This window comes from Chamaea fasciata, unplaced genomic scaffold, assembly GCF_029207755.1.
Source record: "Chamaea fasciata isolate MVZ Bird 193981 ecotype frontalis unplaced genomic scaffold, bChaFas1.0.hap1 SCAF_27, whole genome shotgun sequence".
Taxonomy (NCBI): Eukaryota; Metazoa; Chordata; class Aves; order Passeriformes; family Sylviidae; genus Chamaea; species Chamaea fasciata.
Genome location: NW_027094112.1, coordinates 871,895 through 992,604, shown reverse-complemented (window position 1 = coordinate 992,604; position 120,710 = coordinate 871,895). Strand labels below are relative to the sequence as shown.

The 120,710-nt window shown below is 60.1% G+C and overlaps 5 protein-coding genes across 12 annotated transcripts; 1 reads left to right on the top strand and 4 right to left on the bottom strand.

Moving 5' to 3' along the window:
* The first annotated feature begins 763 nt into the window (after nucleotides 1–763).
* On the top strand, nucleotides 764–8,750 carry FAM171A2 (family with sequence similarity 171 member A2). 2 transcript variants are annotated; one of them, XM_066205221.1, is made up of 9 exons: nucleotides 764–918; nucleotides 3,626–3,853; nucleotides 4,665–4,757; nucleotides 4,894–5,052; nucleotides 5,137–5,313; nucleotides 5,417–5,533; nucleotides 5,840–5,966; nucleotides 6,587–7,858; nucleotides 8,468–8,750. In XM_066205221.1, the coding sequence occupies exons 1-9, from the start codon at nucleotides 810–812 to the stop codon at nucleotides 8,520–8,522; spliced, it is 2,337 nt and encodes a 778-aa protein (XP_066061318.1). In that variant the 5' UTR covers nucleotides 764–809; the 3' UTR covers nucleotides 8,523–8,750. The 2 variants fall into 2 exon arrangements, with proteins under 2 accessions (XP_066061318.1, XP_066061317.1); XM_066205220.1 differs by lacking the exon at nucleotides 764–918 and having other exon boundaries at nucleotides 2,032–3,853.
* A 52-nt stretch (nucleotides 8,751–8,802) lies between these two features.
* GRN (granulin precursor) lies at nucleotides 8,803–14,280 on the bottom strand. 4 transcript variants are annotated; one of them, XM_066204928.1, is made up of 13 exons: nucleotides 14,192–14,279; nucleotides 13,223–13,326; nucleotides 13,073–13,147; nucleotides 12,889–12,973; nucleotides 12,697–12,800; nucleotides 12,467–12,614; nucleotides 12,287–12,393; nucleotides 11,607–11,721; nucleotides 11,431–11,528; nucleotides 10,634–10,876; nucleotides 9,684–9,926; nucleotides 9,047–9,331; nucleotides 8,803–8,976 (listed from the first exon to the last, which is right to left on the bottom strand). In XM_066204928.1, exons 2-13 carry the CDS (start codon nucleotides 13,310–13,312, stop codon nucleotides 8,878–8,880), a joined length of 1,692 nt encoding a protein of 563 aa, XP_066061025.1. In that variant the 5' UTR covers nucleotides 13,313–13,326; nucleotides 14,192–14,279; the 3' UTR covers nucleotides 8,803–8,877. The 4 variants fall into 4 exon arrangements, with proteins under 4 accessions (XP_066061025.1, XP_066061023.1, XP_066061024.1 ...); XM_066204926.1 differs by having other exon boundaries at nucleotides 11,431–11,721; nucleotides 14,192–14,280; XM_066204927.1 differs by lacking the exon at nucleotides 14,192–14,279 and adding an exon at nucleotides 13,929–14,184 and having other exon boundaries at nucleotides 11,431–11,721.
* A 1,556-nt stretch (nucleotides 14,281–15,836) lies between these two features.
* Nucleotides 15,837–20,707, bottom strand: TMEM98 (transmembrane protein 98). 2 transcript variants are annotated; one of them, XM_066205072.1, is made up of 7 exons: nucleotides 20,635–20,707; nucleotides 18,228–18,414; nucleotides 17,647–17,778; nucleotides 17,353–17,386; nucleotides 17,009–17,124; nucleotides 16,594–16,653; nucleotides 15,837–16,109 (listed from the first exon to the last, which is right to left on the bottom strand). In XM_066205072.1, exons 2-7 carry the CDS (start codon nucleotides 18,356–18,358, stop codon nucleotides 15,902–15,904), a joined length of 681 nt encoding a protein of 226 aa, XP_066061169.1. In that variant the 5' UTR covers nucleotides 18,359–18,414; nucleotides 20,635–20,707; the 3' UTR covers nucleotides 15,837–15,901. The 2 variants fall into 2 exon arrangements, with proteins under 2 accessions (XP_066061169.1, XP_066061170.1); XM_066205073.1 differs by lacking the exon at nucleotides 20,635–20,707 and adding an exon at nucleotides 19,138–19,187.
* Nucleotides 20,708–21,850: 1,143 nt separating this feature from the next.
* On the bottom strand, nucleotides 21,851–33,003 carry ARHGAP27 (Rho GTPase activating protein 27). The gene is made up of 16 exons (XM_066204925.1): nucleotides 32,657–33,003; nucleotides 31,575–32,400; nucleotides 27,981–28,409; nucleotides 27,159–27,374; nucleotides 26,726–26,836; nucleotides 26,567–26,634; nucleotides 26,381–26,468; nucleotides 25,054–25,158; nucleotides 24,570–24,668; nucleotides 24,408–24,498; nucleotides 24,152–24,271; nucleotides 23,728–23,826; nucleotides 23,421–23,498; nucleotides 23,145–23,279; nucleotides 22,546–22,651; nucleotides 21,851–22,432 (listed from the first exon to the last, which is right to left on the bottom strand). Exons 1-16 carry the CDS (start codon nucleotides 33,001–33,003, stop codon nucleotides 22,255–22,257), a joined length of 3,096 nt encoding a protein of 1,031 aa, XP_066061022.1. The 3' UTR covers nucleotides 21,851–22,254.
* A 385-nt stretch (nucleotides 33,004–33,388) lies between these two features.
* On the bottom strand, nucleotides 33,389–54,842 carry PLEKHM1 (pleckstrin homology and RUN domain containing M1). Of its 3 annotated transcripts, none has more exons than XM_066205216.1 (13): nucleotides 54,821–54,842; nucleotides 53,723–54,153; nucleotides 49,682–49,763; nucleotides 47,959–48,206; nucleotides 45,970–46,605; nucleotides 44,432–44,783; nucleotides 41,973–42,207; nucleotides 40,623–41,525; nucleotides 38,932–39,077; nucleotides 38,568–38,761; nucleotides 38,063–38,126; nucleotides 37,496–37,653; nucleotides 33,389–34,145 (listed from the first exon to the last, which is right to left on the bottom strand). In XM_066205216.1, exons 3-13 carry the CDS (start codon nucleotides 49,721–49,723, stop codon nucleotides 34,022–34,024), a joined length of 3,102 nt encoding a protein of 1,033 aa, XP_066061313.1. In that variant the 5' UTR covers nucleotides 49,724–49,763; nucleotides 53,723–54,153; nucleotides 54,821–54,842; the 3' UTR covers nucleotides 33,389–34,021. The 3 variants fall into 3 exon arrangements, with proteins under 3 accessions (XP_066061313.1, XP_066061315.1, XP_066061314.1); XM_066205218.1 differs by having other exon boundaries at nucleotides 41,973–42,204; XM_066205217.1 differs by lacking the exons at nucleotides 53,723–54,153; nucleotides 54,821–54,842 and adding an exon at nucleotides 53,052–53,114.
* Nucleotides 54,843–120,710: the final 65,868 nt, after the last annotated feature.

Sequence of the window (120,710 nt, the reverse complement as noted above, 5' to 3'; positions counted from 1 at the left end):
AGCTGTACCGTGGGTGGGTCACGGTACCGGGGTCAGTCCCAGGGATGGGACAGGGCGATTGGGGCGGTGCCAAGGGCCGGTCCCAAAATGCCGCTGCGGTACCGGGGGTCGACAGTGAGGCCCAAGGGAGTACCGCGAGTGGGATCTGGGATGCTGGTGTCGGTACCGGCTCAGTCCCGGGATGACGGTGCCGGTACCATGTCCCCGTGCCGGGGCTTGGAGTGGAGCCGGGAATGGGTCCCGGGAGGCCTGTGCGGTACCGGGGGCAGTGCAAGACTGCCGGTGCCAGTACCGGAGTGAGTCCTGCAGTGCCGGGTCCCGGTCCTGGTCTCGGGGCGGTACCGGGGGTGGATACAGCGGGTCGGGATCGGTACCGGGGATAGTACCGGGGCTCGAGGCAGTGTCAGAGGTGCATCCGGGGGTCGGTGTCGATGTCGGGGGTGGGTCTTGAGATGCCGCTGCCGATACCAGGGTCAGTCCCGGGATGCCGGTGACGGTACCGAGTCTCGGTCTAGGTCCCGGAGCGGTCCCGGGCAGGAGCGCCGGCGTCGGCTGCAGTACCGGCCATGGGGCCCGGGTCTCGGGGCACTGTGGGGGGCGGTGCCGGAGGTCTGGGGCGGTGCCGGGGGTTGGTCTGGGGGTCTCGGGGCGGTGCCGGGGGTGGTCCCGGTGCCGGGGCGGTGCCGCTCCGGGGGTGGGCACTGGGCGGCCGTGCCCGGCGGCTCCGGCAGGTGGAGCCCGGTCCCCGCGGCGGGCGGGCGGACGGGCCGGGCGGGCCGGGCATGGCGGGGTAACGGCGCGGAGCCACCATGCGGCCCCGCCGCCTCCTGCCGCCGCTGCCGCCGCTGCCGGTGCTGCTGCTGCTGGCGGCCGCGGGCGGGCGGCGGGCGCGGGGCGCGGCGGAGCCGGGAGCGCACGGTGAGAGCGGCCTTTGTGTGCGGGGCGGGGGGCGCCGCCGGCAACACCCCCGCCGCCCTCCCCGCCCGACCCCCGCGCCCACATCCCTCCGGCATCCCTTGGTCCCCACCCCTTGCCCCGCACCACCCCAGCCCGACCAACGCCCCCGCTCCCCCATACCCTCCCGAGCCCCGCACCGACATACCCCCGGCATCCTTTGAATCCCATCGCCCCCCCCGCGCACCACCCCCCGATCGATCCCTGCACCGGCCCCCCCATCCCCGCCCGAACCCCGCCCCGACATCCCCCCGGCATCCCCTGGCTCCGTCACCCCCTCAGCGGCCCCGGCCCCCTCCCGACCCCGGCACCCCGCGGCCCTCACACCCCCATCCCCGCCCGCCCCCCGCCCCGAGCCCCCACGATCCCGACACCCCCATCCCCTCCCGGCCCCCCCGGACCCGACATCCCCGGCCCCCACAGCTCCGACACCCCCATCCTTGCCCACCCGCCCCCCTATCGCGCCCACGTCCCCCCGTCCATTTCCCCCGTCCATCGCCGTTGTCCATTCCCGGCTCTGTCTGTCCGGCCGCACCCCCGTCTGTCCGTCTGCCTCCCCATCCCCGGGCGGTTCTGGCCACCGGCGGGCAGAGGGTGATGGGTGGGGGGCTTGGGCAGTGCCAGGGGGTGTAGCTGGTTGGGTGGGGGTCACGGACAGAGCCTGGGGGGACGAGAGGGTGGGGTGGTCCCAGACCTTGCGGTACAGGATGGGGGGGGGGGTCCCGTGCAGCGCCAAGGGCTCGTGATGGTGGGTGGGGGTCACAAACCAGGGGGTGAAGGAAGTCGGGTGGGGATCGTGGACAGAGCAGAGGGTGGGTGGGGGTCCTGAGCAGAGCTTGAGGGTGTCTGATGGTGGGTGGAGGTCCCAGGTCAGGGGGTGCGTGATGGTGGGTGGGCAGGGGGGTCCTGAGCAGCCCCCGGGGGTGCATCCGGCAGGCAGGGTGGGCCTTGGGGTCCCCGCGGTTCCCTGTGACCCCCTCCTGCACCCCAAACCCTCCTGGCAGAGCCCCTGTGCCAAGGTGAGGCGTGCCCGGGGGTGAGAGGGGGGCTGTGGGGTGAGGGGGTCCCTGACCCGTCCTGTCTGTGCTGGCTCAGGTCCTCGCTGGCGTCACCCCTGCCCATCCCCGTCCCCGCGGGGTGACAGACATGACAGGGCTCCTCACTGCCACCCCAGGGCCTGGCATCTCCCGCCGCGCCTCATTGGGACCGTGGGGTCAGACTGGGAGGCACTGGGGTCACACTGGGAGGCACTGGGGAGGCAGCGTGGGGCCGGTGTGCCTGGCAGTGGCCGTGCCACCCTCTGGGGACCCTTTGGTGATGGTGGGGGGACAGAGAGTGGGGACGGGGACAGCCATGCCTGTGCCCCCGCTCTGGGGGTGGCACAATGCCCCCCCTCTCCGGCGGACACCGGGGTGGCAGTTGGTGCCGGCTGTCCCCCGGCAGCTGCGGGTGGCCGGCGTGCGGCCGCGGGGACATTCCTGCCGGCGGGTGCCGGCTGTCCCCACCACGCGGGGGGACACCCCCAGCCCCTCCATTCCTGAGACCCACTCCCCCGCCCCTTTGCATCGCTGGAGCAGCTGCTGCGAATTTCCCCCCTCCCTCGCCCATTGCCACATCTGGGCCGCATCTGGGCCGGGGCGGGTCGGGGTGGGGTGCCCGGTGGAGTGGGGGGCTCCGGGGGGCCGGCGCTGCGGGGGGCCGGGCGGGAGCCCCGGGGCGGCGGGATGAAGGAGGTCGTTGCCGGGGTGACGGCGCCGGAGCCGGGACCGCTGCCAAGGGCTGCGGATCATGCGCAGGATGGCGCTGGCTCGGGGGGGCCGGGGGCGCCCGGGGGTTTAGGGTCCCCCCCTCCCTCGAGCCGGGCCCTGAGCGGGGACTTGCCGTGGGGATCCCTCCCTCTGCTGCTGGCGGGGCCTGCTGGGGGCGAGGCCCCTGACCCTGGGACAGGTGTGAGCAGCACCTGGGGGTGGCCTCTGCTGGGGGGGTTGAGAGTGACGTGACTGGGTGCACTCACCTGGGTGGGCTCGGCACCCTGGGGCCAGCACCCCGTCAAGGGGGCACAGGGTGGGCACAGCAGTGACCCTTACACCCCTTCAGGACAGTGCCTGCTGCCTACTGGGGGGCACCTGTGACCCACCTGCGTGGTGGCTGTGATCTGCTGGGATGGTGGGCACTGGGATGGGTCCCACTACCTGCTAGGATGGTGGCCATGACCCACCAGGATGGTGGCCGTGGCTTTCTGGGATGGTGCCTGTAACCTGTCAGGGTGGGTCCCACCATCCTGCCTGGATCCACTGGGATAGGTCCCACCACCTGCTGGGGTGGTGACCATCACCCGTCAGGATCGTGGCTGTGATGGTGACCATGACACCCCGTGCTGTTGGCCATGACCCCCAGTGATGGGGATGGTGGCCATGACCCAGCAGGACAGGTCCCCACCACCTATTGATATGGTGACCATCATCCATCAGGATGGTGGCCATGACTCCCTGGGATGGTGGCCATGAACCACTGGGGTGGTGTCTGTGATCCCTGGGTTGTTTCCCACCCCCTGCTGGGATGGTGGCTGTGACTCCCGAGGTGTGTCCCACCCACCCTGTGCCGGTGATGCTCTGGGAGTGCCGTGCCCATGCCTGTGCCCACGCCAATGTCCCCGCCCGTGTCCCCACAGAGGTGCTGCTGCGGGTGCAAGTGTTTGAGAGCGGGACGCTGGCCCCGCTGGCGCAGGCGGCCCTGGACGTGTTCGGCGCCCGCAGCGCGCTGGCAGCCGGGACCACCGACCACACGGGCACCGGGGTGCTGCCCGTGCCCTACCGCCTGGGCTCCTGGCTGCTTGTCACCGCCGCGCGCCGCGGTTACGTCACCGCCTCTGCCCCCTGGCGCGTCACCAAACTGCCACGTGAGTCAGCAGGACCCCAAACCTGTGGGGGACCCCAGTGCCTTCCTGGGCGGCTCCGGCTGGGGGTCCCCAATCCCTTACCGTGGTCTCTGAGTCTGACTAGGGGGCACAATCCCTCCCTAAGGGGATTTGAGCCCTATTGGGGGATCCCCAATCCATTCCTGAGGGTTCTGGGTCTGGTTGGACATCCTCAATTCCTAACTGGGGTCTCTGAGCCCTGCTGTGGGGTCCTCAGTCCCTTGCTTACCAGGGAACCCTAATAGATTTCAGTTTAGGGGTTGCTTACACAAGGGTGTTTGGGAGGGGTCTGGCCCCTTCAGGAGGGAACAGCCGTGTCCTGGTGGCCCCCGAGTCCTCCCATCCCAGGGCAGGGGAAGTTGGGGGTGCCCCCCGGGATGCACTCCAGCCCTTTTCCCCAAGGCAGGGGGGAGTAGGGGGTGGTGGCATCAATGGGGGTCACCTTGTGGGGGGTGGCACACATGGGAGCACTCAACTGGGCAGGTGGGGATGGGGGTACAGGGATTGTGGCGTACAAGATGGGGGATGGGGGGTACTGGAGTGAAGTGATCCAGGGACAGGGATGGAGAGTGCATGGATGGGGTTATGGAGGGGGTGCCCCCACCCTGCTCACTGCCTGCCCCCACCTGTTCCTCCAGTCCCTGTCCTCAGATGCACCTCACCCCTTGCTGTCTCCTCTTCCCCACTGCCTCTGCAGACCCCATCTTCCCCCTCTCCCCATCAGTCCCCCCAAGCCCGGGAGGAGTGTGTGTGTATTTTGGGGGTTCCCCATCAGCCCCTCTTCCCCTTGCAGTCTACGCCTCCATCAGCCTCTACTTGCTCCCGGAGCGTCCGGCCACGCTCATCCTCTACGAGGACCTGGTCCAGATCCTCCTGGGATCCCCAGGTGAGACACGGGGATGGCAGTGGGTGACACCCCCGGGTGCTGCCACCTGCCTTACATTCCCCAGCTGAGCCATGGGGTTGGAGCTGGGTAGCACCACCAGCCCCCCCAGGTGCTGCCACCCGCCGTGTCCCCGCAGGTGGCCGTGGGCAGCCGTGGGCGCAGTTCCCACGGCGGGCTGCCCGCCTCCCCCGCAGCTCCACCTACAGCCAGCTCGCAGCGTCCCTCACCGCCGCCTCCGGCCCCAGCCTGGCCCGCGCCTTCCCCGCCTTCCTCGGGGCCGAGCAGGACGGCAGCGGTACGGGGGACACAGGGACTTGGGGAGTGGGGGGTACACCCCATGTGGCCCCCCTTAGGAACGTGTCCGTCCTTGTCCCCGCAGCCAATGGCACCTGGCTGGAGCTGGCACCGGTGGCGGCTGTCAGCGTCCACCTGTTCACCGGGAACGGGACCGAGGTGCCGCTGGCCGGCCCCGTCCACCTGTCCGTCCCTCTGGCCCCCGACGCCGCGGCTGTGGTGGCCACCAGTGTGCCAGCCTGGAGGTTTGACCCCAAGAGCGGTGAGTGCTGACTGGGGGGTGGCAGAGGGAGACACAGCTCCTGCCGGGGGTGCCGGCGGGTGCGATGAGTTTGAGGGGGTCACAGCCCGGTGTGTCCCCGCAGGGCTGTGGGTCCGGAACGGGACGGGGCTGATCCGAAAGGAAGGCCGGCAGCTGTACTGGACATTTGTCTCCTCCCAGCTGGGATACTGGGCAGCAGCTCTGCCCTCCCCCAGCACAGGTAAGGTGATGCCTGTGGGTGCCCTCCCAGCCTGTGTCCCTTGGCAGCACCTTGGGGTGCTTTCCTCTCTGACCCCCCTGTCCCAGGGCTGCCTGAGGGGGCTGGGACCACCCTGGGGTGCTCCTGGTGGGGTGGGGGCTCCCTCCATCCCATTGTCCCCAGGGCTGTGTGAGGCTGGGGGGACATCGCAGCCCCTGGGGTGCTCTGGTGGGGGGTTCCCTTTGCCCCCCTGTCCCGAGGCTCTCCGGAGGCAGCCCCCCAGGGCACTCTGAGGAAGGGTTCCCCCTCTGACTCTGTTGTCCCCAGGGCTGGTGGCGATGGCAGCAGGTGTGACAGACATCACCACTTACCACACCATCTTCCTCCTCACCATCCTGGGTGCCCTGGCCCTGCTCGTCCTCATCCTCCTCTGTCTCCTCATCTACTACTGCAGGTCAGCACTGGCTGCGTCCTGACCATGGCGCGGGGTGGGAACAGAACTTGACATTCCATGTGGGAATGGGGGTCAGCACCCACCTGTAACCCCTGGGTGCCCCATAGCTGGGGGGGGAGCATTTCCTGGCATCCTGTAACTGGTGATGGGGAGGGGGCAGCATCCTCCTGGCACACCTGGGTGCCCTGTATCTGGTTTTGGGAGGGGGGGCACCACCCCATGGCATGCCCAGGTGCCCTAGGCCTGACCGTGGGGAAGGGGCACCACCCTCCTGGCCCCCTTGAATGCCCTGTAGCCATTTTGGGGGAGTCACCACCCAAATGCCCTATAGTTGGCTATGGGGAGGAGGCACCAGCCTGTGGCACCTCTGGGTGCTCTTCAGCTGAACTTGGGAGCCAGACACCAATCTCCAGAACCCCTGGGCGTCTTACGGATGGCTTGGGAGGGGGGACACCACTCCCCAGCACCCCTGGGTGCCCTGTAACTGGATTTGGGGTGTGGCGCACCACTCCCCAGCACTCCTGGGTGCCCTGTAGCCCCCTCCTCTAGCTCCTCCCAGCAGGCGAGGGAGGGGAGGAGCAGGGGGACCCCCGGCCCCACGTGGCCCCGTTTCCCCGCAGGCGGCGGTGCCTGAAGCCGCGGGCGCAGCACCGCAAGCTGCCGCTGCCGGGGCCGCTGGACGCGGCGCGCCGGGACCAGGCCACCTCGGTGTCCCAGCTGGACCTCCTGTGCGGGGGCAGCCACCTGGAGACCGCCTCCTCGGGGGGGGACACCGACCTGCCCACCCCCAGCCTGCCCCCCTCGACCCGCGAGCTGACCCCCGCCCGGCCGGACTTCTTCCAGCCGCCGGCCCCCGTGCCGCTCCGTCCCGGCCCCCGGCCCCCGGCCGCCACGCTGGCCCCCCGCCGCCGCCAGCCCCCCGCCCACGAGGACTATGGGCGCCCCGGCGAAGCCTTCGGCCTCCGGGCCGCCCGCTCGGTGGACGGGCTGCAACCGCCCGACGAGCACCCCCGGGCCACCCCCGCCTTCCCCCCGCGGCCCCCCTCGCCCTCGTTCTCCCGTTACGGGGCGCAGCCGACCGAGCACCCGCTGCCTGAGCCCCCGCCGCGCCCGCCCTCGCTGGCCCCCCCCGGGCCCCTGCTCCTCTGCGGGCCCCTGGACCGGGGCGGGGGGGCCGAGGATGTTTACCGGGGGGTGATGCCCACCCTCCTCATCCCCGCCCGCTACATGCGCCTGGCCCCCGGCGAGCCCGAGGGTCCCCCCGAAGCCGATGGGGGACCCGGTTCGACGGCGGCGACGGCCGCGCCCCCGCCCCCCCCATCCTCCGGGCAGCCCTTCGAGGAAGGGGAAAACTGGGGCGGGGCTCGTGCCCCCCAGCCGGTGAGTGGCTCGGTGGCCATCCCGGTGCTGCTGGACGGGTCGGCGGTGGCCCAGCTTAACGGGGAGCTGCAGGCGCTGGCGGGGCAGCAGCTCCTGGAACTGGGGGGACCGCGACCCCCGAGAGCCTGGTTCGTGTCCCTGGACGGGCGCTCCTCCCAGGTTCGGCATTCCTACATCGACCTGCAGGGCAGCGAGAGGGGCCCCGGCCCCGCGCCCCCTCCCCGCCTTCCCCGGGCCGCCGGAGGCGGGGAGGAGGACGGGGGGCCCCGGCCCCCCCTGCCCGCAGCCTCCCCCGAGGACAGCTCGCTGGCCCCCTTGCTGGAAGCGGGCAGCGGGGGGCGGCGAGGGGGGGGCAGCGGGCGCAGCAGCGCCAGCGACGCCCCCCGAGACTCCCTGACCAGCCCCGAGGAGGAGGCGCTGGCCGAGGCGGGCGACGCGGGGGACGAGGGGGGCGACCGCAAGAGCCCCTGGCAGAAGCGGGAGGAGCGGCCTCTGATGGTCTTCAATGTCAAGTGAGTGTGGGGAGGGCGCTCCCCTGGTCCCGGGGTGGGGGTGAAGTCCCGGGGGTGCTGAGATGGACAGTGCCACCACTGTCCTGCCTGGCCACTGTCCCGCACCACCGTCCTCTGTCATCACTGTCCCATCACTCTGCCGTCTGACTGCCATCTCGTCCCACCACCATCCCATCCGTCATCCTGTCCCATCAGTCCCATCCCACCACAATCCCACACAGCCATCACCTCATCCCACCGCTGTCATCCCCATCCCACCCTCCCACCACTGTCTGTCACTGTCCCACCCCATACTGCCATGCCATCCCACCATCCTCCCCACAACATCCTGCCTTGTCACTGTCCTCTCCCACCAGTCCCTTGCCCAGCCCCTCCCAGTGTCCTGCCAGGGGAGGGGCCAGAGAGACCACACCCAGGCCACCCGTGTCCCCATCTGCTTGGGACCCCCGCCCTGTGCCACCAGGCTCTGCCACACGGGATCCTGCTACCCCTGTCCCCTCCACGTCCCATCCCAACACCACCATCCACCTCCCCGCCTTTTGGGGGTGGGAATTGCATGCTCCATGCCCCCTCAGTCCTGAGCCATATTCCCACTTGTGTCCCCCACAGGACAGGGGGGGCTGGCACTGCCCCCCGAGCCAGCGGTGCCTCCAAGCTGCCATAGGAGCCGGGGGGCCCCGGTCCCCCCACCCTCATCCCCCTTCGAATTTTAACTGTGTTTCTAAATGTTTTCTACGTGGTGAGGATGAAGAGGGGTCATTGGGGCCAGGCTGGCAGAGGGGAGGGCCATGGGGACCCCCCCAGGTGCCAGGCTGGGCAGGGAGCCGCTGCCTGCACCTGCCTGCACATCCTGCCTGCTCCTTAGAGGCATTAATATATTAAACACACAAAACCCCCCTGCTTCCGCCTCCTGCCTCAGTTTCCCCCTCGCCAGGAGCCATGGATGGAGTTTCTCCTAGAAACCGTTTATTGGGGTGGTGGCACTCGGGGGGGTGGTGGTGGTGGTGTCCCCGCTGACATCAGAGCAGGTCCCAGCGCTGGGGGCTGCACCCCCAGCCCCCCGCGGTACAGCGGGACCCCGCGGGGCAGCAGCGGCGGCCGTCGGAGCAGCAGGAGCCCTGCAGGGACAGACAGAGTGAGAGGGGGGTGATGCCACCCCCACCCCCACCCTGGTGTCCCCCCACTCACCTGGGCGAAGGGGCAGCACCCCCAGGAGCCCCCCCGGGCCCGGCAGCACCGCTGGCCCCCGCGGCAGGAGCCAGCGGCACCGCAGGGCACGAGGCCACCCGGGTGGGTGCCAGTGGCTCGCAGGGGCACGGGGGGTGCCCGGCGGGGGGCTGCGGGGGCCTGGCGGGGGGCTGAGGGGGTTGGCAGTAGCGGGGTGGGCGCCAGCAGCTTCTCACAGCTCTCGGTGGCCACGTTGCAGGTGTAGCCCCGGGGACAGCAGTGCTGGTGGTCCCCACAGCAAACGGCCTGGGGGACACACAGGATGGGGTCAGTGGGGGACACAGGTGTCCAGGTACCAGGGGCACAGGTACATCAGGGACCCAGGTACCTGAGTGTCCCTGGCAGAGCCCCACAAACTGTCCCAAACCCTTTCCCCAAGCTACCCACTGAGCCTGCATGGAGGGGACCAGTGACAAATGTGGGAATGTCCCATATCCCTGCCCCCCCCAGCCGTGTTTGTCCCCAAAGGGGGACAGTCATGCTCTGTCCCAACCTCCCTCCATTCCACTCCCAAATCCTCATTCCCCAGGACAACATCCCACCCCTGGGATGCCCCCACCCCCAGGGCCCCAAACTCCAGGGACTCCCCCAATCCAACCTGCTCGAGGGGGCAGCATCCCCAGGTGCCCAGGCTCAGCCGGCAGCACGTGCTCCCATCAGGACAGCTCGTCTTTTCATCACATTTGACATCCTTCACTGTCACTTGCCCCCCTCGGGACAGCGCCGGGGTCTTGCGCACCCAGGGCCGGCGGGTGCCCCCCTCCTGCAGGCAGCTGCCCCCCTTGGGGTCGCAGGTGTAGCCCTGGGGGCAGCAGTGCACGTGGTCGGGGCAGCAGACGGCCTGGGGGGCAAAGAGGTGGGGCTGAGCACAGGGGATCCCCAGCAACACAGCTGAGGACGTCCAGGGGACAAGTCCCCTCTGCCTGTTCCTGCCCTCCCCAGTTCCGTGTCCCCACTAGGCCCAGCCTGGCTCCATCCCCCCTTTAGGGGGGCAGATATGGGGACCCCCTTGTGATGCTTCTGCCCCTCTGTGGGATGCACAAATGTCCCTGAGCATCCTCATGTGACCTTGTATGCCTGTCACCTCCTGTCACTGGAGCCCCAAACTGGTGGGGCAGCTAGCAGAGGGGGTCTGACTGGGGCTGGGGGGCAGTAAAGGGGCCCTGTGTCCCATGGGGGCATCGGGAGTTTGGAGCCTGCCCTGTCCTTCCTGGAGGACAGGGGACATCTGCCCTCATCCTTCAAGCAGCAAAGGGGGACATTTGGCCTTGACCCTCCTGGGGGAAACATTGGCCTTTGTCCCCTCAGGGCACAGGAGACCCCCCATCCATGGGGCTGCTGAGGGGGACAGGTAGGCTCTGTGCCCTGCCGAACGTTCCCAGCTCCCCCAGTCGGGTGCTCCAGCTGGGGTCCATTGAGCATGTCCCTCCCTCCAAGAACACCCCAGGAACCCCTGGAATCTCGGCTCAGTCTAGGATGTTCTGCTCCCCCGGGCCCCCCACCCCACACAGCCATGGATCCCATGGCCATGGGCTGAGCCCCCCACACCTGCTCGAGGGGGCAGCACCCCCAGGTGCCCAGGCTCATCCGGCAGCACGTGGTGCCATCAGGACAGCTCGTCGTTTCATCACAAATGACATCCCTCAATGTCACCTGCCCCCCTCGGGGCAGTGCCGGGGTCTTGCGCACCCAGGGCCGGCGGGTGCCCCCCTCCTGCAGGCAGCTGCCCCCCTTGGGGTCGCAGGTGTAGCCCTGGGGGCAGCAGTGCACGTGGTCGGGGCAGCAGACGGCCTGGGGGGCAGAGGTGGGCTTGAGCACAGGGGACCCTCCAGGGACTGCCTGCTCTACAGGAGGGGGACAAGTGTGTCCCCTCCTGCCCATTCCTGCCATACCCATTCCCTGCCCCTGCCCCAGCAGTGAGGAAGGGGGGATATGGGGACCCCTCACTGTGGGACTCAGGAAGGTCCCTAAGCATCCTGGTGGCTTCACGTCCCTTCACCACCTCCTGCCACTGGAGCCCCAAACTGCTCCCAGTTAGTACAGTGTCTAGTACACTCTGACTCAGTGTCACCCCCATCCCCGTGTGACACCAGAGAATGAGAGCCCTCCTGGGGGACATCTCCCAGTCCTGGAGGGGCACAGGGGATCCCCATCCTTGTCCCTCCCAAGGTGGACATCAAATGTTGTCCTGGGCAAGTACAAGGAACACCCACCCCTGTCCTCAGTGGAGTAAGACACAGCTGCCCTCATCCCACCCAGGGGGACAGGGCACATGTGCCCTTATCCCACCCAGGGGGACCGGGGACATCTGCCTGTCCTGGGGGGCACAGGGGACCCCCCCATACCTGCTCGAGGGGGCAGCACCCCCAGGCCCCTGAGATGAGGCGGCAGCATGTGTTCCCTTCGGGACAGCTTGTTCTCTCATCACACTTGACATCATGAGCTGGGGACAGGGGACAGTCAGGGCTGGTGTCCCCTCCCTGGGACAGGGCAGGGAGTGGTTGCTCCCTGGGGCTCTCACCTGTGGGCAGTGCTGCCAGGGGTGTAGAGGCCCTCAGGGAGGTGCAGGTGGAGTGGACCAGGTCACAGGTGGTGCCCTGGGGACAGCAGTGCTGCTTGTCACTGCAGCACACGGCCTGGAAGGAGACACGGGATGACAAGGACCATGGGGATGGAGACAGGAGGGTGCACAGCATAGGGGGCATGGTATGGAGGTGTCCTGGGGGCAGCAGTGTTGCCCATCACTGCAGGACACGACCGGGGGGGAGAGGTACGGGATGACAGGGACCCTGGGGACAAGGATAGAGCGTGCACAGCATGGGGCGCACGGCGTAGGGTGCCTGGGGTACAGTGCAGGGTGCCTAGTATGGGGACATGGCACAGGGTGGGGTGTCCAGGGCCCAGTGTCTACCACAGGATGCCCAGCAAAGCATGTCTGGTGTGGGATGGTCGGGACAGGGTGCCTGGCAACACTGCAGGACACTTGGAATTGGGATGTCCAGACCAGGGGGCCTGTATGGGGCGAGTGCTGTGTGTTGGGGGTGTGAGGTGCCTGGTTTGGAGTGCCCAGCGAGGGGTGGTTGGCGCAGACTGCCCGGCCAGGAGTGTTTGGTTTGGGGCGTTCAGTGAGGGGTGGCTGGTTCGGGGCGCTGGGCACAGGAGGTTTGGCACAGCTGTGCCCAGGGCTGTGCCAGCACTCACATTCTGCAGGGGACAGCAGCCGTACTGCGTTGGGGACAGCTGGCAGCAGGTCGCCCCGTCGGGACACGCCGAGTGGCCGTCGGGACACAGCACCTGGCGCAGCGCGACTGAGGGGACACACAGTGTCACCGTGTCCCCTCTGAGGGCACAGTGAGGGCACCCCGAGGGGACACCCCTTACCTGGTGTGGGGGGCTGGCGCTTCCAGGCAGGGAAGGCTGTGCTCAGGGGCACGTCAGTGTCACCGGTGGGGGACACACAGCGCCCGTGGGTCAGGTCACAGATGGTGGCATGGGGACAGCAGTGCACCTTGTCAGCACAGCACGAGGCCTGTGGGTGCCAGCCACACTCGTCACAGCAATGGCCGTGCCAGGTCCCCCCCTCAGTGTCCCCGTGTCCCCACACCCCGTACCTGGGGCATGGGGCAGCACCCCCAGGCGCCGCTGCTGGTCATGCAGCACGTGGCATCATCGGGACACTCGGACTGGCCATCAGGACAGGGGACAGCACGGGGGGCTGCGGAGACAGGTGAGGCATCCCCGTGTCCATCCTGTCCCCTCGAGACCCAGCCCTGACCCCCACCCACCTGCCCGTGTCCCCATACCCAGGTCTGTGACACAGGACTCTCCATCAGCACTGCAGTGGGACCCTCGGGGACAGCAGTGGTGGCCCCCAGCGCAGGGGACGCTCTGGGGAGAAAGAAGGGGGTGGGAGGACAGTGGGGTCAGGGAGGGCTCCCCGAATGGCAGGGAGAGGGGGGAAACTGAGGCACAGGGGATGGGCCTCACCTCTGGCAGCTGGCAGCTGGTGGGAGGGCAGGATGAGCTGTCCTGGCAACCCACTGCACTGCGGGCAGGCAGGGCCTGGGGGGGCACACACAGGGGGTTATCATCCCCTGCTGAGGCCCCCCCCGACCCCCCCAAACCCTGTGCACTCACTGGGGTGACGGGGCAGGGTCCTCCATGGGGACAGGGCAGCTGGGCCCCTGCGCCGGCCAGGGCCACCCACAGCAGCAGGAGGGTCCTCATGGCTCTGGGAGCACCTGCGGGACCCGCCCCGAGCCCCCCGGCCTCAGTTTCCCTTCTCACCGAGCGGACGGGCAGCTCTGGCCCCCAAATCTCACTTCTTCTTTCAACCACGTGTTGGGAAAGCCCCAGGCCTCCACTTTACCTAGCCCCCCACTTTACCCAACCCCCGTTTCACCCACCTCGCCCAGCCCCCCCACCCCGGGATGCGGTGTGTGGCACTCCAACCGCGCCCCGATAACATCTCCCTGCGGCGCCGGCCGGGCCCCCCCGCCGCTCCCCGTCCCGTCCCACTTCCACAATCACTTTCACTTCCCTTTCCCCGCCGCTGACACCTCCCCGCCGCCCAGGGCTGCCACACGGGCTGCTGCGTCCCACGGCGGGGGCTCCGCTCCCCTCGCTGCCGGGACGGCTCGGGGGACCCTGGGGTCACTGCACCCCCCACCCCTGCGACCCCCAGGGCAGGGCTGGGCTCTTCCCCCGACACCCCCCAGCACCGGAGCCAGTGCTCCCAGCAGGCCTCCCAGTGCTCCCCCAGGACCGCCAGCATCTCCCAGGGAATCCCAGCGTCCCCCCGTGACTCTCAGTAGCTCCCAGTGACCCCCGTGACTTCCAGTACCTCCCAATGCTCCCAGCACCTCCCAGTCGTCCGTTTGACTCCCAGGTCCCTCCAGTACGTCCCAGTGGCCCCCGGGACTCGCAGTTCCTCCCGGGACTCGCAGGTCCTCCCGGGACTCCCAGTTCCTCCTAGCAGCTCCCAGTCCCTCCCAGCTATGCCCGTGACTCCCAGTGCTCCCAGTCCGTGCGGGTTACCCCCGTGTCGCCCGGTGTCTCCCGCAGTCTCCGAGTCACCCCTGCCCCCCGGTGCCTCCCAGTACCCACCAGCGCTCCCAGTTCCCTCTCCCGGTCCCTGCCGCAAGTCCCCCACGGCCGGCCGTCAGCCCCGCCCCCCGCCGCCCATTGGCCGCCCGCCTTGTCTGCCGCGCCCCCATTGGCCAGCCGGGGCTGAGGGGCGGGCAGTGGCCGCCTCACCCCGTCACGTGACCGGCGCTCACGTGACCGTAACCCCCCGCTGCCCCCGGGCGATGGGCTCGGCCGGAGCCCGGAGTGACCGGGGCACACACAGCCCCCTGCCCGGGGCAGTGACCCCTCTGCCTGCAGCCTTGAGCCCCCGTGCGGCCCCGGACCCCCTCCCCCGGGTACAGACCCCGTCCCAGAGCACACATCCCCACCCGGGTCACAGGGCTTCACCCCTCGGTGTTGCTGAGCCCTCCAGACCTCGCTCCTAGGGCAGGCAGCGCTGCCCCAGATCCTCCTCAACTCCCTTAAACTTCCACTAGCCCCCACAGCCCCCTCCAGTCCTCCCCAATCTCCCTGACCCTCCCAAAACTTCAATCTTTGCCCCCCAAACTGCCCCATCCTCCCTCCCAATGCTCAGAAATGTCCCTCAATCCTCTCCAAACCCACTCCAACCCCCTATGCCCCAAAGACCACTTCAACCCTTCCCAAAATTTCCAACCTCCCTCTCCAGGCCTTTCCCGCCCTTTCCAGGCTCCCCTAAATCCCCTCCAATGCCAACGCCCCTCCAAACCTCCCTCCACCTCCCCAAACCCCTCTTCCGACTGACTCCAAACACCCCCTAACCTCCCGACTTCCCCTCCTACACCAACTTTCTCCCTCAACTCCCCCAAATCACCCCCAACCTCCCCAGTCCCAGTAAATTCACTCCAAAACCTCTTCCAACCACTCCAACACTCCCTAAACCTCCCTTCAAACCCCCTCAACTTCTTCAACTCCCTCCAAACCCTCCCTAAACTCCAAACCTTCCCTTCCAACACCCCAAATCCCCTGTAAACCCCCCAAACCACCTCGGACCTTCCCAACCCTTCCAAAGCCCTTGGAGCCCATGCCGACCTCCCTTCACACTCCCTTCCCAGCCCCCCAGCCTCTCCCTAGACCCCCAGCTCCTCCAAATCCCCCTCCAACACCCTGGAATCCCCTCTAAACCCCCTCCAAACCCCCTCCCAACCCCCCCCGAACCATCCCTAGGCCCCTAACCCCAACAAATCTGCCTCCAACCCCCAAACTACCTCCAGCCTTCCCAACCCATCCAACCGCCCTCCACAATCCAAGTCCCCCAAACCCTGCCTAGACCCCCAACCCCTCCAAATCCCCCTCCAACCCCCCAAATCCCCTCTAACCTCCCCAAAGCACCTCCAACCTTCCAAACCCTTCAAAATCCTTTAAACTCCCCTTCCAGCCTTTCTCCACACTCCCAAGTCCCTCAACCCCTCCCTAGACCCCCCAGCTCCTCCAAATCCCCCTCCAACGCCGCGAAACCCCCTCTAAACCCCTCACCCACCCTCCACACTCCCTCCCAAGCCCCTCAACCCCTCCAAACCCACCTCCAACCCCACAAAATGCCCTCTAAACCCCTCCCAAGCCCCCCTCTCACTCCCTAGACCCCCCGCCTCCCCTTCAACCCCCCGGCAGACCCCTCCCCATCCCCTCTCCACGCAGACACCACATCACCAGCCCATCCCAGAGCCGCCGGTGCCAGGGTCGGGGGGGCCCTGGGGGCCTTTATTGGGGTCAGATGGCCGACTGCTCCTGGCGGGGGGGCTCGGCGGGGCCCGGGGGCCGCTCGGGCTCGGTGGCCATGGCGGCCTGGCGCAGCACGGCCATGTGCTCCTCGGCGGCCGCCAGGGACCGCTCCACCCAGTGGCGGGCGGCCGGCTGGCGACAGGCGCTGCGGGTCACCAGCACCAGGTGACTGACCGACAGCAGCAGCGCCGCGGCCCTGCGGGGACACGCGGCTGTCACCGCCCCGCCACCTCCTTGTCACCCTCCCCTGCCCCGTGGTGGCTTCCCTCAGCAGCAGCACGGCCCCGGGTTTGCCTGCCTGTGGTGACCAGGGACAGGAGCCAGGGAATGGCCTGTCACAGCGGGGTGGCGATGGAGATCAGGGGAAGGTTCTTCCCCCAGAGGGTGCTGGGCACTGCCCAGGCTCCCCAGGGAATGGTCCCAGCCCCGAGGCTGCCAGAGCTCCAGGAGCGTTTGGACAGCGCTGCCAGGGATGCCCAGGGTGGGTTGTTGGGGGGTCTGTGCAGGGCCAGGGGTGGGACTGGGTGATCCCTGGGGATCCCCAACCTCCCAACCTGGGATATTCGCTCACACCCAAGGGGCCGCCCCGTCCTGCTGGGTCACCCAGGGGTGTCCCCAGAGGTGTGGAATGGGATAGGGGGGTGTCCCCACCCGCAGGTATCCCCCCACCCACGAGTCACCTTGCATCCAGCAGTTTGGGGTCCAGCGGGGGGTACATGGATCTCACCACATCGTCCACCCTGCAGTGGGGACACCGTTAACCCCCGGGGACACTGTGGCAACGCCTCCAGCATACCCACCCCAGGCCTCAAGAGCCCTCTTGGAGCCCTGGGACCCACTCCTAAGCCCCAGGACACCTCCCGGAGTCCCCAAATTACCCTGGAGTCCCAAAATGACACCCCGAAAGTCCCCAGGCTTCCCTCCAGAGTCCCCAGGGTCACCCCAGTGCTTCAGGACCCGCCCCCCCCAAGCTCCGAGCTATCCCCAGAACCCCCATGACCCCTCCTGACCTCCCCTGGTCCAAATCTCTGGGGACCCTCCAGAGCCCTGGAGTTTTCCCCCCCAGTCCCTGGGACCCTCCAGACATCCCGTCACCTGGGGCTGATGCGCTTGGCCACCACGATGATGTCCCCCAGGCTGGCCGGGGATTTCACACGTGCACCCGAGCCCATGGTCATGGCCACCAACTTCTCCGTCAGCGTGTGACAGATCTGGGGGACAGTGGTGGGCACTCAGTGCCACCATCACCACCAGTGCCACAAGTGCCACCTACCATCAGCACTAGTGCCACCAATACCAACAATGTCACCACTGCCATTTCCGCAAGTGCTGCCCACCATTGACACCAATGCCACTAGTGCCACTGGTACCAGCATTGCCACCAGTGTCACCACTGCCACCAGTGTCACCACTGCCACTAGTGCCATGCCCTGACTCACCTTCAGGATGGCGATGCAGTGGGACACCAGACCCCTGTGGAGAGGGAGGAAGGTGTGAATCCGCCTGTGTCCCCCTGCTCTGTCTTTGTCCCCCATGTGTCCCCCCTCTCCCGCCAGCCCCCACCCCACGTCCCCCTGAGCTGTGGGGATATCTTGGGATATTCCCACCCCAAGACCATCTTGAGGACTGTCCCCATGGCTTGATGACCTCCAAATCTGTGTCCTGCATCTGATGATGGGGGGCTGGCACTGCACAGGGGTCCCCAGCAGTGGGGGGACACAGGGGACACTCACGAGGCGTCCTCAACCCAGTCCTCGTTCTCCAGGATGGCCTCGATGTGGGGGTTGGTGATGACCACGTCATCCAGCTCCAGCTCCGAGGGCTCTGACGGCGTCTCCGTGGTCCCCATCAGGTCCACAATGGGTCTGACAGAGACATGGGGGACATCCCACCAAGGGCCACCTCCTCGGGCTGCCCCACAGCCCCAGTGGCCCTGATGCTGGTGGACGTGTTCCCACCTTTGTCCCCGTGGTGATGTGGATGTGTCCCAAACATCTTCCCTCCGATGATGCTGGACATGTCCCCTGCATCATCCCCTTGATCACAGTGGATGTGTCCCCATCCCTGGACACAGCTGGACATGTCCCCAGCTCTGTCCCTTTGATGACAGCAGATGTGTCCCCATCCCTGTCCCTCTCCCTGATGATGGTGGGTGTGTCCCCATCTTTGTACCCCCCAGATGACCGTGGACACGTCCCCTTCATTGTCTCCTTGATGATGCTGGACATGTCCCCAGCACTGTCCCCAGCCCATGGGGGTGGGGGTCCCTCCCTGGTGGGGACAGGGGCGCTGCCACCCCCATGGGGTCACTCACTTGGTGTCGTAGTGGTGGCGCAGGTCCTTGGGGTGACAGTAGCGCTGCCTGCACACCACCACCAGCGCCACGAAGGATGCCAGGAAGATGGTGGCCAGCACCCCGATGGCCACGATGACAACCGTCTCCATGGCTGGTCCCTGCCGGAGGGGCTCAGGCGTCCGGTGCCATCACAGCACGCTGGGGGCTGCAGTGACAGGGGGACCGGGGGCTTGGAACCCCACAGATGTTCTCCTCTCCATCCCCGCACCCCAGAAACGCCCGCCCAGGACCTGGTGTCACCCCCAGATGGATCCCTGTCCCCGGGGTCCTTCTAGAGGCAATGTCACCTGGGGGATGTGGTGACTCTGGGTGTAGGGTGCAGCAGGATTTGGGGGGCTGCCCTCATCCCATCACCATGGCCATGGGGACAGGGGCCGGGGTCAGGAGAGCGAGGCCTGGGCCACAGCAGGGTGTGGGCACCCCCAGAGTGTGTCCTTCTGGGGACTCCCACCCACAGCCCTGTCCCGATGGGGACACGGGGACCCCCAGAGCCTTTCCCTAGGGGGCCATGGGGACACCCAGGGCCTTTCCCTACAGGGCCATGGGGGCTCCCAGAGCCTGGTCCCTCAGGAGACACCCCCAGTTCTGATTCCTATGGCGTCACGTGGGCCTCCAGAGGCCCCTTTCCATGGGGATCCCCCAAATCTGGTCCTAGCTGGGCCATGGGGACCCCTGAGCCACCCCTGCTGCAGTAGCAGAGCCTGTGTGTCCCTGTCCCCATGGACGGCAGGCCACGGGCCGTACCACACCCCGGGGACCCCATGTCCCCACACGGACGGACTGCGGGTTCCTGTCGGGTTCCCACCCTGCGGGGGGACCCCCCCGTGGCCACGCCGCGGGCCGGGGACTCCATCCCTGCCCTCTGTACCTGCTGCAGCCGGGAGGCACCGCCGGGCGGGACACGGGGACACGCGGGGACGGTGCCACTTCCGTGCCGGGTGTGCAAACACGGCCGGCGCCGACCTTCGCCCCCTGACTCACACCCGGGCCCCCCACTAAGGGGGGGTGCAGGATGGGCCCCCGAAACCCTCCAGCCCCACTGCTCCCCTCCTCCCCCCACCCTTTTATTTTTTTTTTCTTTCCCTCCCATAAATCCCATTGAATTTTAAGCCAGGTTTAGGGATTTGGCTTAAATTTCCAGCCCGGCTGCACTTGTGCCTGCAACCCCACAAGGCTGGGGACAGTGAGGGGGGGACAAGGTGCCCCCCGCCGCCCCCCCTCAGCCACTTTCTCACTGCGATTAAAGCCTTAAGAGGGATTTTGGCTGCCAAAGCTGCTTTTGCTGTAACCCCCTGGTGCCTGGTCCTGGGGGAGGCCACAGCCCCGGGGGTGTCCCCAGGCCCCCCAAAGTGTCCCCAGCGCTGCCCCCGGCCTCAGGGGCTGTCCCTGCCCCGCCTGGGCTGGGGTGGCACCGTGCCTGTGCAGCACCAGGGAAGGTGGCACCTGGCACCAAGGGGGACGGGGCACTCTGGGGAGGCACTGGGAGAGGGGGGACACTGCTGGGGGGTTTGGGGGGTTCTGGCACGGGGGGGACACTGCTGGGGGGTTTGGGGGGTTCTGGCACGGGGGGGACACTGCTGGGGGGTTTGGGGGGTTCTGGCACGGGGGGGACACTGCTGGGGGGTTTGGGGGGTTCTGGCACGGGGGGGACACTGCTGGGGGGTTTGGGGGGTTCTGGCACGGGGGGGAGGACACTGCTGGGGGGTTTGGGGGGTTCTGGCACGGGGGGGAGGACACTGCTGGGGGGTTTGGGGGGGTCCTGGGAGTGGGGGGTTGCTGCTGGGAGGGCACTGTGAGGATATGGGAGGGGGGCTGCTGCTGGGGGGGGGGGGTGTCCAGAGAGTCCCGGTGAGGGTCTGGGGGGGGGTGGGAGCTGCTGGGGGTCCCGTGAAGCTCTGTGAGGGAAGATGAGCTGCGGAGTGTGTCCTGTGAGAATGGTGGAGGGGGCTTTGCTCTTTAGTGGGCCCAGGGGACCCTGTGAGTGTCTGCAGGGTGCGTGTGGGGGGGTCGCCGCTGGAGGGGGCACCCGGGGGTGTTTGTCTGGGGGGATCTGGGGGGGTCTCTGCTGGAGGTTCCCGGTCCCGCACAGCCCCGGTTGCCGGGGGGGGGGGGCACGGGACTGATGGGGTCCCGCCTGGCCCTGGGGGTCGCTCCGGGGGTCCCGAGATGGGGGTGGGGGTCTCTGGGGGCTCCCGGCACGGCTCTATGGGTGGGATCGCTCCCAGGGGTCCCCTACAGCGCCTGGGATCCCGAGAGGGTTGGGGGATGGCTGGGGGGGTCCCGGGCGGGAGATCCCCTCCCAGCTGCCTCGGCGGATCCCGGCGACCCTCCCGGATCCCCCCGATCCCTCCCGGCCCCCCCGCACCTGGAGCGGCTCCGCGGCGGCCGCGAACAAGATGGAGCCGGGCGGGGGGCGCGGAGCGGGGCCGGGAGCGGGGTGGGAGCGGGCTGGGAGCGGGGAGGGAGCAGAGAGGGAGCGGGGATCGGCCGGGCTCTGCCCCCGGCACCGCCCTCCTCCCGCCCCGCAGCGCCCCGAGGGTCCCCTGCGCCTCCCAAAGTTCTTAAAGTGCGTCCCATGCATCCAAAAGTGTCCCAAAATGTCCCAAAGCACTCCCACTGCACTCCTGAAGAATCCCCTCTTGTCACAAAGCACCTCCTTGTGCTCCAAAGTGGCCCCAAGTGCATGCCACAGTGGCTCTGTTCTGTCCCAAAGTGTCCCTGCTGCACCCTCGAAGCATTGTCTTGTCCCCCAGGAATCCCCTTGTGCCCCCAAATTTCCTCCCTGCATTCCAAACTGTCCATTTCCTGTCCCCAGTTGTGTCCCATTGTGTCCCAGTTGACTCCCAAATTGTCCCCATTGTGTCCCAAACCACCATCCCTGCACTCCCGGAGTTTTCCTTTGTGTCCTGAAAATCCTTGTGCCCCAAAATGACCCCACTGCACCCTGAAGTGTCTCTGTCTTGTCCCAAAATATCTCCACTGCAACCCAGCTTGGCCCCATTACATCCCCACCACACCCCAAGTGCCCTTGCTGCACCACCGAGTGTCCCCTCTGTACCCCAGCCATCCCTGTGTCCCAAACCGCTGCCATGTGCTGTCCTTGCTGCATTCCAAAGCCAGTCCCATGTCCCCACACCTCCTCCTAGTGTCCCTGCCATGCCCTTCATTGTCCCCATTGTGTCCCAAAGCACTTCAGTCATGTCCCTTGCCATCCTTTTTGCATCCCATCCAGTCCTGGTTGTGTCCCAGCCCATCACCATCATGACCCCAAGTGCTCCCACCCCAGGAGGTGGCTCTGGGTGATGGGAACTCATGTCCCATGACCATGTGGCTCTCATCACGTCCCATTGTCTCTGGTAACATTTGTGGTGACACAGTATTTGGTGATGCCACCCAGGAATGGTGTCCCAGGTCACTGCTGTGTCCTGCAGTCTCAGATCCCCTCATCCTCATGGGGTACAAAGGCCATGTGGTGTCCCCACGGGTCACCAGGAGCCAAGGAGCACTGAGCCCCTGCTGTGCCACCCATGTCCCTGGGATGTCCCCATATCCTGCCAGCAACACCTCACCCTTGTGTCTGAACGAGCTCTTTATTTGGGAACGGGGTGGGGGGCTCCAGCCACGGCACTGCCCGGCCTCTCCCTGCCCGCCCGCCGGTGCCACCGTCCAGCAGGCCCCGCCTGCCGGGACACTCCCTGCTGGCACCCTGGGAATGCCAGCTCAGCCAGCTGGGCACTGCAGGGCTCCACCGACCACATGGACCCCATCGAGCCCCACACACCTCCTGGGGCTCGACCCCCCGGATCCAGCCCTGGTGGGACAGGGCGGCCAAGGAGGATCCACCGGGTGTCCCTCCCTTGAGCCGGGTCACCACGCTGCCCTTCATGGAGCCACCACTGAGGTGACACGGAGCCAAGTCCTTCCTGGAGACACTGCTGCAACAAGTCCCCGCTGCCGGGATTGTCCCCACGTGTGTTCTCAGGGTTTATCCGTCTGGGAAGATGTATCCGTAGTGGTTGAGGATGTGCTCCACCACCTGGTTCTGAAAGACCATGTGCATGGCCATGTTGCCCTCCTCGCTGGCTGGCCGCAGCAGGGTGGGGCCAAAGACGATGGCGACGCTCTGCACCGACATGCGGTTCTCCTCCTTGTGCTCCACCACCCTGCAGGGACAGGGGATGTGTCACTGGCATGGCCCTGACCCCGGGGCCTGTCCCCAGAGTTGTGTTCTGCCTTCCTGCACCTGGCTGGGTTTGGGGGAACAAGGGGGTGTCACCTGCAGAGGTGGCGGAAAAGGACCTTCATGGTGTCATGGTGGGCGGGTGGCAGGGACTGCACCAGGTCCCGGATGCAGCGGCCCCGCAGGGACAGGTCCTGGATCTCTGCCAGAGAGGGAGGGCACGGTGGGGTGCTAGCTCCAGCAGTCACAGCATCCCTGTCCCCACCTCCATTCCCATCCTTGTCCCCATCCTAATCCCCACTCTCATCCCATCTCCATCACCACCCCCGTCCCAAATCCTGTCTCCATTCCCATCCCTATCTCATTCCTGTCCTCAACCCCATCCTTATACCACCCCCCTCCCAAATCCTGTCTCCATTCCCATCCCTATCTCATTCCTGTCCTCAACCCCATCCTTATACCACTCCCCATCCCATCTCCATCCCATCGCATCCCAGTCGCCATCCTGGTATCCATCCCACCCCATTCCAACCCCATCCTTGTCCCCATCCCATAGCTAACCTCATCCCATCCCTTCCCATCCCCATCTCATCCCATCCCGTGCCACACCACGCGCCACGCCATCCCATCCCACTCCATCCCATCCTTTCCCCATCCCATCCCACCCCACCCCACCCCCTGTCCCTGTCCCTCACTGATGGCAGCGATGAACTTGTCGAAGTGGCTGAAGGGGATGAGCGGCTCCGGCAGCTCCCGCAAGAAGAGTTTCAGCGCCCCGGTGACAACGTGGATGTCCTCCCAGCGCCCGTCATCCAGGTCCAGCTGCTCTTCTGGAGGTGGGGCAGCATCTCACGTGTGTCCAGAGCCCCAGGGATGGGTGGGGGTCCCCGGCTGCCCCCTCCCAAACTCCAGCCCTGTCCTCCTGCCCCTGAAGGGGGGTTATACCCCACTGTCACCACGGGTGACCATACCGTGCTCAACCTTGTAGCGCAGTTTCTGGATGGTGGCCAGGTTGCCACTGACGCGGTACAGCCCATCAATATCCAGACCTAGGTAGATGGAGATGGTGGAAAGCTCCCCGTTAAACAATCCACCCTGGGATGGGACATTAGGCACTCTTGAGGACACTCCAGTGTTCCTGCTGTCCCTCAGAGGATGCCCACAGCCAGCTGGCACATGGTGGCAGAGACTGGTACAGCTGTGTTGGTGCCCACAGCAGCCAGCTTCCAAAGAAAACCCAACTTCCCATGTAGGCTGTCCCTGTCCCCGGGGCAGTACCTCTCCTCTCCACGGTCCAGATGCACTGCAGGACGAAGTGTGGCACCGTGCCCTGCTCCCGTTCACACAGCGCCAGCAGCGAGCAGCCAAAAACCTGGTCTAGGAACACAGCGGGGACTTGAGCATGGCCAGGGGACAGCAGGAGGGCGGCTAGTGGGGGACACGGTTAGGGACAGAGGGTCTTGTTCCTATAGGAGTGTCTCACCGGGTTGGGCTTGGTCACTCAACCTGGTGTCCCAGCTCCATCCCTGCCTGTCCCCACCCACCCTCCAGCCTGGAGACATCCCGAGGGACTCAGGCCCATTCCAGCACCCACTCCTGATGGGCCCTGACACCCCACGTCAGCGTCCACTCTGGATTTACCCTCATCCCAGCACGCATCCAGCCCCGTCCCGGCAGCCCCGATCCCACCCCCCACCCCCACCTTTGATGTAGCCCCTCTCCCGCAGGGACTGCAGCGTCGGCCGCCTCTGCAGGAACTTGCGGAGTTTGTTCCGGACTCTGCTGGTGTCACTCTCGGCACTGCCCGTCACCTGCCCGGCCGCTGGCGGGGACATGGCACACGTCAGCACCGTCCCGGGTGTCTGACCGGGGGGTCCCGGCTTGTCCCACCCCGGCGGACCCACAGGGTGGGTGGTTTTGCCGGGGCCCCCAAGTCCATCCTGGGCGCCGGAGCTCACCTGCCCTCCTCTCCTCGCCGCCCCCAAGCTTCTCCCGGGAGCCGAATTCAGCCGGAATTTCGGCCTCCTCCTCTCCGGGGATGTCGGAGCCCTAAGGAAGGGGCATCGTGAGACGCCGGGGCCCGGCCCCAGGGTGGCCGCGGGGCGGGGGACCCTCCTCACCCTCCGGCCGATGCTGTCGGCGATGGCCCTGTGCCAGGCGGTGATGATCTGTTCCGAGTCATGCTGGATGAGGAATTCCGAACCCTCCCGCGTCCTCAGCTGCCGGAGCAACAGGCAAGGGTCAGGGAAAGGGCACGGGGCTGCCGCAACCACTCGGATTTGGGAGCCAGGATGTGGTTGAGCCTGGCGCCAACTCCGATGACAGCAGCCGGTGCTGTTTGCCGGGGAGCTGGAGCGGCTCCTCCCTGTGCAAAGCCCCTCTGGGAGGCAGGATGTCACTTTGACCTCTCCGTGCCCATCAGAATGGGACAGTGACCGGCAGTGCAGTGTCCCTGTACTCTGTCCCACCCTGGCACACCCCAGTGTCCCCACTTCCATCCCCTGCACCACTGCTGGGATGAACTGGGCAGGTGTGGCATTGCCCTGTGGACCACGTGTGGACCCTGGGGTGTGACCAGTGTCCCTCATGCTGTCACCTGCTCACCTCCAGGACATTCTTCTTGCTGGACTTGTCCCTGCCGGCCCAGGTGAGGGTGGCCCCACGCAGCTCCACCGTGTGCTCGGGGGTGGTCAGGGTGCTGGGATGCCTCTGTGGGGACAAGGGGATGAGGGTGGCACCTGCCCAGAGGGGACAGGGACACCAGGATCCTGCTGGGGGCGTGGGCTGCCCTCCTCCAGAAGTCAAGGTTGCTAGATGTCCTCTATGGGACCCCTCTGTCCCCTCCTATGGTCCCTGCAAGACTAGGACATGGGACTGCTGTGGTCGGGTGAGGGTCATGGCCACCAGCTTGGGGACACCCAGGTCCAAGGACTGCCATCACCTCAAGGGAGATTTCCAGCCCTCCCCAGGGACCCTGGTGGGCTCCAGCTTTGGGGTCCCCCTCAGTGTCACTGCGGGAAGGGAGAGGGTAGCTGCCCCCAAAGAGGGGAATTTTGCAGTGGGAGAGCATCAGACCCACTGCTTCTCCCTACGCCCTGGGTTTCGGGGTGCTTTGGCCACAGTCCCCCTGCCCCAAGAGCCTCTGCACCCCCAGACAGAGCCCTGAACCTCTGAGGGGAGGCCTGCACTGGCCAGACCTGTGGGTTCCGTCTTCACCCCCCTGCCCGCTGTCACCACAGGGTGTTGCAAGACCCACGGCAACTTCTGCATCCGGTGGCAGGCGCTGGGCACTGCGGGGGGGGACTGGACCCTGGGGGGACTGGGGATGGCTCTGCTTCCTCCTGGAGCTGGCTCCCACCAGCTCCGGGTGCTCCCACACTGGCACCTCTGCAGGGAGTGTGTGTGTGTGTGTGTGCTGGGGGGGTGAGTGGACATGTCCCAGTGCTGGGGTCCCCGTGCAGGGCACCTGCCCTGGTCTGTGGGTCCTGGTCCCATCCTTCAAGTGCTGATTCCCCCCCACAGTGCCTGGGGTCCTGTTTTGTGGGTGCTGGCCCTGCCCCCTGGATGTTGGCCTCATCCTATGGGTCCCACCCTGCAGCTTCAACCCCATGCTCTGGATCCTTGTCCTGTCCTACAGATGCTGGTCCTATCCTGCAGATGCTGGCCCCATTCTGTGGGTGCGGGCCATGGTCCCCCTTCCCCAAGAGCCTCTGCACCCCCTAGACAGAGCCCTGAACCCCCACCCCAGAGGTGAGGCCAGCGCCGTGTTCCCTGTGGGTGCTGCCCCCATCCTACATGCGTTGGCTGCACCCTCTGAGTCCTCATCCAGTCCCACGGGTGCTGGCCCTGTCCCATAGGTGCTGGCCTTTCCCATGGACACTGGTTCCATCCCATGGGAGCTGCCCTGGCCAAAGGCCATTTGGGCTCTTACCAAGGCACTGGCAGCTGAGTGCTTGGAGTCCTTGAAGAAGGTGAGGATTCCCCCTTCCAGCACTGTCCAGGAGGAGCTCCAGTTCTTCCTGGGAAGGAGAGCAGGGGTCACATAGTGGGATAGCACAACTCCTTCCCCCTGCTGGACTCCTGTCTCCAGTGGCAGGGGACACCGGGATGTTCTTACCGGAGCCGCTTCCCTCGGTCCAACGTCTTGGTCCGGTTGAGCACCCCGGCTTTTTCAAGGCATTTAAACTGGAAAGTAAAGGAGGGGATGTCAAATTTGCCCCTTGCTCTCCCTGGTGCTGGGGTGGGGGCAGGCTGGGTGCCCCTCCCTGGTGCTCACCTTCTCCTCCTTGCTGCCCGGTGCTGGTGACACGGTGCCGTGCCAGGCGAAGAGCCCGCTGTCCTGGCTGGAGCCGCTGCTGGCCCGCTCATGGCGGCTGCCCAATGGCACCTGGGCAGGGAGGGGTCAGGTGATGCCCAAGGTGCCCCTGCCAGGAGGGGGCTGTGCTGTGCACCCACGGCACTCCAGAGCCCCTGTAACCCCTGCTCCGTGGGCTTGTGAGGATGTTTATCCCTGGCAGTCACCTCTGTCTGCATCTTCATCCCTGATCGTGACCCCATCCCCACTGCTGACCCTGTCCTTATCCATAATCCATCCCTGTCCCCATCCCACGTCATATCCCTGTGTTCATCTTCCACTCCCAGTCCTTTTCCCTGTCCCCATCCCCATCCTCAACCCTATCCCAATCTCTATTCCCATCCCTATCCCGTACCGTGTCAGGGCTGAAGTGCTCGGGGTAGAATATGATTCCTTCAGGGTGGCTGTGCCTGTACCAGCCCGGGGGTGAGCCCAGCTCCTCAGGGTGCCTCGGGGACAGGCAGAGAGAGGCTCCCTGATCATAGGAGCCCACAGGCGAATAGTCCTCCTCAGGATAACACTCCAGCTCATCTGGAGACAGGTCAGGATAATCCGCTTCTGGAGTGGGTGGCTGGAGAGAAGAGACAGTTCAAGATCTTGGCCCAACCAAGAGATCTGCATCCCTGTGTTGGGGGCTGCCCCATCTCCATTATCTCCATTCCCATCTCTGTTTCCATTCCCATCTCCATCTCAATCCCTGTCTCCATCTCCATTCCCACTCCTGTCTCCATCTCCATCTCAATCCCAGTATCCATTCCCATCTCCATCTTCATCTGTACCTTCATCTTCATTCCCATCCCTGTCTTCCATCTCCAACTTCATCCCTTTCCCCATCTCCATGCTCCTCCCTTTCTACATCCATCTCCATCTTTGTTTCCATATTCACCTCCACTGCATATCCCATCCTTTCTCAATCTTCAGCTCTGCCTCCATTTCCATCCCATCCCTGTTTCCATCTGCATTCTCATCCTTTCTTACACCCCTGTATCCATACCCATGTCCGTCTTCATCTGTCTCCATCTTTTCCCATCTCCATCTCAATCTCCATCTCCATTGCATCTCCCACACCTTTCTCAGTCCCAGTCCCTGTCTCCATTTCCATCCCATCCCTTTTTCATCCCCATCCCCGTCTCTGCCCCCACGCCAAGCCCGTCCCCGCGCCTCGCCGGGTGCTCACCCTCTGCTCCATGGGCTCGTACCGCGTCCCCCCAGGGTGCATCTCCCGGGGGGTGCCTGTGTCTCCCGCAGTGGGGGGGTCCCACGACGTCTCACCTGTCACCGAATTATAGAAAAAAGTCTGTCCGCTTCCTTCATCCACGTGCTGTTTCCACTCGGGAAGCTCCGGGCTGTGTGCGAGCGAGGAGGCGGGAGAGGCGGCGGGACTCACTCCGTCGGCCGCCTGCCCAAAGGGACAATCCCACGTGGTCTCGCCCGTCACCGGGTTATAGTAAAACAAATGTCCACTGTCCGTGTCCGTGTGGGTTTCCCAGTCCAACACGGAGCCGCCAGGCTCCTCTGGGGCTGAGCTGGCGGCGGCCGCTTCTTTCCGCAGCTCCTGGATGTTGAGGTAGATGGGATCGGGTGTCTCCTCCGACTCCTTGTGTGCCTGGGGGAACACGGTTGTGTTACTACTGCAGCTGGGATGGCATTCCTGGGATGTCCCCACTGTGGTGTCCGGGTGGCCGATGGGTGAGGCGCCGAGGAGCTGGATCCTGCCGTGGTTGCTGGGTCACACCCCTGCCCAGGCCCCTGAAATTGTGGGGCAGGAGGTGCCAGTGATGGGATGTAGGAGGCCAGGAGGTGGAGAGGGGCACCCACAGCACCCAGAGTGGGGCAGGGAGCACCCAGGGACACAGGGATGAGCACGTGGAAGGACATCGAGGTCCCCAGTGCCAGCACCTGTGTCACTGCTGCCGGTGTCACCTGCTGCTGGCAGCACCCTTACAACCAGCACCACGTCAGTGGCACCTGCACGACCCACTGCATGCAGCACCTGCACCACTGGTACCTGTGTCACTGCATCATCAGCACCTGCATCACCTGCACCCACATCAGCACCTCCATCACTGGTACCCATGTCACCCACATCATCAACACCTGTGTGCCTGCTACCCACTCATGCAGCACCTGTATCACTGGTACCTGCAGCACCCCCTGCACACAGCACCAGCATCATTGGCACCCACACCACTGGTACCTGCATCACCTGCTCTGTGCAGCACCCACATCACTGGCACTCAAATCATGAATACCCACAAACTCTGCAGTGACATCTGCGGTCCCAACACTTCCAAACTGCTCACCCCCTGCACCCGCAGCCTCCGCTCCCACCTCTCCAGCAACAGCACCCCAAAACTCACACCCATCTCACCCACACTTGCACCCCAGCACCCTCATCACCTGCACCCTGGGACACTTCCAGCACCCACAGACAGCCCTGGCGTCCCGCCCAAAGCCGGATGCCAAACCAGACAGTCCCATCACCACATCCCAAAATAGCATGCCCAGCACCAGCCTGGCTGACTCCCACCTGTGCGGATGCTTGGGGTAGGGGGATGTGTCCCCTGGGACCAGGAGGGTGCTGCCAGCGGGGAACCGCCTCCTGTCACCCTTCGATTTTACAGCCTGAATCTCTCACTAATGGCTGCGGGGACAAAGGTCCCATCTCCAGCCCTGCCTCCACCCGAGGGAGGTGACAGTGGGTCCTTGGGGACACGCTGGATCAGAGTGGAACAGCAGCTCAATGACACCCCTCATCCTCCCCCCAGTACCCCACGACCCCCGCACCATGGTGAGCAGGGCCAGAAGCCAGCAGGGGGTCCGCCCTCCTCCTGGGGACAAGGGACATGGGGGTGGCAATGGCAGATCCCTGGCATGGAGTCCCCCCAGCATCTCTCTCTCCACCAAGGGTGCATCTCTGGGGGTTTCTCAGTGCCGGGGGGGGCTGGGTGCCACACCAGTGGGTGCCCCACCCTGCTTTGGGATGGATTGTGGCACCCATTGGTGCCCATAAACCCCCAGGGAAACCCGAGGGGGACCTTGGCGAGGGGCAGCCCCAAAACACCCCCCTGTCCCCCGGCTGGGTGCACCCTTGGGTGCTGCCTACCTTCCCCAAGTGTAACAGCTGCCACGCCCTGCTCCGGGCCCGCTGCAGACCCCCCGGCACCTGGTCACCCATCGCGGTGACACTGGGACAGCACTGGGAGCACCAGGGTGGGGACAGCCGTGGGGACACTGCGAGGCTCCGGTGACGCCGCTGGCGCCCTGAGCCGGGCCCTGCACCCACCACGCTTCCTGCTGGGGCTCGGGGAGCGGAAGAGACGCCCGGGGCGGAACTGGCTTCTCTTGGGGTTGTTGCCACCTACCATCCACAACCTGCCACTCGTCACCCCCTCCGGCAAAGCCAAGGCCAACCGAGCAGGAATTGCTCCAGGATGATGCTGAGTGGGAATTGCACTGGGATTATTCCCCCAAATTTCGGCTGGCCCGAAAGTGGTGTCACACTGCTCCACCAGAAGCTGATCTGGGGCTGCTGCTTCCCCACAACACAGGGATCATCCCATCCCACCCCATCCCATGCCATGGGTGGAGGGTGCAGATGGTGGCAGGACTGAGGTCACCATGGTCCTGGCCCTGCTCGATGCTGGATGGTTTTGGCACTGATTGGATTTGGGCAGGGAAGGGGAATGCTCCTGTGGTGGCACTGGGGTTGGGGACTATGCTGGGTCACCCCCAGAGGGGAGTCATTGGCATTGAGCGTGCAAAAGGCACAGCTGGGGGCACGGGGTGTAAAATGGGGTGAAAATGGCATTCAAAATGGGGTGTAAAACCGCCCCCCACCACCAATACCCCATTCCCTCCAGCAGCTCCCCTAGGTGGCACAATCCCCCCCTGGATTGAAGTGGGGGACACCTAAGCTTGGGGTGCTCCAGGTGCCTGGGGTTACTCCAAAGTGAGATCTTCAGGGACAAGTGAGGAGGGGACAAGGTCGTGGGACCCACCCCTCTGCCGTCACCGTCTCACCCTGTGTACCCCAGCCCCCGTTGGTGGCCGGGGGGGGAGCCCCACCCTTGGGTGCCCCCTCTAGGGAGGTTCAGCCCAGGGGGTGCTGGGCAGAGCCCTTTGCTACTTACTGCTGTGGGGTGAGCGTGGGTTTGGGGTGTCGGGGCGCTGGCCTGTGCCGGGGTGCACCCAGCACCCACCTCGGTCAATGGGTGCTGCACCCAGGTTAGGCTCCCGCCCCGGCAGGGAGGAGCTGCCGCGCTTCCCTGTTAACCCCTTTGTGCCTCCTCTCATCCCGGAACGCTCCGGGAACCTGAGGGGGACACTCCAAAGCGTGACACCGAGCGCTCTCCCTTGCCCCAGGGACCACGGGGCTCTGCAGAGCGGGGCGCTGGGAGAGCCGGGGGGTGCCCATGAGGGTGGGGGAACTGAGGCACGGGCCGGGGGGCCGAGGGTGAAGGGTGTGCGGGGGGGTCCCTGCGTGGGAGGTCACTCACACCCCCGAAATGGTTAATTCTGGCCAACCCCTATGGTGGGGTCACCGACAGGCTTGTCCCATGGGGTCAGCTCGGTGGCGAGACGTGGGATGTCCCAGCAGTGGCTGCGGTGCCGGGGTGTCACCACAGTGTTCTGGGGGTCACAGGGTCATGGTGGCGGAACACGGCCACTGAATCAGTCGAGGGGCCCAGCCTCCACACCCCTACCCGCTAACACCCCCCCCCCCCTCCCAACGCAGCTTTCGGGGACAGCAGCGGGGATGTCACCGTACCTGAGCCGCGGGGCCGGCCCCCGGCCACCTCCTGGCCACGTCCCTGTCCTTGCCGGAGGCGCAGAGCGTCTCGGAGCGGCTCTTCCCCAGCGGGCGAGCGTGTCCGGGGGGGTCCCCGCGTGCCCCCATAGCAGTGGCACTGCGTGATGCTGGTGTCACCCGCGCCAGGTCATCCAGGGAGTGCGAAGGTCTCACAGGCTCAGCGGGGTGTGGGGTCAGCCCCGGGAGGACCCGAAAAGAGCTGAGTGATGGCGGTGAGTCCCTCCTGGGCACCGAGTTCTTCCTGGGAACCGAGTCTCTCCTGGGCACCGAGTTCTTCCTGGGAACCGAGTCTCTCCTGGGCACCGAGTTCTTCCTGGGAACCGAGTCCTTCCTGGGCACCGAGTCCCTCTGGAGCACCGAGTCCTTCCTGGGCACCGAGTCCCTCTGGAGCACCGAGTCCCTGCGGGGCACCGGGCACCCTCCTGCCGGTTCCCCCGGCTCGGCGGTGCCGATGAACCGATACTCGTATGCTGGCCGGGGCTCAGGGACAAGCGTGGCCGGCTGTGTCGCAGCTTGTCCCGACGGCGGGGGGTCAAGTGGGGCTGGGGCGGCGATGGGCGGCAGCTCCTTGACGTACTGGGCCGGGATGTAGAAGGGCCGGGCGTCCCCGCTCCTGCGGACGTGCCACCAGTGCGGGTTGGTGCGTTTGAGCAGGACATAGCGCTCGTTGGGTTTGATGGAGACCAAGGTGCCGTCCTTGGCGCGGTACTCGAAGCCGTACTCCACCAGCACCAGCGCCTCCTCCGCCGGTTCCGCCGCCTCCATGGCCTCCCCGCGCCTCCGCCTGCGGGACACAGGGCAAGGGGAGGGTGACGGCAGCGCCCAAGCCCTCCTGGGCTGAGGACCCCCCTAGCTCAGCTCCCTCGGGGTCTCGGCTGAGCTCCAGCCCGACGCGGCCGCTCCGCAACCCCCCCGAACCTGCTGGAACAGCCCTGGGGTCACCGCCACCATCCTTGCCACCATGCCCGAGACCCCAAAGCCACCGAGTCCCAAGTCGCTGAGCCCCCGAAGCCCCCGAACCCCCCGAGCCCCGCTCTCACCTGCGGCCGGCGCTGGGGCGGGTGCGCGCCCGCGGTGCCGCTCGTGCCCGCGCCGGGCCGGTCCCAACTCGCCCGGTTTCCGCCGCCGCCTCGACGAGAGACGGGGCCGGGCTCCGCAGCGGGGTGGGTGCCCCGTCCGCGGCTGCAGCACGGGGTGCTGGGGCGCGTTTCCTCCCCTCGGAGGGCGGGGAGGGACGGTGGCGGAGGGGACCCGCTGCCGCCCGACGAGGAAACGGCTCCTCGGGAGGTTCCTGCCGCAGGAAGGGCCCAGCCCCACGGCTCGGCCGGGATCTGCGCTGCTGCCGGATCTGGCACGGCCTCCCTGGGCAGTGGGATGGGGACCCCATTAGGGGGGCCCCACGGGAGCTGCCCTGCCCTGGTTTTTGTCCCCACGCATCCCAGGGAGTTCTACTGTGTTGGTGGGCACGTCCCAAGTCCTCCCAGCACGTGAGTGGTGGGAAAACAACAACGGCAGAGGCTGACACCAGCGGGGAACAGCCGGGAAGGAAAATGGGGAAGGGACCCCCAAACAATTGTCAAAGCGAAACCCTGGAGGATGGAGGATGGGCAAGAAGGATGGAGGATGGGCAGGGAGGATGGAAGACAGAGGACAAGGACCAGGCAGCATCCCCATTCCCAACCCTCTTTCCACAGACACTGTGTCAGGTTCAAACTCTGATGAGGTCCCACTGCAGAGAAGCAAACTCAAAAATCGCTTCATTTGTTGTTAAATAGACTTTAATTATGTTTGCGTGGGGAGGGGTTAAAGGAAAATAAAACTTCTCCCGAGGATGAGCAGCAGCAGGTGGGGAGGAGCGGCCCGGCTCTCCCCAGCTCTTCCCGGAGGCCACGGCCCTGGCTGGGCTCTCTGAGCGGGAGATGCTCGGGGCACCCAGAGTCCCCCTGGGGCACGCAGGTCCCTAAAGGCACAAGTGTCACTTTGTCCCCTCCCTGTATGGGTCCACCACCCAGAGCAGCCCAGTTGTGCAAAACCCCCATGTAAAAAAATACCGGTTTTCAGTATCCTAAAAAACTAGAGCTTTGATCAATGTCAGTTCTCCACACCCTTGACTGGAATCCTGGGATGACACCCTGAAGAGCCGCTGGGTTCCACTGGGAGGGGACACTGGCACCAGGAGGGTGACAGGGAACAGCACCCGGTTAGTGTGAAGGGGGATGGATATTTCCAGCCCCCTTCTTTAGCCCTGGGTGGGCAGAAGGTCCCTCTGTGGGGCAGGAACACCCAGTCCACATTGTCCCTGTCCCCAGGGCGGGGCCAGGCGCAGGACGGGCTCAGGCAGGGAGGGTCTGCTCCGTCTCTCCTGCCATCCCCATCCCGAGGGCAGTGTCGAGGTCAGTGCCAGGCTACAGGCTGGGCTCTGTGCTGGCCTCCAGCTGCCGCTGGTACCGCTGCCGCCGCTCGCAGCGCGGGCACGACGGGGCCCGGGCGTGGCAGTCCCGGTGGAAGACAGTTTTGCATTCACTGCACCTGGGAAAAGAAGGGAACAAACCCACTGTGTTGGTAACATCAGAGCAAAGACCAAACCTCCCCCGCTGAACGGGGGGACAGTTCCCTGTCCTGGTGTGTTTTGAACGCTCACTGAGCAGAGCCCCAGCTCCAGCTCAGGAGGAGCCTTGAGTGCGGGAGCAGCAGCTGCTTGAGGGGAACATCCACCTCAGCAGCTCCTCATCCACCTCAGCAGCTCCTCATCCAGCCTAGCAGCTCCTCATCCAGCCCAGCAGCTCCTCATCCAGCCCAGCAGCTCCTCATCCAGCCCAGCAGCTCCGAGCGCAGTGGCCGGAAGGAGCGCGGTGGGTGCTGCCAGCAGCTGCCGATGTGTGAGAGAGAAGGGAGTGAGGTTTGAGCTGAGGTTTGTGCCCTGCTCTCCCAGCACCGAGTGCAGCTTTGAGGGTGTGACAACACTCCCTGCAATAACAAACCCTGTGACACCAAACCCTGGATATTGACCCTTGTGACACTGATCCCTTGACACCAATCTTGTGACACCAAGCCCTGTGACAGCATTGCTGTCTGGGACCCTCCGCTTGGCACGGCTGGAGTGGGACACCCCCCCTGACCTGCATGTGGCAGGGAGGCTGTGGAGACAGTGAAGCTGCAGGGAAGGGACAGGCAGCCAGGAGGGAGCGGCCCTTGAGCAGGTGGCTCTGTGGAGGTGTCGGAGCTCCCTGATCTGGCTCAGCAGCAGCAGGAATGTGACACCCTGCGAAGGACGCCAGCTGAGGCAGGGGTTTCACTGCTCAGTCACCAACATAAATGTCCCTGCTATGAGGGCTGAGGTCAATTTTTGGGTTGTGATCCCCAACTCCTCAGTGACAGTAAAATGCGGCTCAGCCACATGCCAGCGGGGCAGCCACATTTACCTTCGCTGTGCAAATACCTGGTGCACAATCCATGTGTGAACAGCACAAAACACCTTAATTCCCCAAAGGATGCGTGGGACAGAGGCAGAGAAACACCCGTCAGTGCCAGGAAAGGGACCACATCATCACAGCTGGGGCCAAATCCTGCTCTGGAGAGGTGCTGCAAACCCTGAGGGACTCAGGACACGAAAAGGCTCGTGCATGAACAGGGAGGATTTGGGATGGAAAATACGCTTCCATGTGGCCTCTCCGGATCAGCAGCGGTGGTGGCTGCTCCCCAGGTGTGGGGGGATTTGGGAAGCCGGGTTTTACCCGGTGTGGTTCCGAGTGGGAAGTGGCATCTCCAGTCTCCACCTCCCCACGAGCTGCCGGAGCAGGAGAGGGTCCTGTGCTGGCGGGGTCATTGTTTGAGGCGTTGCAGACACATCCTGCAGCGAGTGTCGGTGTGACCCGGCAGCCCCGGGGCGGGCAGAGGGGCAGGAAGCCGCGTTCGGCTCCGTGAGGATGTCGGCTGAGCCGCTTTCCTGCTGCTGTACAACCTCCTCCGTCAGGGTGAGAAAGAAAGACGTCAACAAACTTCAGAGCTCGGCTCCACGGGACACGAGACCTCCGGCCGGCCGCCGGCCAGCTCAGCCCTGCGCGCCAGCACTTTCCAGAGCCCGGCTGCTCTTTTTCCAGGGAAAATCGGTCCCCTGGGGATGTTGTTGTCCTCGATAATGAGCTCAGTGCTGTCCCTGTGGCAGGGAGGGGAGCGAGCTGCGCTGCTCCTCCTCCGCGGAAATACTCGCAGCCCTGGAACACATGGAGCACCCACGGATGCCAGTATCCTCGGTATTTTCTGCAGGTTCTGGGTGTTGCTGCTCACTTTTAGGGATTGCCAGGCAAAGTGAAGCCCCGCAGCACATGAGCCTGTGAAATCTCTCTGCCAGGATTGTGCTCAATGCCAAATGGGCTAAGACAGCTCAAGAGGAAATGGCCTCAAGTTGCCTCAGGGGAGGTTTAGGTTGTATATTATGGAAAATTTCTTCACTGAAAGAGTTGTCCAACTCTGGCAGAGGCTGCCCAGGCAAGTGGGGGAGTCACCATCCCTGCAGGGATTTAAAAGCCCTGTGGATGTGGCACCTGGGGACATGGGTCAGTGGTGGCCTTGGCAGTGCTGGGAGAACTGGACTCAATGATCTTACAGGGCTTTTTCAGCCTGAATGATTCCATGATCCTATGACATAACCACAAAGATGTGGATGTCTCCACCTACAATGGAGCAGGCTCCTTGGCTGGAAGGGTTTGACTTCTTCAGCAAACCCTGATGGTGGTGGGGATGAGTTCCCCTTTAACACCATCATCATCCTGATTCCAACTTCTGTCCAGCTGCTGTACCCTGACCTGCAGCCAGCCCCACTGCAGGACAGGTCCCTCTGCCTGTAAGGAATGGAAGCTCTGCAGGGAGGGGAAAAACCCAGAGAGAGCCAGTATCACCCCTCTCCTGATGGGAACATCCTCAGCCTCTCCCAGCACATCCCACAGTGCTGCCCCCCAACCATCTCTGCTCCCAGAGCAGCTGTGGCTGCCCCATTCCTGGAAGTGCCCAAGGCCAGCTTGGACGGGACTTGGAAGGTGTCCCTGTACGTGGCAGGGGGTGGCACTGGATGGGCTTTAAGGTCCCTCCAACCCAAACCATTTTAGCATTGTATGAAATCTATGTCTATGTGTCTGTCCTTCCTTCCATGGCTGTAGAGGGATGTAGGACAGTCCCACTGCTGCTTCCCCTTCCCTCCTGCAGCCCCTGCAGGGGGTCAGACTGACACTGAGAGGAGAGGCACTGGCCAGGTAAGCAAGACAGGGACATACAGAACCTTCCTCCTCCTCCTCCTCCTCCTCCTTCCAGCCCCTTGGCAGCCCTGGCACCCAGCAAGGCCTTTGCAGGCTGACAGCAAGGTGCTGGTGGCTCTGCATCTTCAGTCTGCAAAGCCACCTCTCTTGGTGACATCCCGGCTCTGTGAGGATGGTCTGCTCCTGCCCCAGCTGGTCCAGATTTGGTTTGGAGCCTCTGGATCTGATGAGTTCCATGAGGACAAGGGCATAAGGATGTGGGAACGGTGAGGATGAGTCCCGCAAAGATGGGGGAACCACAAGGACGTGGCTCCCACCAGGACATGGGCACCATGAGGATGTAACTCCCACAAGGACACGGGTACAATGAGGATGTGGCTCCCATGAGGACATGGGCACCACAATAAGGTTCCCATGGTTGAGGACATGGGAACCACAAGGTTGTGGGCATCACGAGGATGCACAACCACCTCCGAGCCATTTCCAATTCCCCACATGCCTTGGATGTGGGGTCTGCTCGCAGACCCTGAGCAGAACTTAGGGGCTGGTTGGGGCTCCTGGTGTAAGCCAGGCTGTGCCCCTGGGTGTCCTGGCTGCAGTGGGATGGGGCAGAGGTGGCTCACTCACCTGGTGGTAGTGTCGAACTCGAAGGGGAAGATGATGTCGCTGCTGTTGCAGATCTGGCAGATGAAGCCCCGCTGGGTGCACAGGTCGCAGCTGTAGACGTGGTGGGAAGCAAACTGCAGCAGTGACTGCAGGAAGGTCTCGAAGACGCCGTCGGCGATCTGGGGGGACACAGGGGTCAGTGCTCCTGGAGCCCGGCCCCGGCGGGGTTTGCTGTGTCGCACCCATTCTTTGGGCTCCAAAACAACCCCCACCCCACGTGCCTGGGCTGCAATGGGACCCCAGATTGCGGAGAGCAGCACCCACAACCTGCCAGGATGGGGCTCCCAGCTTGGGAATCACTGAAAAGCCCAATTGTTGGGAACCTCCTGCTGAAGGAGCAGCACGTGGTGTCCCCACAGACACCAGGGTGTTTTCACCTGGAAAACCCCAACAACTGCACCAGGGGGCTTGGAGCAACCTGGTCTAGTGGGAGGTGGAAGTGGATGGCAGGGGGTGCGACTGGGTGGTTTCTAAGGTCCCTTCCAACCCAAACTATTCTGTAATTCCATGACCATGCACAGCTCTCACCTGGCTCAGATCAGCCACACTGTATTTGTGGGGACACTCCAGGAGGTAATGCCTGTGATCAAGCCTGCAAAGAAGCACAGAGAGGAAGGGGGTAGATGACCTCCATCAGAACTCCAACAGCTTTGGAGCAAGGAGGAGCCCGGATGGAGAAGCCTCGACGTGAATCACTGCAGAGTCCATTTTCACATCCCAAATCCTGCCCGCTGTAAATCATGTGAGAGCATTTCAAAGGGGAGGAAAAAAAGAAAAAAAAATCTCATCTATTTTGCCAGGTGTTTCCTGTCCAGCCAGAAGCTCCTCAGCCAGGAAGGTATTTCCTGAGTCACAGCTCATTGTGCTGACCCAGCCAGCAGATGGATAACTCCTTAGAGTAGATGATACGGAGGGAAAAAAACAGTCTGAGCCTTGGCAGCACTGCTCCTTGCTCCCATGGTGAGTGAGGAGGGGGACCAGGAGACCACCAGAGTGCCAAGAGAGGGCAATGTCACCCCGGGAAGGACCTCACCGTTTGCTGAGCTCCTTCAGGGCGCCGCTGCGGCACATGATGAGGTAATCCCCCAGCAGCTTCAGCTGCTCCCGGCTGCGCAGGATCCGCCCCATCCTCTCCACGTGCTCGTAGAGGCTCTCGTTGACCAGCTTCAGGTCAATCAGTGGCTGGTTTTGGATCTGTGTGAGGAACTTCAGGGCCTGCTTGCACACCTGGGGCACAGACAGAGGGGACAGGTGGACACAGACCGTGGAGCAGCCCTAGAACTTGGAGGGAGGTTGGGAGCGGTCATTTCCAGCCCAGGGAATGCCCAGATGGACCTTCTGGAAGCAGATGCTGGAGTGTTTTCCTGCTCCCTGCATGGACCCAGGCCTGGACTCACCCCTCGTTTGGTGAGATCCCAGTTGTGGATGAGGCGGGAGGGGATCACGGTCTCCTCGTCCCGGTGGCAGCTGTCGCAGTAGTAGAGCCCGGAGAAGGCGCAGAGCTTGGGCCTGGCGAAGGAGAAGCCAATCTGCCGGGAGCAGCCTGTGGGAGCAGGGGGTGAGAGGGGACTGTGCTGCCCACAGCCTCTGCCCACCACTGCCAGGATGGGGGAGAAACTTTTGGCACCATGGAATTGAACAATGAAGTTTTGGGTAAAGGTAGAGACCACCTAAAGCACCTGCAGGACATTCAGTGCGAGGCTTCCGGCCCCCTCCTCATGGATTTAAGCCTATGATGGTTCAACAGTTGCTGCTTCACTCTTTCTCCATAAAAAGGAGGCGGAACTATCTGTGAACCCATTTTTATCCATCAAGTGGTTCAATTGTTTGGGGGTTTTTTTGTTTGTTTGTTTAGGAAAAGTGAATTCTGGCAACATCCCAGTGGTTTTGGGAAGAACCTAAATCTTACTTGCTGTCCCATCACCTCCACCAGTAACTTTGCACTATTTTGCCTGTGCTCAGCCCTTTTCTTTTCTGCTGTTGTCACAGGGTACCAAAACCTCATCTGCAAGGGATGAGATCAGGATGGATTAACCCTGAAACACCTTTATTATAGCAGTGGGGAACCCACTACCCCATCCACTGCACTCTGGAATAGCTGGAGTTCATCTCCCCAAAATATTCATGGAGATAATGTGTTGCTTTCTGAATTAATAAGAAAAAAACAGCCTTTACTGCTCATTAGTCTGAGATGGAAGGGAACACATTGGGTGTCAGGCTGGGAGTGGGGTGAAAGCAGGGCAGGCAGATCCCTAAAAAAAAACCTACACAGAAAAACTGCAAATTTGTCTTTTTGGCTTGTGGCTTCCAGCTGTGGGGAGGTGGAAGATGCAGGACAGAGCCTGGAAGGGAAGGCAGAGACCAAACAGACCAGAAAAAAAAAATATATGAAAAAAGGAGAGAGATTAAAAGAAAAAAACCCAACCTGCTGGAGGGTACAAGAAATATAATTGAAGCAGGAAAGAAATCTGAAATTTAATTAACTTAGCAAGGTAAAGAGCAAATTACAGCTCCCGTGGAGGTCAGTGAAGGTGCCACCAGAATCTCCCCGTGTGCCGAGAGGCGTCAGGGGAAGGGTAAATGATTGTTTTGCAAAATCAGCCTGTCACACCCATTGCCATCCCTGCTCCCGTGCTGCCCTACTGGAAAAACTGCTCCAGATTGCACTTTCCACACAGGCTGGGGCCTCAAAATGCCCAGGAAGAGAGTCCTGAGCTTCCTGATCTACCTAAGGTTGCTTCAATCCCGGTTTCCCACTGTCTGTACCAAAAGCATCTTAAATGGGAGCCCAGTAACATCCCAGTTAGACTGGGCTGGGAACTCAGCATTGGGGTATCACCCTGTGCCCACAGGACACCAAAGGTGCCCTGACTGGTGACATGAAGCCCCACCAAGGAGATCTTGTGTTGCTGGGATCCCTGGGAAAACAGAGAAGCTGCAGCTGCCCCATCCCTGGGGGTGTCCAAGACCAGCTTGGACAGAACTTGGAGCACCCTGGGATAGGGGAAGGTGTCCCTGTCCCTGGCAGGGAGTGGGACTGGATGGGCTTTAGGGTCCTTCCAACCCAAACCATCCCATGGTTCTGTACCTGCACAGATGAAACTCTGTGAGTCCAGGCCCTTCTCCATGGGGATGGCCACCAGGTACTGCAACAAGAAGCTGTTTTCCTTCACAATGTTCTTCAGGACGACCTGGGAGTGCCCATCCAAGCTGCCCCCCAGGGTCAGCGCCTCCTCGGCGCTCTCCAGGTAGGACATGAGCACCTCTCGGACCAGCTCCCGCCACGAGGCCGCCTCCTCCGCGTTCTCAGCCTGCAGCTTCAGCACAGCCTTGGAGGTGATCACCTTGAAGAAGGAGGGTCCCCCCAGGCTCGTGTCCGGAAGGATGTCCTGGATGGTCTCTATGCCGTAACTGTTGCTTAAAATTTTGTCATTGTTTCTGATTTTAAAGCACTTCAGAGTTTCTAGAGACAGGGAAAAAATAAATGGGACCCAGCTTTTGTCCACGTCCATGTACAGAACAGCCTCTTTGATCGCATCCAGCTCTGCTTCTGGAGCTGGAGTCCAGTCCAAGCTGTTCCCAGGCACGTCACTGTACTGGAGAGCACTGGAATCGCCCTTGGGCTGGGCTTCGCCTCCATCCTCGGAGCACTCCAGAGTCTCCCAGTCCTCCTCCTCCAGCTGCGGCCGGCACTTGCGCAGCGCCTCGCGGATCCTGTCCAGCCAGTCCTCGGCCTCGTCCTGGGAAGGGGCTCGGAGGAAGAGCTTTTTCCCCAGGAAAACCAGCTCGAAGCGGCCGTCGGAGTGGGTCAGCGCCAGCGACTCACAGCGCAGCAGGGAGTAGGTCTCCACGCAGATCCGCTCCTCGTGGTCCAGGAAGAGCCGCAGCTCCAGCGGGGACAGCTCGCAGGAAAACTCCTTCCAAATCCCCATGGCTCCTCGCCGTTCCAGGCTGCCCAGCTTCAGCAGCCCACGGAAAGGGTTGGAAAGACCTGGGGCAAGAGATGGCTCGGTTTAAGTGAGAGAGGGGAAGCTAGTGGAGAGAGAAAAGCCGAGAGAGGCTCAAAGCAAGCACCCAGAGGCATGGCAGGGATGAGAGCCAGTACTGCTACATGGTGGGCTGGGGCAGGAGCTGACGGGATCTTGGTCTCCATCACTATCCGCTTGCATTTGGGTTTCTGTCCCCCTACATTTGGGTTTTGAGGCTGGGAACAAGTGGGATGAAGGAAAGGCATCCCATAAGGGTGGTCAGACCCTCTCCCACTAAAATGCTTCCCACCAGAGCTTCCCTGGGCTCAGCAATGCCTTGGGAAGCTGCTCACTGCCTTGTGTAGCTCCCAGTGCTGCTATCAGCTCACACCACCCAATGGCCCTCCCCAGACAGCCCATCCCCACTGGAGCAGTCCCCAAGCATGAGGGCAGCAGGAGGTGGCACGTACCCATCTGTCTGCGGTGCACCACACTGAAGCCCTTCTGCTCCCGCTCTGGGGACATTTTGGGCTTCCCAGTGTCCGAGGATGGCACGGAGAGCCTCTCCAAGTCCAGAGCACTGACGAGGCCCGGGGCTGGCCCCTCACTGTCTGCCTCTGGCCCAAAGCCATTGGTGTTGGCTGTGCTCCTGCTGCTCTCTCCTGGGGAAGGTCTGTAGAAATCATCTTCTGAGATCCAGTTCTTCTTTTCAAAAACGAAATATTACGAATTATTAAGCTCATCAAACACCCTGTGCCCCTCAAACAAACACATCCACAGCAACCCCTCCTTGGGGGCTTCTGCTGTGCAGCCCAAACCCACTGATGTGTGGATTTAATGGAAGGTGTCCCTGCTCATGGCAGGAGGTTGGGAATGAGATGAGTCTTAAAGTCCCTTCCTCCCCGAACCATTCCACGACTGTCTGTCTTTCTGCTGGCTGTTCCCAGATAGATGGGTCCCCTGCTCCCTCCAGTCAGAGAATGATCCAAGGAACTGTGTCAACAGCTGGAAAATACTGGGATTGTATTCTGATGGGATAACAAAATAAAACAAAAAACAACCTGTTCTCTCCTCCTAAAATCACTGTGGAAGGAGAGCACACGCCCTGCAGTGACCACAGGTCCATGGAGTTTTACTGATGGGGGTGAAATTCCAGCCCTGCCATGGAAGAGCATGAGCTGGAGCAGCAGCACCAGGAAGAACAGAGATGGGGAGAGGCACAGGCACGTCCAGGGTGAAATAGACACCTATGGTTCACCAGAGGATGCTACAGGGGCTTGGGCTATGCAGGGGAAAAATAAGGCAGGGAAAGCAGAAGAAGCCTCTGTCTGCATGTGCCAGGAGAGGATGAGATCCATGAGCTGAAAAAAAAAAATTGGCTGTAGCTTCTCCAGGAGTTTTTCTAGCTACAAGAATCCCAGAATCATTAAGGAAGAAGAGCCCTTCAAGTCCCACCTGTGCCCAATCCCCACCTTGGCCGCCAGACCAGGGCACTGGGTGCCATGTCCAGGCATTCCTTGGACACTGCAGGGATGGGGACTCCATCACCTCCCTGGGCACACCCTTCCAATGCCTGACCACTCTTTCAGTGAAGAAATTCCTCCTGAAAGAAGCAAGGTTCTGGGACAAGGTCCTGGAGCAAACACCAGGAGGAAAAAACAACCCAGCTCAGTGCCCTGGCACAAGAGAGCAGCATTCCTAGACCCTTCCAGGGCTGCATCCCAACAGGAATATCCTTTCAACTCCCCTTTGCGGCCTTCCAAGAGCCTTTTATTTTGAATAACAACCTAAGTGACAGCAGAAGAACTGTCACCACCCTGCGGGGAGGATCACGGGTGGCGGCTCCTGGATTACTCCTGGGGCAGGAATGCAGGTTGCTCCATGAGTCATGGAGAGCAGGGGGAATTTCCTGTTGACACAGTATGTTATACATAGATTAGGTCAAACTGGCTCTGGGCCAGGAGGAAGCAGCGGAAACGGGATAAGCGGGAGGGAACTGAGAGGAGCAGAGAGCAGAAGGAGAAATGGTCTGGGGGGTGTGAGGTATATCCTACCCTCACCAGTGTGGAAAGGATGGGAATCAGGATGGAAACAATGGGAACCAGGATGGAACAGTCAGTAACGAATTAGACAGAGGACAGGGCTGTTCAAAGAATTTCCTAAAAGCAGAAGCCAGTGGATGTGGATCTGCTTCTGATGGCAGCAGGGGAAATCCGGTGCTGCTCAAGACCAACACCCAGGAATGCCATCCCACTCTGGGAACAGATGTTCTGCAGGAGGATTTTCCCACTGGGAAACCAGTTTGTTTCCTGTCCAGTCAACCCTTTTCCCTCCTCTTACGTGGACCATAAATGAAGAAAAGTCCCCATGAGAACCTCGACTCTGGGGCTTTTTTATCACTTGCACACAGCCCGTGGCCAGATTTGTGCAAGAGCTCAACCCTCTCTATATATCTCTAACAAACCCAAAACTTCCTGCTGCAGCTGCTTCTGGAGAGGGATGACTGACAGGCCAGGCAGGGCTTCAAAAGCTTTGGTGCCTCTTTCACCAGGGAATACAGATTTTGATCCAGTTTCTCCCGAAGCAGCTGCATGGCCACAGCCCCATGAGGCGGGAATCATCACTGATAACCAAGTGGGAGCAGCATGGAAGATGGGAGTTTGGAGAAATTTATCCATGGAAGTGTCCAAGGCCAGGTTGGACGGGGCTTGGAGCAACCTGGTCTAGCAGAAGGTGTCCCTGCCGATGGCAGGGGTGGAACTAGATGAATTTTAAGGTCCCTTCCAACCCAAACCATTCTGGGATTCCCTGATTCTAGAAAAGCAGAGTCAATTGGAGCTGTCCCCCGTTTTATTTCCCTTCTGGATATCTATTTCACCACCGGGTACAAACCCAAGGAGATGGGAAGGGAGGGAGCTGTAGCACCTACCGGACACCCCAGCAGGGGAGAGAGCAGGCGCTGGGCCGTGGGGCTGGGGACAGCCTGGCTCCCCTCGCTGCCACCACTCTCTGCTCTGCCCAGACCATCCCGAGGGTCCAGAATTCCAGATGTGCTGCCGGCATCTCCATCCCCATGGCCGGGGGGCGCAGGGTCTCCCGTCTGAGCAGAGCTGTCACTGCTGGGGGGAGGCTGCTGGTGCACTCCATGGGTCGGTGCCGGGCAGGTGGGCAACACCGGGGGGCCTGGGGGAGGCTGGGGGGAGCAGCCCAGCACGCTGGGGAGCAGCTGTCCTTCCGGGGTGTCCGGGCTCCGCCTGGCCTTGCTGAACTCGGACAACACCCTTGAAATGGAAAAGTGATCTATTTAAAGGCAGCTCAATAACCAAAACCTATAACTGCCCCCCCTCCTCGTTATTGCAAATTGTAACCATGTAAAAAGGGCTCAGTGTCACTGCTGGCCTCTGTGGGATGGCAGCATAGTGTGGCTGGAAAATCCCAGTGATGCCAACAGAAAAATGTGGGATTTGTGCCCCACAGAGCATCCCCCCTTCATGGCACGGAACAGGACCCTGCCTGTGAAGGGAGCACTTCCCAATTCCACCCATTAATGGGGTTTAATTTGGTGGGTGGAGGGACAGCACTGGGTGCTCCCCACAGCTCCAGCCCCATGTACAGCTCCTGGACAAGAATTTATAGCCTTGGACCATATGCCAAATTCCAACTGTTTTCATTAATGAGCAATTAACAGTGGAGCCTGGCCAGAGGATCAGCTGTTCCCAAGGTCCCACTCCACTGCCAGCCCCAGAATTAAACCAGCTCAAGATTAAAACTCAAAGGAGTGTCTCCATCATGAGTTTAATCCAATCAAGGCAGGCTCTTCCAGGATCATTGGAAGATGCAAAATCCTGGAAGTAGGGAATGATGCTGTGATAGATGGCGAAGCACAGTCTGCAGCTCCAACTCTTCCTGAAGACAGGGAAGAGGCACCACCCCAAGGCTCGGTTCCCTCAGAGTCACACTCTGAAGGTGACAGCCAAAATATTTATAGATTACTCAGAGTTTATATAACCCTGGAAATCTTTGTGCTGGATGCTTGGCAGCAATAAATCACAAGGATGACAAACCAACAACCTCCCTCTCTGAATGATCTGCCGAAGCTGCAAATTACAACCCTACCCTGTGACCAAACTCATTTGTTTCCCGCTGTGGAAAGCCCTGGAGCATCCCCCAGCATACACCAGGAAGATGTGACATTCCTGAAGCCAGGGAGCAGCATTTTTCTGACGTTTCTGCCCTGGTAAAGAGGACACACACACACTTCAGTGGCCATGAGCTCATTTGCAGTGGCAGCAGGGTCTCAACAAGTCATGCTGAGCGGTTCCTGAAAAGAACAAAAGCTCCTTCCAGAAGGTAAAAAGAGCTTGTTAAAGGCAAAGAGGGAGAAAAACTTCCTGCCAACAGAGAGAAAATAACAAGAGCCCAGAGAGGGTCAAAAATCCCTTTGGAGAGATGTGTGGAGAGACTCACTCCTGCAGGGACCTGTCCAGGTCCTCGGCGGTGGCCGTGCCCAGGTCGGAGTCGCAGGACAGCGGCTCCTCAGCGCGCTCGGGGCTGCGGGCGCAGGGCACCGGGGGGAGGCTGTCAGAGCCCAGGCTGGACGACAGCTGGGACGAGCTCGTGGTGTTCAGGCTCAGCGAGGACGACGTGAGCTTGATCTTGCTGCTGGCTTTGCCGATGGGCAGGACAGGGGCTTGGATCTCGATCTCATCCGACCCCGAGGACTGGGAGATGGAGCCCAGCGATGCTTTCCTGTGGGGTTCGGAGGCCGAGGACGTGAGGGGCTCAGACAGCTCGGACACGGGACACAGACCCGACAGGGACAGCGGGGTGATGGTCCACTCATTCAGAACTGCTGACTTGTAGGAGAGCTCGAAGGTTAAGGACGATAAACCCTGCAAGTAGCAGAGGAGAAACTCGCACTCTTCAGTGTCCAGGAGCAGAGCTGGGGCTTGGTAGTACTCGTGCAGCCGGGTCCGGTCCCGGAGCAGCAGCTTCAGGTAACACTCCATGAGACCGTCGTTCAGTGCCAGCCGCAGCCAGGCCCGGCAGCGCCCCACATCCGTGTTGATAAACATCAGTTGTTCCAGCTCCGAGACAATATTTCTGGGAAAGGAGGAAAAAACCAGAACAGGAATGAGTGGCTCTGTTTTGGTCCATTGTGGGGTGTAGGAGGGTCAGAGCCTTCTTCATCAGACACTGCTCAACCTGCTCTGCTGCAGGGAGTTCAGGAGTTGGGATAAAACCAGCTGTGGAAACTCCCTCTCCTTCATGGAAAATGTGGTTTACCATGGAAGAAAACAGTTTCTGAATGGCCCAAACTAAATATGTTGGTAACGGCCCCAGGCAGTTCTGTGGTGCCTCTGGTTGACCCTTCTCTCTGACTGGAGGCATCTCCCACCCACTGCTTGCACTGGGCGAGGATGCAGAGGGGAGAATCCCTGCTGTCCTTGTGTATTTGTGGGGTTTGTGCTGGCTGGATCCTCCTTGGTGACAACCACGTGTCTAAATTCTCACTTCAAATTTAAAAGCAGTCAAAACACAGTGAAAACCTTTGTGGAAGCCCCAAAGAAACAGCTTGGCTGGGGCTGAGCTCAAGTAATCCCAAACTCCTGAATTCAGCTGTTCTTCCCTAAAATCCAACAGCGACACCACGCTCCCTGATCCTCCCTGCTCCCAGCTCACTGCACACACCTCAAAAACCAGAGCAAAGATTTTGTAAGGCTTCTTTTCTAATCTGTCTCTCAAGACATAAGAAAAAACCTTCAAAGGGCACAAAATATCCCCCATAGCATGTGAAAGAGTTATTTTCATCTGCTCTTTCATAATTCAGGAGTCGGTGATGGAGCTGGATGAGGCTTTCAGAACAATTTGTGTGTGGGCTGTTATTTACTGTGTGTGAACTTGACATAGGGAGTGGCTTAGAAAACCCCAGTAAACAGTGATCACTCAGGAGAGACCTCCTCAAAGGCTGGCTGGAACATAAAGAAATGGGGCCAACCAGGCCCAGCAGATCCAGGCCAAGGGAGAACCCAGATCCTGTGTTGTGCATAAGCAGCTGCTGCTGGAGACCACTGTGGCCACTGGGGTTCCACTGGGCTCAGAAATCCAGCCTGGCACCCAGAAATAAGTAAGAAAGGGGTGTGCCTTCAGTTTCAATCCTCAACTTTTTGGGGACATCAGCTCATCCCCAGCACACACTGAGCAGAGATGTGGGAGCTCAGCCCCTCTTGGCACTGCAGGGGCTTCACTCTGCTACCTCCATCTTCCAGGGTCCAGGGCAGCCTCCCAAGGCCCCGTGAGAACACCCTTCTCTGCAGCTGAGGGGACTGAGCACACAGATGGGGTAGAGACACATCTGTCCATGGAGCCATCCTCCTCATTCCCGGAATCTGAGGGCACCAAAAGAAGGGATAAACCCGAGGGTGTGAATCCCTGTCAGCAGCAAGAGCCACTCACCGATGTGTGATGCTCTTCAGTAGGCCCCAAAAGACTGGCTGGGGAAGGGGGCCCCGACCTCCTGATTTTTTCCCTTTCCCCCCACTCTCTGCCTTGATGTGCTTTGCCTTCAGCCCGTGCACAAACACAGCTTCCAGGGCGCTGCAGAGCGTGTTGGCATTGCCATCATCACTGGTGACCACGGCATCCGAGCTCACGTACTGCTTCTGCAGAGCCTTGATGGCATTCACCAGCTGCTTCTTGATCAGCTGCAAGACAGGAGGTGCAGGTTTGGATTACAAAAGCCAAAATATTAGGAAGGATTTAATGTAAAAGAGCTCAAAAAACAGTAAGGCCTATCCAGAGTGAAGCACCATGTGACTCCTGCCTCATCCTCACCCTTTGGAGCGGCTGAACCGGTCATGCTGGGGACTCACACTCCTGGCATCTGGCTTATTTTGTTATAAAAATAATAATTTATGCAATTTTAGCTGGTGTTTCAGAACTGGGGTTGCCTTTAGAGTGTGTGGTGCTTCCTCTGCAGAAAGGAAATGGCTTAAGGGGATGGGGGAAAAGGAATTGGTTCTTTCCAGGCGCGCTCTTGGGGGAAACACGAGGATTAAGTGCGGGTGAGAAAGGAGAAACTCAGAGGAGGGAATGAATCCCCCGAGCTTGTCAGCTCAAGCAGCATGTGACATGTGACACGGAGCCCGCCAGCAGAAATCAAAGTCATTGACCTCACTGGCTGTGCTGGGTAAACACTCAGGCGACGGGCCCCAAAACAGCAGGGTTTGGAAGGACATTGGGGTTCAGCTGCTGCCCTCAGACAGACTCGATGGCTTCTGAAGCTCGGATGTGGGAATTTTGCCTTCCAGCAGCTTTACTTCCTCTTTCACCAGTTGAAAACAGCAAGTTTGGTGAATTTAACAATTTCACGCTGGTGGAAAAGATCTTTCCTAAAGCAGCTGAGCCTGGATATCTCAACCAGTCTTATTTTAAATCAAGGTTGTGTTTCTCAGCAGGCACTTGGAAACCACCACAAATTCCTCCTCAAATTCCAACCAAACAATCCATGTTTCAGCACCACGCAGCATTCCCAGCAAAGGCTGAATGTTCCCTGAGCAGGGCTCTGCAGATTTTGATTCCAGTCTGGGTTGGCGGCACAAACCCGTATTAAATTTCCAGCCTGGGATATTTTTTTCAGCATCTAAATAAGATTCCCAGCAGCTGTAGCTCAAGGACAACAGTCAGGGGAGTGTGTTCCTTATTTGAGGTGCTGTTTTCCAGCTTTTTCAGCTGCTCCTCAGGTCTGCTGCTCCCTGGAAGGAGCACTGAGGGTTGAGAATAATAAAGAGTGCAGATGATTTTATCAGTCATGCACGGATTCATCCATGGGATGAATAAAACACTTGGGTTTAACTGCTGATGTTGAACTTTGCTTGTCGAATATATTTAGACTCCTAAAGTTGGGTGAAGAGACCCCAAATTGATGGGGACAAGACTTCTTCATCCAGGTATCAGAGCTGAGCACCTTCCCTGCCCCACATGAGGTCTTGCAAAGGCCAAGGTGTGATTTAACCCCTCATTTCCTTTAATCCCCCAACCCAGACAAACCATCAAGGATCCCTTTCCAATATAAACCATCCTAATCCCAGCTGGCAGCACCCACAAGTCCTACCTGTCCCCAGCAGTGCCTGGAGTTGCACTGGGAGCTGTCTGGGGAGCACTGGGGGGTCCGGCTCACCTGGATGGCTTCCTTGGGGTCTTCAGGGTGGCTGGAATGCATCTCTGCTGCTGCCGCTCCCCACGCTGCCTTCACATGTCACCTGTGGGACAAGGAGGGCATGGTTGAGCACCCAGGGGTGCCACTCACCTGCCAGGAGAAGGGCTCCTGGTGTCACCCAAAATGGATTGATCCTGCCCTGAGGCGTTCGGCAGGTGCTCATGGCCAGGACACTGTGGGATCTGAGCTGGGAGTGAGTGACATGGAAAGGTACCGTGATTCCAGGGACAATGCCCGGGGACACTTCCCAGGGACCAGGAGTTTCCGGCAAAATAGAGCACGGCCAAGAGACCAGGAAGGAGTAATGAACTCCTGTGAGGGGCCCTCAGGCAGCCCCCAGGCTGGGGAAGCTGCCAGGCAGGTCTGGCCAGCAGTGTCACAGGCATGGCCAGGGACTGCTCCCCTTGTCCCTGTGTCACCTGGAATGCCTAAGCCCGGAAAAGGCACCCAAAAACCAAATGGGAGTGGCATTAGGTGGCCTGGAGAAGGGCTGTCACCCCAGAGCAGAACCTGGGGAGAGGTGACAATAGTTCAGCTCTCTGTCACATGCCAGAGGAGTGATGCTGCCCCAAACCCAGCTGGGACAGACCCTGTCAGCACAGAGCTGTCTGGGGAGATGGAAAAGAATCATGGAATGCCAGGATGGTTTGGGTTGGAAAGGACCTTAAAGCCCACCCAGGTTCAACCCCTGCCATGGGCAGGAACACCTTCCACTATCCCAGCGTGCTCCAAGCCCTGTCCAGCCTGGCCTTGGACACTTCCAGGGATGGGGAAGCCACAGCTCCTCTGGGCACCCTGTGCCAGGGCCTCCCCACCATCACAGGAGGATTTTCTTGCCAATATTCAATCTGAATCTCCATTTCTAGTTTAAATCCATTCTTCTTTGTCCTGTCACTGTCTGCCCATGTAAAGTCCCTCTCCACATTTTTTAAAAGCTCCTCTAAGTACTGGAAGGCTTCTGGCTTTCCATGAGGCAGAAGAAACCCAGCATCTCCCCATGCTGGGGGGTGCCAGGGCTGCTCTGCTGATTTGGTGGGAGACTGAGAAAAAAACAGTGCCCTTGTTTTATGAAAAACCCTGCAAAAACCTGATTCAAGCAGTCTGAGCAGCCTGGCCAGGTCACTTGCCACTGCAGGGACAACAAGGGACCTTTGACTTCTGACTCTGGACTTCAGGACTTCCTGCCCTGCTCCTCCCTCGGAGCCGTCTGTGAAACCCAGCTGTGCCTGGAGCCTCTGGACAGAACACGTGGTGTCAGAAGGACACCCATGGCACAGCTGGATCCCTCTCCAAACACAGCTGGATGCCTCATCCCACACAGCCGGATCCCTGACCCCACACAGCAGGGCCTGGCATGAAAAAGGGTCCAAGAGCTGCTCCAGCACCTGCTGCTGCTCACAGCTTCCTAAGGATATGAAAGGCCGGAGAAAGAATTTATTTATAGAATCCTAGAATGGTTGGGGCTGGAAGGGGCCTTAAGGATGAGCCAGCCCCACCCCCTCCCATGGGCAGGGACACCTCCCACTACCCCAGGTTGCTCCAAGCCCTGGCCAGTGTGGCCTTGGACACTCCCAGGGATCCAGGGGCAGCCACAGCTGCTCTGGGCACCCTGTGCCAGGGCCTCACCATCCTCACAGGGAAGAATTTCTTCTTAATATCCAATCTAATCCTCTCCTCTGTCAGTGTGAAACCATTCCACCTTGTCCTATCAAACTATTCCCTTAAGCTGGAATCACTTGCCATCCAAATGGAGAAGGAGAGCCCAGCTGTTGGCCACAGGGTTGGATCTGCCTCCAGCAGACAACAGGCTTGGAATGGCATTGATGTCTCAGATTTTATTACAAAGCCGACCCAAAATCCCCAGAGCTTTCTCTGAGTAGAGCTGACAGCATCAACCTGCCCCTCTTCTGCCAAGTCTGGGCAGAAACATGGTTTGCTGAGCAGCTCCTACATGGCCATAGGCAGTCCTGAAGGCAGCACTGCCCAAATCAGGAGCAGTTTAAACCCAGAGTGGCCCAAATCTGCAGTGGCCCAAACCCAGAGCAGCTCAAGTGTGGAGCAGCCCAAATCCAGACATCCCAGACCCGAAACATCCCAGACCAGAGCATCCTGTGCAGGTACCACAGCAGCTGGCCCTGCTGAGAGCAGTAGGACAAGAACTCCTTGGGGCCAAACCCAGGACGGATCCTCAGTGTTTCCAGGGCTCACAGATGATTTCAGAGAAAATGAAACTGTTTTTGCTGTGGCTTGTCATAAGATTTCCTCTCCCTGTGTTGCAACACAGAAATGGGGGAGCACAGGAAAGTTAACCTCTGACTCAGGGGCTCCTGGGGGGGTTGGGGGAGTGAGTGGCTCCTGAAGTGGTAGCAGTGGTTGACAAGGACTACAGGGAGCCACCCCCATCTCTGCCTTCCATACGGGAGGTTCCAGCTCCCCCAGGGCTGGGCAGCCTCTGCCCCTATGCTCACCACCCTGAGGACAAGAGGCACATCCCCTCCCCCAAGACAATGAAGGTGGAAGACCCAAGGATAGGAGAGTCAAGGGTGGGAAATCCAAGAGTGAGAGGAGACCCAGGTGTGGGAGAAGACTCGAGGGTGAGTCCTGAGGGAGATCTGAGGGTGAGACCCTGGGGTGGGAGACTCAAGGAGGGGCACAGGGTGGCATTTCTCATGCCCAGGGAGGCAGCACAGGTGTTCCAGCTCCAGGATCACCGTGGAGTCCTGAGCTTGTCACAGGGAAAGCAGAGGTGACAGAGAGAAGAAAAGACTTCATCTTAGTTTTCCAAACACCTGGTCTAAGTTTTATAAACCGAGTTACTCCCCCAAAACACTCTCCTTTGCCAGCATCACCTCTCCCAGTGCCTGTAGGAGGCGAGAACTGAGAACAACCTGCCACCTTCACCACAGGACTCTCCACTCCCACCACGACCAGTCCAACCAGTTTGTTCCAGCGCTACGAATCCACACAGCACCACTTCTATGGGACAGCATTTTCCTGAATAATGAGTGCAAGGAAGCAGCTCTGAGGAGGATTTCACCGAACAAAATCTTAGGCAAAACACAGGCAAATAGGAACAGCAGCCCTGGCACTGGATTTAGAAAGACCTAGAGGGCTCTCGAGCACTTCCAGGTGGATCCTGGAAAGCCATGGCTGTTCATTGTCATCTTGGAAGATAAAGAGACGAGATGAATGTGCAAACACAGACACAAGCACAGCTACAGCAGAGAAAACCCACCAGGTTTCTGAGTAGTCACCACCCCGACAACTCCGTGGGTGATCCAGGGAAAAGCAAACAGGTGAGGAACAACCCCAGGCAGGGAGACTGACCTACCCAGGAGAAGAGTCATGGTGCGAGGGCAGAGCTGCTGATTTCCCAAACTGCTGCAAACCAGCCAGATTCTTTGGAAACAGCCGGAATCAAGGCTCATGCCAGCAGAGCAGAGCCCCTGTCCCAGAGCTTGGCTCCTTGGTCTCCCAAGAAGCGACGCTCTGTGAGTTATAAATAAACAGCAGGTCACTGCCTGTGCTCTGGGATGGAAAACAACGACAGCAGCGTGAGTGGTGACTCAAGGCCTGGACACAGAGCAAGTCATTTTCCAGGCACGAGTGCTGTGCCAGTCACCCTCTGCCCGGGGGACATGGGACCTCTGGTGGCACGGTGGGTCCAAGGGCTGCTGTGGGGACAGCCTGCTCCTCCTACACAGCTCCTGCTTTCCACCCAGAGCTGAGTGCAGGCTGGGCCCAGAGACAGCCCAGGAGCAGGAAAGCCAGTGGCATGGCATGGGGATTGGCTGGTTGGAGGACAAACCCTCTGGGAACAGCTTGGCGAGGGTTAGGACAGGACAGACCCCCAGCAGAACCCTCATGGTCCGACTTTGGCTCCTTCCCTGTGCCCAGCCTGAGGATGCTGGGATGCCCATGGCAGGAACACAGGCATGGAGGGAGGAATAGGACCATCACACCACCCTCATCCCTCATCCCTATTTGTCACAGCTGACAAACCTGGTGGTGGCTGCAGAAGTGTCACCGCTGATGAGCCCGTCCAGCTCCTGCCCTGCGGGGGCCCAGGAGCAGTGGGGGGAGGAAGAGCAGCCACTGAGCTCCCAGCCTGAGTGGTGAGACTGTGCTACCCAAACACTCCAAACTGGGAATTTCCTTCAGCCTATTACCTACTGCTGCACCAGGCTACAATTTGCCAGAGCCGCAGGGAGAGCAGGGGTTGATTTTCCGTGGTGCTGCAGCCGCTGGAGCCACCGTGCACGGGCCAAGCAGGTTGTGAAAGCCCCAGCGAGTTGAGGCAAGATATTCCCAGGTTTCTATTGCCAGATTTTGTGTTGCTTTGGATTCCCAGTGCTGGAGTTTTCCCGTGGATGTTCCTGGTGCCATCCGGCTGGGGGGGCGGCTCGCATCCCTCGGCAGGGGGATGGCGTTTGCTGTGAGGAAGGCAGTGAGGAAAGGACTGCATTTTACACAAGAATTACCCCGGGCTTGTTTGTAACTGCTCATTTGATGTGAGAAAACGTGATTTATTGAGAATGTAACACACGATAAATCAGGGAAAGCGGTAAGGATCCCACAGGTGCTGGGATCTCTGGCTGGCGGGAGGAATAGGTTGAGAGATTTGGGGTGTCAGCGCTGGTGGGAGTGAACTGAGGAGCAGACACCAAACCCCCAGTGGGGCCCCTCGCAAAGGCACGTCTGACCCGCTGTCCCCACCATGGGATACACGGAGAGGAGGAATGAGAAGCCAAGGCTGCTGGCCGGGCAGCGCAGCGTGCAGGGCCTGGCACGGGCGGGCCGGCGGCTGCGGAGGGGGCTCTGGGGGCACCCGGGTGGCTGGGGAGGGATCAGGGCCTGCCCGGCCGTGGGGAGCAGGGGGAGCAGCGCTCGCTCGCAACACCCCGCACCCGCTGCCAGACCCCATCGCCCGCACCCCGGCTGACCCCGGCATCCCGCACCCCTCGCTAGACACCCCGTCGCTCTGCACCCCCCAGCACCCCATGGCCCTCATCAGCGCGCACGCCCTGCACCCCACGGGAGCCCTCCGCCCGCGCGTCCTGCCAGGCCCCATCACCCCCGGCGCCGCCGGCCCCCGCTCACCGGCTCCGCGCCTTCGGCCGGGAAACCCGGAAGTGCCGGGAGCGCGCATGCCCCGCCCCCGTGACGTCATAGCGCGGAGGGGCGGGCCCAAGAGCGCCAGCTCGCGCCCCACGGGCAGCGGGGCCACGCGCCGTGACCCCGACACGCAGGGACACAGCTGGACACAGCTGGATACAGCTGGGCACACATGGACACACATGGACCCCGTCACATGCACAGGGTGCCCCCAGGATGTCACCGCCCCGGGAAGGCTGCGGCTCCAGAGGCTGGGCTGCGGTGACTGCTTGGGACACCCGGGGCTTCCTGGATCCCCCCTGTCCCAGTCCCCAGGGGACTTTGGGGTGTCCTAAGCATGGCACCCACCAGCAGCATCCTCCTCTGCAGAGAGGGCTCATGGAGCCAGTGGTCCAGGTGCTGGATGCAGGACAGGGCCCAGGCAGGAACCTCTTGTCTCTGGGTAACAGCATTTCCTTAGGCTTCTTCCAACTGGAAGGAAGTATTATCCAAGGAAATAAGAGCAAGTAAATGACAAGGAAACAACAGCTAAAGAACTAGGATCCAAAGAAATATTCTGGGATACAGCCACCATAGAAGCAGAATCCAAGGAAACCCTCAGCAGTTCCTACATCAGAAGAAGAGCTGATGAAAAAGTGCAGGCATTGCTTGTGCTAAAAGTATCTGCCAGGCCCTCGATTCCCATGAAAATTAATCCCTGGGTGTGTAATGCAAGGTACTGGGATGTGGAGAAAGAGATTTTCCTTCACCCTTCAACTTGCTGGCAACACTGGTCTCGGGCTGGGGCGGCTCGGGCAGCGCTTGGGGCAGGGCGGGCTCCAGTCGTGGACACGGAGTCACGGGGGCTCAGAGTCACTGCCGATGGAGAAGATCTCCGGGTTCAGCGCGTCCATCATGTGCCTGATCCCCACCTTGGCAGCCTGGCCAGAGCCCTCAGTGCCACCTCCAGCCGTTCGCTGGACACCTCCAGGCATGGGGAGTCCGCCACCTCCTTGGGCAGCCTCTTCCAAGGCCTGACCACCCGTTCCATGAAGAAATTCCTCCCTCATGTCTGTGTTGCCCATCTCGCACACCCTGACGCTATTTGAAGGCTATTCTGAGCCGCAGTAGACAAAGGTGCGTTTCAAGCATGCGCATTAAACCTCCTTGAGAAGATGATTCTTCTCGATGCCAGCAGCCCTTCTGCAGGAGGTACAACAGGGCAGCCATCAGCCTGAGAGCTGGGCGGGTGTGAGGGAGGGCAAAGGGAAGGAGGCGGAGGGAGAAACTTCAGGGGTGCAGAGGGGACGATGCTGCTTGTGCAGCTCCACGCCAGCACCACGGGGACACCAGTGCCATGGCCTCTGCAAGAGGACACGGGCCATTCCACTTCCACCCAGCGCCCCGAGCTCTTGTGCTCACAGGAGACATTGGTAGCGCAAAAGAGTTGACCCTGGAAAGCTACAGGGGCCTTGGGACGTTTTCGAAGCACTGCTGCACAGCCTTTTGCTTTGCTATCCAAAGAGGTATCCAGGAAGGCCCCGTTGCAATGAGAAACCACGCTGCACCTGAAGCAGGGGCCTAGAAGGGAAACCCAAGTGCTGAGCAGCAGGGAAGTGACTGATGGCCCTGGGTGATGCTCGTTGTACCTGCAGCACCAGTGCAGGGCCAGCTGCTGGGCACAGGCAGACAGAAGGGCAGAGACAATGCCAAGGGGAGCAGCAGTGGTGGGAACGCACCTCTGGATCCGGGAAAGACCCTGGAGAATTGATGCATGAGGGAAGCGGATTGGGAAGAGACGTCCAAGCTGGAAACAAGCAGGAAGGCAGTTTCCTCCTCCAAGACCTTGGCTTTGTCCTCCTCGGCCTCCCAGATGAGGATCCAGCTGTGGTTTCCGCTGTTCAGTGAGCCATAGCCAGAATACGGCACGTGGTGACCCAGAGGGAGCTCGTGCAGCTCCTGGGCTGCTGGCAGAGGCAGAGCCAGGCAGTGGCAGCGAGGCTGGCAGGGGTAACGGGGAAAACGGAAACAGGTCCCTGCTCGGGGCAGCAAGGGAATCCCCTCCTGGCCAACCTCACCTTCCCAGCTCCCTCTACACAACGCGCTGGAGGCTCTGGGCCTCTGGGGCCGGGACAATCACAGTGTGGACAAAGGTCCGTGCAGGGTGGAGGGGCTGCCCAGGGTGAGTCAGTCCAGCCACGCTGGTTGAGAGGCTCCCTGAGGACGCTGTCCTGAGGGGCAGAGGAGCCCAGGGCTGCTGGACATTGTGCAAGGAGAAATCCTTGAAGGCGCAGGCAAGGACAGGCCGTGCCCGTGTGCCCAAAGACGAGCTGGTGAGGAAGCAGAGCGGCTGAGCAGGAAGCTTTGGCTGGGACTCGGGGAAAACACAGAATTTACAACATCCAAAGAAGGGCAGCGCTGCAGGAGGATGGTGAAGATGTCGTTGGGACGTGCAGGGAGAAAGGTAGAAAAGCAAAGGCCCAGCTGGAACTGAATTTGGCCAATGCCATAGGGGTGAACAGGAACTGCTTTTACAAATACATCAGCAACAGCAGGAGGAATGAGGACAATCTTTGTTTTTATTGAATGCAGGGGGAATCATTGCCACGAGGGCTGAGGAAAGCACTGAGGTACTGATGCGTTCTCTGGGTGCCCCAAGCTCGTGGCTGCCTGCAGCACCCTCCAGCCTTCCGTCAGTGCGAGAGAAAGAAAATAACGTTCAAGGAAAAAGCGTCCAAGGAAATAACAACAGTTTATTTAAATCTTAACCAGCTACACTAAATGCTAACAAATGCTTCATTGGAAGCCAACAAAACTGCTTCCAAATAGAGCCTCAGCAGTTCCATTACTAAAATGGGAGGTGAAAAACTGTTGGCATCCTATTGACTTCTTCTTGAAAGTCTTCCACCTGAGTTCTTCACACACCATGTGTCTTCCTGGGATGCTTCTCTCTGAGATTCATAGGCATCCCTGATGTGGTGAAGCCACAGCAACTCAGACCTACTGAACAGAGAACAGCACTGGGAAGTACTATGGATGATGGGGGAACAGAGGCCCCACCGGGAGGAGCTCCCTGTGCTTTTCTGCTCCACATGCCATGCCTCCTTGTTATCCTTCCTTCCACTCTGTGGCAGTTTTCCAAAGAACCTGAAAAAAAAACCAGGAAGGGAAAATAAGGAGAAATAGAGAAGGCAGCTGGTGATGGAGGCTGTGGGTAGCAGGGCTGCCTGTGCTCTGCCCTGTCTGGGAAGCAGCCGCTGGAGGAGTCGGGAAGTGGCATTTCCAGCGCTGCAGACCAATGGAGTGTGCAGGGTAAATGGGGAGAAAAAGACTTCTAGGCGTCACATCCTCTCAGGTCCCTGCTCCCGGTCCGTAAGCAGTGAGGTTTGGCCAGGGAGAGCTGCAGCAGGTGCCAGCACCTCTCCCTGCTCGGGGGGCTGTGTCGTCAGCAGAGCCCAAGGAAGATGGAGAGCCCCAGCCAGGGTGGTAATGGCTGGAGTGGCTGGGAAGGAGCCCTGGATGCAAAAGGCAACTGGAGGGGATGGGAGTGAGTTCTTCACCAGCTGCTCTGGGAGGGAGCGGGGCAAAAGAGGGCAGAGGCATCAGCAGAGGAGACTGTTCTGGGAACAGAGAGGTATTGCTCATGCTCACAGAAATTTGGGATCGCACTGGAGCCCAAGACATCCATCCCGGCGCCGGCGTGGGAAGGGCTGCTCGGGCTGGGAGCTCCTGGCCGTGCGCAGCGCTGTCGCTCGGGACTCCCTTTCCCGGGGCTCGCCCAAACGCCATGTGTTTGAAACACAGCCAGGGGAGTCCTGCACAGCGGCACCTGCGCGGCTGTGGGGTTTGGAAAGAGTTTCTCTTCACAGGAAAGACTCTTGGTAGCACAGCAGTGGCATGGGCAGGGAGGACTTGCCTTTTCAGCCGAGATTTCCTGCCGAGTAGCTGTTGGCAGACAGGTGCAGGACACTGAGAACACGCCTTGAAAAGGAGAGAGACTTGTAACACCAGAGTTTTCTTGTCATACTCTACGGAACATGGGAGACCAAAAACTCCTTCACCCAACCCAGTCTGTTCTATACAGGTGCAAGTCTGTGCCAGCAGCAATGATTTTAAAAAGAACCTGTCCTTCCTTCCCAATTTCCTGTTTTTCTCTGCAGGAACTCCCAGAGCTGTTCTGAACTCACAGAGCTCCCAATCTCATTGCTGTGTGGCTGAAGGCAGGGAGCAAAGCAAAGCTGGGAGAACTGGGACAGAAGGCAGGACAAGCTTCCCCCAGGCAGCCTGAACCCTGCTGAGCTGGGGTGCTGTGGAAGCTGCCACAAGCTCCAGGCTTGGGAAAACATCTCCTGCGGCAGGCGGCACATGCTGGGGCATCTGCAGTGGCACATGGGGGCTGCGTATCAAAAGAGATATTGGCTTACGTGGCAGACACACTTCAGTATCAGTAAAACGAATGTGATGAGAGACAGCAATAAAACGAAAGTGATTGTGTCATCCACGGTCTCTGTCTTTGGCTGGGAGAAAAGGAAGGAAGATCACTGGGTGAGAGGACTGATCCCTCCATTCTCCCTTGCCAGGAAGAACACACACAGTAGGGCCCATGATCTCTCCTACCTCCCCTGTGGGCTCCTGATCCTTCTCCAAAGCTGTGCGTCTGGACAGGTTCTTTTCCAGAGGACACTGGCCCGTGCGACCAGAGGCTCCCTGGGTCTCTTGCCTCTCACTGAGCACCTTTAGAAGCAGCGTGATCTTTGAGACCATCTTGGCACAGGCCAGCTGGAGCTGGGGCAGGCCGCAGTCCATCCTCAGGGCTACTCCACGTGGGCCATGAACGTCTGCAGGGCTTGGTCTGGCTCCAGCAAGCGCAGGTGACAATCGACCGTGGTTTCCAAGAGCTCTCCTGGAACCGGCGCAAGGTCTGGGTCTTGGGGCTTCCAAGGTTTATTGAGGAACCTGGAGCCTTCCTGCTGTTGCTTCCAGTGCGTGTGTGTGGTGTCAGGGATGACCGGGATGCGCCTGCTTAGAGAGGGATGCCCCTCCTCAGCTGTGGCCTCTCTCCTGCTGCTTGCAGCAGGGTGGCTCTGAACCAGTGGATCAGAGAGAAAATCCAGGTTCCTGTTTAGGCGCTGCTCATCTTTGGTGGCGGTGGCTCTGGGCTCTCCCTCTGCTTTCACTGGGCTCAAAAACTGGTAAAAAAGCCGATTATGTGCGAGCCAATACTGGTTGTCCTCCTTGGGCCGTTTGTGAGGATAGACATAGTTCTGCTTTGGAGCTGGACCTTCGTCCTCACCTCTGAGGTGTCTGTCGACAGCCTTACCCTGAGTGGGGTTAAACCCACCAGCTACATCCCAGGGGTTCAGTGCTTGCCAGTTCAAACGTGAGTCTGTCTCCTCATGATGCCAACTAGAGGGTGTCTTTTCCTCCACATCCTTCAGCCTGGCAGGCTGGAGCCGGTGTGGGACAACGCTTTTTGCAGTCTTGATGTTTTTAGACTTGTGCAGCTTCTTCTTGAGCTTGGCCCTCAGGTCCCGAACACTTTTTTTGCCTTTGTGCCCCAGGAGGTGCCGAGGGGGATATGAATTTGTTCTGGAATTGTCCCGGCTGCTGACATCCCCGTCAGTGCTCAGGGTCAGGGCAACCGCAAGCGTTACAGTTCCATGATCTCCCAGTGAAGGCTCCTTGGGCTTGAGGCTCAACACTGGGCTGGTGTTCAGCTTTCTGCCTTCTTCGATGTCCATTATTTCTCCCTGTGTCTGTACCAGAGTTGTGTGAGCTGGAGAGAGACCAAGAGAGCACCGAGAGAGAACATCAGCGCCTCGGCACAAACACAGGCTCAGAGATTACCCCGAGCAGCGAGAGCTCGTCTCAAGGCCAGGGAGCACCAGAGCAGAGTGCGGGATGTGTTGTGGAGAGGAGAAGACCCTTTCAATCCATCCCATTATCCCCTCCCGGGCAGAGCAGCGAGCTGCTTCTTTCCTGGTGTCTCCTGGGGCTCTGTTTGGATGGGAGGGAAACATCCCTGGGGAATGGGTTTGCTGTCAGATTTTCCCACTGCTCCAGGATGAGCCGGGCTTGGGGTGCTCTGCAGGAGCCAGTGAAGAGCCAGAGAGCGCCGAGGAAAGATCAGCACTGCGCTGGGGGCACAGACTGGCCACGGAGAAAAGCCCAGGGACTCCTTTGCTCCGGGGCCATTGCCAGCAGCAGCAGCTCAAGCTGTTACACCATGAAAAACTTCCTCAAGGGCACCAGAGCTCTGGGACCGTGCTGTGGGAAACCTGGGCTGAGGCAGTGGGAGAACCGAGCTCCCTGGGGACCTTGGAAAGCTGGCTGTATCTGTTTGCAGAAGTCCAGCCCGGCCCTGCTGCGGATAGGATGTTCTCTGCCCCGTGCCCAGCTGGAGCAGGATGGTGCTTTGCTCCCCGTGCACAGGCCAACAAGGGGATAACGGTGCTAGTGCTCACCCAGCAGAGCACATCAGGGGGCCCTGCCTTTTCTCCTGCATGTGGCCACAGGGCTGAGGTGGCACAGAAACCAGGCAGTTAGGGGAAACTGGGGGGCTTATGAGCAGATGCTGCCTTCCAGCACCAGGCAAGGGCCCTTGGCATTCCTGCTTTCCTTGGCTGGGGGCACCGTGTGGATTGGAAGCTCGTAGGTTTGGCGAGTCCAGTGAGCTGTTCCGTCTCCAGACGGTATTGGACACACAAGATATGTACAATCATCAGGAACTTTTCACCCCCAGGTGTTTTGTCCAAGTCCTGTACTCCAAGGGGAGATCAGGACCCCCCAACAGGGGGCCGGGCTGCAGCATCTCCCCAGGCTCAAGAGAAGTAGCAGATTTGAGGCCCCCCCCCCCCCCCCCCCCAGCCCCTCCGGACACTGACCGCACTGCGGGGCGCTGGTGCTGCACAGCTTCTCGCAGAGGAACTGGATGGTCCTGCACGGGCTCTCGGTGCGGGGACGCTCCTGGCACAGGCAGCAGGCCACCTCCTTGGGCACTTGGCTAGAAACAAGAGGGCGTTATTGGAGGGGCACCCGGCCACCCCACCCATGGCTCCAGGCCCAACTCAGGCAACACACGGATACCCTGCATGGGCCTTGTGCGTCACTGTGTGCCCCAGCACTGGGAAAGTCTCCTCACTCCCAATGCAAAACATTAAAAAGGGGATTTTATCCTGGAGAGTGGAACTGCTCCCAGAATACCACCTGACGCAGAAATGCACCCGCCTGGAGTTCAGACTCCCCTTGGAGAAACCTGCACCAAGTCACCCGAAGGGTGAAATTCTGCCTCCGAGCTGGAGACTCCTGGCAGGTTCCCCGAAGGAAAGGGCAGCCCTTGAGCTTACTGAGCTTGCTCTGGTTTTGTGGCACACAGATTTGTTTCCCAAGCAGAGCCCTTGTCCCAGCACTCAGGGCCTGCTGGTGGCTGGGGCTCAGTCCCACACACTCACAGGGTTTCCAAGCGCAGCGTGGTCTGCAGGAACAGCAGCAGCGTCTGCGGAGTCACTTGGGTGGCACTCAGGTCTCTGCAAGCATTGGAAAGAGCTCGCTAAGTTCTCTGGTGACATTGCCAGACTTTCTCTCTTCCTCTCTTTCTCTAGCTTGAGAGCAAGCCCAGGGCCCTGATGATCGTGGTGCTGTTGGCAGGCGCCTCCACGTCTGCCTGGTCAAAGAGAAGCCATTCTGGAGCCCAGCTTCTCTCTGCCTTGCCCTGCTCTAGGCCAGGCCGTCAGAATCTGGACGACAATCCTGCAGCTCTGGTGGCAGACAGATGCCACCAGAAAGGATTGCCCCTCTCCTGACCCGCCTGCTGCTCTCCCCTAAGGGCAGCTCCAGTCCCTGAAGGGGGCAGGAGCCTCGAGCTGCTGGCACGAGTGCGCCAGCAGGAGCGCAGTTTATTCCCAGAGCCGCTCTTGCAGGCCCCAGACCGGGGTGGGCTCTCGTCCCTGCACGTTTGCGTCCCAGTTCCTGGCTTGCTTTGCAGCTGGGGACACAGCAGCACTGCCTGGCCTTTGCCTTGCTCTGCTGGAGCTGCGGCTAGTTGTGTCTCCAGCAGACTCAGGCTGGGCAAGAGGGAGATTTGCTGCTGCACCTCTGCTGCTTTCCTGACAACAGGGCACTCGAGGGAGACACAGACCTCTGTTGATCTGCTCCAAAGGAGCCAATACTTACAGAGACCTCACTGCGGGCAGCTTGAAGAAGGCAGCGTCAGCAATGACAGCCAGCGGGTTATTGCTGAGGATCCTGAGAAACAACAGAGCTCTGTCAGGGCTGATGGCAGGGACGTGAGCTGGGTGTGCCGGGCACGGGGGCATGGCCTGGCCAGTTTGTAGGAAGCCTTGCAGGAGACAAGCAGGGCAGGGGAAAGGGCCTTTCCAGCTGCACGCTCCTGGTGCTCCCTGGCTGACATCCACAGGCCAAATCAGGACTTGCCAGAGGGCAAATCTGCTCTTGCCACTGACCCTGCAGAGACTCGCCCTGCCCTGACTTTAGCCCTGGTGCCACTTACAGCTCCTGGAGAAACTGCATCCCATGCCAGGCCTGGAAGGTGTCGCTGCTTATCTGCACGAGGTCATTCCCGGAGAGGTCTCTGGGGAAAGAGGAGGAGGTGACACCGAGGAATCAGGCCTGTCCTACTGGAAGAGGGGGCAAAGCGGGATCCCTTTGTAGGAAAGGTGCAAATGCAAGGTGGAAGAGGGAGGCAAGTGCTGCTTTCTCCGTGTTTGTAAACTGCCCAGGAGGGGAAGTGAAGGGCACAAGTGCTGACTCTACTTCTGTTCCAGGATGCAGCCGAGGCTGCAAGAACTGGCTGCTCTGATGTCTGCGTGTGGACAACTCTGCCGGGGTCTGTCCCCCTGGCGTGGCCGTCCAGCCATCGGCATGGACCTGTGCAGCCCAGCCGGGCTCTGAGCAGGGCAAATTTGGGGACTGTTGGGAAAAGAACTGCAGCATTTTCCGACACAGGAAGGGTGCCCGATGCCAAGCCTGTGCTAAAAACACCAGAAGGAAACTTTCTCACTCACAGAAGCTTCAGGAAAGGCAGCGGCTCAAAAGCCCGTTCCTCAATGGACAGGATCTCATTGCCGGACAAATCCCTGTTCCAGTTAGAACACCAAAGGTCACTTCCATTTGCCCTGGCGCTTTTACTTGCCTGTGCAGCCTGGATCCCAGGAGGGACAAAGGCCACATGCCCGCGTCTGCGCTGAGCAGCAGGGCCCCAGGGAGGGGCAGGCAGGAGCCCCCGGGCAAGGGAAGGGCACGGTGCTTACAGGTGCTTCAGCAGGAACAGCCCCTCCAGGGAATGGCTCTTCACTGTCCGCAGCTCATTGTCCCTGAGCACTCTGCAAGGAGACACAGGGACATTGTGACAGCGGCCGCTGGCCAGCAGCAAATGGGATGGTCCTGGGAAAATCTCCTGCAGCAGCTTGACTGAAGCATCTCTTTGGGTCACTGCAGGCATCGTCCCCACTCCTGGCCAGAGCAGCCGCTTGCTCCTGGCCGCCTGAAGCTGGCCACAGCTCGATCCCCGGGCAAACAGAGCCAGGGCCGGTGCCCTGGGCTGCAAGAGACGCGCCTCAGGGCGTTTCTTGCCGTGCTGGGAAGCCGCGGTGATTCACCCCCCTCCTTGCAGAGCAGCCCCACTTTGAATTCCAATGGAAAGCGATGGTGTGGGGGCTGCTGCTCCAACCCGAGGCCAAAGGATGGCAAACGCCCTAACTCATGACTTTGGAGCTGCTGCGGGGCACTTACAAGGTCTCAGTCCATGGGTGGTCCTTCCAGGCTTGTTTTCCAACAGCAGCGATGGAGTTGCCAGTGAAATCTCTGCAAAGAAACAAAAGGCCCCGTCTCCTCTCAGGAAAACCCGTTTCCCTGCCGTTCGGCTGCTGAGCTGGAAGCTGGCTTTGCCTGGAGAAGGCCCGACGACGTGCCCAGCACGGCTTCAGGCTCGTGCTGAGCTCTGGCCCCCAAACCCCCGCTGTCTCTGGCCAGGGAGTCCCCCAGGTGTTCCACGTGGGGTTTGCGGCAACAGGGAGCTGAGGAGGGGGAGCTGCAGGGCCCTGTGGGGCAGAGGGACTCACAGGACGGCGAGGGGCCGACGGTGGCTGGCCGGGGGCACGGTGGGCAGGTCGGCGTGGCGGCAGTCCAGCCGCCTGCGCCCTGGGCAGCGACAGGGCTTTGGGCAGATCTCCTTGGCCACTCCTGGGGAGGGGGCCACTGCCAGCAGCAGGGCCAGCAGCAGCAGAGCACACGTGAGACGCGTCACCAACGCTCGTGTCACCGTGGTGGTGGCTGGCATTGGAGCTCGCAGCAAACCCGAGTTTAGGCGATGCTGTCACCAAATGACTCTGTCTCAGAGCCATCAATCTGCGGAATCACGCAATGGATTGGCTTGGAAGGGGCCTTAAGGATGAGCCAGCTCCAGCCCCTGCCATGGGCAGGGACACCTTCCACTATGCCAGGTTGCTCCAAGCCCTGGCCAGCGTGGCCTTGGGCCCTTCCAGGGATCCAGGGGCAGCCACAGCTGCTCTGGGCACCCCGTGCCAGGGCCTCCGCACCCTCACAGGGGACAATTTCTCCCAGACACACAATGTAAGCCTTCTCTCTGGCACTGTGAAGCCATTCCCATTTCTGTCGGGTTTGTGCGGCCAGGTTTTGGTATTGGTTTTGGGCTGTTGAAATTTCAACAGGTGCTGTTGAAAGTTCTTCTGCTCCTCATTACCCTGCTCTGATTTTGTTGCTAATAAAGGGAATTAATATTGCCATGTTCTGTCTGTTGTGGCCGTGACAGTGACTGGTGAGGGATCTCGCCCTCTCTGTAAACTCCTGAGCCTTTCGCCGTCTTTTCTCTCCTGCCCGGTGCACTTGGGCAGGGCGGTGAGAGCGCCGTTGGCGGGCACCCGGCACGCAGCCAGGCCCGAAGCCCCGCCTGCCGCTGGGAGAGCGAGGGGAGCTTCTCGAAAGCCGCGCAAAGCTCGGAATGTCCCCCGGGAGAGGCTGAGGGAGCCGCAGCGCCAGCGGCGGGAAGCGCTGGGAGCCTGAGGGGCGGCAGCTCCGCCTCAGCGCGCCGGGAACAGCAGCGGCGGCGGCCGGGCCGAGCCCTCTGGAGGCGCCGCTGCAGCCGAGCCCCTGAGGCGAAGCGCTCCGGCACGGGGGCTCTGGAGGCGGCAGCGCCGGGACACCGAGGGCAGAGCTCCCGACGCGGCCGGAGCGCCACATTAGCGCCGGCAGAGAGCGAGGGGCAGCAGCTCCGCCTCAGAGGCAGCTCCGGCTGCGGGCAGCGGCCCCGGCAGCGGCCTCCCCCCGGCCTGAGGAGAAACGCGCGGGCGAACAGCTCGGGCCGGGGCGGCTCGGGCAGCGCTTGGGGCAGGGCGGGCTCCAGTCGTGGACACGGAGTCACGGGGGCTCAGAGTCACTGCCGATGGAGAAGATCTCCGGGTTCAGCGCGTCCATCATGTGCCTGATCCCCACCTTGGCAGCCTGGCCAGAGCCCTCAGTGCCACCTCCAGCCGTTCGCTGGACACCTCCAGGCATGGGGAGTCCGCCACCTCCTTGGGCAGCCTCTTCCAAGGCCTGACCACCCGTTCCATGAAGAAATTCCTCCCTCATGTCTGTGTTGCCCATCTCGCACACCCTGACGCTATTTGAAGGCTATTCTGAGCCGTAGTAGACAAAGGTGCGTTTCAAGCATGCGCATTAAACCTCCTTGAGAAGATGATTCTTCTCGATGCCAGCAGCCCTTCTGCAGGAGGTACAACAGGGCAGCCATCCGCCTGAGAGCTGGGCGGGTGTGAGGGAGGGCAAAGGGAAGGAGGCGGAGGGAGAAACTTCAGGGGTGCAGAGGGGACGATGCTGCTTGTGCAGCTCCACGCCAGCACCACGGGGACACCAGTGCCATGGCCTCTGCAAGAGGACACGGGCCATTCCACTTCCACCCAGCGCCCCGAGCTCTTGTGCTCACAGGAGACATTGGTAGCACAAAAGAGTTGACCCTGGAAAGCTACAGGGGCCTTGGGACGTTTTCGAAGCACTGCTGCACAGCCTTTTGCTTTGCTATCCAAAGAGGTATCCAGGAAGGCCCCGTTGCAATGAGAAACCACGCTGCACCTGAAGCAGGGGCCTAGAAGGGAAACCCAAGTGCTGAGCAGCAGGGAAGTGACTGATGGCCCTGGGTGATGCTCGTTGTACCTGCAGCACCAGTGCAGGGCCAGCTGCTGGGCACAGGCAGACAGAAGGGCAGAGACAATGCCAAGGGGAGCAGCAGTGGTGGGAACGCACCTCTGGATCCGGGAAAGACTCCGGAGAATTGATGCATGAGGGAAGCGGATTGGGAAGAGACGTCCAAGCTGGAAACAAGCAGGAAGGCAGTTTCCTCCTCCAAGACCTTGGCTTTGTCCTCCTCGGCCTCCCAGATGAGGATCCAGCTGTGGTTTCCGCTGTTCAGTGAGCCATAGCCAGAATACGGCACGTGGTGACCCAGAGGGAGCTCGTGCAGCTCCTGGGCTGCTGGCAGAGGCAGAGCCAGGCAGTGGCAGCGAGGCTGGCAGGGGTAACGGGGAAAACGGAAACAGGTCCCTGCTCGGGGCAGCAAGGGAATCCCCTCCTGGCCAACCTCACCTTCCCAGCTCCCTCTACACAACACGCTGGAGGCTCTGGGCCTCTGGGGCCGGGACAATCACAGTGTGGACAAAGGTCCGTGCAGGGTGGAGGGGCTGCCCAGGGTGAGTCAGTCCAGCCACGCTGGTTGAGAGGCTCCCTGAGGACGCTGTCCTGAGGGGCAGAGGAGCCCAGGGCTGCTGGACATTGTGCAAGGAGAAATCCTTGAAGGCGCAGGCAAGGACAGGCCGTGCCCGTGTGCCCAAAGACGAGCTGGTGAGGAAGCAGAGCGGCTGAGCAGGAAGCTTTGGCTGGGACTCGGGGAAAACACAGAATTTACAACATTCAAAGAAGGGCAGCGCTGCAGGAGGATGGTGAAGATGTCGTTGGGACGTGCAGGGAGAAAGGTAGAAAAGCAAAGGCCCAGCTGGAACTGAATTTGGCCAATGCCATAGGGGTGAACAGGAACTGCTTTTACAAATACATCAGCAACAGCAGGAGGAATGAGGACAATCTTTGTTTTTATTGAATGCAGGGGGAATCATTGCCACGAGGGCCGAGGAAAGCACTGAGGTACTGATGCCTTCTCTGGGTGCCCCAAGCTCGTGGCTGCCTGCAGCACCCTCCAGCCTTCCGTCAGTGCGAGAGAAAGAAAATAACGTTCAAGGAAAAAGCGTCCAAGGAAATAACAACAGTTTATTTAAATCTTAACCAGCTACACTAAATGCTAACAAATGCTTCATTGGAAGCCAACGAAACTGCTTCCAAATAGAGCCTCAGCAGTTCCATTACTAAAATGGGAGGTGAAAAACTCTTGGCATCCTATTGACTTCTTCTTGAAAGTCTTCCACCTGAGTTCTTCACACACCATGTGTCTTCCTGGGATGCTTCTCTCTGAGATTCATAGGCATCCCTGATGTGGTGAAGCCACAGCAACTCAGACCTACTGAACAGAGAACAGCACTGGGAAGTACCATGGATGATGGGGGAACAGAGGCCCCACCGGGAGGGGCTCCCTGTGCTTTTCTGCTCCACATGCCGTGCCTCCTTGTTATCCTTCCTTCCACTCTGTGGCAGTTTTCCAAAGAACCTGAAAAAAAAACCAGGAAGGGAAAATAAGGAGAAATAGAGAAGGCAGCTGGTGATGGAGGCTGTGGGTAGCAGGGCTGCCTGTGCTCTGCCCTGTCTGGGAAGCAGCCGCTGGAGGAGTCGGGAAGTGGCATTTCCAGCGCTGCAGACCAATGGAGTGTGCAGGGTCAATGGGGAGAAAAAGACTTCTAGGTGTCACATCCTCTCAGGTCCCTGCTCCCGGTCCGTAAGCAGTGAGGTTTGGCCAGGGAGAGCTGCAGCAGGTGCCAGCACCTCTCCCTGCTCGGGGGGCTGTGTCGTCAGCAGAGCCCAAGGAAGATGGAGAGCCCCAGCCAGGGTGGTAATGGCTGGAGTGGCTGGGAAGGAGCCCTGGATGCAAAAGGCAACTGGAGGGGATGGGAGTGAGTTCTTCACCAGCTGCTCTGGGAGGGAGCGGGGCAAAAGAGGGCAGAGGCATCAGCAGAGGAGACTGTTCTGGGAACAGAGAGGTATTGCTCATGCTCACAGAAATTTGGGATCGCACTGGAGCCCAAGACATCCATCCCGGCGCCGGCGTGGGAAGGGCTGCTCGGGCTGGGAGCTCCTGGCCGTGCGCAGCGCTGTCGCTCGGGACTCCCTTTCCCGGGGCTCGCCCAAACGCCATGTGTTTGAAACACAGCCAGGGGAGTCCTGCACAGCGGCACCTGCGCGGCTGTGGGGTTTGGAAAGAGTTTCTCTTCACAGGAAAGACTCTTGGTAGCACAGCAGTGGCATGGGCAGGGGGGACTTGCCTTTTCAGCCGAGATTTCCTGCCGAGTAGCTGTTGGCAGACAGGTGCAGGACACTGAGAACACGCCTTGAAAAGGAGAGAGACTTGTAACACCAGAGTTTTCTTGTCATACTCTACGGAACATGGGAGACCAAAAGCTCCTTCACCCAACCCAGTCTGTTCTATACAGGTGCAAGTCTGTGCCAGCAGCAATGATTTTACAAAGAACCTGTCCTTCCTTCCCAATTTCCTGTTTCTCTCTGCAGGAACTCCCAGAGCTGTTCTGAACTCACAGAGCTCCCAATCTCATTGCTGTGTGGCTGAAGGCAGGGAGCAAAGCAAAGCTGGGAGAACTGGGACAGAAGGCAGGACAAGCTTCCCCCAGGCAGCCTGAACCCTGCTGAGCTGGGGTGCTGTGGAAGCTGCCACAAGCTCCAGGCTTGGGAAAAGATCTCCTGCGGTAGGCGGCACTTGCTGGGGCATCTGCAGTGGCACGTGGGGGCTGCGTATCAAAAGAGACATTGGCTTACGTGGTAGACACACTTCAGTATCAGTAAAACGAATGTGATGAGAGACAGCAATACAACGAAAGTGATTGTGTCATCCATGGTCTCTGTCTTTGGCTGGGAGAAAAGGAAGGAACATCACTGGGTGAGAGGACTGCTCCCTCCATTCTCCCTTGCCAGGAAGAACACACACAGCAGGGCCCATGATCTCTCCTGCCTTCCCTGTGGGCTCCTGATCCTTCTCCAAAGCTGTGCGTCTGGACAGGTTCTTTTCCAGAGGACACTGGCCCATGCCACCAGAGGCTCCCTGGGTCTCTTGCCTCTCACTGAGCACCTTTAGAAGCAGCGTGATCTTTGAGACCATCTTGGCACAGGCCAGCTGGAGCTGGGGCAGGCCGCAGTCCATCCTCCGGGCTTGCTCCATGTGGGCCATGAACGTCTGCAGGGCTTGGTCTGGCTCCAGCAAGCGCAGGTGATGATCAACCGTGGTTTCCAAGAGCTGTCCTGGAACCGGCGCAAGGTCTGGGCCTTGGGGCTTCCAGGGTTTACTGAGGAACCTGGAGCCTTCCTGCTGTTGCTTCCAGTGCGTGTGTGTGGTGTCAGGGATGACCGGGATGCGCCTGCTTAGAGAGGGATGCTCCTCCTCAGCTGTGGCCTCTCTCCTGCTGCTTGCAGCAGGGCGGCTCTGAACCAGTGGATCAGAGAGAAAATCCAGGTTCCTGTTTAGGCGCTGCTCATCTTTGGTGGCGGTGGCCCTGGGCTCTCCTTCTGCTTTCACTGGGCTCAAAAACTGGTAGAAAAACTGATTATGTCCAGCCCAATGCTGGCTGTTCTCCTACTTTGGCTGTTTGTGACAGAGCTCTGCCTTGGACCTGGATCTTCCACCTCATCTCTGAGGTTCCTGTCAACAGACTTGTCATGAGTAGGGTGTCACCCACCAGCTACATCCCAGAGGTTCAGTGCTTGCCAATTCAAATGTGAGTCCTGCTTCTGGCACCAGGTATACAAACACAACGCTGTACACGTGTGTGCGGCCCCACAGAAATGGGCACAGCTCAGCAAATACTTGGACACTTCCAGGACATTCTGGCTGTACAAAACCAGCATTTATTGGGAAAGCATTCCCACCTGGGAACAGATACAACAGGTGCGCGCAGGGGGGCTGTGTCGGGGGACCCCGTCACATGCACCGGGTGCCCCCAGGATGTCACGGCTCCGGGAAGGCTGTGGCTCTAGAGGCTGGGCTGCGGTGACTGCTTGGGACACCTGGGGCTTCCTGGATCCCCCCTGTCCCAGTCCCCAGGGGACTTTGGGGTGTCCTAAGCATGGCACCCACCAGCAGCATCCTCCTCTGCAGAGAGGGCTCATGGAGCCAGTGGTCCAGATGCTGGATGCAGGACAGGGCCCAGGCAGGAACCTCTTGTCTCTGGGTAACAGCATTTCCTTAGGCTTCTTCCAACTGGAATAACCACAGGGAAACAACATCTCTGAGGAAATAAGGGCAAGAAAAGAGTCAAAGAAATAGCAGTAAGGAAATAGCCAAGTGTCACAGTCCGCTCACACAAGCGGGATTTGTGATGGTTCGTTTTAGGGATCTCAGAGCGCAAAAGACACAGCGGGGGACAAACTCAGTTTATTCAATCACAAATGCACCTTTATTTAGTGCCAACAAATGCGATAGTGGGGAGAGAAAAGAGAATAGTAAGAAATATAGAAAAAGAAGGGAAGCGGATTATAGCGACCAACATGGAGGGTCAACTCCTCGAGGCACGAAGATGCGTATAGATGCAAGTTTCTCCAGTGGGGTAATCACAAAGTCTGTGGTTAACTCAGGGGTTCTTATAGTCCTCTCCGAAGCGACAGGCAGTTGGCCAAAGAGGTGGGGGAAATCATTGCAGTGTGTTCATTTAGAGAACCCAGAACAAGTCGGTCGTCAGCAGGTACAGTGTCAACCAGTACAAGTCAGCAGGTGCAGTGTCAGCAGGCGCGGTCACTTCACCGTGACTTGCCCATTGTTTCTGCTCAAGTTCTGATGTTCCCATATGGGTGCTGGGTTTTTCCATCAAACACACCTGCAGGCAGCACTTGGCCAACATCCCACCTCAGCCAGGCCAGAATTCCTGTGTTGAGATTTTCAAGTCCCTTTTAGGGGTTTCAGTGTCTGTCCTTGACGATGGTCGTGAGGCAGATGAGGGATCTTCGGACCGTCTCTTACACCAAGGAATAACCTCCAAGGCAAGAACTAGGATCCAAGGAAATAGATAATAGCATCCAAGGAAAGTTTTAGCAGTCCTTGTATCAGAATAGGAGCTGGAGAACAAATGCTGGCATCCTGCTTCCTTGTTCTCCACATCTTGAAAATCTTCTTCACTCAAGTTCTTCACATTGTTTCTCTTTCTGCAACACATCTGTGTTCTCTTTCTGCATTTGCTTCTGCAATTCTTCCTCCTCTTTATCAAGGACATCCATGATGTATTGAACCAACAGCAATTCAGCTTCGCTGAGCTCAGGCAAGTCCTGGAAATTGCCATGGAAGGGAAGGATTTAGAGAGGTGAGAAAGAGCAGGTGGTGCAGGTAGAGGAGCAGCACTGGTATCTGCTCCCTGCCCTTACCTGTTCTGCATCCTCTGCCTCCCTGTACCTGTTTTTCCTCCATGCCCGTTGCAGTTTTATAGACAACCTGAAAACCAAAGAAAATAATCAGGGAGGTTTGGCCAGAGAGGGCTGCAGGAGGTGCAGCACCTCTCCCTGCTCAGGGGCATTTCAGCTGAGCCCAAGGAAGATGGGGGCCCCATAAAGGACATCTCTGGCTGGCCCAAAACATGCACCCCATGCGGAGGAACACCACTGGCGCATGAAGGGCTTCTTGGGCTGGGAGCTCCTGGCCATGTGCAGCACTGTCCCGCAGGACCCCCTTTCCCGGAGCTTCCCCAAAGACCAAAACACAGCCAGGGGAGTCCTGCACAGCGGCACCTGCGCGGCTGTGGGGTTTGGAAAGAGTTTCTCTTCACAGGAAAGGCTCTTGGTAGCACAGCAGTGGCATGGGCAGGGAGGACTTGCCGTTTCAGCGAAGATTTCCTGCAGAGTAGCTGTTGGCAAACACGTGCAAGACATTGGCAACACACCTTGAAAAGGAGAGAGACTTGTAACACCAGAGTTTTCTTGTCATACTCTACAGAACATGGGAGACCAAAAGCTCCTTCACCCAACCCAGTCTGTTCTATACAGGTGCAAGTCTGTGCCAGCAGCAATGATTTTAAAAAGAACCTGTCCTTCCTTCCCAATTTCCTGTTTCTCTCTGCAGGAACTCCCAGAGCTGTTCTGAACTCACAGAGCTCCCAATCTCATTGCTGTGTGGCTGAAGGCAGGGAGCAAAGCAAAGCTGGGAGAACTGGGACAGAAGGCAGGACAAGCTTCCCCCAGGCAGCCTGAACCCTGCTGAGCTGGGGTGCTGTGGAAGCTGCCACAAGCTCCAGGCTTGGGAAAACATCTCCTGCGGTAGGCGGCACTTGCTGGGGCATCTGCAGTGGCACATGGGGGCTGCGTATCAGAAGAGACATTGGCTTACGTGGTAGACACACTTCAGTATCAGTAAAACGAATGTGATGAGAGACAGCAATACAACGAAAGTGATTGTGTCATCCATGGTCTCTTCCTTTGGCTGGGAGAAAAGGAAAGAACATCACTGGGTGAGAGGACTGCTCCCTCCATTCTCCCTTGTCAGGAAGAACACACACAGCAGGGCCCATGATCTCTCCTACCTCCCCTGCGGGCTCCTGATCCTTCTCCAAAGCTGTGCGTCTGGACAGGATCTCTTCCAGAGGACGCTGGCCCGTGCGACCAGAGGCTCCCTGGGTCTCTTGCCTCTCACTGAGCACCTTTAGAAGCAGCGTGATCTTTGAGACCATCTTGGCACAGGCCAGCTGGAGCTGGGGCAGGCCGCAGTCCATCCTCCGGGCTTGCTCCACATGGGCCATGAACGTCTGCAGGGCTTGGTCTGGCTCCAGCAAGCGCAGGTGATGATCAACCGTGGTTTCCAAGAGCTGTCCTGGAACCGGCGCAAGGTCTGGGCCTTGAGGCTTCCAAGGTTTATTGAGGAACCTGGAGCCTTCCTGCTGTTGCTTCCAGTGCGTGTGTGTGGTGTCAGGGATGACCGGGATGCGCCTGCTTAGAGAGGGATGCCCCTCCTCAGCTGTGGCCTCTCTCCTGCTGCTTGCAGCAGGGCGGCTCTGAACCAGTGGATCAGAGAGAAAATCCAGGTTCCTGTTTAGGCGCTGCTCATCTTTGGTGGCGGTGGCTCTGGGCTCTCCCTCTGCTTCCACTGGGCTCAAAAACTGGTAAAAAAGCCGATTATGTGCGAGCCAATACTGGTTGTCCTCCTTGGGCCGTTTGTGAGGATAGACATAGTTCTGCTTTGGAGCTGGACCTTCGTCCTCACCTCTGAGGTGTCTGTCGACAGCCTTACCCTGAGTGGGGTTAAACCCACCAGCTACATCCCAGGGGTTCAGTACTTGCCAGTTCAAACGTGAGTCTGTCTCCTCATGATGCCAACTAGAGGGTGTCTTTTCCTCCACATCCTTCAGCCTGGCAGGCTGGAGCTGGTGTGGGACAACGCTTTTTGCAGTCTTGATGTTTTTAGACTTGTGCAGCTTCTTCTTGAGCTTGGCCCTCAGGTCCCGAACACTTTTTTTGCCTTTGTGCCCCAGGAGGTGCCGAGGGGGATATGAATTTGTTCTGGAATTGTCCCGGCTGCTGACATCCCCCTCAGTGCTCAGGGTCAGGGCAACCGCAAGCGTTACAGTTCCATGATCTCCCAGTGAAGGCTCCTTGGGCTTGAGGCTCAACACTGGGCTGGTGTTCAGCTTTCTGCCTTCTTCGATGTCCATTATTTCTCCCTGTGTCTGTACCAGAGTTGTGTGAGCTGGAGAGAGACCAAGAGAGCACCGAGAGAGAACATCAGCGGCTCGGCACAAACACAGGCTCAGAGATTACCCCGAGCAGCGAGAGCTCGTCTCAAGGCCAGGGAGCACCAGAGCAGAGTGCGGGATGTGTTGTGGAGAGGAGAAGACCCTTTCAATCCATCCCATTATCCCCTCCCGGGCAGAGCAGCGAGCTGCTTCTTTCCTGGTGTCTCCTGGGGCTCTGTTTGGATGGGAGGGAAACATCCCTGGGGAATGGGTTTGCTGTCAGATTTTCCCACTGCTCCAGGATGAGCCGGGCTTGGGGTGCTCTGCAGGAGCCAGTGAAGAGCCAGAGAGCGCCGAGGAAAGATCAGCACTGCGCTGGGGGCACAGACTGGCCGCGGAGAAAAGCCCAGGGACTCCTTTGCTCCGGGGCCATTGCCAGCAGCAGCAGCTCAAGCTGTTACACCATGAAAAACTTCCTCAAGGGCACCAGAGCTCTGGGACCGTGCTGTGGGAAACCTGGGCTGAGGCAGTGGGAGAACCGAGCTCCCTGGGGACCTTGGAAAGCTGGCTGTATCTGTTTGCAGAAGTCCAGCCCGGCCCTGCTGCGGATAGGATGTTCTCTGCCCCGTGCCCAGCTGGAGCAGGATGGTGCTTTGCTCCCCGTGCACAGGCCAACAAGGGGATAACGGTGCTAGTGCTCACCCAGCACAGCACATCAGGGGGCCCCGCCTTTTCTCCTGTATGTGGCCACAGGGCTGAGGTGGCACAGAAACCAGGCAGTTAGGGGAAACTGGGGGGCTTATGAGCAGATGCTGCCTTCCAGCACCAGGCAAGGGCCCTTGGCATTCCTGCTTTCCTTGGCTGGGGGCACCGTGTGGATTGGAAGCTCGTAGGTTTGGCGAGTCCAGTGAGCTGTTCCGTCTCCAGACGGTATTGGACACACAAGATATGTACAATCATCAGGAACTTTTCACCCCCAGGTGTTTTGTCCAAGTCCTGTACTCCAAGGGGAGATCAGGACCCCCCAACAGGGGGTCGGGCTGCAGCATCTCCCCAGGCTCAAGAGAAGTAGCAGATTTGAGCCCCCCCCCCACCCCCCCCCAGCCCCTCCGGACACTGACCGCACTGCGGGGCGCTGGTGCTGCACAGCTTCTCGCAGAGGAACTGGATGGTCCTGCACGGGCTCTCGGTGCGGGGACGCTCCTGGAACAGGCAGCAGGCCACCTCCTTGGGCACTTGGCTAGAGACAAGAGGGCGTTATTGGAGAGGCACCCGGCCACCCCACCCATGGCTCCAGGCCCAACTCAGGCAACACACGGATACCCTGCATGGGCCTTGTGCATCACTGTGTGCCCCAGCACTAGGAAAGTCTCCTCACTCCCAATGCAAAACATTAAAAAGGGGATTTTATCCTGGAGAGTGGAACTGCTCCCAGAATACCACCTGACGCAGAAATGCACCCGCCTGGAGTTCAGACTCCCCTTGGAGAAACCTGCACCAAGTCACCCGAAGGGTGAAATTCTGCCTCCGAGCTGGAGACTCCTGGCAGGTTCCCCGAAGGAAAGGGCAGCCCTTGAGCTTACTGAGCTTGCTCTGGTTTTGTGGCACACAGATTTGTTTCCCAAGCAGAGCCCTTGTCCCAGCACTCAGGGCCTGCTGGTGGCTGGGGCTCAGTCCCACACACTCACAGGGTTTCCAAGCGCAGCGTGGTCTGCAGGAACAGCAGCAGCGTCTGCGGAGTCACTTGGGTGGCACTCAGGTCTCTGCAAGCATTGGAAAGAGCTCGCTAAGTTCTCTGGTGACATTGCCAGACTTTCTCTCTTCCTCTCTTTCTCTAGCTTGAGAGCAAGCCCAGGGCCCTGATGATCGTGGTGCTGTTGGCAGGCGCCTCCACGTCTGCCTGGTCAAAGAGAAGCCATTCTGGAGCCCAGCTTCTCTCTGCCTTGCCCTGCTCTAGGCCAGGCCGTCAGAATCTGGACGACAATCCTGCAGCTCTGGTGGCAGACAGATGCCACCAGAAAGGATTGCCCCTCTCCTGACCCGCCTGCTGCTCTCCCCTAAGGGCAGCTCCAGTCCCTGAAGGGGGCAGGAGCCTCGAGCTGCTGGCACGAGTGCGCCAGCAGGAGCGCAGTTTATTCCCAGAGCCGCTCTTGCAGGCCCCAGACCGGGGTGGGCTCTCGTCCCTGCACGTTTGCGTCCCAGTTCCTGGCTTGCTTTGCAGCTGGGGACACAGCAGCACTGCCTGGCCTTTGCCTTGCTCTGCTGGAGCTGCGACTAGTTGTGTCTCCAGCAGACTCAGGCTGGGCAAGAGGGAGATTTGCTGCTGCACCTCTGCTGCTTTCCTGACAACAGGGCACTCGAGGGAGACACAGACCTCTGTTGATCTGCTCCAAAGGAGCCAATACTTACAGAGACCTCACTGCGGGCAGCTTGAAGAAGGCAGCGTCAGCAATGACAGCCAGCGGGTTATTGCTGAGGATCCTGAGAAACAACAGAGCTCTGTCAGGGTTGATGGCAGGGACGTGAGCTGGGTGTGCCGGGCACGGGGGCATGGCCTGGCCAGTTTGTAGGAAGCCTTGCAGGAGACAAGCAGGGCAGGGGAAAGGGCCTTTCCAGCTGCACGCTCCTGGTGCTCCCTGGCTGACATCCACAGGCCAAATCAGGACTTGCCAGAGGGCAAATCTGCTCTTGCCACTGACCCTGCAGAGACTCGCCCTGCCCTTACTTTAGCCCTGGTGCCACTTACAGCTCCTGGAGAAACTGCATCCCATGCCAGGCCTGGAAGGTGCCGCTGCTTATCTGCACGAGGTCATTCCTGGAGAGGTCTCTGGGGAAAGAGGAGAAGGTGACACCGAGGAATCGGGCCTGTCCTACTGGAAGAGGGGGCAAAGCGGGATCCCTTTGTAGGAAAGGTGCAAATGCAAGGTGGAAGAGGGAGGCAAGTGCTGCTTTCTCCGTGTTTGTAAACTGCCCAGGAGGGGAAGTGAAGGGCACAAGTGCTGACTCTACTTCTGTTCCAGGATGCAGCCGAGGCTGCAAGAACTGGCTGCTCTGATGTCTGCGTGTGGACAACTCCGCCGGGGTCTGTCCCCCTGGCGTGGCCGTCCAGCCATTGGCATGGACCTGTGCAGCCCAGCCGGGCTCTGAGCAGGGCAGATTTGGGGACTGTTGGGAAAAGAACTGCAGCATTTTCCGACACAGGAAGGGTGCCCGATGCCAAGCCTGTGCTAAAAACACCAGAAGGAAACTTTCTCACTCACAGAAGCTTCAGGAAAGGCAGCGGCTCAAAAGCCCGTTCCTCAATGGACAGGATCTCATTGCCGGACAAATCCCTGTTCCAGTTAGAACACCAAAGGTCACTTCCATTTGCCCTGGTGCTTTTACTTGCCTGTGCAGCCTGGATCCCAGGAGGGACAAAGGCCACATGCCCGCGGCTGCGCTGAGCAGCAGGGCCCCAGGGAGGGGCAGGCAGGAGCCCCCGGGCAAGGAAAGGGCACGGTGCTTACAGGTGCTTCAGCAGGAACAGCCCCTCCAGGGAATGGCTCTTCAGTGTCCGCAGCTCATTGTCCCTGAGCACTCTGCAAGGGGACACAGGGACATTGTGACAGCGGCCGCTGGCCAGCAGCAAATGGGATGGTCCTGGGAAAATCTCCTGCAGCAGCTTGACTGAAGCATCTCTTTGGGTCACTGCAGGCATCGTCCCCACTCCTGGCCAGAGCAGCCGCTTGCTCCTGGCCGCCTGAAGCTGGCCACAGCTCGATCCCCGGGCAAACAGAGCCAGGGCCGGTGCCCTGGGCTGCAAGAGACGTGCCTCAGGGCGTTTCTTGCCGTGCTGGGAAGCCGCGGTGATTCACCCCCCTCCTTGCAGAGCAGTCCCACTTTGAATTCCAATGGAAAGGGATGGTGTGGGGGCTGCTGCTCCAACCCCAGGCCAAAGGATGGCAAACGCCCTAACTCATGACTTTGGAGCTGCTGCGGGGCACTTACAAGGTCTCAGTCCATGGGTGGTCCTTCCAGGCTTGTTTTCCAACAGCAGCGATGGAGTTGCCAGTGAAATCTCTGCAAAGAAACAAAAGGCCCCGTCTCCTCTCAGGAAAACCCGTTTCCCTGCCGTTCGGCTGCTGAGCTGGAAGCTGGCTTTGCCTGGAGAAGGCCCGACGACGTGCCCAGCACGGCTTCAGGCTCGTGCTGAGCTCTGGCCCCCAAACCCCCGCTGTCTCTGGCCAGGGAGTCCCCCAGGTGTTCCACGTGGGGTTTGCGGCAACAGGGAGCTGAGGAGGGGGAGCTGCAGGGCCCTGTGGGGCAGAGGGACTCACAGGACGGCGAGGGGCCGACGGTGGCTGGCCGGGGGCACGGTGGGCAGGTCGGCGTGGCGGCAGTCCAGCCGCCTGCGCCCTGGGCAGCGACAGGGCTTTGGGCAGATCTCCTTGGCCACTCCTGGGGAGGGGGCCACTGCCAGCAGCAGGGCCAGCAGCAGCAGAGCACACGTGAGACGCGTCACCAACGCTCGTGTCACCGTGGTGGTGGCTGGCATTGGAGCTCGCAGCAAACCCGAGTTTAGGCGATGCTGTCACCAAATGACTCTGTCTCAGAGCCATCAATCTGCGGAATCACGCAATGGATTGGCTTGGAAGGGGCCTTAAGGATGAGCCAGCTCCAGCCCCTGCCATGGGCAGGGACACCTTCCACTATGCCAGGTTGCTCCAAGCCCTGGCCAGCGTGGCCTTGGGCCCTTCCAGGGATCCAGGGGCAGCCACAGCTGCTCTGGGCACCCCGTGCCAGGGCCTCCCCACCCTCACAGGGAACAATTTCTCCCAGACACACAATGTAAGCCTTCTCTCTGGCACTGTGAAGCCATTCCCATTTCTGTCGGGTTTGTGCGGCCAGGTTTTGGTATTGGTTTTGGGCTGTTGAAATTTCAACAGGTGCTGTTGAAAGTTCTTCTGCTCCTCATTACCCTGCTCTGATTTTGTTGCTAATAAAGGGAATTAATATTGCCATGTTCTGTCTGTTGTGGCCGTGACAGTGACTGGTGAGGGATCTCACCCTCTCTGTAAACTCCTGAGCCTTTCGCCGTCTTTTCTCTCCTGCCCGGTGCACTTGGGCAGGGCGGTGAGAGCGCCGTTGGCGGGCACCCGGCACGCAGCCAGGCCCGAAGCCCCGCCTGCCGCTGGGAGAGCGAGGGGAGCTTCCCGAAAGCCGCGCAAAGCTCGGAATGTCCCCCGGGAGAGGCTGAGGGAGCCGCAGCGCCAGCGGCGGGAAGCGCTGGGAGCCTGAGGGGCGGCAGCTCCGCCTCAGCGCGCCGGGAACAGCAGCGGCGGCGGCCGGGCCGAGCCCTCTGGAGGCGCCGCTGCAGCCGAGCCCCTGAGGCGAAGCGCTCCGGCACGGGGGCTCTGGAGGCGGCAGCGCCGGGACACCGAGGGCAGAGCTCCCGACGCGGCCGGAGCGCCACATTAGCGCCGGCAGAGAGCGAGGGGCAGCAGCTCCGCCTCAGAGGCAGCTCCGGCTGCGGGCAGCGGCCCCGGCAGCGGCCTCCCCCCGGCCTGAGGAGAAACGCGCGGGCGAACAGCTCGGGCCGGGGCGGCTCGGGCAGCGCTTGGGGCAGGGCGGGCTCCAGTCGTGGACACGGAGTCACGGGGGCTCAGAGTCACTGCCGATGGAGAAGATCTCCGGGTTCAGCGCGTCCATCATGTGCCTGATCCCCACCTTGGCAGCCTGGCCAGAGCCCTCAGTGCCACCTCCAGCCGTTTGCTGGACACCTCCAGGCATGGGGAGTCCGCCACCTCCTTGGGCAGCCTCTTCCAAGGCCTGACCACCCGTTCCATGAAGAAATTCCTCCCTCATGTCTGTGTTGCCCATCTCGCACACCCTGACGCTATTTGAAGGCTATTCTGAGCCGTAGTAGACAAAGGTGCGTTTCAAGCATGCGCATTAAACCTCCTTGAGAAGATGATTCTTCTCGATGCCAGCAGCCCTTCTGCAGGAGGTACAACAGGGCAGCCATCAGCCTGAGAGCTGGGCGGGTGTGAGGGAGGGCAAAGGGAAGGAGGCGGAGGGAGAAACTTCAGGGGTGCAGAGGGGACGATGCTGCTTGTGCAGCTCCACGCCAGCACCACGGGGACACCAGTGCCATGGCCTCTGCAAGAGGACACGGGCCATTCCACTTCCACCCAGCGCCCCGAGCTCTTGTGCTCACAGGAGACATTGGTAGCACAAAAGAGTTGACCCTGGAAAGCTACAGGGGCCTTGGGACGTTTTCGAAGCACTGCTGCACAGCCTTTTGCTTTGCTATCCAAAGAGGTATCCAGGAAGGCCCCGTTGCAATGAGAAACCACGCTGCACCTGAAGCAGGGGCCTAGAAGGGAAACCCAAGTGCTGAGCAGCAGGGAAGTGACTGATGGCCCTGGGTGATGCTCGTTGTACCTGCAGCACCAGTGCAGGGCCAGCTGCTGGGCACAGGCAGACAGAAGGGCAGAGACAATGCCAAGGGGAGCAGCAGTGGTGGGAACGCACCTCTGGATCCGGGAAAGACTCCGGAGAATTGATGCATGAGGGAAGCGGATTGGGAAGAGACGTCCAAGCTGGAAACAAGCAGGAAGGCAGTTTCCTCCTCCAAGACCTTGGCTTTGTCCTCCTCGGCCTCCCAGATGAGGATCCAGCTGTGGTTTCCGCTGTTCAGTGAGCCATAGCCAGAATACGGCACGTGGTGACCCAGAGGGAGCTCGTGCAGCTCCTGGGCTGCTGGCAGAGGCAGAGCCAGGCAGTGGCAGCGAGGCTGGCAGGGGTAACGGGGAAAACGGAAACAGGTCCCTGCTCGGGGCAGCAAGGGAATCCCCTCCTGGCCAACCTCACCTTCCCAGCTCCCTCTACACAACACGCTGGAGGCTCTGGGCCTCTGGGGCCGGGACAATCACAGTGTGGACAAAGGTCCGTGCAGGGTGGAGGGGCTGCCCAGGGTGAGTCAGTCCAGCCACGCTGGTTGAGAGGCTCCCTGAGGACGCTGTCCTGAGGGGCAGAGGAGCCCAGGGCTGCTGGACATTGTGCAAGGAGAAATCCTTGAAGGCGCAGGCAAGGACAGGCCGTGCCCGTGTGCCCAAAGACGAGCTGGTGAGGAAGCAGAGCGGCTGAGCAGGAAGCTTTGGCTGGGACTCGGGGAAAACACAGAATTTACAACATTCAAAGAAGGGCAGCGCTGCAGGAGGATGGTGAAGATGTCGTTGGGACGTGCAGGGAGAAAGGTAGAAAAGCAAAGGCCCAGCTGGAACTGAATTTGGCCAATGCCATAGGGGTGAACAGGAACTGCTTTTACAAATACATCAGCAACAGCAGGAGGAATGAGGACAATCTTTGTTTTTATTGAATGCAGGGGGAATCATTGCCACGAGGGCCGAGGAAAGCACTGAGGTACTGATGCCTTCTCTGGGTGCCCCAAGCTCGTGGCTGCCTGCAGCACCCTCCAGCCTTCCGTCAGTGCGAGAGAAAGAAAATAATGTTCAAGGAAAAAGCATCCAAGGAAATAACAACAGTTTATTTAAATCTTAACCAGCTACACTAAATGCTAACAAATGCTTCATTGGAAGCCAACAAAACTGCTTCCAAATAGAGCCTCAGCAGTTCCATTACTAAAATGGGAGGTGAAAAACTGTTGGCATCCTATTGACTTCTTCTTGAAAGTCTTCCACCTGAGTTCTTCACACACCATGTGTCTTCCTGGGATGCTTCTCTCTGAGATTCATAGGCATCCCTGATGTGGTGAAGCCACAGCAACTCAGACCTACTGAACAGAGAACAGCACTGGGAAGTACCATGGATGATGGGGGAACAGAGGCCCCACCGGGAGGAGCTCCCTGTGCTTTTCTGCTCCACATGCCGTGCCTCCTTGTTATCCTTCCTTCCACTCTGTGGCAGTTTTCCAAAGAACCTGAAAAAAAAACCAGGAAGGGAAAATAAGGAGAAATAGAGAAGGCAGCTGGTGATGGAGGCTGTGGGTAGCAGGGCTGCCTGTGCTCTGCCCTGTCTGGGAAGCAGCCGCTGGAGGAGTCAGGAAGTGGCATTTCCAGCGCTGCAGACCAATGGAGTGTGCAGGGTCAATGGGGAGAAAAAGACTTCTAGGTGTCACATCCTCTCAGGTCCCTGCTCCCGGTCCGTAAGCAGTGAGGTTTGGCCAGGGAGAGCTGCAGCAGGTGCCAGCACCTCTCCCTGCTCGGGGGGCTGTGTCGTCAGCAGAGCCCAAGGAAGATGGAGAGCCCTAGCCAGGGTGGTAATGGCTGGAGTGGCTGGGAAGGAGCCCTGGATGCAAAAGGCAACTGGAGGGGATGGGAGTGAGTTCTTCACCAGCTGCTCTGGGAGGGAGCAGGGCAAAAGAGGGCAGAGGCATCAGCGGAGGAGACTGTTCTGGGAACAGAGAGGTATTGCTCATGCTCACAGAAATTTGGGATCGCACTGGAGCCCAAGACATCCATCCCGGCGCCGGCGTGGGAAGGGCTGCTCGGGCTGGGAGCTCCTGGCCGTGCGCAGCGCTGTCGCTCGGGACTCCCTTTCCCGGGGCTCGCCCAAACGCCATGTGTTTGAAACACAGCCAGGGGAGTCCTGCACAGCGGCACCTGCGCGGCTGTGGGGTTTGGAAAGAGTTTCTCTTCACAGGAAAGACTCTTGGTAGCACAGCAGTGGCATGGGCAGGGAGGACTTGCCTTTTCAGCCGAGATTTCCTGCCGAGTAGCTGTTGGCAGACAGGTGCAGGACACTGGGAACACGCCTTGAAAAGGAGAGAGACTTGTAACACCAGAGTTTTCTTGTCATACTCTACGGAACATGGGAGACCAAAAGCTCCTTCACCCAACCCAGTCTGTTCTATACAGGTGCAAGTCTGTGCCAGCAGCAATGATTTTACAAAGAACCTGTCCTTCCTTCCCAATTTCCTGTTTCTCTCTGCAGGAACTCCCAGAGCTGTTCTGAACTCACAGAGCTCCCAATCTCATTGCTGTGTGGCTGAAGGCAGGGAGCAAAGCAAAGCTGGGAGAACTGGGACAGAAGGCAGGACAAGCTTCCCCCAGGCAGCCTGAACCCTGCTGAGCTGGGGTGCTGTGGAAGCTGCCACAAGCTCCAGGCTTGGGAAAACATCTCCTGCGGTAGGCGGCACTTGCTGGGGCATCTGCAGTGGCACGTGGGGGCTGCGTATCAAAAGAGATATTGGCTTACGTGGTAGACACACTTCAGTATCAGTAAAACGAATGTGATGAGAGACAGCAATACAATGAAAGTGATTGTGTCATCCATGGTCTCTGTCTTTGGCTGGGAGAAAAGGAAAGAACATCACTGGGTGAGAGGACTGCTCCCTCCATTCTCCCTTGCCAGGAAGAACACACACAGCAGGGCCCATGATCTCTCCTACCTCCCCTGCGGGCTCCTGATCCTTCTCCAAAGCTGTGCGTCTGGACAGGTTCTTTTCCAGAGGACACTGGCCCGTGCGACCAGAGGCTCCCTGGGTCTCTTGCCTCTCACTGAGCACCTTTAGAAGCAGCGTGATCTTTGAGACCATCTTGGCACAGGCCAGCTGGAGCTGGGGCAGGCCGCAGTCCATCCTCCGGGCTACTCCATGTGGGCCATGAACGTCTGCAGGGCTTGGTCTGGCTCCAGCAAGCGCAGGTGATGATCAGCCGTGGTTTCCAAGAGCTGTCCTGGAACCGGCGCAAGGTCTGGGCCTTGAGGCTTCCAAGGTTTATTGAGGAACCTGGAGCCTTCCTGCTGTTGCTTCCAGTGCGTGTGTGTGGTGTCAGGGATGACCGGGATGCGCCTGCTTAGAGAGGGATGCCCCTCCTCAGCTGTGGCCTCTCTCCTGCTGCTTGCAGCAGGGCGGCTCTGAACCAGTGGATCAGAGAGAAAATCCAGGTTCCTGTTTAGGCGCTGCTCATCTTTGGTGGCGGTGGCTCTGGGCTCTCCCTCTGCTTCCACTGGGCTCAAAAACTGGTAAAAAAGCCGATTATGTGCGAGCCAATACTGGTTGTCCTCCTTGGGCCGTTTGTGAGGATAGACATAGTTCTGCTTTGGAGCTGGACCTTCGTCCTCACCTCTGAGGTGTCTGTCGACAGCCTTACCCTGAGTGGGGTTAAACCCACCAGCTACATCCCAGGGGTTCAGTACTTGCCAGTTCAAACGTGAGTCTGTCTCCTCATGATGCCAACTAGAGGGTGTCTTTTCCTCCACATCCTTCAGCCTGGCAGGCTGGAGCTGGTGTGGGACAACGCTTTTTGCAGTCTTGATGTTTTTAGACTTGTGCAGCTTCTTCTTGAGCTTGGCCCTCAGGTCCCGAACACTTTTTTTGCCTTTGTGCCCCAGGAGGTGCCGAGGGGGATATGAATTTGTTCTGGAATTGTCCCGGCTGCTGACATCCCCCTCAGTGCTCAGGGTCAGGGCAACCGCAAGCGTTACAGTTCCATGATCTCCCAGTGAAGGCTCCTTGGGCTTGAGGCTCAACACTGGGCTGGTGTTCAGCTTTCTGCCTTCTTCGATGTCCATTATTTCTCCCTGTGTCTGTACCAGAGTTGTGTGAGCTGGAGAGAGACCAAGAGAGCACCGAGAGAGAACATCAGCGGCTCGGCACAAACACAGGCTCAGAGATTACCCCGAGCAGCGAGAGCTCGTCTCAAGGCCAGGGAGCACCAGAGCAGAGTGCGGGATGTGTTGTGGAGAGGAGAAGACCCTTTCAATCCATCCCATTATCCCCTCCCGGGCAGAGCAGCGAGCTGCTTCTTTCCTGGTGTCTCCTGGGGCTCTGTTTGGATGGGAGGGAAACATCCCTGGGGAATGGGTTTGCTGTCAGATTTTCCCACTGCTCCAGGATGAGCCGGGCTTGGGGTGCTCTGCAGGAGCCAGTGAAGAGCCAGAGAGCGCCGAGGAAAGATCAGCACTGCGCTGGGGGCACAGACTGGCCGCGGAGAAAAGCCCAGGGACTCCTTTGCTCCGGGGCCATTGCCAGCAGCAGCAGCTCAAGCTGTTACACCATGAAAAACTTCCTCAAGGGCACCAGAGCTCTGGGACCGTGCTGTGGGAAACCTGGGCTGAGGCAGTGGGAGAACCGAGCTCCCTGGGGACCTTGGAAAGCTGGCTGTATCTGTTTGCAGAAGTCCAGCCCGGCCCTGCTGCGGATAGGATGTTCTCTGCCCCGTGCCCAGCTGGAGCAGGATGGTGCTTTGCTCCCCGTGCACAGGCCAACAAGGGGATAACGGTGCTAGTGCTCACCCAGCACAGCACATCAGGGGGCCCCGCCTTTTCTCCTGTATGTGGCCACAGGGCTGAGGTGGCACAGAAACCAGGCAGTTAGGGGAAACTGGGGGGCTTATGAGCAGATGCTGCCTTCCAGCACCAGGCAAGGGCCCTTGGCATTCCTGCTTTCCTTGGCTGGGGGCACCGTGTGGATTGGAAGCTCGTAGGTTTGGCGAGTCCAGTGAGCTGTTCCGTCTCCAGACGGTATTGGACACACAAGATATGTACAATCATCAGGAACTTTTCACCCCCAGGTGTTTTGTCCAAGTCCTGTACTCCAAGGGGAGATCAGGACCCCCCAACAGGGGGTCGGGCTGCAGCATCTCCCCAGGCTCAAGAGAAGTAGCAGATTTGAGCCCCCCCCCCCCCCCCCCAGCCCCTCCGGACACTGACCGCACTGCGGGGCGCTGGTGCTGCACAGCTTCTCGCAGAGGAACTGGATGGTCCTGCACGGGCTCTCGGTGCGGGGACGCTCCTGGCACAGGCAGCAGGCCACCTCCTTGGGCACTTGGCTAGAAACAAGAGGGCGTTATTGGAGGGGCACCCGGCCACCCCATCCACGGCTCCAGGCCCAACTCAGGCAACACACGGATACCCTGCATGGGCCTTGTGCATCACTGTGTGCCCCAGCACTGGGAAAGTCTCCTCACTCCCAATGCAAAACATTAAAAAGGGGATTTTATCCTGGAGAGTGGAACTGCTCCCAGAATACCACCTGACGCAGAAATGCACCCGCCTGGAGTTCAGACTCCCCTTGGAGAAACCTGCACCAAGTCACCCGAAGGGTGAAATTCTGCCTCCGAGCTGGAGACTTCTGGCAGGTTCCCCAAAGGAAAGGTCAGCCCTTGAGCTTACTGAGCTTGCTCTGGTTTTGTGGCACACAGATTTGTTTCCCAAGCAGAGCCCTTGTCCCAGCACTCAGGGCCTGCTGGTGGCTGGGGCTCAGTCCCACACACTCACAGGGTTTCCAAGCGCAGCGTGGTCTGCAGGAACAGCAGCAGCGTCTGCGGAGTCACTTGGGTGGCACTCAGGTCTCTGCAAGCATTGGAAAGAGCTCGCTAAGTTCTCTGGTGACATTGCCAGACTTTCTCTCTTCCTCTCTTTCTCTAGCTTGAGAGCAAGCCCAGGGCCCTGATGATCGTGGTGCTGTTGGCAGGCGCCTCCACGTCTGCCTGGTCAAAGAGAAGCCATTCTGGAGCCCAGCTTCTCTCTGCCTTGCCCTGCTCTAGGCCAGGCCGTCAGAATCTGGATGACAATCCTACAGCTCTGGTGGCAGACAGATGCCACCAGAAAGGATTGCCCCTCTCCTGACCCGCCTGCTGCTCTCCCCTAAGGGCAGCTCCAGTCCCTTAAGGAGGCAGGAGCCTCGAGCTGCTGGCACGAGTGCGCCAGCAGGAGCGCAGTTTATTCCCAGAGCCGCTCTTGCAGGCCCCAGACCGGGGTGGGCTCTCGTCCCTGCACGTTTGCGTCCCAGTTCCTGGCTTGCTTTGCAGCTGGGGACACAGCAGCACTGCCTGGCCTTTGCCTTGCTCTGCTGGAGCTGTGGCTAGTTGTGTCTCCAGCAGACTCAGGCTGGGCAAGAGGGAGATTTGCTGCTGCACCTCTGCTGCTTTCCTGACAACGGGGCACTCGAGGGAGACACAGACCTCTGTTGATCTGCTCCAAAGGAGCCAATACTTACAGAGACCTCACTGCGGGCAGCTTGAAGAAGGCAGCGTCAGCAATGACAGCCAGCGGGTTATTGCTGAGGATCCTGAGAAACAACAGAGCTCTGTCAGGGCTGATGGCAGGGACGTGAGCTGGGTGTGCCGGGCACGGGGGCATGGCCTGGCCAGTTTGTAGGAAGCCTTGCAGGAGACAAGCAGGGCAGGGGAAAGGGCCTTTCCAGCTGCACGCTCCTGGTGCTCCCTGGCTGACATCCACAGGCCAAATCAGGACTTGCCAGAGGGCAAATCTGCTCTTGCCACTGACCCTGCAGAGACTCGCCCTGCCCTGACTTTAGCCCTGGTGCCACTTACAGCTCCTGGAGAAACTGCATCCCATGCCAGGCCTGGAAGGTGCCGCTGCTTATCTGCACGAGGTCATTCCTGGAGAGGTCTCTGGGGAAAGAGGAGGAGGTGACACCGAGGAATCGGGCCTGTCCTACTGGAAGAGGGGGCAAAGCGGGATCCCTTTGTAGGAAAGGTGCAAATGCAAGGTGGAAGAGGGAGGCAAGTGCTGCTTTCTCCGTGTTTGTAAACTGCCCAGGAGGGGAAGTGAAGGGCACAAGTGCTGACTCTACTTCTGTTCCAGGATGCAGCCGAGGCTGCAAGAACTGGCTGCTCTGATGTCTGCGTGTGGACAACTCCGCCGGGGTCTGTCCCCCTGGCGTGGCCGTCCAGCCATTGGCATGGACCTGTGCAGCCCAGCCGGGCTCTGAGCAGGGCAGATTTGGGGACTGTTGGGAAAAGAACTGCAGCATTTTCCGACACAGGAAGGGTGCCCGATGCCAAGCCTGTGCTAAAAACACCAGAAGGAAACTTTCTCACTCACAGAAGCTTCAGGAAAGGCAGCGGCTCAAAAGCCCGTTCCTCAATGGACAGGATCTCATTGCCGGACAAATCCCTGTTCCAGTTAGAACACCAAAGGTCACTTCCATTTGCCCTGGTGCTTTTACTTGCCTGTGCAGCCTGGATCCCAGGAGGGACAAAGGCCACATGCCCGCGGCTGCGCTGAGCAGCAGGGCCCCAGGGAGGGGCAGGCAGGAGCCCCCGGGCAAGGAAAGGGCACGGTGCTTACAGGTGCTTCAGCAGGAACAGCCCCTCCAGGGAATGGCTCTTCAGTGTCCGCAGCTCATTGTCCCTGAGCACTCTGCAAGGGGACACAGGGACATTGTGACAGCGGCCGCTGGCCAGCAGCAAATGGGATGGTCCTGGGAAAATCTCCTGCAGCAGCTTGACTGAAGCATCTCTTTGGGTCACTGCAGGCATCGTCCCCACTCCTGGCCAGAGCAGCCGCTTGCTCCTGGCCGCCTGAAGCTGGCCACAGCTCGATCCCCGGGCAAACAGAGCCAGGGCCGGTGCCCTGGGCTGCAAGAGACGTGCCTCAGGGCGTTTCTTGCCGTGCTGGGAAGCCGCGGTGATTCACCCCCCTCCTTGCAGAGCAGTCCCACTTTGAATTCCAATGGAAAGCGATGGTGTGGGGGCTGCTGCTCCAACCCCAGGCCAAAGGATGGCAAACGCCCTAACTCATGACTTTGGAGCTGCTGCGGGGCACTTACAAGGTCTCAGTCCATGGGTGGTCCTTCCAGGCTTGTTTTCCAACAGCAGCGATGGAGTTGCCAGTGAAATCTCTGCAAAGAAACAAAAGGCCCCGTCTCCTCTCAGGAAAACCCGTTTCCCTGCCGTTCGGCTGCTGAGCTGGAAGCTGGCTTTGCCTGGAGAAGGCCCGACGACGTGCCGAGCACGGCTTCAGGCTCGTGCTGAGCTCTGGCCCCCAAACCCCCGCTGTCTCTGGCCAGGGAGTCCCCCAGGTGTTCCACGTGGGGTTTGCGGCAACAGGGAGCTGAGGAGGGGGAGCTGCAGGGCCCTGTGGGGCAGAGGGACTCACAGGACGGCGAGGGGCCGACGGTGGCTGGCCGGGGGCACGGTGGGCAGGTCGGCGTGGCGGCAGTCCAGCCGCCTGCGCCCTGGGCAGCGACAGGGCTTTGGGCAGATCTCCTTGGCCACTCCTGGGGAGGGGGCCACTGCCAGCAGCAGGGCCAGCAGCAGCAGAGCACACGTGAGACGCGTCACCAACGCTCGTGTCACCGTGGTGGTGGCTGGCATTGGAGCTCGCAGCAAACCCGAGTTTAGGCGATGCTGTCACCAAATGACTCTGTCTCAGAGCCATCAATCTGCGGAATCACGCAATGGATTGGCTTGGAAGGGGCCTTAAGGATGAGCCAGCTCCAGCCCCTGCCATGGGCAGGGACACCTTCCACTATGCCAGGTTGCTCCAAGCCCTGGCCAGCGTGGCCTTGGGCCCTTCCAGGGATCCAGGGGCAGCCACAGCTGCTCTGGGCACCCCGTGCCAGGGCCTCCCCACCCTCACAGGGAACAATTTCTCCCAGACACACAATGTAAGCCTTCTCTCTGGCACTGTGAAGCCATTCCCATTTCTGTCGGGTTTGTGCGGCCAGGTTTTGGTATTGGTTTTGGGCTGTTGAAATTTCAACAGGTGCTGTTGAAAGTTCTTCTGCTCCTCATTACCCTGCTCTGATTTTGTTGCTAATAAAGGGAATTAATATTGCCATGTTCTGTCTGTTGTGGCCGTGACAGTGACTGGTGAGGGATCTCACCCTCTCTGTAAACTCCTGAGCCTTTCGCCGTCTTTTCTCTCCTGCCCGGTGCACTTGGGCAGGGCGGTGAGAGCGCCGTTGGCGGGCACCCGGCACGCAGCCAGGCCCGAAGCCCCGCCTGCCGCTGGGAGAGCGAGGGGAGCTTCCCGAAAGCCGCGCAAAGCTCGGAATGTCCCCCGGGAGAGGCTGAGGGAGCCGCAGCGCCAGCGGCGGGAAGCGCTGGGAGCCTGAGGGGCGGCAGCTCCGCCTCAGCGCGCCGGGAACAGCAGCGGCGGCGGCCGGGCCGAGCCCTCTGGAGGCGCCGCTGCAGCCGAGCCCCTGAGGCGAAGCGCTCCGGCACGGGGGCTCTGGAGGCGGCAGCGCCGGGACACCGAGGGCAGAGCTCCCGACGCGGCCGGAGCGCCACATTAGCGCCGGCAGAGAGCGAGGGGCAGCAGCTCCGCCTCAGAGGCAGCTCCGGCTGCGGGCAGCGGCCCCGGCAGCGGCCTCCCCCCGGCCTGAGGAGAAACGCGCGGGCGAACAGCTCGGGCCGGGGCGGCTCGGGCAGCGCTTGGGGCAGGGCGGGCTCCAGTCGTGGACACGGAGTCACGGGGGCTCAGAGTCACTGCCGATGGAGAAGATCTCCGGGTTCAGCGCGTCCATCATGTGCCTGATCCCCACCTTGGCAGCCTGGCCAGAGCCCTCAGTGCCACCTCCAGCCGTTCGCTGGACACCTCCAGGCATGGGGAGTCCGCCACCTCCTTGGGCAGCCTCTTCCAAGGCCTGACCACCCGTTCCATGAAGAAATTCCTCCCTCATGTCTGTGTTGCCCATCTCGCACACCCTGACGCTATTTGAAGGCTATTCTGAGCCGTAGTAGACAAAGGTGCGTTTCAAGCATGCGCATTAAACCTCCTTGAGAAGATGATTCTTCTCGATGCCAGCAGCCCTTCTGCAGGAGGTACAACAGGCCCAGCTGGAACTGAATTTGGCCAATGCCATAGGGGTGAACAGGAACTGCTTTTACAAATACATCAGCAACAGCAGGAGGAATGAGGACAATCTTTGTTTTTATTGAATGCAGGGGGAATCATTGCCACGAGGGCTGAGGAAAGCACTGAGGTACTGATGCCTTCTCTGGGTGCCCCAAGCTCGTGGCTGCCTGCAGCACCCTCCAGCCTTCCGTCAGTGCGAGAGAAAGAAAATAATGTTCAAGGAAAAAGCGTCCAAGGAAATAACAACAGTTTATTTAAATCTTAACCAGCTACACTAAATGCTAACAAATGCTTCATTGGAAGCCAACAAAACTGCTTCCAAATAGAGCCTCAGCAGTTCCATTACTAAAATGGGAGGTGAAAAACTGTTGGCATCCTATTGACTTCTTCTTGAAAGTCTTCCACCTGAGTTCTTCACACACCATGTGTCTTCCTGGGATGCTTCTCTCTGAGATTCATAGGCATCCCTGATGTGGTGAAGCCACAGCAACTCAGACCTACTGAACAGAGAACAGCACTGGGAAGTACCATGGATGATGGGGGAACAGAGGCCCCACCGGGAGGAGCTCCCTGTGCTTTTCTGCTCCACATGCCGTGCCTCCTTGTTATCCTTCCTTCCACTCTGTGGCAGTTTTCCAAAGAACCTGAAAAAAAAACCAGGAAGGGAAAATAAGGAGAAATAGAGAAGGCAGCTGGTGATGGAGGCTGTGGGTAGCAGGGCTGCCTGTGCTCTGCCCTGTCTGGGAAGCAGCCGCTGGAGGAGTCGGGAAGTGGCATTTCCAGCGCTGCAGACCAATGGAGTGTGCAGGGTCAATGGGGAGAAAAAGACTTCTAGGTGTCACATCCTCTCAGGTCCCTGCTCCCGGTCCGTAAGCAGTGAGGTTTGGCCAGGGAGAGCTGCAGCAGGTGCCAGCACCTCTCCCTGCTCGGGGGGCTGTGTCGTCAGCAGAGCCCAAGGAAGATGGAGAGCCCCAGCCAGGGTGGTAATGGCTGGAGTGGCTGGGAAGGAGCCCTGGATGCAAAAGGCAACTGGAGGGGATGGGAGTGAGTTCTTCACCAGCTGCTCTGGGAGGGAGCGGGGCAAAAGAGGGCAGAGGCATCAGCGGAGGAGACTGTTCTGGGAACAGAGAGGTATTGCTCATGCTCACAGAAATTTGGGATCGCACTGGAGCCCAAGACATCCATCCCGGCGCCGGCGTGGGAAGGGCTGCTCGGGCTGGGAGCTCCTGGCCGTGCGCAGCGCTGTCGCTCGGGACTCCCTTTCCCGGGGCTCGCCCAAACGCCATGTGTTTGAAACACAGCCAGGGGAGTCCTGCACAGCGGCACCTGCGCGGCTGTGGGGTTTGGAAAGAGTTTCTCTTCACAGGAAAGACTCTTGGTAGCACAGCAGTGGCATGGGCAGGGAGGACTTGCCTTTTCAGCCGAGATTTCCTGCCGAGTAGCTGTTGGCAGACAGGTGCAGGACACTGGGAACACGCCTTGAAAAGGAGAGAGACTTGTAACACCAGAGTTTTCTTGTCATACTCTACGGAACATGGGAGACCAAAAGCTCCTTCACCCAACCCAGTCTGTTCTATACAGGTGCAAGTCTGTGCCAGCAGCAATGATTTTACAAAGAACCTGTCCTTCCTTCCCAATTTCCTGTTTCTCTCTGCAGGAACTCCCAGAGCTGTTCTGAACTCACAGAGCTCCCAATCTCATTGCTGTGTGGCTGAAGGCAGGGAGCAAAGCAAAGCTGGGAGAACTGGGACAGAAGGCAGGACAAGCTTCCCCCAGGCAGCCTGAACCCTGCTGAGCTGGGGTGCTGTGGAAGCTGCCACAAGCTCCAGGCTTGGGAAAAGATCTCCTGCGGTAGGCGGCACATGCTGGGGCATCTGCAGTGGCACGTGGGGGCTGCGTATCAAAAGAGATATTGGCTTACGTGGTAGACACACTTCAGTATCAGTAAAACGAATGTGATGAGAGACAGCAATACAACGAAAGTGATTGTGTCATCCATGGTCTCTGTCTTTGGCTGGGAGAAAAGGAAAGAACATCACTGGGTGAGAGGACTGCTCCCTCCATTCTCCCTTGCCAGGAAGAACACACACAGCAGGGCCCATGATCTCTCCTACCTCCCCTGCGGGCTCCTGATCCTTCTCCAAAGCTGTGCGTCTGGACAGGTTCTTTTCCAGAGGACACTGGCCCGTGCGACCAGAGGCTCCCTGGGTCTCTTGCCTCTCACTGAGCACCTTTAGAAGCAGCGTGATCTTTGAGACCATCTTGGCACAGGCCAGCTGGAGCTGGGGCAGGCCGCAGTCCATCCTCCGGGCTACTCCATGTGGGCCATGAACGTCTGCAGGGCTTGGTCTGGCTCCAGCAAGCGCAGGTGATGATCAGCCGTGGTTTCCAAGAGCTGTCCTGGAACCGGCGCAAGGTCTGGGCCTTGAGGCTTCCAAGGTTTATTGAGGAACCTGGAGCCTTCCTGCTGTTGCTTCCAGTGCGTGTGTGTGGTGTCAGGGATGACCGGGATGCGCCTGCTTAGAGAGGGATGCCCCTCCTCAGCTGTGGCCTCTCTCCTGCTGCTTGCAGCAGGGCGGCTCTGAACCAGTGGATCAGAGAGAAAATCCAGGTTCCTGTTTAGGCGCTGCTCATCTTTGGTGGCGGTGGCTCTGGGCTCTCCCTCTGCTTCCACTGGGCTCAAAAACTGGTAAAAAAGCCGATTATGTGCGAGCCAATACTGGTTGTCCTCCTTGGGCCGTTTGTGAGGATAGACATAGTTCTGCTTTGGAGCTGGACCTTCGTCCTCACCTCTGAGGTGTCTGTCGACAGCCTTACCCTGAGTGGGGTTAAACCCACCAGCTACATCACAGGGGTTCAGTACTTGCCAGTTCAAACGTGAGTCTGTCTCCTCATGATGCCAACTAGAGGGTGTCTTTTCCTCCACATCCTTCAGCCTGGCAGGCTGGAGCCGGTGTGGGACAGCGCTTTTTGCAGTCTTGATGTTTTTAGACTTGTGCAGCTTCTTCTTGAGCTTGGCCCTCAGGTCCCGAACACTTTTTTTGCCTTTGTGCCCCAGGAGGTGCCGAGGGGGATATGAATTTGTTCTGGAATTGTCCCGGCTGCTGACATCCCCCTCAGTGCTCAGGGTCAGGGCAACCGCAAGCGTTACAGTTCCATGATCTCCCAGTGAAGGCTCCTTGGGCTTGAGGCTCAACACTGGGCTGGTGTTCAGCTTTCTGCCTTCTTCGATGTCCATTATTTCTCCCTGTGTCTGTACCAGAGTTGTGTGAGCTGGAGAGAGACCAAGAGAGCACCGAGAGAGAACATCAGCGGCTCGGCACAAACACAGGCTCAGAGATTACCCCGAGCAGCGAGAGCTCGTCTCAAGGCCAGGGAGCACCAGAGCAGAGTGCGGGATGTGTTGTGGAGAGGAGAAGACCCTTTCAATCCATCCCATTATCCCCTCCCGGGCAGAGCAGCGAGCTGCTTCTTTCCTGGTGTCTCCTGGGGCTCTGTTTGGATGGGAGGGAAACATCCCTGGGGAATGGGTTTGCTGTCAGATTTTCCCACTGCTCCAGGATGAGCCGGGCTTGGGGTGCTCTGCAGGAGCCAGTGAAGAGCCAGAGAGCGCCGAGGAAAGATCAGCACTGCGCTGGGGGCACAGACTGGCCGCGGAGAAAAGCCCAGGGACTCCTTTGCTCCGGGGCCATTGCCAGCAGCAGCAGCTCAAGCTGTTACACCATGAAAAACTTCCTCAAGGGCACCAGAGCTCTGGGACCGTGCTGTGGGAAACCTGGGCTGAGGCAGTGGGAGAACCGAGCTCCCTGGGGACCTTGGAAAGCTGGCTGTATCTGTTTGCAGAAGTCCAGCCCGGCCCTGCTGCGGATAGGATGTTCTCTGCCCCGTGCCCAGCTGGAGCAGGATGGTGCTTTGCTCCCCGTGCACAGGCCAACAAGGGGATAACGGTGCTAGTGCTCACCCAGCACAGCACATCAGGGGGCCCCGCCTTTTCTCCTGTATGTGGCCACAGGGCTGAGGTGGCACAGAAACCAGGCAGTTAGGGGAAACTGGGGGGCTTATGAGCAGATGCTGCCTTCCAGCACCAGGCAAGGGCCCTTGGCATTCCTGCTTTCCTTGGCTGGGGGCACCGTGTGGATTGGAAGCTCGTAGGTTTGGCGAGTCCAGTGAGCTGTTCCGTCTCCAGACGGTATTGGACACACAAGATATGTACAATCATCAGGAACTTTTCACCCCCAGGTGTTTTGTCCAAGTCCTGTACTCCAAGGGGAGATCAGGACCCCCCAACAGGGGGTCGGGCTGCAGCATCTCCCCAGGCTCAAGAGAAGTAGCAGATTTGAGCCCCCCCCCCCCCCCCCCCAGCCCCTCCGGACACTGACCGCACTGCGGGGCGCTGGTGCTGCACAGCTTCTCGCAGAGGAACTGGATGGTCCTGCACGGGCTCTCGGTGCGGGGACGCTCCTGGCACAGGCAGCAGGCCACCTCCTTGGGCACTTGGCTAGAGACAAGAGGGCGTTATTGGAGGGGCACCCGGCCACCCCATCCACGGCTCCAGGCCCAACTCAGGCAACACACGGATACCCTGCATGGGCCTTGTGCATCACTGTGTGCCCCAGAACTGGGAAAGTCTCCTCACTCCCAATGCAAAACATTAAAAAGGGGATTTTATCCTGGAGAGTGGAACTGCTCCCAGAATACCACCTGACGCAGAAATGCACCCGCCTGGAGTTCAGACTCCCCTTGGAGAAACCTGCACCAAGTCACCCGAAGGGTGAAATTCTGCCTCCGAGCTGGAGACTTCTGGCAGGTTCCCCAAAGGAAAGGGCAGCCCTTGAGCTTACTGAGCTTGCTCTGGTTTTGTGGCACACAGATTTGTTTCCCAAGCAGAGCCCTTGTCCCAGCACTCAGGGCCTGCTGGTGGCTGGGGCTCAGTCCCACACACTCACAGGGTTTCCAAGCGCAGCGTGGTCTGCAGGAACAGCAGCAGCGTCTGCGGAGTCACTTGGGTGGCACTCAGGTCTCTGCAAGCATTGGAAAGAGCTCGCTAAGTTCTCTGGTGACATTGCCAGACTTTCTCTCTTCCTCTCTTTCTCTAGCTTGAGAGCAAGCCCAGGGCCCTGATGATCGTGGTGCTGTTGGCAGGCGCCTCCACGTCTGCCTGGTCAAAGAGAAGCCATTCTGGAGCCCAGCTTCTCTCTGCCTTGCCCTGCTCTAGGCCAGGCCGTCAGAATCTGGATGACAATCCTACAGCTCTGGTGGCAGACAGATGCCACCAGAAAGGATTGCCCCTCTCCTGACCCGCCTGCTGCTCTCCCCTAAGGGCAGCTCCAGTCCCTTAAGGAGGCAGGAGCCTCGAGCTGCTGGCACGAGTGCGCCAGCAGGAGCGCAGTTTATTCCCAGAGCCGCTCTTGCAGGCCCCAGACCGGGGTGGGCTCTCGTCCCTGCACGTTTGCGTCCCAGTTCCTGGCTTGCTTTGCAGCTGGGGACACAGCAGCACTGCCTGGCCTTTGCCTTGCTCTGCTGGAGCTGCGGCTAGTTGTGTCTCCAGCAGACTCAGGCTGGGCAAGAGGGAGATTTGCTGCTGCACCTCTGCTGCTTTCCTGACAACAGGGCACTCGAGGGAGACACAGACCTCTGTTGATCTGCTCCAAAGGAGCCAATACTTACAGAGACCTCACTGCGGGCAGCTTGAAGAAGGCAGCGTCAGCAATGACAGCCAGCGGGTTATTGCTGAGGATCCTGAGAAACAACAGAGCTCTGTCAGGGCTGATGGCAGGGACGTGAGCTGGGTGTGCCGGGCACGGGGGCATGGCCTGGCCAGTTTGTAGGAAGCCTTGCAGGAGACAAGCAGGGCAGGGGAAAGGGCCTTTCCAGCTGCACGCTCCTGGTGCTCCCTGGCTGACATCCACAGGCCAAATCAGGACTTGCCAGAGGGCAAATCTGCTCTTGCCACTGACCCTGCAGAGACTCGCCCTGCCCTGACTTTAGCCCTGGTGCCACTTACAGCTCCTGGAGAAACTGCATCCCATGCCAGGCCTGGAAGGTGCCGCTGCTTATCTGCACGAGGTCATTCCTGGAGAGGTCTCTGGGGAAAGAGGAGGAGGTGACACCGAGGAATCGGGCCTGTCCTACTGGAAGAGGGGGCAAAGCGGGATCCCTTTGTAGGAAAGGTGCAAATGCAAGGTGGAAGAGGGAGGCAAGTGCTGCTTTCTCCGTGTTTGTAAACTGCCCAGGAGGGGAAGTGAAGGGCACAAGTGCTGACTCTACTTCTGTTCCAGGATGCAGCCGAGGCTGCAAGAACTGGCTGCTCTGATGTCTGCGTGTGGACAACTCCGCCGGGGTCTGTCCCCCTGGCGTGGCCGTCCAGCCATTGGCATGGACCTGTGCAGCCCAGCCGGGCTCTGAGCAGGGCAGATTTGGGGACTGTTGGGCAAAGAACTGCAGCATTTTCCGACACAGGAAGGGTGCCCGATGCCAAGCCTGTGCTAAAAACACCAGAAGGAAACTTTCTCACTCACAGAAGCTTCAGGAAAGGCAGCGGCTCAAAAGCCCGTTCCTCAATGGACAGGATCTCATTGCCGGACAAATCCCTGTTCCAGTTAGAACACCAAAGGTCACTTCCATTTGCCCTGGTGCTTTTACTTGCCTGTGCAGCCTGGATCCCAGGAGGGACAAAGGCCACATGCCCGCGGCTGCGCTGAGCAGCAGGGCCCCAGGGAGGGGCAGGCAGGAGCCCCCGGGCAAGGAAAGGGCACGGTGCTTACAGGTGCTTCAGCAGGAACAGCCCCTCCAGGGAATGGCTCTTCAGTGTCCGCAGCTCATTGTCCCTGAGCACTCTGCAAGGGGACACAGGGACATTGTGACAGCGGCCGCTGGCCAGCAGCAAATGGGATGGTCCTGGGAAAATCTCCTGCAGCAGCTTGACTGAAGCATCTCTTTGGGTCACTGCAGGCATCGTCCCCACTCCTGGCCAGAGCAGCCGCTTGCTCCTGGCCGCCTGAAGCTGGCCACAGCTCGATCCCCGGGCAAACAGAGCCAGGGCCGGTGCCCTGGGCTGCAAGAGACGTGCCTCAGGGCGTTTCTTGCCGTGCTGGGAAGCCGCGGTGATTCACCCCCCTCCTTGCAGAGCAGTCCCACTTTGAATTCCAATGGAAAGCGATGGTGTGGGGGCTGCTGCTCCAACCCCAGGCCAAAGGATGGCAAACGCCCTAACTCATGACTTTGGAGCTGCTGCGGGGCACTTACAAGGTCTCAGTCCATGGGTGGTCCTTCCAGGCTTGTTTTCCAACAGCAGCGATGGAGTTGCCAGTGAAATCTCTGCAAAGAAACAAAAGGCCCCGTCTCCTCTCAGGAAAACCCGTTTCCCTGCCGTTCGGCTGCTGAGCTGGAAGCTGGCTTTGCCTGGAGAAGGCCCGACGACGTGCCGAGCACGGCTTCAGGCTCGTGCTGAGCTCTGGCCCCCAAACCCCCGCTGTCTCTGGCCAGGGAGTCCCCCAGGTGTTCCACGTGGGGTTTGCGGCAACAGGGAGCTGAGGAGGGGGAGCTGCAGGGCCCTGTGGGGCAGAGGGACTCACAGGACGGCGAGGGGCCGACGGTGGCTGGCCGGGGGCACGGTGGGCAGGTCGGCGTGGCGGCAGTCCAGCCGCCTGCGCCCTGGGCAGCGACAGGGCTTTGGGCAGATCTCCTTGGCCACTCCTGGGGAGGGGGCCACTGCCAGCAGCAGGGCCAGCAGCAGCAGAGCACACGTGAGACGCGTCACCAACGCTCGTGTCACCGTGGTGGTGGCTGGCATTGGAGCTCGCAGCAAACCCGAGTTTAGGCGATGCTGTCACCAAATGACTCTGTCTCAGAGCCATCAATCTGCGGAATCACGCAATGGATTGGCTTGGAAGGGGCCTTAAGGATGAGCCAGCTCCAGCCCCTGCCATGGGCAGGGACACCTTCCACTATGCCAGGTTGCTCCAAGCCCTGGCCAGCGTGGCCTTGGGCCCTTCCAGGGATCCAGGGGCAGCCACAGCTGCTCTGGGCACCCCGTGCCAGGGCCTCCCCACCCTCACAGGGAACAATTTCTCCCAGACACACAATGTAAGCCTTCTCTCTGGCACTGTGAAGCCATTCCCATTTCTGTCGGGTTTGTGCGGCCAGGTTTTGGTATTGGTTTTGGGCTGTTGAAATTTCAACAGGTGCTGTTGAAAGTTCTTCTGCTCCTCATTACCCTGCTCTGATTTTGTTGCTAATAAAGGGAATTAATATTGCCATGTTCTGTCTGTTGTGGCCGTGACAGTGACTGGTGAGGGATCTCACCCTCTCTGTAAACTCCTGAGCCTTTCGCCGTCTTTTCTCTCCTGCCCGGTGCACTTGGGCAGGGCGGTGAGAGCGCCGTTGGCGGGCACCCGGCACGCAGCCAGGCCCGAAGCCCCGCCTGCCGCTGGGAGAGCGAGGGGAGCTTCCCGAAAGCCGCGCAAAGCTCGGAATGTCCCCCGGGAGAGGCTGAGGGAGCCGCAGCGCCAGCGGCGGGAAGCGCTGGGAGCCTGAGGGGCGGCAGCTCCGCCTCAGCGCGCCGGGAACAGCAGCGGCGGCGGCCGGGCCGAGCCCTCTGGAGGCGCCGCTGCAGCCGAGCCCCTGAGGCGAAGCGCTCCGGCACGGGGGCTCTGGAGGCGGCAGCGCCGGGACACCGAGGGCAGAGCTCCCGACGCGGCCGGAGCGCCACATTAGCGCCGGCAGAGAGCGAGGGGCAGCAGCTCCGCCTCAGAGGCAGCTCCGGCTGCGGGCAGCGGCCCCGGCAGCGGCCTCCCCCCGGCCTGAGGAGAAACGCGCGGGCGAACAGCTCGGGCCGGGGCGGCTCGGGCAGCGCTTGGGGCAGGGCGGGCTCCAGTCGTGGACACGGAGTCACGGGGGCTCAGAGTCACTGCCGATGGAGAAGATCTCCGGGTTCAGCGCGTCCATCATGTGCCTGATCCCCACCTTGGCAGCCTGGCCAGAGCCCTCAGTGCCACCTCCAGCCGTTCGCTGGACACCTCCAGGCATGGGGAGTCCGCCACCTCCTTGGGCAGCCTCTTCCAAGGCCTGACCACCCGTTCCATGAAGAAATTCCTCCCTCATGTCTGTGTTGCCCATCTCGCACACCCTGACGCTATTTGAAGGCTATTCTGAGCCGTAGTAGACAAAGGTGCGTTTCAAGCATGCGCATTAAACCTCCTTGAGAAGATGATTCTTCTCGATGCCAGCAGCCCTTCTGCAGGAGGTACAACAGGCCCAGCTGGAACTGAATTTGGCCAATGCCATAGGGGTGAACAGGAACTGCTTTTACAAATACATCAGCAACAGCAGGAGGAATGAGGACAATCTTTGTTTTTATTGAATGCAGGGGGAATCATTGCCACGAGGGCCGAGGAAAGCACTGAGGTACTGATGCCTTCTCTGGGTGCCCCAAGCTCGTGGCTGCCTGCAGCACCCTCCAGCCTTCCGTCAGTGCGAGAGAAAGAAAATAACGTTCAAGGAAAAAGCGTCCAAGGAAATAACAACAGTTTGTTTAAATCTTAACCAGCTACACTAAATGCTAACAAATGCCTCATTGGAAGCCAACAAAACTGCTTCCAAATAGAGCCTCAGCAGTTCCATTACTAAAATGGGAGGTGAAAAACTGTTGGCATCCTATTGACTTCTTCTTGAAAGTCTTCCACCTGAGTTCTTCACACACCATGTGTCTTCCTGGGATGCTTCTCTCTGAGATTCATAGGCATCCCTGATGTGGTGAAGCCACAGCAACTCAGACCTACTGAACAGAGAACAGCACTGGGAAGTACCATGGATGATGGGGGAACAGAGGCCCCACCGGGAGGAGCTCCCTGTGCTTTTCTGCTCCACATGCCATGCCTCCTTGTTATCCTTCCTTCCACTCTGTGGCAGTTTTCCAAAGAACCTGAAAAAAAAACCAGGAAGGGAAAATAAGGAGAAATAGAGAAGGCAGCTGGTGATGGAGGCTGTGGGTAGCAGGGCTGCCTGTGCTCTGCCCTGTCTGGGAAGCAGCCGCTGGAGGAGTCGGGAAGTGGCATTTCCAGCGCTGCAGACCAATGGAGTGTGCAGGGTCAATGGGGAGAAAAAGACTTCTAGGTGTCACATCCTCTCAGGTCCCTGCTCCCGGTCCGTAAGCAGTGAGGTTTGGCCAGGGAGAGCTGCAGCAGGTGCCAGCACCTCTCCCTGCTCGGGGGGCTGTGTCGTCAGCAGAGCCCAAGGAAGATGGAGAGCCCCAGCCCAGGTGGTAATGGCTGGAGTGGCTGGGAAGGAGCCCTGGATGCAAAAGGCAACTGGAGGGGATGGGAGTGAGTTCTTCACCAGCTGCTCTGGGAGGGAGCGGGGCAAAAGAGGGCAGAGGCATCAGCGGAGGAGACTGTTCTGGGAACAGAGAGGTATTGCTCATGCTCACAGAAATTTGGGATCGCACTGGAGCCCAAGACATCCATCCCGGCGCCGGCGTGGGAAGGGCTGCTCGGGCTGGGAGCTCCTGGCCGTGCGCAGCGCTGTCGCTCGGGACTCCCTTTCCCGGGGCTCGCCCAAACGCCATGTGTTTGAAACACAGCCAGGGGAGTCCTGCACAGCGGCACCTGCGCGGCTGTGGGGTTTGGAAAGAGTTTCTCTTCACAGGAAAGACTCTTGGTAGCACAGCAGTGGCATGGGCAGGGGGGACTTGCCTTTTCAGCCGAGATTTCCTGCCGAGTAGCTGTTGGCAGACAGGTGCAGGACACTGAGAACACGCCTTGAAAAGGAGAGAGACTTGTAACACCAGAGTTTTCTTGTCATACTCTACGGAACATGGGAGACCAAAAGCTCCTTCACCCAACCCAGTCTGTTCTATACAGGTGCAAGTCTGTGCCAGCAGCAATGATTTTACAAAGAACCTGTCCTTCCTTCCCAATTTCCTGTTTCTCTCTGCAGGAACTCCCAGAGCTGTTCTGAACTCACAGAGCTCCCAATCTCATTGCTGTGTGGCTGAAGGCAGGGAGCAAAGCAAAGCTGGGAGAACTGGGACAGAAGGCAGGACAAGCTTCCCCCAGGCAGCCTGAACCCTGCTGAGCTGGGGTGCTGTGGAAGCTGCCACAAGCTCCAGGCTTGGGAAAAGATCTCCTGCGGTAGGCGGCACTTGCTGGGGCATCTGCAGTGGCACGTGGGGGCTGCGTATCAAAAGAGACATTGGCTTACGTGGTAGACACACTTCAGTATCAGTAAAACGAATGTGATGAGAGACAGCAATACAACGAAAGTGATTGTGTCATCCACGGTCTCTGTCTTTGGCTGGGAGAAAAGGAAAGAACATCACTGGGTGAGAGGACTGCTCCCTCCATTCTCCCTTGCCAGGAAGAACACACACAGCAGGGCCCATGATCTCTCCTGCCTTCCCTGTGGGCTCCTGATCCTTCTCCAAAGCTGTGCGTCTGGACAGGTTCTTTTCCAGAGGACACTGGCCCATGCGACCAGAGGCTCCCTGGGTCTCTTGCCTCTCACTGAGCACCTTTAGAAGCAGCGTGATCTTTGAGACCATCTTGGCACAGGCCAGCTGGAGCTGGGGCAGGCCGCAGTCCATCCTCCGGGCTTGCTCCATGTGGGCCATGAACGTCTGCAGGGCTTGGTCTGGCTCCAGCAAGCGCAGGTGACGATCAACCGTGGTTTCCAAGAGCTGTCCTGGAACCGGCGCAAGGTCTGGGCCTTGGGGCTTCCAGGGTTTACTGAGGAACCTGGAGCCTTCCTGCTGTTGCTTCCAGTGCGTGTGTGTGGTGTCAGGGATGACCGGGATGCGCCTGCTTAGAGAGGGATGCTCCTCCTCAGCTGTGGCCTCTCTCCTGCTGCTTGCAGCAGGGCGGCTCTGAACCAGTGGATCAGAGAGAAAATCCAGGTTCCTGTTTAGGCGCTGCTCATCTTTGGTGGCGGTGGCTCTGGGCTCTCCCTCTGCTTCCACTGGGCTCAAAAACTGGTAAAAAAGCCGATTATGTGCGAGCCAATACTGGTTGTCCTCCTTGGGCCGTTTGTGAGGATAGACATAGTTCTGCTTTGGAGCTGGACCTTCGTCCTCACCTCTGAGGTGTCTGTCGACAGCCTTACCCTGAGTGGGGTTAAACCCACCAGCTACATCACAGGGGTTCAGTACTTGCCAGTTCAAACGTGAGTCTGTCTCCTCATGATGCCAACTGGAGGGTGTCTTTTCCTCCACATCCTTCAGCCTGGCAGGCTGGAGCTGGTGTGGGACAACGCTTTTTGCAGTCTTGATGTTTTTAGACTTGTGCAGCTTCTTCTTGAGCTTGGCCCTCAGGTCACGAACACTTTTTTTGCCTTTGTGCCCCAGGAGGTGCCGAGGGGGATATGAATTTGTTCTGGAATTGTCCCGGCTGCTGACATCCCCCTCAGTGCTCAGGGTCAGGGCAACCGCAAGCGTTACAGTTCCATGATCTCCCAGTGAAGGCTCCTTGGGCTTGAGGCTCAACACTGGGCTGGTGTTCAGCTTTCTGCCTTCTTCGATGTCCATTATTTCTCCCTGTGTCTGTACCAGAGTTGTGTGAGCTGGAGAGAGACCAAGAGAGCACCGAGAGAGAACATCAGCGGCTCGGCACAAACACAGGCTCAGAGATTACCCCGAGCAGCGAGAGCTCGTCTCAAGGCCAGGGAGCACCAGAGCAGAGTGCGGGATGTGTTGTGGAGAGGAGAAGACCCTTTCAATCCATCCCATTATCCCCTCCCGGCAGAGCAGCGAGCTGCTTCTTTCCTGGTGTCTCCTGGGGCTCTGTTTGGATGGGAGGGAAACATCCCTGGGGAATGGGTTTGCTGTCAGATTTTCCCACTGCTCCAGGATGAGCCGGGCTTGGGGTGCTCTGCAGGAGCCAGTGAAGAGCCAGAGAGCGCCGAGGAAAGATCAGCACTGCGCTGGGGGCACAGACTGGCCGCGGAGAAAAGCCCAGGGACTCCTTTGCTCCGGGGCCATTGCCAGCAGCAGCAGCTCAAGCTGTTACACCATGAAAAACTTCCTCAAGGGCACCAGAGCTCTGGGACCGTGCTGTGGGAAACCTGGGCTGAGGCAGTGGGAGAACCGAGCTCCCTGGGGACCTTGGAAAGCTGGCTGTATCTGTTTGCAGAAGTCCAGCCCGGCCCTGCTGCGGATAGGATGTTCTCTGCCCCGTGCCCAGCTGGAGCAGGATGGTGCTTTGCTCCCCGTGCACAGGCCAACAAGGGGATAACGGTGCTAGTGCTCACCCAGCAGAGCACATCAGGGGGCCCCGCCTTTTCTCCTGCATGTGGCCACAGGGCTGAGGTGGCACAGAAACCAGGCAGTTAGGGGAAACTGGGGGGCTTATGAGCAGATGCTGCCTTCCAGCACCAGGCAAGGGCCCTTGGCATTCCTGCTTTCCTTGGCTGGGGGCACCGTGTGGATTGGAAGCTCGTAGGTTTGGCGAGTCCAGTGAGCTGTTCCGTCTCCAGACGGTATTGGACACACAAGATATGTACAATCATCAGGAACTTTTCACCCCCAGGTGTTTTGTCCAAGTCCTGTACTCCAAGGGGAGATCAGGACCCCCCAACAGGGGGCCGGGCTGCAGCATCTCCCCAGGCTCAAGAGAAGTAGCAGATTTGAGCCCCCCCCCACCCCCCCCCAGCCCCTCCGGACACTGACCGCACTGCGGGGCGCTGGTGCTGCACAGCTTCTCGCAGAGGAACTGGATGGTCCTGCACGGGCTCTCGGTGCGGGGACGCTCCTGGAACAGGCAGCAGGCCACCTCCTTGGGCACTTGGCTAGAGACAAGAGGGCGTTATTGGAGAGGCACCCGGCCACCCCACCCATGGCTCCAGGCCCAACTCAGGCAACACATGGATACCCTGCATGGGCCTTGTGCATCACTGTGTGCCCCAGCACTAGGAAAGTCTCCTCACTCCCAATGCAAAACATTAAAAAGGGGATTTTATCCTGGAGAGTGGAACTGCTCCCAGAATACCACCTGACGCAGAAATGCACCCGCCTGGAGTTCAGACTCCCCTTGGAGAAACCTGCACCAAGTCACCCGAAGGGTGAAATTCTGCCTCCGAGCTGGAGACTTCTGGCAGGTTCCCCGAAGGAAAGGGCAGCCTTTGAGCTTACTGAGCTTGCTCTGGTTTTGTGGCACACAGATTTGTTTCCCAAGCAGAGCCCTTGTCCCAGCACTCAGGGCCTGCTGGTGGCTGGGGCTCAGTCCCACACACTCACAGGGTTTCCAAGCGCAGCGTGGTCTGCAGGAACAGCAGCAGCGTCTGCGGAGTCACTTGGGTGGCACTCAGGTCTCTGCAAGCATTGGAAAGAGCTCGCTAAGTTCTCTGGTGACATTGCCAGACTTTCTCTCTTCCTCTCTTTCTCTAGCTTGAGAGCAAGCCCAGGGCCCTGATGATCGTGGTGCTGTTGGCAGGCGCCTCCACGTCTGCCTGGTCAAAGAGAAGCCATTCTGGAGCCCAGCTTCTCTCTGCCTTGCCCTGCTCTAGGCCAGGCCGTCAGAATCTGGACGACAATCCTGCAGCTCTGGTGGCAGACAGATGCCACCAGAAAGGATTGCCCCTCTTCTGACCCGCCTGCTGCTCTCCCCTAAGGGCAGCTCCAGTCCCTGAAGGGGGCAGGAGCCTCGAGCTGCTGGCACGAGTGCGCCAGCAGGAGCGCAGTTTATTCCCAGAGCCGCTCTTGCAGGCCCCAGACCGGGGTGGGCTCTCGTCCCTGCACGTTTGCGTCCCAGTTCCTGGCTTGCTTTGCAGCTGGGGACACAGCAGCACTGCCTGGCCTTTGCCTTGCTCTGCTGGAGCTGTGGCTAGTTGTGTCTCCAGCAGACTCAGGCTGGGCAAGAGGGAGATTTGCTGCTGCACCTCTGCTGCTTTCCTGACAACAGGGCACTCGAGGGAGACACAGACCTCTGTTGATCTGCTCCAAAGGAGCCAATACTTACAGAGACCTCACTGCGGGCAGCTTGAAGAAGGCAGCGTCAGCAATGACAGCCAGCGGGTTATTGCTGAGGATCCTGAGAAACAACAGAGCTCTGTCAGGGCTGATGGCAGGGACGTGAGCTGGGTGTGCCGGGCACGGGGGCATGGCCTGGCCAGTTTGTAGGAAGCCTTGCAGGAGACAAGCAGGGCAGGGGAAAGGGCCTTTCCAGCTGCACGCTCCTGGTGCTCCCTGGCTGACATCCACAGGCCAAATCAGGACTTGCCAGAGGGCAAATCTGCTCTTGCCACTGACCCTGCAGAGACTCGCCCTGCCCTTACTTTAGCCCTGGTGCCACTTACAGCTCCTGGAGAAACTGCATCCCATGCCAGGCCTGGAAGGTGCCGCTGCTTATCTGCACGAGGTCATTCCCGGAGAGGTCTCTGGGGAAAGAGGAGGAGGTGACACCGAGGAATCGGGCCTGTCCTACTGGAAGAGGGGGCAAAGCGGGATCCCTTTGTAGGAAAGGTGCAAATGCAAGGTGGAAGAGGGAGGCAAGTGCTGCTTTCTCCGTGTTTGTAAACTGCCCAGGAGGGGAAGTGAAGGGCACAAGTGCTGACTCTACTTCTGTTCCAGGATGCAGCCGAGGCTGCAAGAACTGGCTGCTCTGAGGTCTGCGTGTGGACAACTCCGCCGGGGTCTGTCCCCCTGGCGTGGCCGTCCAGCCATCGGCATGGACCTGTGCAGCCCAGCCGGGCTCTGAGCAGGGCAGATTTGGGGACTGTTGGGCAAAGAACTGCAGCATTTTCCGACACAGGAAGGGTGCCCGATGCCAAGCCTGTGCTAAAAACACCAGAAGGAAACTTTCTCACTCACAGAAGCTTCAGGAGAGGCAGCGGCTCAAAAGCCCGTTCCTCAATGGACAGGATCTCATTGCCGGACAAATCCCTGTTCCAGTTAGAACACCAAAGGTCACTTCCATTTGCCCTGGCGCTTTTACTTGCCTGTGCAGCCTGGATCCCAGGAGGGACAAAGGCCACATGCCTGCGGCTGCGCTGAGCAGCAGGGCCCCAGGGAGGGGCAGGCAGGAGCCCCCAGGGAAGGGAAGGGCACGGTGCTTACAGGTGCTTCAGCAGGAACAGCCCCTTCAGGGAATGGCTCTTCACTGTCCGCAGCTCATTGTCCCTGAGCACTCTGCAAGGAGACACAGGGACATTGTGACAGCGGCCGCTGGCCAGCAGCAAATGGGATGGTCCTGGGAAAATCTCCTGCAGCAGCTTGACTGAAGCATCTCTTTGGGTCACTGCAGGCATCGTCCCCACTCCTGGCCAGAGCAGCCGCTTGCTCCTGGCCGCCTGAAGCTGGCCACAGCTCGATCCCCGGGCAAACATAGCCAGGGCCGGTGCCCTGGGCTGCAAGAGACGCGCCTCAGGGCGTTTCTTGCCGTGCTGGGAAGCCGCGGTGATTCACCCCCCTCCTTGCAGAGCAGCCCCACTTTGAATTCCAATGGAAAGGGATGGTGTGGGGGCTGCTGCTCCAACCCCAGGCCAAAGGATGGCAAACGCCCTAACTCGTGACTTTGGAGCTGCTGCGGGGCACTTACAAGGTCTCAGTCCATGGGTAGTCCTTCCAGGCTTGTTTTCCAACAGCAGCGATGGAATTGCCAGTGAAATCTCTGCAAAGAAACAAAAGGCCCCGTCTCCTCTCAGGAAAACCCGTTTCCCTGCCGTTCGGCTGCTGAGCTGGAAGCGGGCTTTGCCTGGAGAAGGCCCGACGACGTGCCCAGCACGGCTTCAGGCTCGTGCTGAGCTCTGGCCCCCAAACCCCCGCTGTCTCTGGCCAGGGAGTCCCCCAGGTGTTCCACGTGGGGTTTGCGGCAACAGGGAGCTGAGGAGGGGGAGCTGCAGGGCCCTGTGGGGCAGAGGGACTCACAGGACGGCGAGGGGCCGACGGTGGCTGGCCGGGGGCACGGTGGGCAGGTCGGCGTGGCGGCAGTCCAGCCGCCTGCGCCCTGGGCAGCGACAGGGCTTTGGGCAGATCTCCTTGGCCACTCCTGGGGAGGGGGCCACTGCCAGCAGCAGGGCCAACAGCAGCAGAGCACATGTGAGACGGGTCACCAACGCTCGTGTCACCGTGGTGGTGGCTGGCATTGGAGCTCGCAGCAAACCCGAGTTTAGGCGATGCTGTCACCAAATGACTCTGTCTCAGAGCCATCAATCTGCGGAATCACGCAATGGATTGGCTTGGAAGGGGCCTTAAGGATGAGCCAGCTCCAGCCCCTGCCATGGGCAGGGACACCTTCCACTATGCCAGGTTGCTCCAAGCCCTGGCCAGCGTGGCCTTGGGCCCTTCCAGGGATCCAGGGGCAGCCACAGCTGCTCTGGGCACCCCGTGCCAGGGCCTCCCCACCCTCACAGGGAACAATTTCTCCCAGACACACAATGTAAGCCTTCTCTCTGGCACTGTGAAGCCATTCCCATTTCTGTCGGGTTTGTGCGGCCAGGTTTTGGTATTGGTTTTGGGCTGTTGAAATTTCAACAGGTGCTGTTGAAGGTTCTTCTGCTCCTCATTACCCTGCTCTGATTTTGTTGCTAATAAAGGGAATTAATATTGCCATGTTCTGTCTGTTGTGGCCGTGACAGTGACTGGTGAGGGATCTCGCCCTCTCTGTAAACTCCTGAGCCTTTCGCCGTCTTTTCTCTCCTGCCCGGTGCACTTGGGCAGGGCGGTGAGAGCGCCGTTGGCGGGCACCCGGCACGCAGCCAGGCCCGAAGCCCCGCCTGCCGCTGGGAGAGCGAGGGGAGCTTCTCGAAAGCCGCGCAAAGCTCGGAATGTCCCCCGGGAGAGGCTGAGGGAGCCGCAGCGCCAGCGGCGGGAAGCGCTGGGAGCCTGAGGGGCGGCAGCTCCGCCTCAGCGCGCCGGGAACAGCAGCGGCGGCGGCCGGGCCGAGCCCTCTGGAGGCGCCGCTGCAGCCGAGCCCCTGAGGCGAAGCGCTCCGGCACGGGGGCTCTGGAGGCGGCAGCGCCGGGACACCGAGGGCAGAGCTCCCGACGCGGCCGGAGCGCCACATTAGCGCCGGCAGAGAGCGAGGGGCAGCAGCTCCGCCTCAGAGGCAGCTCCGGCTGCGGGCAGCGGCCCCGGCAGCGGCCTCCCCCCGGCCTGAGGAGAAACGCGCGGGCGAACAGCTCGGGCCGGGGCGGCTCGGGCAGCGCTTGGGGCAGGGCGGGCTCCAGTCGTGGACACGGAGTCACGGGGGCTCAGAGTCACTGCCGATGGAGAAGATCTCCGGGTTCAGCGCATCCATCATGTGCCTGATCCCCATCTTGGCAGCCTGGCCAGAGCCCTCAGTGCCACCTCCAGCCGTTCGCTGGACACCTCCAGGCATGGGGAGTCCGCCACCTCCTTGGGCAGCCTCTTCCAAGGCCTGACCACCCGTTCCATGAAGAAATTCCTCCCTCATGTCTGTGTTGCCCATCTCGCACACCCTGACGCTATTTGAAGGCTATTCTGAGCCGTAGTAGACAAAGGTGCGTTTCAAGCATGCGCATTAAACCTCCTTGAGAAGATGATTCTTCTCGATGCCAGCAGCCCTTCTGCAGGAGGTACAACAGGGCAGCCATCAGCCTGAGAGCTGGGCGGGTGTGAGGGAGGGCAAAGGGAAGGAGGCGGAGGGAGAAACTTCAGGGGTGCAGAGGGGACGATGCTGCTTGTGCAGCTCCACGCCAGCACCACGGGGACACCAGTGCCATGGCCTCTGCAAGAGGACACGGGCCATTCCACTTCCACCCAGCGCCCCGAGCTCTTGTGCTCACAGGAGACATTGGTAGCACAAAAGAGTTGACCCTGGAAAGCTACAGGGGCCTTGGGACGTTTTCGAAGCACTGCTGCACAGCCTTTTGCTTTGCTATCCAAAGAGGTATCCAGGAAGGCCCCGTTGCAATGAGAAACCACGCTGCACCTGAAGCAGGGGCCTAGAAGGGAAACCCAAGTGCTGAGCAGCAGGGAAGTGACTGATGGCCCTGGGTGATGCTCGTTGTACCTGCAGCACCAGTGCAGGGCCAGCTGCTGGGCACAGGCAGACAGAAGGGCAGAGACAATGCCAAGGGGAGCAGCAGTGGTGGGAACGCACCTCTGGATCCGGGAAAGACTCCGGAGAATTGATGCATGAGGGAAGCGGATTGGGAAGAGACGTCCAAGCTGGAAACAAGCAGGAAGGCAGTTTCCTCCTCCAAGACCTTGGCTTTGTCCTCCTCGGCCTCCCAGATGAGGATCCAGCTGTGGTTTCCGCTGTTCAGTGAGCCATAGCCAGAATACGGCACGTGGTGACCCAGAGGGAGCTCGTGCAGCTCCTGGGCTGCTGGCAGAGGCAGAGCCAGGCAGTGGCAGCGAGGCTGGCAGGGGTAACGGGGAAAACGGAAACAGGTCCCTGCTCGGGGCAGCAAGGGAATCCCCTCCTGGCCAACCTCACCTTCCCAGCTCCCTCTACACAACACGCTGGAGGCTCTGGGCCTCTGGGGCCGGGACAATCACAGTGTGGACAAAGGTCCATGCAGGGTGGAGGGGCTGCCCAGGGTGAGTCAGTCCAGCCACGCTGGTTGAGAGGCTCCCTGAGGACGCTGTCCTGAGGGGCAGAGGAGCCCAGGGCTGCTGGACATTGTGCAAGGAGAAATCCTTGAAGGCGCAGGCAAGGACAGGCCGTGCCCGTGTGCCCAAAGACGAGCTGGTGAGGAAGCAGAGCGGCTGAGCAGGAAGCTTTGGCTGGGACTCGGGGAAAACACAGAATTTACAACATTCAAAGAAGGGCAGCGCTGCAGGAGGATGGTGAAGATGTCATTGGGACGTGCAGGGAGAAAGGTAGAAAAGCAAAGGCCCAGCTGGAACTGAATTTGGCCAATGCCATAGGGGTGAACAGGAACTGCTTTTACAAATACATCAGCAACAGCAGGAGGAATGAGGACAATCTTTGTTTTTATTGAATGCAGGGGGAATCATTGCCACGAGGGCCGAGGAAAGCACTGAGGTACTGATGCCTTCTCTGGGTGCCCCAAGCTCGTGGCTGCCTGCAGCACCCTCCAGCCTTCCGTCAGTGCGAGAGAAAGAAAATAACGTTCAAGGAAAAAGCGTCCAAGGAAATAACAACAGTTTATTTAAATCTTAACCAGCTACACTAAATGCTAACAAATGCTTCATTGGAAGCCAACGAAACTGCTTCCAAATAGAGCCTCAGCAGTTCCATTACTAAAATGGGAGGTGAAAAACTGTTGGCATCCTATTGACTTCTTCTTGAAAGTCTTCCACCTGAGTTCTTCACACACCATGTGTCTTCCTGGGATGCTTCTCTCTGAGATTCATAGGCATCCCTGATGTGGTGAAGCCACAGCAACTCAGACCTACTGAACAGAGAACAGCACTGGGAAGTACCATGGATGATGGGGGAACAGAGGCCCCACCGGGAGGAGCTCCCTGTGCTTTTCTGCTCCACATGCCATGCCTCCTTGTTATCCTTCCTTCCACTCTGTGGCAGTTTTCCAAAGAACCTGAAAAAAAAACCAGGAAGGGAAAATAAGGAGAAATAGAGAAGGCAGCTGGTGATGGAGGCTGTGGGTAGCAGGGCTGCCTGTGCTCTGCCCTGTCTGGGAAGCAGCCGCTGGAGGAGTCGGGAAGTGGCATTTCCAGCGCTGCAGACCAATGGAGTGTGCAGGGTCAATGGGGAGAAAAAGACTTCTAGGTGTCACATCCTCTCAGGTCCCTGCTCCCGGTCCGTAAGCAGTGAGGTTTGGCCAGGGAGAGCTGCAGCAGGTGCCAGCACCTCTCCCTGCTCGGGGGGCTGTGTCGTCAGCAGAGCCCAAGGAAGATGGAGAGCCCCAGCCCAGGTGGTAATGGCTGGAGTGGCTGGGAAGGAGCCCTGGATGCAAAAGGCAACTGGAGGGGATGGGAGTGAGTTCTTCACCAGCTGCTCTGGGAGGGAGCGGGGCAAAAGAGGGCAGAGGCATCAGCGGAGGAGACTGTTCTGGGAACAGAGAGGTATTGCTCATGCTCACAGAAATTTGGGATCGCACTGGAGCCCAAGACATCCATCCCGGCGCCGGCGTGGGAAGGGCTGCTCGGGCTGGGAGCTCCTGGCCGTGCGCAGCGCTGTCGCTCGGGACTCCCTTTCCCGGGGCTCGCCCAAACGCCATGTGTTTGAAACACAGCCAGGGGAGTCCTGCACAGCGGCACCTGCGCGGCTGTGGGGTTTGGAAAGAGTTTCTCTTCACAGGAAAGACTCTTGGTAGCACAGCAGTGGCATGGGCAGGGAGGACTTGCCTTTTCAGCCGAGATTTCCTGCCGAGTAGCTGTTGGCAGACAGGTGCAGGACACTGGGAACACGCCTTGAAAAGGAGAGAGACTTGTAACACCAGAGTTTTCTTGTCATACTCTACGGAACATGGGAGACCAAAAGCTCCTTCACCCAACCCAGTCTGTTCTATACAGGTGCAAGTCTGTGCCAGCAGCAATGATTTTACAAAGAACCTGTCCTTCCTTCCCAATTTCCTGTTTCTCACTGCAGGAACTCCCAGAGCTGTTCTGAACTCACAGAGCTCCCAATCTCATTGCTGTGTGGCTGAAGGCAGGGAGCAAAGCAAAGCTGGGAGAACTGGGACAGAAGGCAGGACAAGCTTCCCCCAGGCAGCCTGAACCCTGCTGAGCTGGGGTGCTGTGGGAAGCTGCCACAAGCTCCAGGCTTGGGAAAAGATCTCCTGCGGCAGGCGGCACATGCTGGGGCATCTGCAGTGGCACATGGGGGCTGCGTATCAAAAGAGATATTGGCTTATGTGGTAGACACACTTCAGTATCAGTAAAACGAATGTGATGAGAGACAGCAATACAATGAAAGTGATTGTGTCATCCACGGTCTCTGCCTTTGGCTGGGAGAAAAGGAAGGAACATCACTGGGTGAGAGGACTGCTCCCTCCATTCTCCCTTGCCAGGAAGAACACACACAGCAGGGCCCATGATCTCTCCTACCTCCCCTGCGGGCTCCTGATCCTTCTCCAAAGCTGTGCGTCTGGACAGGTTCTTTTCCAGAGGACACTGGCCCATGCGACCAGAGGCTCCCTGGGTCTCTTGCCTCTCACTGAGCACCTTTAGAAGCAGCGTGATCCTTGAGACCATCTTGGCACAGGCCAGCTGGAGCTGGGCCAGGCCGCAGTCCATCCTCAGGGCTTGCTCCACGTGGGCCATGAACGTCTGCAGGGCTTGGTCTGGCTCCAGCAAGCGCAGGTGATGATCAACCGTGGTTTCCAAGAGCTGTCTTGGAACCGGCGCAAGGTCTGGGCCTTGGGGCTTCCAGGGTTTACTGAGGAACCTGGAGCCTTCCTGCTGTTGCTTCCAGTGCGTGTGTGTGGTGTCAGGGATGACCGGGATGCGCCTGCTTAGAGAGGGATGCTCCTCCTCAGCTGTGGCCTCTCTCCTGCTGCTTGCAGCAGGGCGGCTCTGAACCAGTGGATCAGAGAGAAAATCCAGGTTCCTGTTTAGGCGCTGCTCATCTTTGGTGGCGGTGGCTCTGGGCTCTCCCTCTGCTTCCACTGGGCTCAAAAACTGGTAAAAAAGCCGATTATGTGCGAGCCAATACTGGTTGTCCTCCTTGGGCCGTTTGTGAGGATAGACATAGTTCTGCTTTGGAGCTGGACCTTCGTCCTCACCTCTGAGGTGTCTGTCGACAGCCTTACCCTGAGTGGGGTTTAACCCACCAGCTACATCCCAGGGGTTCAGTGCTTGCCAGTTCAAATGTGAGTCTGTCTCCCCGTGATGCCAACTAGAGGGTGTCTTTTCCTCCACATCCTTCAGCCTGGCAGTCTGGAGCCGGTGTTGGACAGCGCTTTTTGCAGTCTTGATGTTTTTAGACTTGTGCAGCTTCTTCTTGAGCTTGGCCCTCAGGTCACGAACTCTTGTTTTGCCTTTGTGCCCCAGGAGGTGCCGAGGGGGATATGAATTTGTTCTGGAATTGTCCCGGCTGCTGACATTTCCCTCAGTGCTCAGGGTCAGGGCAACCGCAAGCGTTACAGTTCCATGATCTCCCAGTGAAGGCTCCTTGGGCTTGAGGCTCAACACTGGGCTGGTGTTCAGCTTTCTGCCTTCTTCGATGTCCATTATTTCTCCCCGTGTCTGTACCAGAGTTGTGTGAGCTGGAGAGAGACCAAGAGAGCACTGAGAGAGCACATCAGCGGCTCGGCACAAACACAGGCTCAGAGATTACCCCGAGCAGCGAGAGCTCGTCTCAAGGCCAGGGAGCACCAGAGCAGAGTGCGGGATGTGTTGTGGAGAGGAGAAGACCCTTTCAATCCATCCCATTATCCCCTCCCGGCAGAGCAGCGAGCTGCTTCTTTCCTGGTGTCTCCTGGGGCTCTGTTTGGATGGGAGGGAAACATCCCTGGGGAATGGGTTTGCTGTCAGATTTTCCCACTGCTCCAGGATGAGCCAGGCTTGGGGTGCTCTGCAGGAGCCAGTGAAGAGCCAGAGAGCGCCGAGGAAAGATCAGCACTGCGCTGGGGGCACAGACTGGCCGCGGAGAAAAGCCCAGGGACTCCTTTGCTCCGGGGCCATTGCCAGCAGCAGCAGCTCAAGCTGTTACACCATGAAAAACTTCCTCAAGGGCACCAGAGCTCTGGGACCGTGCTGTGGGAAACCTGGGCTGAGGCAGTGGGAGAACCGAGCTCCCTGGGGACCTTGGAAAGCTGGCTGTATCTGTTTGCAGAAGTCCAGCCCGGCCCTGCTGTGGATAGGATGTTCTCTGCCCCGTGCCCAGCTGGAGCAGGATGGTGCTTTGCTCCCCGTGCACAGGCCAACAAGGGGATAACGGTGCTAGTGCTCACCCAGCAGAGCACATCAGGGGGCCCTGCCTTTTCTCCTGCATGTGGCCACAGGGCTGAGGTGGCACAGAAACCAGGCAGTTAGGGGAAACTGGGGGGCTTATGAGCAGATGCTGCCTTCCAGCACCAGGCAAGGGCCCTTGGCATTCCTGCTTTCCTTGGCTGGGGGCACCGTGTGGATTGGAAGCTCGTAGGTTTGGCGAGTCCAGTGAGCTGTTCCGTCTCCAGACGGTATTGGACACACAAGATATGTACAATCATCAGGAACTTTTCACCCCCAGGTGTTTTGTCCAAGTCCTGTACTCCAAGGGGAGATCAGGACCCCCCAACAGGGGGCCGGGCTGCAGCATCTCCCCAGGCTCAAGAGAAGTAGCAGATTTGAGCCCCCCCCCCCCCCCCCCCAGCCCCTCCGGACACTGACCGCACTGCGGGGCGCTGGTGCTGCACAGCTTCTCGCAGAGGAACTGGATGGTCCTGCACGGGCTCTCGGTGCGGGGACGCTCCTGGCACAGGCAGCAGGCCACCTCCTTGGGCACTTGGCTAGAGACAAGAGGGCGTTATTGGAGGGGCACCCGGCCACCCCATCCACGGCTCCAGGCCCAACTCAGGCAACACACGGATACCCTGCATGGGCCTTGTGCATCACTGTGTGCCCCAGAACTGGGAAAGTCTCCTCACTCCCAATGCAAAACATTAAAAAGGGGATTTTATCCTGGAGAGTGGAACTGCTCCCAGAATACCACCTGACGCAGAAATGCACCCGCCTGGAGTTCAGACTCCCCTTGGAGAAACCTGCACCAAGTCACCCGAAGGGTGAAATTCTGCCTCCGAGCTGGAGACTCCTGGCAGGTTCCCCGAAGGAAAGGGCAGCCCTTGAGCTTACTGAGCTTGCTCTGGTTTTGTGGCACACAGATTTGTTTCCCAAGCAGAGCCCTTGTCCCAGCACTCAGGGCCTGCTGGTGGCTGGGACTCAGTCCCACACACTCACAGGGTTTCCAAGCTCAGCGTGGTCTGCAGGAGCAGCAGCAGCGTCTGCGGAGTCACTTGGGTGGCACTCAGGTCTCTGCAAGCATTGGAAAGAGCTCGCTAAGTTCTCTGGTGACATTGCCAGACTTTCTCTCTTCCTCTCTTTCTCTAGCTTGAGAGCAAGCCCAGGGCCCTGATGATCGTGGTGCTGTTGGCAGGCGCCTCCACGTCTGCCTGGTCAAAGAGAAGCCATTCTGGAGCCCAGCTTCTCTCTGCCTTGCCCTGCTCTAGGCCAGGCCGTCAGAATCTGGACGACAATCCTGCAGCTCTGGTGGCAGACAGATGCCACCAGAAAGGATTGCCCCTCTTCTGACCCGCCTGCTGCTCTCCCCTAAGGGCAGCTCCAGTCCCTGAAGGGGGCAGGAGCCTCGAGCTGCTGGCACGAGTGCGCCAGCAGGAGCGCAGTTTATTCCCAGAGCCGCTCTTGCAGGCCCCAGACCGGGGTGGGCTCTCGTCCCTGCACGTTTGCGTCCCAGTTCCTGGCTTGCTTTGCAGCTGGGGACACAGCAGCACTGCCTGGCCTTTGCCTTGCTCTGCTGGAGCTGCGGCTAGTTGTGTCTCCAGCAGACTCAGGCTGGGCAAGAGGGAGATTTGCTGCTGCACCTCTGCTGCTTTCCTGACAACAGGGCACTCGAGGGAGACACAGACCTCTGTTGATCTGCTCCAAAGGAGCCAATACTTACAGAGACCTCACTGCGGGCAGCTTGAAGAAGGCAGCGTCAGCAATGACAGCCAGCGGGTTATTGCTGAGGATCCTGAGAAACAACAGAGCTCTGTCAGGGCTGATGGCAGGGACGTGAGCTGGGTGTGCCGGGCACGGGGGCATGGCCTGGCCAGTTTGTAGGAAGCCTTGCAGGAGACAAGCAGGGCAGGGGAAAGGGCCTTTCCAGCTGCACGCTCCTGGTGCTCCCTGGCTGACATCCACAGGCCAAATCAGGACTTGCCAGAGGGCAAATCTGCTCTTGCCACTGACCCTGCAGAGACTCGCCCTGCCCTGACTTTAGCCCTGGTGCCACTTACAGCTCCTGGAGAAACTGCATCCCATGCCAGGCCTGGAAGGTGCCGCTGCTTATCTGCACGAGGTCATTCCTGGAGAGGTCTCTGGGGAAAGAGGAGGAGGTGACACCGAGGAATCGGGCCTGTCCTACTGGAAGAGGGGGCAAAGCGGGATCCCTTTGTAGGAAAGGTGCAAATGCAAGGTGGAAGAGGGAGGCAAGTGCTGCTTTCTCCGTGTTTGTAAACTGCCCAGGAGGGGAAGTGAAGGGCACAAGTGCTGACTCTACTTCTGTTCCAGGATGCAGCCGAGGCTGCAAGAACTGGCTGCTCTGATGTCTGCGTGTGGACAACTCCGCCGGGGTCTGTCCCCCTGGCGTGGCCGTCCAGCCATCGGCATGGACCTGTGCAGCCCAGCCGGGCTCTGAGCAGGGCAGATTTGGGGACTGTTGGGCAAAGAACTGCAGCATTTTCCGACACAGGAAGGGTGCCCGATGCCAAGCCTGTGCTAAAAACACCAGAAGGAAACTTTCTCACTCACAGAAGCTTCAGGAAAGGCAGCGGCTCAAAAGCCCGTTCCTCAATGGACAGGATCTCATTGCCGGACAAATCCCTGTTCCAGTTAGAACACCAAAGGTCACTTCCATTTGCCCTGGCGCTTTTACTTGCCTGTGCAGCCTGGATCCCAGGAGGGACAAAGGCCACATGCCCGCGGCTGCGCTGAGCAGCAGGGCCCCAGGGAGGGGCAGGCAGGAGCCCCCGGGCAGGGGAAGGGCACGGTGCTTACAGGTGCTTCAGCAGGAACAGCCCCTCCAGGGAATGGCTCTTCAGTGTCCGCAGCTCATTGTCCCTGAGCACTCTGCAAGGGGACACAGGGACATTGTGACAGCGGCCGCTGGCCAGCAGCAAATGGGATGGTCCTGGGAAAATCTCCTGCAGCAGCTTGACTGAAGCATCTCTTTGGGTCACTGCAGGCATCGTCCCCACTCCTGGCCAGAGCAGCCGCTTGCTCCTGGCCGCCTGAAGCTGGCCACAGCTCAATCCCCGGGCAAACATAGCCAGGGCCGGTGCCCTGGGCTGCAAGAGATGCGCCTCAGGGCGTTTCTTGCCGTGCTGGGAAGCCGCGGTGATTCACCCCCCTCCTTGCAGAGCAGCCCCACTTTGAATTCCAATGGAAAGGGATGGTGTGGGGGCTGCTGCTCCAACCCCAGGCCAAAGGATGGCAAACGCCCTAACTCGTGACTTTGGAGCTGCTGCGGGGCACTTACAAGGTCTCAGTCCATGGGTAGTCCTTCCAGGCTTGTTTTCCAACAGCAGCAATGGAGTTGCCAGTGAAATCTCTGCAAAGAAACAAAAGGCCCCGTCTCCTCTCAGGAAAACCCGTTTCCCTGCCGTTCGGCTGCTGAGCTGGAAGCTGGCTTTGCCTGGAGAAGGCCCGACGACGTGCCCAGCACGGCTTCAGGCTCGTGCTGAGCTCTGGCCCCCAAACCCCCGCTGTCTCTGGCCAGGGAGTCCCCCAGGTGTTCCACGTGGGGTTTGCGGCAACAGGGAGCTGAGGAGGGGGAGCTGCAGGGCCCTGTGGGGCAGAGGGACTCACAGGATGGCGAGGGGCCGATGGTGGCTGGCCGGGGGCACGGTGGGCAGGTCGGCGTGGCGGCAGTCCAGCCGCCTGCGCCCTGGGCAGCGACAGGGCTTTGGGCAGATCTCCTTGGCCACTCCTGGGGAGGGGGCCACTGCCAGCAGCAGGGCCAGCAGCAGCAGAGCACGCGTGAGACGCGTCACCAACGCTCGTGTCACCGTGGTGGTGGCTGGCATTGGAGCTCGCAGCAAACCCGAGTTTAGGCGATGCTGTCACCAAATGACTCTGTCTCAGAGCCATCAATCTGCGGAATCACGCAATGGATTGGCTTGGAAGGGGCCTTAAGGATGAGCCAGCTCCAGCCCCTGCCATGGGCAGGGACACCTTCCACTATGCCAGGTTGCTCCAAGCCCTGGCCAGCGTGGCCTTGGGCCCTTCCAGGGATCCAGGGGCAGCCACAGCTGCTCTGGGCACCCCGTGCCAGGGCCTCCACACCCTCACAGGGAACAATTTCTCCCAGACACACAATGTAAGCCTTCTCTCTGGCACTGTGAAGCCATTCCCATTTCTGTCGGGTTTGTGCGGCCAGGTTTTGGTATTGGTTTTGGGCTGTTGAAATTTCAACAGGTGCTGTTGAAAGTTCTTCTGCTCCTCATTACCCTGCTCTGATTTTGTTGCTAATAAAGGGAATTAATATTGCCATGTTCTGTCTGTTGTGGCCGTGACAGTGACTGGTGAGGGATCTCGCCCTCTCTGTAAACTCCTGAGCCTTTCGCTGTCTTTTCTCTCCTGCCCGGTGCACTTGGGCAGGGCGGTGAGAGCGCCGTTGGCGGGCACCCGGCACGCAGCCAGGCCCGAAGCCCCGCCTGCCGCTGGGAGAGCGAGGGGAGCTTCTCGAAAGCCGCGCAAAGCTCGGAATGTCCCCCGGGAGAGGCTGAGGGAGCCGCAGCGCCAGCGGCGGGAAGCGCTGGGAGCCTGAGGGGCGGCAGCTCCGCCTCAGCGCGCCGGGAACAGCAGCGGCGGCGGCCGGGCCGAGCCCTCTGGAGGCGCCGCTGCAGCCGAGCCCCTGAGGCGAAGCGCTCCGGCACGGGGGCTCTGGAGGCGGCAGCGCCGGGACACCGAGGGCAGAGCTCCCGACGCGGCCGGAGCGCCACATTAGCGCCGGCAGAGAGCGAGGGGCAGCAGCTCCGCCTCAGAGGCAGCTCCGGCTGCGGGCAGCGGCCCCGGCAGCGGCCTCCCCCCGGCCTGAGGAGAAACGCGCGGGCGAACAGCTCGGGCCGGGGCGGCTCGGGCAGCGCTTGGGGCAGGGCGGGCTCCAGTCGTGGACACGGAGTCACGGGGGCTCAGAGTCACTGCCGATGGAGAAGATCTCCGGGTTCAGCGCGTCCATCATGTGCCTGATCCCCACCTTGGCAGCCTGGCCAGAGCCCTCAGTGCCACCTCCAGCCGTTCGCTGGACACCTCCAGGCATGGGGAGTCCGCCACCTCCTTGGGCAGCCTCTTCCAAGGCCTGACCACCCGTTCCATGAAGAAATTCCTCCCTCATGTCTGTGTTGCCCATCTCGCACACCCTGACGCTATTTGAAGGCTATTCTGAGCCGTAGTAGACAAAGGTGCGTTTCAAGCATGCGCATTAAACCTCCTTGAGAAGATGATTCTTCTCGATGCCAGCAGCCCTTCTGCAGGAGGTACAACAGGGCAGCCATCAGCCTGAGAGCTGGGCGGGTGTGAGGGAGGGCAAAGGGAAGGAGGCGGAGGGAGAAACTTCAGGGGTGCAGAGGGGACGATGCTGCTTGTGCAGCTCCACGCCAGCACCACGGGGACACCAGTGCCATGGCCTCTGCAAGAGGACACGGGCCATTCCACTTCCACCCAGCGCCCCGAGCTCTTGTGCTCACAGGAGACATTGGTAGCACAAAAGAGTTGACCCTGGAAAGCTACAGGGGCCTTGGGACGTTTTCGAAGCACTGCTGCACAGCCTTTTGCTTTGCTATCCAAAGAGGTATCCAGGAAGGCCCCGTTGCAATGAGAAACCACGCTGCACCTGAAGCAGGGGCCTAGAAGGGAAACCCAAGTGCTGAGCAGCAGGGAAGTGACTGATGGCCCTGGGTGATGCTCGTTGTACCTG

Coding starts and splice junctions, on each gene's coding strand:
- FAM171A2 (XM_066205220.1), top strand. CDS start 3,514: ATGGTGGCTGTGACTCCCGAGGTGTGTCCCACCCACCCTGTGCCGGTG. Junction 3,854..4,664: donor GCGCGTCACCAAACTGCCAC/GTGAGTCAGCAG, acceptor TTCCCCTTGCAG/TCTACGCCTCCATCAGCCTC. Junction 5,967..6,586: donor CTCCTCATCTACTACTGCAG/GTCAGCACTGGC, acceptor GTTTCCCCGCAG/GCGGCGGTGCCTGAAGCCGC.
- GRN (XM_066204926.1), bottom strand. CDS start 13,312: ATGAGGACCCTCCTGCTGCTGTGGGTGGCCCTGGCCGGCGCAGGGGCC. Junction 12,801..12,888: donor GTCCTGTGTCACAGACCTGG/GTATGGGGACAC, acceptor CTGTCTCCGCAG/CCCCCCGTGCTGTCCCCTGT. Junction 10,877..11,430: donor GGTGCTGCCCCCTCGAGCAG/GTATGGGGGGGT, acceptor TCTGCCCCCCAG/GCCGTCTGCTGCCCCGACCA.
- TMEM98 (XM_066205072.1), bottom strand. CDS start 18,358: ATGGAGACGGTTGTCATCGTGGCCATCGGGGTGCTGGCCACCATCTTC. Junction 17,779..18,227: donor CGCCACCACTACGACACCAA/GTGAGTGACCCC, acceptor TGTCTCTGTCAG/ACCCATTGTGGACCTGATGG. Junction 16,654..17,008: donor GCCAAGCGCATCAGCCCCAG/GTGACGGGATGT, acceptor TCCCCACTGCAG/GGTGGACGATGTGGTGAGAT.
- ARHGAP27 (XM_066204925.1), bottom strand. CDS start 33,003: ATGGGGTCCCCATCCCACTGCCCAGGGAGGCCGTGCCAGATCCGGCAG. Junction 26,837..27,158: donor AGCACTTCAGCCCTGACACG/GTACGGGATAGG, acceptor CTCCCTGCCCAG/GTGCCATTGGGCAGCCGCCA. Junction 22,652..23,144: donor CAAGTTCATCGCTGCCATCA/GTGAGGGACAGG, acceptor CCTCTCTGGCAG/AGATCCAGGACCTGTCCCTG.
- PLEKHM1 (XM_066205216.1), bottom strand. CDS start 49,723: ATGCATTCCAGCCACCCTGAAGACCCCAAGGAAGCCATCCAG. Junction 48,207..49,681: donor ACCCCAAGGAAGCCATCCAG/GTGAGCCGGACC, acceptor CCTGTCTTGCAG/CTGATCAAGAAGCAGCTGGT. Junction 41,526..41,972: donor GGTGCACCGCAGACAGATGG/GTACGTGCCACC, acceptor CTCTTGCCCCAG/GTCTTTCCAACCCTTTCCGT.